The sequence below is a fragment of the Cervus canadensis genome, chromosome 6 (assembly GCF_019320065.1).
Source record: "Cervus canadensis isolate Bull #8, Minnesota chromosome 6, ASM1932006v1, whole genome shotgun sequence".
Classification (NCBI taxonomy): domain Eukaryota; kingdom Metazoa; phylum Chordata; class Mammalia; order Artiodactyla; family Cervidae; genus Cervus; species Cervus canadensis.
This window is the reverse complement of record NC_057391.1, coordinates 62160842-62291050: the sequence shown is the minus strand read 5'-3', so window position 1 is coordinate 62291050 and position 130209 is coordinate 62160842. Positions and strand designations below refer to the sequence as shown.

Genomic DNA, 130209 nt, shown 5'->3' with positions numbered 1-130209 from the left:
CGAGAACGGAATTTTGTTTGTTTTCTTAATTTTTTTAAGCTTATTTTTTTAAGGGCATGGTGGGGAGCATTGACCTGAGACATCTTGTGAAAACACACCACATCCTATAGACTTTATAATTATGGTATGTCTTGTCCTACAAATACTGTGGAAATTGCCCAAACCCAGAATATAAACATACTTTGTATGTTTGATATTTTATGTTCCTTAGCATTCCAGGATATAGACAGATTAAGATGTACATCAACCTTCCTCTTCATGAAATATGAATGAAATAGCATGTTACGAAGGGGAGATTAAAAGTCTCCAGATGGTTTAAGTGTCAATTTTTCTAAATAATTGGCTCTAATCTTTAAAAATCGTGTTCGATTATTCTCTCTCCCATTCTCCAGTCCCCATTTAATTGGCTGTGGGGAAGAAGGTCACCTGGAGCAAGTATTACTGGCAGATCTGACAAAAATATGCAGAACTTTCAGCGGCCTGACTCATGTTATGGAAACCAGTGGGAAGAGAGCTATTGAGAAGAATTCTTTAGTAAAGAAAGTAGCACAGTTTGACTTAGAGACTGTATTAGGGTTCTCCGGGGAGGGGGGCGGGGATAGGATATGTACATAAAAAGATTTATATTAAGAAATTGGCTCTCACAACTGCGGAGGTTTGGCAAGTCAAAAGCTGATGGGAGATGCTAGTGGGGATGGAGACTCAGGAAAACGTTGTGGTTGTAGTCCAGGGACAGTCTGCTGTAGAACCAGGACTAGCTGATGCTGCAGATGAGGCCAAAGCCCATTTGCTGTAATATGCTTACTTGCCTTCTTGTTCAGACTTTCAGTTGATTGGATGAGGACCATCCACATTATAGAGCAGAATCTGCTTTCCTCAAAGGCCACCAATTTAAATGTTAACCTCATCCAAAAACACCCTCACAGAAACATCTTGAATACATTTTGAGCAGCTATTTAGGCACGATAGCCTATCCAAGTTGACACATAAAATTAGCCATCACAGATAGGTTTTATTGGGCACCCGGGTCCTAGTCAAGGTACAAAGAATACTTGAGTGAACTAAACAAAGTCCCTGATGTTATGGGGGCTCACATGCTATTGGGGGAGACTGTCAGGTTGTGATATGTAATGTGAAGAAAAATTAAAACAAGGGGAGTCTGATGAGGTTGCTAGATAGAAAAGTCAGGGAAGGCATTTTTGAGTTGTTACTTGAGAAACCCAAATGAAGAGAGAGAGTGAGCCATTTGAATATTTAGAGGGAGAGTTTTCATTCTGTCTGAAGAGTGAGGAGGTGCAAAGGCCCTGGGGTGGGAATGTGCTGCTGCTGCTGCTGCTATGTCGCTTCAGTCGTGCCTGACTCTGTGCGACCCCATAGATGGCAGCCCACCAGGCTTCCCCGTCCCTGGGATTCTCCAGGCAAGAACATTGGAGTGGGTTGCCATTCCCTTCTCCAATGCATGGAAGTGGAAAGTGAAAGTGAAGTCGCTCAGTTGTGTCTGACTCTTAGCGACCCCGTGGACTGCAGCCCACCAGGCCCCTCCATGGCAAGAGCCCTCATGCCACTTCCAGGCAAGAGTACTGGAGTGGGTTGCCATTGCCTTCTCTGGGGAATGTGCTAGGTGTGCTCAAAGAATAGCAAGGAGATGGGTACAGGAGAAGTTGATTGAGTGAGGCAGGCAATTAAGCAGGGCCTTGTGGGAGGCTTAAGAACCTCTTTTCTGAAGCATTCTGAGAGGGTTCAAGGAAAGATTGGGACCTGGGTTCCAGGTACTTTCGGGGTGGGCTTCAGGATATTTGATACTCCTTCATTCCCTAATGCTCACCTTCTTTCCACTTCTCCCAGTGTTGTCTCCATAGATCTCCTTAATCTTCAACATCAGACACTTCTCAGAACTTATCCACCCTCAGCCCACCCTTGGAATTAGTGAAACCCCAGTCCTTTTGATCGTGAAGGGGCAAATTATGCCACGTCTGGCCTCAGCTGGATATGAACATAGCCTCAATCTGTTCTAGCTCTTGCCGATTCTGCAAGAGGAGAGGATGAACTCCAGTCCCATGGTAGGAAGAGGGTGGGATGTGGAGAGCTGAAGTAAACTGGGAGTGTTTCAATTTCTGTTTGTTCTTTTCACCAGCAGGGTCAGTCTAGGGTTTCTCTTTACCCAAACACATCTCACCTCTGTGATGTAGGGTTTTCTTTTCTTTTTTTTCCTTTTTTCTAGTCCAGGGTTTGTAGACTATAGCCCCTGAACCAAATCTCACAGGTCATGTCCCACTGTTCACGACCCCATGGATTGCAGCACACCAGGCTTCCCTGTCCCTCACCATCTCGTGGAGTTTACTCAAGTTCATGTCCGTTGCATCGGTGATGCCATCCAACCATCTCATCCTCTGTTGCCCTCTTCTCCTTCTGTCCTCAATCTTTCCCAACGTCAGGGTTTTTCCAGTGAGTCAGCTCTTTGCATCAGGTGGCCAAAGTATTGGAGCTTCAGCTTCAGCATCTGTCCATCCAGTGAGTATTCAGCGTTGCTTTCCTTAAGATTGACTGGTTGGATCTCCTTGCATTCCGAGAGACTCTCAAGAGTCTTTCCAACATCACAGTTCAAAAGCATCAATTCTTTAGTGTTCTGCCTTCTTTACGGTCCAGCTCTCACAACCATACATGACCACTGGAAAGACCATAGCATTGACTATACAGACTTTTGTTGGCAAAGTGATGTCTTTGTTTTTTAACACACTGTCTAGGTTTGTCATAGTTTTCCTGCCAAGAAACATTTGTCTTCTAATTTCTTGGCTGCAGTCACCATCGGCAGTGATTTTGGAGTCCAAGAAGAGGAAATCTGTCACTGCTTCCACCTTTTCTCCTTCTTCTATTTGCCTTGAAGTGATGGGACCAGATGTCATGATCAACTCCCTCTGTTTCATTACTATGCTAAAGCCTTTGACTGTGTGGATCATAACAAACTGTAGAAAACTTTTAAGAGACAGGAATACCAGACCATCTTACCTGTCTCCTGAGAAATCTGTATGCCAGTCAATAAGCAACAGTTAGAACCCTGTATGGAGCAACTGACTGGCTCAGGATTGAGAAAGGAGTTCAACAAGGCTGTTTGTTGCCACCATATTTATTTAACTTATACATAGAGCACATCATGAGAAATGCCGGGCTGGATGAGTTACAAGGTGGAATCAAGATTTCTGGGAGAGGTATCATCAACCTCAGATATGTGGATGATACCACTCTAAAGGCAGAAAGTGAAGAGGAACTAAAGAACCTCTTGATGAGGGTGAAGGAGGACATTGGAAAAGCCAGCTTAAAACTAAATATTAAAAAAAGAACTAAGATAGTTATGAGAGGAATGTAGATTCCTGTAACATGATTTTAACTCTGCTTCTTGCAAAGAAAGAGTCCTGGTCTCATGCTAAACCATTCTCCTCTGCTCAGCTAGGTTCCTTCGTTATGGAGGGTCCTACATAAACTGACGAGGTCTCTGGTTGAACTATCTGGTTAAATGGCATTGTAGTAAACCTAGTTTCTCTCTAATCCCCAAGATTCTCCCTGAAGAGGATAAGTGTGAGCTGAAGTTCAACCTGACACACCTGTAGTCATCAGTTAATTTTTTGTGTGTGATTCATGACTGTTAACAGAAATGTATGTGGTCAAAACAATGTGGAAGATTTATCCAAACTACCAGAGAGAAAAGTGTTAACATATGTTCATAGACAGATGAGTATTTTTAGAAAAGCTCAAAGAGAAATGAAACATGATTACTGTCAGAGATTACACTTGGGTGTGTTAATATGTTTTATACATAAACCCATATTTTAAAAGTATTTTGTTATTAACAATAGTGGATTTGACACACATTTGACATGTGTGTTAGGGAGAGATCTTAGAGTTGACTGCAATTTGGAGAGAACGTACTTCCCCATTCTTGACATGTCATGTTTAAAAATTTCCCTTATGATGACCATTGGGTACTGTTTATGACATCTATATTAGGCATATTTTGTTTTCCCATTGCTTCTCCCTTTGGTAAGTTGCTCCTATCTCATTTCATGTGGTTTTACTGGGCATGTGACTGGGATTGATCCATAAACATACCCAATTCCCTGCTTTTGAAATGTGCTGGAGAAGACTCTTGAGAGTCCCTTGGACTGCAAGGAAATCAAATCAGTCAATCCTAAAGGAAATCAACCCTGAACATTCATTGGAAGGACTGATGCTGAAGCTAAAACTCCTGATGCTAAAACTGATGCGAAGAGCTGCCTCAATGGAAAAGACCCTGATGCTGGGAAAGATTGAGGGCAGGAGAAGGAGGCAACAGAGAATGAGATGGTTGGATGGCATCACAGACTCAATGGACATGAGTTTGAATAAACTGCAGGAGATAGTGAAGGACAGGGAAGCCTGGTGTGCTGCAGTCCATGGGGTTGCAAAAAGTCAGACACAACTTAGTGACTGAAAAACCTCCGATTACAGTTACTGGTTCAAGGAAGGCTTATAACCCAAACTGGAGGATCCTTCCTTGTCTTGCGCACTTTGGTTCCTGGTATTCTTATTTTCTTCTTTACCTTCCTAAGTTCTCTGTTTTACCCCAGAATGATACTGTGTTCTAATTTACACTGGATAACTGGAGTAGGTTGTAAAGCATATTTAAAATATTATTTAACTTTCAAAATGCTGTTGCATTTTATAATGGGAATGGATACAACAATTTCACTCATTCCACCGACTCTTCTGCACTGACTTTGCCATTCTCCATCACCAAGTGGAGTATAATACTCTTCCTTTTATTTTACATATGGGCTGGCCTTGGGGACCAGTTTGACTAGTAGAATGTACCAAAGTGATAAATGATAAGCTTGATAAAATTGCAACTTTGTGTATCTAGCACCCAAATCAGCAAACAGAATATTACCAGGCCCCAGAAGTCTCCTTTGTGTCCCTGTCCACTAACCACTTCAAAGGTCACCTCTGGTTTGACTTCTTAGACTATTCCTTAATTTTTCTTCATTGCAAATTGTATACAAATGGCATCTTTTGTGTCTGGCTTCTTTGCTTAACTTTGTGAGATTTACTCATGTTGTGGTATGGGATTGTAGTTGTTCATTTTCATTAAAAGATGCTTGCTCCTTGGAAGAAAAGCTATGGCAACCCTAGACAGCGTACTAAAAAGCAGAGACATCACTTTGCCAACAAAGGTCCATATAGTCAAAGCTATGGTTTTTCCAGTAGTCATGTACAGATGTGAGAGTCGGACCATAAAGAAGGCTGAGCGCCAAAGACATGATGCTTTTGAATTGTGGTGTTGGAGAAGACTCTTGAGAGTCCTTTGGACTGCAAGGAGATCAAATCAGTCAATCCTAAAAGAAATCAACCCTGAATATTTAATGGAAGGACTGATGCTGAAGCTGAAGCTCCAATACTTTGGCCACTTGATGTGAAGAGCTGACTCATTGGAAAAGCCCCTGATGCTGGAAAGATTGAGGGCAGGAGGAGAAGGGGATGACAGAGGACAGGATGGTTGGATGATATCATCCACTCAGTGGACATGAGTTTGAGCCAATTCTGGGATGTGGTGAAGGACAGGGAAGCCAGGCATACTGCAGTCCATGGGTCGCAGGGAGTCGAACTGAGCAACTGAACAACAACTGTTGACAGACACTGGGCAGTTTCCAGGGCTGGAGTATTATAAATAGTGCTGCTATAAACAGCCTTGTCCACGTCTTTTGGTAAACATATGTACGTATTGCTGTTGGGTGTGTAATAGGAGTGGAAGCACATATGTTCATCCTTATTCAGTATGGCTAAATAGTTTTGCAGAGAAGTTGTATCACTTCACACTCCCTTAAGTTGTGTTAGAATTTTAGGTCAACATTTTGGCCGACATTTAGTATTGCCTCTCTTTTTCATTTTAGCTGTTCAGTGGGTACTAATTTCAAATTTTCAAAAGATCAACACTAATTGGTTAGATATCAGAGAGTATCAGTAGATGCCATTCTTTAAGAGGTAGAAAAATTTCCATAAATTTCAGAAAATGTTGGAAAATGTTTCTGTATTATGTGTTCGTTACCATGTGTAAATATTTTGTGCATTGTTTTATAAATATCCACATCATTTCAATATATATATTTTGGGGGTACATGGCTACTTTATACCATAAAACTATGATGTGAACTGAGTGGCCCCAAATTAGGGAGGTTCCCAACTTCAGGCACCATCGGTGAGCACCTCATCCACCAGCTTGGGGCTAATATTAAAATTACAGGAACCACCCTTTCTGGAATAATATTTCTCTGATTCCTAGTCTATCTACTCTATGAAACTGCAGCCCCTCTCTGTTCCCCATACTAGTTCAGTGTGTGCTGGCGGATGAGGTCCCATATGCTTGGAGAGGCAAGAGCAAGGCACCCATTGTCTTTGGCTCCTCTGTTCACCCTTGTCTGTCACTTTGGGTCATGGCTCAAACCTGGAGCAGCTGCTATGCTGACACCCAACAAAGGTGCCGGGGCTACTGCTGACACTGATGTCCCACCCATCTGCGGTGCCATCCGCTAGAGCCACCCATCTCTTGCTGAAATTGCTGGCGCAGGACTTAGCTAACACGTCATCTTCAACTTCCCGTGGAGATTTTAATGAAACAGCTCCTTTGAGTTTCACTGGCTATATAGGACGTTGAGGGTGGCCAGCACTGGGCAGTCCTGAGAATTGTCCCTCCCCTCTGGCTCTGTCTTGATGTCATTGCCCAAGTTGTGTACTTTGACTTTCTCTTCCATTAGTCCTCTGGAACCCTCTGGCCTCTCTGGGAAACAGTCCTGGCAAGATTATCTCACCCTCCACCAACTGTGCCTGGGCCTGAGTCCCGATGCTTTGTCTCAAGCTGGGGTGACTACATGACCGAGTGGCCTGGCTTTGTCCTGGTTTATGACTGTGGGTTGCCCTGGAGTAATTATTAATAGCTCTCTCTTTGACTTTCAAAAGTGTCCAGGGATCTCCAGCCCATCTTTAGGAAAGTTTTTCAGAGGCAAAACTGCATCAAGATCACATTTCAGAACAGTCAAGAAATAGAATATGTAGAAAAGGGTTTTGAATCTGAAGGCTGGTGTGGCCTTGTAGCACCAGCCTAGCTCACTGCCCCTGCTTTTCCTCTCAGCCCCAAGGCTGGCAGCCACTTGGCTCCACCTACAGGCCGGTTTCTGCTCTGGTCTTAGATGGTTTCTTCTTTTCACAAGAAGCAGGAATAAAGGCCCTGAAACTCAGTTGGAAGTTAATACTTGTGGTTGAGGGTCCACCCAGCATGGCTTGGGCCCAGTTTTCCTAATCTGGCTTTTGCTGTGTTCCTGAGACAGTTTCTATTTCGATCATATCTTAGTTTTGAATGGAGCCCTAATTATCTCTTGCGTTTTCCCCTGTTCCTGGCCTGCCCTGGACCTGGACTCTGGCTCCTGACCCTCAGTCACTTGGATTCTGCTGTCCATGGCCAGCTTTCTCAACACAGTCTGTCCTCCCCTGTTGCCTGCCTGCACCCCATTAGTGTACCTGCTCGTTGGAAGCCATTTTGTAACCTCTGGTTGTCCTTGCATGCTGGGTTCCCACCAGGAAGGTGGGGTGCTCTAGTAGGAAGGGCGAGGGCCTTGAAGTCAAAAGACCTGGATTCAAGTCCTAGTTCTGCAATGAGCTGAATGAACTTGGACGAATCACCTCATCACCTGACTCATCTGCAGCATGTGGAATGAAATCGCTACTTGAAAATGACTGAATTGACTTCTGAGCTCAGAGAGTTTCCTAGTGAGTTTATTTGGTTATGAATCAGTTATCTGAAGCTGGAATAATCTTTGGGAAATCAGATTTCTGAACTTGAAAAATTAAGGATCAACATAAAAGAAGCTGGGAAGAGAGCCTAGAACAGTTGGCCAGATCTTCCATCGTCATGTTAGGAGAAAGTCTGGCCAACTCCTGTCCCAATTGCTTTTAGCCCATAGAGGCCTTGGATCAGACAGCTTCTCACAGGGAAGTGTAACTAGCACCTTTCTCCCTTCTCATCTCTTTGGTTTTGGGGAAATCAGTTTGATAAGTTTGCCAGGAATGGAGAGAAGTCTGATATTCTTAAATTTCTGCTTTTCAGTAACACTTAGCTCATTTTCAGTAGAATCTAAAATAAGGAGAAAGAACATTATTTTCATCAGATCAAAGTGAATTCAAAATGGGTTGGAAACATGTATGTTATAAGCACCCATATAAATGACCTAAAATATGAAACAGAAATTGGCAGGGACAACCCTGTAACAGTTCTGTTCTTCCTGGAATGGGAGATGGCAGCTGAGAAAGGAAGGATTTCAGTACACATCTCCCTCCCATGCAGAAATCCCCAGTGTGGGCCTCAGACCTGATTGAATGAGTCAGGCTTACGTTCATTACGGTATATTACAAACACTTTTCAGCATTCAGAAGTGACTGGTGTCTCTGTGGATTTGGCCGGTTCCTGGCAGTTATGCACTTGGCTGCTGGTATCAACCAGTGTGCCAAGCGCCTGGAATGATGATCCAGATCTGAGCGGCTTTCAGTCTGGGAATGATGTTGTTCAAATACCATGCTCCTTCCCAAGGTGGCTAAATCCTGGTTGCAGTTCTATCCTTTGAATTTATTTATCCTGAAACCTGACCAGAAAGGATATGGCCACATCCCTCACCCCTTTCAGCTTCTGCAGCAAACACCTGGGGGACCTTGCATGGGTTTTACAGCGTCTGTCTGCCGATTTGTCCTGAAGTAGTTTCCTGCCTAGTGCCTTAATCAGAAAATCACATTCCGAACATAATGTGTCAGATGGATTATTAGAAAACACTAATTCATTCAGAGACTGTTAAATCTGGAGGCCTGACCAAATCCTGAACTGAATCGTGGCATTCTTTCTCTGAGATGTCCTTCCACTTTTGTTTGAATGAATATTAACCAACCTGTCCTCCATCATAGCTGATTCACATTTGCTTTTGTGCTCCTGCCCTTTATTAGGAAGAGAGGCTGTCACATGGCACGTTCTGTAAAGGAATGGAAGCTCGTGAAAGAAACTAACGCTTTTTAGGAACTTGAGCAAGGACTACGTTGGCATATATGGAGAGGACAAGAATATGTGTTCTCTGAGGCAGGGATTTTTGTCTCTCCAAGGACTGTTAACAGTATCTAGACCAATATCTGGCTCAAGATAGCCACTCAGTAATTATTTGTTGAATGAATAAATAAGTGCATAAATAATTATAAGCCCCCCACTTCTTAATTGCACAGCACATATCATCTTGTCTATTCCTTACTCTCTTTTGTTTTCTCACTTTGTTTCTATTCAGTTTAGATAGAAGGCATTTATAAGCATTTCTCTACCGAATGGGGCATATTGAAAGTAAATATGGCTGCCTTGCAGGGACCCTGTGACCACTTGTCAGCCTTTTCTCTTATCCCCCCTGCCGCTCTTCCTCCCACCTCCTGCACCACTTGCCTTGAGAAGCAGCCTGTGGCCTAGCCTTCCTTTGCACCTGTGACTTTATGTGACCATGACAGTGCTTACCTCCTTTCCTCTAGTTTGAATGAGGCATCCCTTATATATAAGACAGACCCCTTCCCTTCTGTGGAATCTTGTAGCATCAGTTATTTCCTCTCTCCTGCCTTCTCCTTGAGATCGAATTCTTCAGAGCTCAAAGAAAAGCTCATCTTTACAGTGTTAACACACACACATCCCAAAACAAATACTCCTCTCAGTCCCTCCATATCACTTTTATCCTTACAGCCTGGTTTTTCAGTAGAAAGATCCATATTCAAAGATTCTAGTTTCTCACTTCTTTTTAATTGATTATTCTTTGCATAATTAAATAAGAAAAAAAAGTTCTTTCAGAAGGAAAATGCAAAATCAGAAAGTATGTCTCTCTTTTAAGAAGAGAAACAGATTTTTTTCCTCTCTTGCTATCTAGAGTTCTCAGGATAAGAGCCTAAGTCCCAGACCACCTTGCATTTTGTCATCACAGATCTTTTTGTTGGCAAAAATCTCTTGGCAACAAAAGAAAAAAAATACAAAAACAATCTTTTATTGTAAAATTTGTTTATAATCCAAGAGAAAATATATGTTTGAACCCCTTGTACTGAAGTTTGTTTTCAGGTTGATGGACTGACCAGGTGAAAAGAAATAATGGTTCTTCAATTGAAACATTTGATATAGAATAGAATGAACCAACAGGATGTTTGCTAATCTTTTTTTCTTAAGGTGCATTATTGAAAAAGGTATAAAAAGGCCATGTAAACTCTTTCTGGTTAAAGGTAGCAATTCTAAATGTTCTCTTCCTCCCATGGTAGAGATAAAGTAATTTCTGACTTTTCCCCCTGGATCCTAAACACAACACAGTGCCTTGTTTGAAAATTACCTTCCATGTCAGCCATGCTCAGAATTCCAGCTTATACATCTGGAGTTCTTCTGATGTGCTCTGTGCAGGTCCCCTCCTGATGACATCCTCCTGTCACAGGCAACGGACATCGCAGATGACTTCTCTGTGGTCTTTGATTTTGATGACCCATCCCCTTGTGAAAGCCCCTCTTCCCTCGGTTCTGTAGGAGTGGGCTGTCCTGGCTTTTCCAATTCCTCCTCTGTTCTGGGTCCTTTCCCCAGGGTCCTTTCCTTGGCTCTCTTCTAATTCCCCATAATCACCCTTGATTGTCTTAGTCCTGTGGCTTCCCCTGCCAATAATCCTGTGAATTCCTAATCTACAGCCTGGCCCTTATCTCTCTTCTAAACTCCAAACCCATGTGCACAATTGTCTTCTACCTTGATGGCCCCCAGGCAGTAAAGCTGAATAGGTTGGAACTGTGATCTCTTCCTCAAATTTGTTTTTCCTCCCATACAGTGTAGCCCCACACCTGAGGGTCACTCTAGCTCTCCGACATATTTAATTGGTGGCCCAGTGTTGCCTTTTCAACTCCTTACTACCTTTCATCTTGGCCCCCTTCTTTCTGTCCCCACTGCCACTGCCCCAGATCCGATCTTATCAGTCCTCACCTGCAGCGTGGACAGAGTTTCCCACCTGCTTACCTCCTCCTGCTCATACACCTCACCAGTGCATTCTCCACCTGGATCTTTTTTTTTTTTTAATTTGGCTGCGCCGGGTCTTAATTGCAGCACATGACATCCTCAGTCTTTGTTATAACATGAAGGATCTTTAGTTGCAGTTTGTGGGATGGGATCTGGTTTCCTGACCAGGGATCAAACCCAGACCCCCTGCCCTGGGAGCATAGCTTCTTAGCCACTGGACCACAAGGGAAGTCCCTCCACTTGGATCTTTTAATGATACCAGGGAGATCATTTTAAGATGCATATCTGATCATGCCACTTCTTTATTGAAGAAGAGAAGTTGCTCAGTCGTGTCCTACTCTTTGCGACCCCACGGACTGTAGCCTACCAGGCTTCTATGTCCATGGGATTTTCCAGGCAAGAGTACTGGAGTGGGTTGCCATTTCCCTGCTAATCCCCACTCTTGAGAGTGTCAACTAAAAAATGTTACTTGATGTCCAGCTCTACAAGAATCAGGTCATTAGCCACTATAGCTGCTGACTTCCAACATACCCTGAATGGAATTCAGGGTGGAGATTAGGAAAGAAGCACTCTGTGCTCTGGGAAAAACTGGCAGAACAGGCCTTCAGATAGATATTTTCAGGAGAAAATTTTATGAATCAATTTCTTGCCTCTTCTCATATCTAGAAAAGCACTAAAATCATTAACAGAGACATCTGCTCCCTCATGACTAGCAATAGCCCTCTGCCAAAATGTGTTTGATTGCATGTACCCCCAGCTTACCAGAATCGTATCTAAACTGACCTTCCCCCAACTTGTTCAGAGCAGTTCCTCAGACCTGTCTGAGAGGCAGTCTCCCAGGCTATAGTCCTCAGTAAGCCCCAGATAAAACTGGGCTCATAGCTGTCACATTTTGTGTTTTAACACCCTTGAGCACAGCATGAAAGATTGTTAATTGGCCCACTTGCCTAAGTTATGCATTAACTTTCTTGGAGGAGTTTCAGACTCAGAGGCCTACAGTGGAAGGAACAGTTGGGATCAGGTTGGAGTGTTGTAAACTGGAGAGTTCACAACCCCATTTTGAGGAGATATTTTTTGGCCCCAGCCAGTTGTTGCCAGGTGGAAATTTGGGCCCACCACAGCCAAATCAATCTTTTTTTTTTTTTTTTAATGTTAAGCTTTCTGTTTATTAAATTTTGTTGTCATTGTTTAGTTGCTAAGTCATGTTTGACTCTTTGTGACCCCGTGAACTACAGCCTGGCAGGCTCCTCAGTCTATGGAATTGTCTAGGCAAGAGTACTGGAGTGAGTTGCTATTTCTTTCTCTAGGGGATCTTCCTGACCCAGGGTTCAAACCTGCATCTCCTGCATTGGCAGGCAGATTCTTTATCACTGAGCCAGCAGGGAAGCCCTTATTAAATACTAGAAGATAATTTAAAAAATTAAAAAACATCATGAGGTAGTTCATTATGAGAGTGAAAAAGAGAAACACATGATCTGTGGAGCATGGTAAACACACCTGTACAAGATGGTGCGGGATTGATGTCTGTGTCTGTAAGTATCCCCTGTATTCTGTATCTTAGATGCATACAACTTCTTCCAGTGCCCTAAATGTGTCTTATGCCTCCTCACCTTTGTTTCTGCTGGCTTGTTCTGTTTGAAATGCCCTCTTTTCTCCCCACACTCCTACTCACCCCCATCTTTTTCTAAAGCAATACTAAGGAATTGGGGATTTTTCCTTGTCAAGACTCCCCTCATAGGTCCTTTCTCTCTGAAGCATTTCTTGACATTCCGTCACCCTGTTTTAGGGAGAACCAACTCTCTTTCCTTTGCACTCCAATAGGTCTTATGAAATTTTGTTTTTGTTTTTACGATACAATCTCAAGGCTGTAAGCTCCAAAAAGGACAGATTCCATGTCTAATTTTTTTCCCCCCTATGAGCCGAAGGTGCAAAAAACTGAGGGCTAGAAAGATGGGATAGTTAGGGGCAGAAGTGAGAGGATCAGGACCTGCCTGCTGGTTCAGTGGTTAAGACTCCCGACTGCCACTGCAGGAGGCACAGTTTCGATCCCTAGTCAGAGGACTAAGATCCTGCATGCCACATGGTTAGCCAAAAAAAAAAAAAAAAGTGAGAGGATCAGACACTGCTGTGTTCCCAGAGAAAGGAACAGCTGCTGCCTTCCACCCCCTTTTTGGAAAGCATGTGCTGGGGGCAGGGCGGCAGTACCGGGACATTCGGTTGTGTAAAGGGCTATGAGGAGGGAGGTAACTTGTGACTAGGTCCAGGGTGGGGTCTGAGAAAGCACAGCAGACTCTGGAGCTCCCTTCTGCACTGGTGAGATGTCCCAGAGGATATGTAGATAAGGCAACAGAATGCGTCAACACGTAGAGGGCCTCCACAGCCTGCCTGCCTGGCTTCCTGGCCGAGCCTGCCTTAGGAGAGCAGACACGGTTTCACATCATTTGAGAAGGGTTTGGAAGTTCGCCAGGAGGCAGAGAGAAAGCAGGTGGGCCGGAAGGGGTCTCTTGGTCAGAAGACCAGCCGTGGTGAGAGTCTGTGCCATGTGCCTGGGGACCAGATGGGATTTCAGCCCCCTCAGCAAATGCTGGCCTGGAGGGTCATCCATCAGAGTTGAGGACCAGACGGGGCTGAATATCTCAGCTGAAGCCAGTGTAGGGCGGACGATGGTGCCAAGGGACGGATGCTTTCTCCAGGTGTCATGATGCTGCCTGAGCCCCATGAGCTTGGAAACCACTCAGGGAAAAGGAGGGGGAGGATAAAGTCCAGACTGAATTTAAACTTGAAATAACTAAATGTCTTCGGGAGCCAGGAGTATGATTTCTGCCAGCAGGTGGAATTGAAGCTTGAGATAGAGAATACGCGGAGAAGACTTACTAGTCTCTCTGGACCTCAGTCTTTTCATCTGGCAAAGAGAAGGGCCATTCAGAGTCCCTCCTTCAGAGGGTTATTGTGAGGGTTAAATCATTGATAGGTGCACAGCACTTAGAATGGTGCCTGCCACACAGCCAACCACAAATGTTAGCTCTCATTATCTGCAGAATGCACATGTATGCACATCCATACCTCAAGCAAACAAGCTGAAAATCAGAAAGTGATGGGAACATAAAGACAATGCTTGCCACCTTTTTCTATTGCAGGGCTGTGCTTCTCTGCCGGTGAACCAGGAAATTGGAGTTCCTGCCCTTTGGAGCTTTCAGTTTCAGAAGCAATCAAACTTCTGACAATTCCTACTACTGTTGCTCAAGCTGAATAATCAGTAAATATTGACTGCATGCTAAATGAATTCAGACAGTGGCACTGACAAGGCTGCTGGCATTTCAGGCATAGTTTTTAGGGTCTTTGCATGTGGAGGTTTCTGGGATCTCCCCCTCAACTTTGTGCCTTTATGGGCTTAACTTTATCAATATACCCACATTGGGTAGTCTTCTTGTGACCCCCTCTCTTACTTTTTCTCCATTTTTCTCTATTATATATTACACATAAAAATATTTCCTGTTCAGTCAACATTTTTAGTAGTTTAAAAGATTTATTGGTCAATTTCATAATACTGTGTCATTGTAAGTGTTATTGCTAGGAATCAGTAGCCAAAATATGTGATCAAGTTTTCCTTGTGGCTTCCTGGATCATTCCTGCTTTGCCCATCCTAACAGTTTTAGGATTTATAACCTTATTATTTTTTTCACCTTTCACAATTCTGTAGTCACAGTTAGTGTTTATCAGTGTCTATTATAATCCTGTACTATTGGCTTTCAGCCAGCTAATTACTGTTGGAGTGATGTGCAGAAAACTGGCCGCTTTCCTGAGTACTAGCTGCAGCCTTTGCAATCATCCTGCTTCCCTGTTCTTCACGATTTTCAGGCAGTCATGGTTTTCTTATTTTGTACTCATTATGCAGAAGTTTAAAACTTAGCCCTGTGAAAGGAGCTGAGTGCCTGGTCTGTTTTCTGCCACCCAAACCAAATAAACCTATAAACATATACAGTCTTTAAAAAAAAAGTCCACATTACATTGGGAAAAAACTTTCCCCCCCGATACTGCATCTTCTCTAGGAAATCACCAGACTGGAGGCCTTTGCAGAGCTTGAGTTAGGCCCTTATTCATTAGGATGGTGTTGTACTGATTTGGATAGTGCATTACAGAGTCCAGATGCTGCTTCTTTCTGTCTTAATTGGGTGTGTGTGCAGGGGGTGGGCGGTGAGGGGAAGATCACCCTTTCTTCCAAAATACTCATGTTTTTCTCCCATGTTGAAATTCATTCATGACTAAATCATTATAGAGAAGCCTTTGGAAACCTTTTTATTCTGGAGAGTTCTGGGTACAAACACATCCTCTAATGGCCATGAATACCAGGCTCCTGCGTCCTTCAAGGGAGAAGGATGCACTGGGTAATGAACCGAAAGGCGGGACTCTGGCAGTCTCTTTTAGCTCAGACAGAAGCAAACACAAGGATAGGAAGAAGCGTGCTCCAAAGGCCGTGGCAGGTTGCTCTCAGGAAAAGAGAATCAGTCATTTATTTTTAAGCCTTCTATCAACGAGCCTCTATATTATGGTCACTCCCCACCCCCCTGCTTTATTGAGACATAGCTGTATATATATATTTTAATTGCTTCTGACTCTCAGCACTGGGTAATGGAAATGAAGCTACAATTAAGTCCAGCTTCATAAGACAATGCGAGACTCAATAAGGAGAAATTGTTGTCCTTATTTTTTCCCTCTTACCGCTTTCCTCACTCTGCTTCGCAAATTGCTTTCACTTGGGCAGGAGAGCCCACGGGAGCAAGGTCCCTCCTGCGGCTTGCTGGCTGTGGAGCTAAGCGCCACTGGAATGCAGGGCTGTGAAAACCCTGGGCTGGGCCGCCGGCCTGATGGGAAGCCCGGAGCTGCTTGCTGAATTATTACTCCATTCTCGGCCAAAGCAGCGGGAGGCGAGATGATGAGTGAGGGAAAGAGCCCGTGGACTCCAATGTGGGCTGAGGGAACCAAAACAAACACAGAGAAGACAGGCCAATATTTAAATCTGTTTAAAGGATGGAGCATGCAGGAATGTTTGACTCTATTTTGTCTAGCGAACAGATTTCATTTCTTAATAGCCATGCTAGTTGGCGGAAACCAGCATTGGGAAGGGAACTGTTTTCCTGCCCCTTTGCCCACACCTCTTGCGGCTCTCAGGGACAACTCCCCCTCTCTTTTTTGGTACTTAGGATGGCCTGCAAGTTGTAGACTGAGTCAGGTTCTGAGTGTCTATGCCTGGTACATCCCCCTGTTGTTTCTCCTTCTGGAATAAACTTTGCCTAAGAAAACTGGGGGCGAGGAGAAGACCACGGAGGCTGCAATCAAAGCATTTTACAAATTCTGATTTCCCAGTTTCCAGGCTGCTCAGCCCCAGTTGAACAGCATTAATTTGGACACAGAGTCTTTCCTCACTCCCTCTCCAGCTGTTGCATGTACTCTTCTCTGGGTGGTGGTGTTTGTTTTTTTTAATCCTTCCCTTGGATATTTTTTAAATGACTGTGCAGCATATGGGATCTTAGTTCCCTGACCAGGAATTGAACCTGGTTCTGTGGTGAAAGTGCTGCGTCCTAACCACTGGATTGCCAGGGAATTCCCTGATTTTATTCCTTTTTTTTTTTTTTTACCACCTCTAACAGATCTCCATTCTTCCTGTATCTCCCCACTTTCCCACTCCAAACCACCCTCCCAGACTCCTACTGCATTTTCAAACAAGTCCCGACATGTTCAACTGTGGTTGCCAGCTTTCCCCCAGCCTCTTGGCCACTGTCATTGGCCAGGGGAAGCCAGTTGTCACTTTCTTGATCTGTTGTTTTATGACAAGTATTAATACTTTTCAGTGATTGGATACCAAGTAATTTGATGAACACTAGATGATCATTCAAACACATATTCTGTCCTTGCAATAACATAGTAAGATGGAATATTGGTTAACAATGAGAGTATGTGTGTATGATACACCCTCATTTTGGTCTATGGGGAGAACTTATTACCCAAAAAGGGCACAGAGACAAATCTCTGTTTACTATGATTGTCCCAGAAAATTACCACGTTCACTTTCTTTTTATATCTTTCACTTTAAGGAGAGTGTTGGAGGACCTAGTTTATCATGGGTGGCATGGGCTTCTAGGATGGTAATTTTTCAGTCACACTATTAATGGAAGTAGACACGGTTCAGGCTTAGTTCCTTCAACAGAAGAAAGCAATCTGGGCTCATAACTGTAGAGGGCGCTCATGTCTTAATAATAGCGCTGCCATTGCCACTAGACGCAGCAACCGGGTGGCGGGAAGAGAATCTCTTTTTATTACTAGATTATTTTATGGGAAAGGATATAAGGCACGCTTGATTTTCATATTACCCTTCTAATTTGTTTTTCTTATGAATAAATCCATCTTCTAATTTGCATCCTTTGGTTACTGTTTTGTTAAAAGTGCATGAGCCCTGCCCAATGAGAATTCACCTCTTCAATATTTCATCCCTTGTGTTGCTTCTGCCCCTTGGTAACCGGTACCGTGTGTGCAGGGAGCTATAGGTGATCTTCCCCAAATGGCAACTGGAGCAGGACAGCCTCTGCAATAAAGGCCTTCTGTGGTTTTTGATCTCATTTGGAGTGAACCCCTTTCTTCTCACTGTGCTGACCAAGGCCTTGTAGGATATAGCAGCCTCTTTTGACTTGTCATCCTTGCCCCTGCCCCCCACTCCTCGCTGCTATCAAGGCCGACTCTGGGGCAGTTTATACACCATGCCGAGCGGTCCATGCTCAGTGTCCATCTGCTCAGCGAGCCCATCCACCCACCATCTCATGGCTGCTGCTACTTCTTAGTCCCTTGCTTTATATAAATTCCTCAGAGAGACCTGCCTCTTTGTCTACCCTACCACAAATAGGCCCTTCCACACTCAACTGTATTTTTTTATTAGGATACTTTGAATTGCATTATGATTCACCTAACAGTTGTCACTCATCTAGAGCCAGACATCCTGGAATGTGAAGTCAAGTAGGCCTTAGGAAGCATCACTACAAACAAAGCTAGTGGAGGTGATGGAATTCCAGTCGAGCTATTTCAAATCCTGAAAGATGACGCTGTGAAAGTGCTGCACTCAATATGCCAGCAAATATGGAAAACTCAGCAGTGGCCACTGGACTGGAAAAGGTCAGTTTTCATTCCAATCCCAAAGAAAGGCAATGCCAAAGAATGCACAAACTACCACACACATGCACTGATCTCACACGCTAGTGAAGTAATGCTTAAAATTCTCCAAGCAAGGCTTCAGCAATACATGAACCGTGAACTTCCAGATATTCAAACTGGTTTTAGAAAAGGCAGAGGAACCAGAGATCAAATTGCCAACATCCGCTGGATCATTGAAAAAGCAAGAGAGTTCCAGAAAAACATCTATTTCTGCTTTATTGATTATGCCAAAGCCTTTGACTGTGTGGATCACAATAAACTGTGGAAAATTCTGAAAGAGATGGGAATACCAGACCACCTGACCTGCCTCTTGAGAAACCTGTATGCAGGTCAGGATGCAACAGTTAGAACTGGACATGGAAAAACAGACTGGTTCCAAATAGGAAAAGGAGTACATCAAGGCTGTATATTGTCACCCTGCTTATTTAACTTATATGCAGAGTACATCATGAGAAATGCTGGGCTGCAGGAAGCACAAGCTGGAATCAAGATTGCCAGGAGAAATATCAATAACCTCAGATATGCAGATGACACCAAACTTATGGCAGAAAGTGAAGAAGAACTAAAGAGCCTCTTGATGAAAGTGAAAGAGGAGAGTGAAAAAGTTGGCTTAAACCTCAACATTCAGAAAACTAAGATCATGGCATCCTGTCCCATCACTTCATGGCAAATAGATGGGGAAACAGTGGAAACAGTGGCTGACTTTATTTTTCTGGGCTCCAAAATCACTGCAGATGGTGATTGCAGCCATGAAATTAAAAGACGCTTGCTCCTTGGAAGCAAAATTATGACCAACCTACACAGCATATTAAAAAGCAGAGACATTACTTTGGCAACAAAGGTCCGTCTAGTCAGGCTATGGTTTTTCCAGTGGTTGTGTATGGATGTGAGAGTTGGACTGTGAAGAAAGCTGAGCACCAAAGAGTTGATGCTTTTGAACTGCGGTGTTGGAGAAGACTCTTGAGAGTCCCTTGGACTGCAAAGAGATCCAACCAGTCCATCCTAAAGGAGATCAGTCCTGGGTATTCATCGGAAGGACTGATGCTGAAGCTGAAAATCCAATACTTTGGCTACCTGATGCGAAAAGCTGACTCATTGGAAAAGACCCTGATGCTGGAAAAGATTGAGGGCAGGAGGAGAAGGGGACGACAGAGGATGAGATGGTTGGATGACATGACTGACTCAATGGACATGGGTTTGGCTGGACTCCGGGAGTTGGTGATGGCCAGGGAGGCCTTGCGTGCTGTGGTTCATGGGGTTGCAAAGAGTCGGACACGACTGAGAGACTGAACAGTTGACATTGCAGTGAATTCTAGTGTGGAATTTGCCATTGAAAATGTACAATCCAGTAGGTTTTAGTATATTCACGAGATTGCACTATTATTACAACTACCTGACTTCAGAACATTTCCACCAACCTAAAAAGCAACTGCATACTATTAGGAAGTCACTCCTCACCCCCCATTCCTCTCAGCCCTTCCATCCACAAATGTCCTTATGGATCTGCCCCCTTCTGGACATTTGATACTCACCTCTTTTGAACCATTAAAAAACACTGTTTTGTTTCTGGCACACATGCATTTGTTTGTTTACCTGTTTATCATTTATTTATTATTTGTGCTCCATGGATATGAGTAGTTTTTTTCCAACCCAGTCAGCTTAGCAATGCAGCAAGTCAGCCTCTTGCTGTGGGAGTGAATCAGCGTGGTGGTGCGATCTTCCTGACTCAGGGATTGAACCTGAGTCTCCTGCATTGCAGGTGGATTCTTTACTGTCTGAGCCACCAGGGAAGCCTATATATATATATATGAGAAGGAGGTGGCAGCCCACTCCAGTAATCTTGCCTGGAAAATTCCTTGGACAGAGGAGCCTGGTGGACTATAGACCATGGAGTTGCAAAGAATTGAACACGACTGAGAAGCTAACACACACACACATATATGGAGAGAGATTGAGAGGGAGAGAGAGGGTTGTTTTGGTTTTTAATCTGCAGAGTGGACTGGTTAGCTGGAGACCCAGGCATGAGCTGATTAGCACTGTAGTTCAAGTCTGAAGGCCACCTGTGCAAAATTCCCTCTTGCACAGTGTAGGTCAGTTTTTTGTTCTAGTCAGGCCTTCATCTAATTGGATGAGGCCCACCCATATAATCAGAGAGTAACCTGCTTTACTCAAAGTCCACCAGCTTAAATGTTAATCACATCCAAAGCAACCTCACAGAAACATCTAGAATAATGCATGGCCACATGTCTGAGCCTTGTGGCCCAGGCAAGTTGTCACATACATTTAACCACTAAAGCCCATACTTGATGCTTGGGTTCAACCTGGGCTGGGCTGGAATGCAAGGAGGACAGTATTGCTGGAGAACTTTCTGTTTCCCACTTGGTGAGGTGAGTCCAGGTCCCACCTGTTGAAGGTAAAACTGGTCAGTTTTCCAAGGGTGGTGCTTGTGGGTAAGGATGTGTGGTTTGCCCAGAAAATAAGCATGTCCCTGAGACCCACCTTTTGCCCGGGGAGGGGGTTTGTGAGCAGATAGTTTCTGCACTTTTTAGTTGGATGGGCCTCAGGAACCTAGTAATCATTCCCCCAAAGACAGCCCACTTGGTGCTGGTTGGTGCCATCTCTTGATTTCATTCATTCATTTATTCATTCAACAAACATTTGTTGAATATCTATTATATACCAGGACCTTTCTAGTTCTGAGGAGACAGCAGTGTACCAAGCCAGACAAAAATTGCTATTCTCAAGAAATTTACATTCTGGGAAGTGAAGAGAGACAGATATTTAAAGAAAACAAACAAAAAATAGGTCCTAGACCAACTGATGATAAGTGCAGAGGAGGAACATCAAGGTGAGACAGGAAATAGGGAATGCCATTGTTGCAGGGTGGGTGGGGGGCTGGTGCTTTGCATTATGGAGTGGGGTGGTCAGGGACGAACTCACTGGAAGAAAAGTTACCTTTTGAGTAAAGAGCAAGTCATGTGGATAACAGGTAGAAGAGAACTCTGGGCACAGGGAATAGCCAATGCAAAGGCCCTGAGAAAGGAGTGTGTCTGGAATAGAATGAAAGGCAGAGAGTAGTGAGTGGTACAGTTAGAGAAGTAAGAGTAGGCCAGAGCAGGTGGGGCCTTGAAGGTCACAGCAAGGGCTCCCGCTTCTGCTCCGAGAGAGGCGGAAGCCAAAGAAGGGCTTTGTGTTCAGGAGTGACGTGACCTTGCTGCTCTTCTGACGTGTGTATGGGGGAAGGAGGGAGTGTCTTAGTTCATCTGGGCTCACACAACAAAGTACCGCAGACTGGGTGGCCAATGAACAATGGAAATTTACTTCTCACAGTTCTGGAGGTTGGGAAGTTTGAGAGCAAGGCACAGGCAAATTTGGTGCCTGGTGAGACCTGCCTTCCAGTTCATAGATGGCTGACTTCTCACTGTGTCCTCCCATGGTGGAAGGGGCGAGGGAGCTCCCTGGGCCCTCTTTTATAAAGGCTCTCATCCCATTCCTGAGGACCTTACCCGCATGACCTAGTCACCTCCTAAAGGGCCCACCACCAAATACCATCACCTGAGGGGTCAGTATTTCAACATATGGATTTTGTGGGGACACAAACATTCAGAAGCTCACAGAAGCAGGGAGATTCTGCTGGGATTCAGGGGAAAGACGGTGGCGCCATGGACCAGGTGGTGGTGAGAGTAACCGGGTTCTAGGTCTGTTTTGAAGTATTTGCTGGACAGAGTGGAGCCCTTGTGGAGTGTGTACGGGTGGTGGGGGGAGGGTTACCATATACATTCCCATCCAGTCCTTTTGCATCTTTACAGTCAAGGTGGGAAGAAGATGGCCTCAGATTGTTAGGATTCTTGTCCTCAACGAGGATGTCCGAGGGCTGCCTTTGGGGCTGTCATAGGATATGTGATCAGTTTTGTCTCCAAGGGAGAGAAACCCATCCTGGGGCCAGTGGCTGTGGTCAAGAGTGGATTGACCCAACCACCCATCCTCCAAGCCTTGTGCGCGGAGGGCTCACTGGGCCCCGTGGCCATTCAAAGGAAGTGACCTCATCAGTGTGCCTTTCAAGCCACACAGGATGGGTCCTTGTGCGACATTCAGCCGTCGCTTTGGTTTACACCAAATTCAACAACTTGTGGCCTGCAGATCCTCAGTATAAATAGCTGGAAAAGCCTGACCTTGACAACCTCATTTCTCATTCCTTTCTTGTTACAGGTAATAGAGCTGAAAATGTGGTTTTAATTATAGCACTAATGAAAACTGAAAATCCAGACAGACACTTGACGAACTCTGCTGTGCTTTATATTACATTTGTGCTAACTACAAAGTGCCCAGCTGGGTGTAACATTATCCCCCTTTCCTCGAGCATCCGCCTGACTGAAGCTGTATAATTGATGTGTACTTTGGCAGGAGGTCAGCTTAAAGGGTTTTTTTTTTTTTTTTAAAGATTTTTTTTAAAGCATCTTTAATGGTATTTGGGGGAAAGGAATACGTTTATTACCTGGGCTGGGAGAACATTTCTATAGGTTGCCTGACACTCCCCACCCCCATTCCAAACTTCTAGAGCATTCCACACATTACCTTCAGGAACCTCCAGGGCCAGAAGCGAGCAGAGAGACTTTAACTTGGAGTCACATACCTTTATCCTTGGCCAGTGACGCTTCCTGGGTGAAGCAGTGTCTTACCACGCAACTCTGTTCAGCTCCATGTGCCTTCCTTCCTATCAGAAGTGTGTGTGCTGTGTCTTCGAAAGGAGGGTGGCAGCTGCCGGGAGAGGGGGCTGCACCCACGTGTGCCCGTCTGTCCTCACCTCCTGGCCTGTGGCTCCCACGTGGCCGCTAGGGAAGTTCAGAGGTAGGCTTGTCAAATAAAATGCAGGATGCTCAGTTCCATTTGAATTTCAGAGAAATAGCAAATGGTTAAAAATTAAAAAGCATTTCCCCCATTAAAATTTTTTAATTTTTAACCGTTGTTTATCTGAAACTCAAATTTACACTTGGTATCCTGTAGTTTTACTTGTTGAATCTGGCAACCCTACTCAACAGGGTTTCTGAGACTGCATACGTTTTCTGCAAGGACTTTTGAAAGAATTCTCGCCCATGGCTTAAAGCAAATATAGATCCTCATTTGGAAACAAGGTAAGGTTACTTCTGTTCTAGCCCACCGCAGGCTCCAGTCACACCCCACCTGACTGTGAAATCCCCTTTGCTTCCTGCTCCTTAGGTCACAGAGAGTGCCACGAATCCACCCCCATGGTTCTAGAATGACTGGAATTTATGGCATTGCCTACCTCAAAAATAACACTAGGTTCTTCAGAGACCCACTGATGATAATGGCATCTTTACTGACTTGGTTGGTGACCTGGTCAGGCTGCATAATCTTTTTCTTGTTTAATTTATGTTCTTTCTGTTTTTATTTGAATATTTGAATAGGTAATATATATTCATATTACATGTATGGATATCAACAAAACACAAAAAGTAAGAAGTCTCCTGTTCTCTTCTAATGTCCAGCCATCCAATTCCCTTCCCCGTTGGAAACAAATACTGTTAGTTTATTACTTACTATTCCAGACATATTTATGCATATATATGTAAATAAGTAAAAGTCTTCCTTCTTCCCCATTTCTATATAATTGTTAGCATACTGTACCCACTATACTTGGTATACTGAAAGCATCCTCCTTTTTTATTTACTGTATCTTACAGATCTTATAATATCATGACACAAAGACCTTTCTTATTCATTTAAAAAATTTATTTCTGTGCTTATTTGGCTGTATTGGGTCTTAGTGGTGGCGCATGGGACCTTTTAGTTTCAGTATGTAAGGTCAAATTCCTTGACCAGGGATTAAACCCAGGCACCCTGCATTGGGAGTATGGAGTCTTAGCCACTGGACCAGCAGGGAAGTCCCTTATTCATTTTTCATGGCTACATAATATTACATTGTGTGGCTTTATCAAATTATTTAATCGGTCTCCTTTTGTTGGACATTTACATGAATTCCAGTTGTTTGTTGTTACAAACAACAATATGGAACATGCATCATTTTTCATGTATGTAAATATGCATGCATGAATAGCTCAGTCGCTTCAGTCATGTCTGACTTTTTGTGACCCTATGGACTATAGCCCCCCAGGCTCCTTTGTCCATGGGATTCTCCAGGCAAGAATACTGGAGTGGGTTGCCATTCCCTTCTCCAGGGGATCTTCCCTGACCCAGGGATCAAACCCAGGTCTCTTATGCCTCCTGCATTGGCAGGTGGGTTCTTTATCATTAGTGCCACCTGAGAAGCCCATACGTGTTCTTCAGTTAAATTCCTAAACGTGGCTTGTTGAGCCAAAGACTGTATGCATTTATAGCTTGCCATATTTCTCTATTAGTTTCCTATTGCTGCTGTAAGAAATGACCACTAATGTGGTGGCATAAAACAACACAAAAGTGTTATCTTACAGTTCTGGAGGTCAGAAGTCTGAAAATCAAGGAGTCAGCAGGGCTGGGTTCCTTCTGGAGGCTCTACAGAAGAATTCATTTCCTGCCTCTTTCAGTTCTAGAGTCTGCCTTCATTCCTTGGCTTGTGACCCCTTCCTCCATCTTCAAGGCAGATGTATAGCATCTTCAAATCTCTCTTTCTCTGACCTCTGCTTCCATCATCACATCTGCTCCAACTCCGACTCTCCCACTTCCCTTTTATACAGACTCTCGTGATTATATTGAGCACACCTGGATAACACGGGGGACTCTCCCACTTCAAGATCCATAACTTTAAGCACATCTGCAAAGTCCCTTATTTGCCATGTAAGGTAATATAGTCACAGGTTGTATGCTGCCATGTTGGCCATCTTTGTGGGTCATTACTCAGACTATGACACATAGAGAATTTGTACCAAATTTCACTCCCATCACAGCATGTGCATTTGAATTATTTGCAACTTTATCAATCCGGTAGATTAAGTAAATGATAACTCAATTTTAAATTTTAAGTTGCATTTATCTTATTGGTGAGTAGATGGATGAGGACATCTATGCAAGAACCTTTCCTTTCTTCTTGAATTGTTCAAATCATTACTTATTTTTCTATTAGGTTTTCAGTTGGGAAATGACTATATATGGGAGTAGGTGATATTTCTGAGAAACAAATGGCACATATTTTTTCTAGTTTGTCATTTCTATTTCAACTTTCTTTATAAAAGCTTTTTTTTTTTTTGCTGTGCAAAAGGTCTTATATTTATGTAGTGAAATTGATCAAATTTACTTATGGCTTCTGATTTAAGTCATGTTTACAAAGATCTCCACTTCAAGGTAATAAAGGAGACACTTTCTTTTTAAATTTAAATAAGTAAAAAACAACACAGGAAACAACACATGTTCTTTGTTGAAAAGGTAGACTATAAAGATCAATAGCAAGAAAGAAAAGTCACTTAAAACATACATTCTGTTGTTTACTCTGTATAAGAGAGGCTTATAGACTACAGTATGTTTGCAAGTGGGGCCTGGGCAGTGCGTTGCTGAAAATGGCCATGTGGCTTTGCCAGAGCAGTTGTGCCTATTGTGAGTATCTCTTCCCAACACCATACTCAGTAAAATCAAGTTGGTGGTTTAACAGTGATCACAATGAGAGTATTTGCACTATAGAAATTGGTAAATGCCACAAATCAGGCCTTTCCTCCTGGGGTACCAGTGGTTAAACATTTACGAGCATACAACTAGAGGACTGTGTAAAAGTCTTTTAGAAAAATCCAAGAACTGATTTTACTTAGATTTTTTTGTCTATTTGGGAGAAGAGGGGAAGGAGAGGAGGGCTCATGGGTATTATCTGTATGTGGGAGGCAATTTTATATTTGTGGTGCCTCCATATACATACATACATACACATTTACTAAAACAGCATATTGTATATTAAATCTGGTAAGCTGCTTCGTTGTCTCCTTAATGGTCTGTTGTTGCCATCTTTCTATATCAATAAACATTTCATTATTTTAATATTAATAAGTACATATTGTTATTTGGTTGCAAAGTTGTGACCAACTCTTTTGTGATCCCATGGACTAGCCTGCCAGGTTTCTCTGTCCATGGGATTTCCCAGACAAGAATACTGAAGTGGGTTGCCACTTCTTTTTCCAGGGGATCTTCTCGACCCAGGGATCGAACCTGTGACTGCTGCTTGGCAGGCGGATTCTTTACTGTTGAACCACTTGGGAAGCCCCAGTAATCACACAGTATGCCACAAAATGACATTACGTTTGACCAATCCCTTATTATGAGACATTTATGAAACTTCTGTCTGTGTCAGTTGCGTCCTATGGTTGATATGATATTAGGTTTCTAAACTCTCTCTAAAGGATGTAGAGTTTATTAGTGAAAAACCTTTCAAGTGCTTTGATGCCTTCAGATATATGATGCCTTTAGCAATGTTGGCATCACTATTCTAATTACCCGTAATGCATGCATGCTAAGTCGCTTCAGTCGTGTCCGACTCTGTGCGACCCCATGGACAGCAGCCCACCGGGCTCCTCTGTCCACAGGATTCTCTAGGCAAGAATACTGGAGTGGGTTGCCATTTCCTTCTCCAAATTACCCTTAATAGGGCAGGTCTTTTGGAAGATACCTTGGTTTCTCTTGGTATAACCTGCTCAGACCCCTTGAAACATAAATTCTGGAGCTATTCATGTGGCAATAACCACTCAGGAGGAAAGAATGGTAGCATTGGAGATGTGAATTCCAAGAGACAGAAGCCCTGCCATGAGACAGATAGGGAAGGTGATAATTAAGCCATAGATAAAAATAATGAGGATAAATCCCATCAACTCACTGAGAGGTTTCAGATAGGCCAGAAGGTATGGAGGATTCAGAGTAGAGAATAACTAGACAAGATAAATTTGGACTAGGAAACTAGGTATGACATGCTGCTGCTGCTAAGTCACTTCAGTTGTGTCCGACTCTGTGCGACCCCATAGACGGCAGCCCACCAGGCTCCCCGTCCCTGAGATTCTCCAGGCAAGAACACTGGAGTGGGTTGCCATTTCCTTCTCTAGCATAGACATGAAATAAATGCATTACAATCATTATTTCTCAAATATCCAAAATATCCTTAAACCTGCATTAGGTGTTTTGGGGAATTAAAGAGAAGTATAAGGAATGGGTGGGCTGGTTTCAATCAAGGAAAATTTGGAATTTTCATAAATTCATGAGTACCTTTGAACAACCATGTTGCAAAGCATCACTTTGATTTTGCTGTGTCTGGATCCACTGGCTACCGAGTATGCTTTCAGGGATGGCATACAAGATGACCACACTAAAGTCAGTTCAGAGTTATTAAGCCTATGGCTTTATTTGAAATGTGTAATTGTTCTGAATTTGATTCCCATCTACAAAAGGGAGATAAGTTCTCTAAATTTTTTCAACTAGTACTAAGAAAGGATTACTAATAGTGGAATTTAATTAGTGTCTACACTAAAGCTTTGAAAATAATCTTTTGGTGTTTCTTTGGGTCTAAGGGTAAACGGACACTACCTTGTTGAAATTCTACATACTCTCTGTGGTTTCTGATTCTTAAAACATATTGTTGCCACTGGAAGGCAGTGTTGTCTAGTCACTGTTCAGTCAAGACCTTGGGCGGATTTGAAGATTTGGCCTGAACTTGCCAGGAATTCAGATGAGTCCAGAGACATGCTTTTATCTCTGCCTCTTCTCTAAATCTGTTGGAAGTGCCATCCTTGTTGGATGTTTCCTTGTGTGCTGGCATACATCATGTGTGCTGGCATTAATTACGTGAAATCAGCCTGGCTTGTGTGTATTAAACTTGTGCTACTTGAGAGGGTCTCCACTTTTCTTACATGTAAAGTGGGATCATTAGCTCTTGCAATCTTAAAACTTCATTGAAAAAAAAAAAAAAACAGATGGTGGGATTTCCAAATAATCAGAGAGAAACAACTTAATCAATGAATTATACAGGTCTCCTTTTAGAAATCTCACTTAACTATTAAGTTTCATCAGTTGTTGCATGATTATCCCAGATGTTTTTCTTCCTTATCACCTATTGCACCTGGTAGAATTCTGGGTCAATCATGAGTTATCAAGAAAATTGGTTCAGCAGTTAAGTAGCCTTTCTGCATTTTTCTTCCTATCAACAAATATTCAGGTGATGTTTTGATATAGAAGCATACTTTAGAATTTAAGTTAGGGAGTGTTCTGTATTGATTTTTTTAATAGTGGACGTCTCCTCTTTAGACTATTAATAATAATCCCTTATCTTTGTACAGTGCTGTAACAATGTAAGCCTTTGTATACATTTTCTCATTGGAGTCTCATAACAGTCTGGTGAATTTGGTGAAGGAGGAATCATGATTTTCATTTGGATGCATAGGAAACAAGTTCAGGTGGAGTCATGCACCCAAAGACACTTAATCATCTTGCAGTTCTAAACTGTGCTTTTCCCTTCCTCAGGCACACCGTGTATAAACAAAGGCCCCTTCACCTTGCAGGCCCTGGTAGTAAGGCTGGAATTGTAGCCTTTTATTCATGGCATTTTTTTGGTCCCATCTTTCCTCTCTTGGTTTATAGACGAACATACCTATTTTTGGTTGTGTCAGTAAGTGATCATCACAGTACGATTTTTCATGGACTTAGAGTGAATAAGAGCCTCTATACATTAAAGCCTTTCCGTTTCTTAGGGAGCTTTATTCTAGAGTGTTCCTGTAGAAAATGTTTTTTACTTGAAAGACTGTGGATCACTTTTCAAACGCGGAATTGTCTTATCTGAAATACATTCCTACCTGTGCTGAAAGACACAGGTATAATCAATGCCTTGATCATAAGGACAATCTTTATCAAAAGTGCCTTAGATCCCCAGGAGCCTGAGGGGATGAGAGAGAAGGCCTCTACTAGTGTCAGTGTGATCAGGAGCTCAGCCCCCTTGTGGACCAGGCAGGAAGGAAGGTTTCAGCAAACTGCCTCGGAATCCCTCTAATCCCCTCTGTGTTTTCAGCATCAGATAATTAACATATTTCTAGATGCAAGTCACTTTAGTTCAGTTGATGCCTTTAGGTTCTGCAGCCTCTTAGGTTTAGTGTCACTGTGAAGATGGAAAGCTAGGACATACCAGGTGGTAAATTAGTTAATGAGGATTCCTTTATCTAGTATATTGGCTATCAAAATTGATTGGAAATTGAATTCACCTTCCTCACTGCCCTGCAGCAAGGTTTGTCAATGACGAAAAGTCTCTCAGAAGCTGCTTAGGAAAATCAAAGTCAGATTTACTGGTGGTATTCAGATGCAGTCTGTAAATACCATGAGGCAGGGTCCTTGTATCCTTGAGTAATCCAGCTCCCTGCAGGTGTGCTTTTAAGGAGACTAGCGAGATCAGAGATGGTGCTCTTCTTTTTATGTTAACATGTGTGTTATAGAGAAGTGTCTCATGTTGTTGCCCCCATCATTTAATACATGACAAACATATAACTTTTACTTTAATATTTTTCAAAAATGTAAAAGTTTTTGCTGAGATCATTGGAGATGCACATGCAGCTGTAAGAAATAGCACAGAGAGATGGAGTGTGTACTTTTACCAGTTTCCCCCAGTGGTAACACTTTGAAAAATCCTAGTATTATTCAATATCACAACCGGGATATTGACGTTGATACAACCCACTGCTCTTGTTAAGATTTCCTCTGTTTTTACTTATACTCTTGTGCATAGGTGTCTATGCAGGCATGTGTGTACGCATGTATTAATATTTAGTTGATGCAGCTTTATCTACTTGTGTAGGTTCATGTAGCCACCCTCATAATCAGTGACATTGAACAGTTCCATCAACACTAGTATCTTCTGTGTTGCTCTTTCAGAGCCATGGGCTTCCCTGGTGGTTCAGACGGTAAAGAATCCACCTGCAAAGAAGGAGACTGGGGTTCAACCCCCGGGTTGGGAAGATCCCCTGGAGAAGGGAATGGCAACCCACTCCAGTGTTCTTGCCTGGAGAATCCCATGAATAAGAGGAGCCTGGAAGCCTCTGGTTCATAGGGTCGCACAGGGTTGGACACAACTGAAGTGACTTAGCACTTTGAAGGACACCTGACTGGTTTCCAGTTTTTGGCTATCATGAATAAAGCATCTATGAACATTTGTGTGCAAGTTCTGTGTGAATGTCAGATTTCATATCTCTGAAATAAATGTCCAACTCATAAAACTTTTTAGGAGTAACTGAAGTAGTAATATCATGCTATCTTACATGAAGAAAAGTGAAAGTGAAAATCGCTCAGTCGTGTCCAACTCTTTGCAGCCCCATAGACTATACAGTCCATGGAATTCTCTAGGCCAGAGTACTGGAGTGGGTAGCCTTTTCCTTCTCCATGGGATCTTCCCAACCCAGGGATCGAACCCAGGTCTCCCACATTGCAGGTGGATTCTTTACCAGCTGAACCACCAGGGAAGCCCAAGAATACTGGAGTGGGTAGCCTGTCCCTTCTCTAGCAGATCAGACTGGGGTCTCCTGCATTGCAGGCAGATTCGTCACCACCTGAGCTACCAGGATTCTCCAAGCAAGAATACTGGAGTGGGTTGCCATTTCCTTCTCCAGGGGATCGCTACAACCCAGGGATTGAACCTGGATTTCCTGAATTGCAGGCAGATTCTTTACCATCTGAGCCACAAGGGAAGCCTGCCTTACAGAAGATACTTTCTTCTAAAAGATGAGCCACTTCAGCTTGTGTAGAGATGCAGACTTGTAGATATGTATATTATTTCCATCTTGTCATAGGTGAACAGAGAATGTTTTTCCATGAGAATAATTTGAATTTCAGTTCATGATATGGATGTTTCATGGGGAGATGAGGTAAAAGTACTTAAAAAAGAACAAAAAGGATGTACACACAGAGTATTACTAATTGGTTTGCCTTTTCACCTGTAAATGCTCCAGTTATTTGAAGTATCTCCATTGTTGCCATTTTGCATTATAATCATCTATTTACAAGCCAGATGATCCCCACTCCAGTGAACTCTCAATTTCTTGAGAGGTGGGTTCCTGTCTTAATGATCTCAGTAATGCAGGGCAGGTATTTAACACACACTTCTTAAAGAATCTATCTCTTTTTTGCACAGGACAATTTATAAGTCACCTAATATGTTTAATTTCATCTTCAACTACGCTATTACCATCTTATATATAGAAAAACTTCTGACTAAGACTATGCTTCAGAGAAAATTGGCCAGTGGTTTAATGTGTGTTAGGATGAAGGGAATTTATCAAGGACAAAAGTGATACAATCTACTGCTTCACATGAGAAAATAGATTAGGAATTCACCTTTTCCATGAGTAATATCAAAGAATGATACAACCCAACATTTAGCTCAAACCTACATTTTGTAGTGGGATTAGAGCATATGTGACATTTTAAAATATTTTACATTTTGACAGTTGAAAGATACTTAATATTACTAAAATTCAGGTTTATTTAGGGTATGACTTCAGCAATTTTCTTTGGAAGCTGTAAGAGGCAGGAAGAGATTCAGAAATCTAGGATAAATTTATTTTACCATCAGTGGTTTGAGTTTGTTATTTTATTTTAAACTTCATGATGCATTTCTGGTATTAATATCATAGCCTTTGTATATTACACTGCTTTGGTCCTCACTTAAGATGGTAAGGCCTAATGGTCCTGGAGCCTAGAGTTCCCTTTATTTATAAGAGTAAATTTAACTTTATTGTTATTATTTTCCAGTCATGCCGGAGGGCTTGCAGGATCTTAGTTCCCTAATCAGGGATTGAATCTAGGCCACTGCAGTGAAAGAACAATGAAATAATTATGCAACTATTTAAAACTATAAATGTGAACTTCTTCCATAACTCTTTTATTTGTAAAAGTAACAATATTTAATAATTCTCTTATGATCTCTCCTATTACTACTCTACTAGGCATACATATTGATACATAAAACTGCCAAATGACAGGAAGGTTAGAAAACTTAGGTTTTGAATAATATAAAAAATTAATTATCTAAAGTAGTCAATACATTCTGATGTTCTCTGATGTGGAAAATTGTCCTTTTCTTTAAAATTTGACAAATGTTACACCAAGGAGATTATAGGTATCCCCCTTATGTGTAGATGAGAGAGAAATTGTAAACTCTTCCGTTCTTGACATCTTTTCTATTATATTTTGGAGAGTTTAAATTGGTATGCTAATACGTGACATTGTTTTAGAAGCAGCAGCAATTTATAGTTAGGTTGAAGCAAGTTCTTGTAATAATGACAGGCGAGGTTCAGCACTAATCCATGGGGATCTATGCAACATGGCAAACAATACACTTTCCAAGACGTGTTTGAATTATGAATCGAATGGTGGGCGGTCTCTCAGTTCTGTGCAGAATAGCTTTGGTGTGAGTTGATGGAGCATTTTGTACCTGGGATTCAGAACTTTTATGAAGGCCAATACCCTGAAACTCATTCAAGCAATAAATTCACTTGTCTTTGAGTTTACAAGGCAATAAACAGTGAAGGCCTTTGACCTTAACATTTACTGAATACATTTGCAGCAGTTGTGTTTATTGACAACTATTTATAGGGAAGCATTGGGCACTGAATTTCTTAAGGGAAGGGAAAGATCTTGTGGGTCTTTTTTAAAAAATAAAAGCTCCTGAATTTAATTTTTGGCTATTAGATTTTGAGTTTTGGAGTTGGGATTTGATTCTAACTACATGCAAATCATGCTTTGGGGATTTCTTTTTTTATGATAAAACTATGTGGGAATTTATTCATCTTGGGGCACATTATGCATTTTGAGTTTCATGAATTAAAGACATGAAAGTAAAAGAGGAATCCTTATTATTGAAATAATTTCTATGCCATGAAAAAGGCAGTCTGTAGCTCTTCTTTCTTCCTGAAACCTGGGAGGGATTACTATCGCTCCACATTGCAGATGGGAAATTGGGTGCAAAGCAATCAATCAAGAGTTTTGTTTCTTAGGAGAGTCATAATGATGGGTGAGTTAGAAAAGATGCTGCAGGCACCTTGGGATACAGGGCAACATGCATCCATCATGGAAAAAGGTCATTTTTACTCAAAGAGAGTCCTCTGAGCCAACTTTTCACCATTGACTCAACCACAGTTACATCCCACCAGAAGGAAGCATGTACCTATAATGGCCAAGGAAAGCAGGTAACCTCTTCTCATCATGCTATTTGCACATATTTGAAATAGGGAGAAATCCCTTGTTGATTCTGGTGGGACTCATGCCTTGGAGAACACGATGTGCTGATCATTATCTCAACATCTGGTGATAGTGGGAGTACTTGAGGGGGCAGTTAACAGAATCCATTCCTCCTAGATTCCACAGTAACACTGACACCACACTCTTAGTAGATGAATTCTGCAATAACAGTGCTTGGCAGCCTTGCAGTCAGCTTAAAAAACTTCAGCTCACAAAATTCTTTGCAAGCTTTCTTCTCACAGAAGGAGCGAACTGCGAGAAAAACAAATGAAGTATGTGTTTTTTGGGTCATGTTGTCACTTTGTATTATACAATGCGTCTGTGGACCCCCTGCACTGAGGCTCTGACTGCATTTATGCCCATTGCCTTGGATCTGGGCTTATGTATCTGTCTTAACAGGCTGTGAAAGAAAAGTTACATTTCATCTGTTTGTTGAGGGAAGTGGGATAAGATTGGGTTGGTTTAGCTAGTTAAATCTGGTGTTATGATGTTGATGGTTAATGGTTCTAGTTAGCTCTGCTGAGAGAAAAATATGTGTTTCAATGACACAGGCCACTCTCTTATAAATGTGGTTATTGTTTGGGGAGTAGAGGAATGGTGTGAGTGACTCAGGACAGTTCCTTTATTGAGACTGGACAATAATGGAGTATAATCTGCAGAAATACTGAATCATGATGCTGTACATCAGAAACTAATATCAAGTTTTGAATCAAACATACTTCAATTAAAAAAAAAGACTACTAAGGAAAGAAAAAAATTATGCATTCAACTTAAAAAAAAAGACTGAAAAGGTGATTGTCAGAGCAGGTGCTGCTGTTAGAAATCAATTAGTGAGGTTAAAGACCCATAACTGGAGTCACTTACTTCATAGAACACAGAATTTTGCACTATCCTTTTCCTAATTATCCTATACTCTGTGTTTGATAATTATACCAACTTTATGGTCATACTCAATATAACATTTCAATAGTTATGTCCCATTGAAATAAATTTCATCTCAACTTTGTCACTTTGGGCTCTGGCCCATAATTGAAGACAATGCTCCACATGGAGCCATGGTGTTGTGCAATGATATTAGTTGGGCAAAGCAAGTAACTGCTTTCTAAGGTTATCATGTGTAATTCCTTTTTCCAGTTAAAGAACATATCTTGTTTTAAACAATTTTTGAAAGGCAGCCAAAGAAAAGGTTGGCTCAGATATGCCCTTACCAGCCTTGTTTACGGGATATAGTGTTCCATGATTGGAGGAAGATGATAAAGAAAAGCTGGCTTTGGGTGATGTGTAGAAATATGTGTTCATGTATTTAAATTCCATGGACGAGTAAAGCCCAAAGAGAAAGACTGAATAGAAAAACATTACAATAGGATTATTGATTACTATCTTATATTCAATTACAGGTAAGAGTGAAGTTCTAATAGCCAGCTGTTAGTGAGAAGAGTACGTTAGTAAGAGCTAACTAACAGAGGACTAAATGGCATCACTTAAAACAAAACAAAAAAACCCTTTTTCTTTTATATTGGAGTTTAGCCAATTAACAATATGGGGATAGTTTCAGGTGGCCAATAAAGGGACTCAACCATACATATACATGTATCCATTCTCCCCCAAACTCCCCTCCCATCCAGCCTAAGTGGCATCACTTTTGATGAATTGAAGTTGAGGCAAGAATATGAAAAATGACATGAAGATTTACAGGACTTCTATTTTCTTTCCTGACCACTCTTATCAAATATGCAGGCAAACAAAGTTTTCTTTGAAAGCCAGTTTCTCAAGGGAGGCAAAATTGTTTTTGTGATCCAACTGATTTTCTATTAACTCTGGGGACACTCACTCCAGAAATGGAAAGTTTAACTGAACAAACCAGGAACTCCCTGAAACAACTTGAAACTTCCCAGAAAGTGGTGCACGCAGCCTTGTGTCAGAAACAAACAGAAAACAAACCAACAGGCTGCGGAAACCTGTTTGTTGAGCAGCGAGAGGGAAATGCCCTCAGCCAGACAGTCTAAACACAGGAATGTTGGGCAAGAGATCAGACCCACAATCGGAAGGGGAGAAGAGGCCGATAAGGCTGCAAAGAAAGCAGTGTCAGTCACCAAAACTGGTTTCAGAAGTAAAGCGAGGAGGGCCAGGATGTTTATGATACGATCACACTGTGCCGCTAAATCCTGGCACACACCACATCACAGGGGCTGTGACTCGGAGGCACCGGCTAAATAACCCCGCATGCGCATGCGCCGATGTGGAACCTGCCACGTTGTGCTTTGGGGCGAAATGAAACACGTTCTCCTCATTGAATGTAAAGCAGTCGTCCTCCTCCTCAACAGGACGTCTCCCCTTTGTAGTCAGTGCCAACAGGTTGGTTGTATAACTAGGGTTATGGATGATCCACATTTAGAATTCAAGACACGAGGCTCATTTCCAGATGCTAGTAGGGAGATGGATTTTTTGTGAAACAGGTATTTTTTTTATGGCCTTACTTACCCTTTCATCGAAGGTAGGAGTACTTCAGTAAGCTTCTAGACAAGATCCTTTCATGCTTCTCTTTCTCGTCTTAGTTTCTTGGAAGTGTAACTGTTACTTCTGGGGGAAGATGGCAGCTTTGTACGCTTCGGGTGCCTTATGAGTTTCTAGGATGTTAGTTCCTGGCCCAGCTCCTACTGTGCCCATAAAGATAAGAGGTGAGTACCGGGGAGTTTCCAGGTGCGCCTTGCTTCTCTCAGAATCTCCCTTCGTCACTCTGATTCTGCCCACCCGGCACAAATATGAAACACCACATGCCGATTTACTATTTTCCTACTATAAAATGCATTTCAGAGTGTTCTGAGGCTTGTTTTTGGCCAACCTCAGTGTAGTGTTGCTGACGGGGAGGTGTTCAGGTGTCCGCATGTGGAAGCCGAACATGGCTGCTGAGTGGGAATTGTCAGTAAGTGGAAATCAGTGGCGGATACCTTAGCCTTTTTTCTTGTTCCACATTAATCTCAGGACTACGTTTATAGGCTGATTCCAGATGTGCTTGACTCCAAGGCTGAGTTTTTTGAGGTGACAGGTGGTGTGTTTACCTCAGCAGAAAGAAGGTCAAATTGTATTATAGATCTCAGGGCAAATGTCTGACTATCCCAGGGGAATGCCTGACGGCTCATTTGGCTGCAATCTGGCCCAGAAGTTTTGGAGAGCGCTCACCCCTGGGAGTGGGGAAGAGGTGTCATTCTCAACGGCTGCGATAGAGGTCGCAGCTTGAAAGGAAAGTGCTCCATTGGGGAAGTGAAATTTGAGCTTTTAACGTGGTGTCCCCCAGGGTCATTCCTCTCTGAGCACCACTCTAAACTGCTGGCTGGCTCTTGGTGTTGTTATTCTGCAGCCATGGTATTTGGTGAGCTGTGTTTTTAGGAACACTTAATTGGTTTGACCTGCCCTATTACTTCTTACATGAAGGGGAGCATTCCAGGAATAGAGCTCTAGACTCTTGCCCGGCAAACCTGAAAAATGTACAGACCTCTTTTAAAGGGACAACATTGTCTTTGTGCATCTCTTGTGTTGACTTCCATCCTTTTTCTTATTATACTCTATATACACATAAAGTTGGACATACATTCCTAATGTTTAAAAAACCTATACTATTCAAAATAACAGTATTAATCAAATAGCATGGATGATGTCATTTTACATAAGCCCTGATTCATAGTAGAAACACAAACCTGAGTTTCAGTCTCATATTTAATTTGCTGTTTTAACTTCAGTGATGCTAGTTCAGAGAATTTCTGTGCGTGCAAGTGAGTTTTAGGAAAAAGATTGGTAACTTCAAGACAGAGAGAGTTTAGAATTCAGACTTTATGTTAAACCTAAAATTTTACTAAAAATAACTATTCAAATGCCACTTTTAATGAGGCACCAGTTAATTGTGAGGTGTTTTCTGCATTAGAAAGTCAGACTAGCATCACAGTGGGTTGACCTTTGCATCAAATGGGTGTCTGGTTCAAAGACTGTTGAAGTTGGGACTAGAAATATTCTTTATGGGTTTTTGCTATTATGGTAACAAAGTGGTATAGTTATGGACAAAGGCAGGGACCACCCACCACTTTAGCTTGCTTTGCAAATGGAATACAGGCTGTTATGGCAAAGGTTCTTTTGAGCACTGTATGCCTGTATTGCTATGTGTCTTGGGATGACTTCGTTCCTCCACTAGTGTTTTTAAATGTGAAGTACCAGTGCTTCCCTGGTGGTCTAGTGATTAAGAATCTGGCTTGCAGTGCAGGGGACATTGGTTCAATCCCTGGTTTGGGAAGATCCCACATCCCACAAGGCAACTAAGTAAGCCCTTGCACCACAACTAGTGAGTCCATGTTCTAGAGCCCGTGAACTGCAACTACTGAAGCCTGTGTGCCCTGGAGCATGTGCTCCATAACAAGAGAACCCACCACAATGAGAGAAGTCCACGTACCGCAACTGGAGGGTAACCCCTGCTTGCTACAACTAGGGAAAACCAGGATGCAGCATCAAAAACTCAGCATAGCCAAAAATAAAAATAAATAAACACACACACATTAAATGTGAAGTACCAGGCATGGGCGCAGGTGGATCACATACTGTGGAAAGGTAGAAGCAGGCTTGGTCACCCCAGAGTAGGATTCAGTTGTAAAGCACCAGAAAATGACTCAGAATTTGCTTATGTTACATATTTGGGATTTTTGTCATGCAAAAAAAAAAAAGAAAAAAAAGAAGTAAAAAGTCCAGTAAAGCACAATAACCAAAAAGTGGAAACAGCCCACATGTCCATTAAAGGATGAATGGATAAATAAAACATAGTATTAATATATCCATACAATGGAATATTATTCAGCATGAAAAACGAAGGAAATTCTGACACATGGATCAACATGGATGATCCTTGAAGATATGCTGAGTGAAAGGAGCCAGTCACAAAAGGACAAATATTGTATGATTCTACTTAAGTGAGGTAGCTAGAGTAGTCAATTTCTGAGACAGGAAGTAGAGTAATGGTTGCTGGGAGCTGGGAGGAGAGGGTAACGAGGAGTTAGTGCTTAGTGGGTATAGAGTTTCCATTTGGGAAGATGGAAAAGTTCTGGAGCTGGATGGTGGTGGGGGTTGCACAACAAAGTGAATGGACTTAATGTCACTGAGCTGTACACTTAAAAATGGTTAAAATGGTAAATTTTATGTTATGTCTTTTTCACCAGAATAGTAAGATGCTGACAGAGCAATTTCAGACACCCAGGAGTGCCATAGTCTGAGAAACACTGTTCTGGACTGTGGTCACCCAATCTAAGTCTGGGCACTGGGACCAATCAGCTGTCCTTGGGGAAAGAGGAAAAGATAGGCTGTGGTACTAGGGTTTCAGAAAGCTAAGTTTACCAATTTAAAAAGTTTTCATTTATTCTAGGCTTATGCTTATGCCACTTCTTTGGGGGGAGTGTTTAAAATCTTCCTTTTGTGAAATGAGGAGAGTAGCAGTTGTTGATGATGACTGTTTTTCTCTACGGCACTGACTTAGCAAAGTACAAGTAGTTGGGAATACCACGTTGCTTCCCCCAATTAAGAGGTTATTTAAAACACCGATTAGTGAAATCCCAAAATCTTGGAACTGCTGCTTTAAAAAACTGGTATGTGGTCCTTTTATTCCTCCCCATTTTGATGGCTATACTTACTTAAGGTGCAATGAATAGGAGAAAAATTATAGCTTAGCATTCTAGAGCCAGATTCTACCATCTCCCTCAGCGACCTTTGCAAAACATAAGGATCTGTGCAGATGTAAGTTGTTGTTAACTCTCTTTCAATATTTATTGAACACCTATGGTAGGCTTGGGGAAACAAAGATGAATAAGGTTTGGTCCCTGCCCTGGAGGAGCCCATGGCCCAGCGGGGGGCAGGGGCCAGTCACATAACCAACTATAACACAACGTGATAAATTCTGTCACAAGGAGATGGACAAAGTGCTACAGGAGAACAAAGGAGTGGGTAGTAAAGCTGTAACATTATCCCAATGTTTTACAACTTTTATAGTAAAGAAATATATTGTCTAAGACTTGAAGTCAAACCTTTTGGCTGAGAGGTGGGCCCATTTCCCCCCATCTTGACCCCAGATTAGAAAACAAATCATCCCCACAGGACCTGGGCAGATGCAGATGAATTCAGGGTGAGGATCTGTGACGGAAGGCAAGTTTGCAGGGATAGCATATATCAAGGCTCAAGCATATCAGAGGGGAGGGTGAAGGGCTCATGAGATGGGTGGACCAGACAAGAATCAGGGTGGCCCAGACTCCAGAGAACAGAGAAAGGCAGGAGGGCTACATGCCAAGCCCATAAAAGGACCCCAAGTGGCAAAAGAGCAGGAGGACAGCTGGGGTACATTATTAAGAACTGAGTTGATTACTGGAAAAAAATAAAAAGAGGGAAAATAATAAAGACAGTGTTTCTGCAGGGAAAAAAACAAAAGACTGTGTTCATCGAAGGCTTTCTGTGTTCTAGGCCCTATACTAACATCTATTTTATTTAATCTTTGCAGGAATGCTGGGGATATTAATACGGCTATCGTCCTCATTTTCAGTAGGTTCCTTCGATCAGTTGTGTCTGACTCTTTGCAACCCCATGGACTGTGCACGCCAGGCATCCCTGTCCGTCACCAACTCCCGGAATTTACTCAAACTCATGTCCATTGAGTCGGTGATGCCATCCAACCATCTCATCCTTTGTCATCCCCTTCTCCTCCTGCTTTCAATCTTTCCCAGCATCAGGGTCTTTTCCAATGAGTCAGTTCTTTGCATCAGGTGGCCAAAGTATTGGAGTTTCAGCTTCAGCATCAGTCCCTCCAATGAATATTTAGGACTGATTTCCTTTAGGATTGACTGGTTGGATCTCCTTGCAGTCCAAGGGACTCTCAAGAGTCTTCTCCAACACCACAGTTCAAAAGCATCAATTCTTTGGCACTCAGCTTTCTTTATAGTCCAACTCTCACATCCATACGTGACTACTGGAAAAATCATAGCTTTGACTAGACAGACCTTTGTTGGCAAAGTAATGTCTCTGCTTTTTAATATGTTGTCTATGTTGGTCATAGCTTTTCTTCCAAGGAGCGAGCGTCTTTTACTTTCATGCCTGTAGTCACCATCTGCAGTGATTTTGGAGCCCCCAAAATAAAGTCTCTCACTGTTTCCGTTGTTTCCCCATCTATTTGCCGTGAAGTGATGGGACTGGGTGCCATGATCTTAGTTTTCTGAATGTTGAGTTTTAAGCCAACTTTTTCACTTTCCACTTTCACTTTCATCAAGAGGCTCTTTAGTTCTTCTTCACTTTCTGCCATAAGGGTGGTGTCATCTGCATACCTGAAGTTATTGATATTTCTCTTGGCAATCTTTATTCCAGCTTGTGCTTCCTCCATCCCAGCGTTTCTCATGATGTACTCTGCATATAAGTTAAATAAGCATTTTACAGATGGAATAACTGAGACTTAGGCTTCTAACTTGCCCCAGATCGCAATAGTTGGACACTCTAGAGGTAGAGCTAGGGTTTGACCCCAGACCTGCAGGACAGCAAAACTCATCCTCTCCAGTCTTCCCTCTGACACCAGAGTCAGCACCTTCCAGCTGAGTGTCTCCAGCTGGATATGCCACAAGCTCCTCACAGTTAACATGTGAAAGCAAAAGTCACCCCTCCACTGTTCAGTTTCTCTTCTCTCAGGCTTAAAGCCCCAGCTTGTTCTTCCTTTGTACTATTTCCTTGCCACATCCAGAGACTGCCTGGGTTTCTTGGCATCGACCCATACTTTCCATTCGTATTGCCACGGCTGCAGGCCAGCCCCTGCACTGCCTCTCACCTGCTAATTTGTCCTGGGCTACTAGTCTCCACCATCACCAATTAACGAGAACTCTGCTGCCAGATAAAGCTGATTTTAATGCTCAGCTCTGATTACATCACTCTCTGCTCAAAATTTAATATATGAATAATAACAATGGATTTCTTCCTATGGACTTACAAGAACGTTCAGCCTCCTTAGCTAGGCATTCAAAACTTTAAATAACCTTCCTCAGTCCAACTTTCCAGAGTTAAATTGCATTGTTACTTTCACATCCCCTCTTGCCCTTTAGATACTTTTATTCCAAGCAGACTCTTCCTAATACTTTACCCTTTACCTGTATGCCTTTATTCATGCGCTACTGTTTGCCTGAAATGTGCTCTCCATCACCTCTCCCTGCTGACATTCTAGCTGTTGTTCTGGGTTTGTTTCAGATGCCAATTCTTCCCTGAGGATACCCCTCTTATCCCTCTTGGGACTGACCTCTCTTGAAATGCTGGTGTAAGCATACTGTGTCAGCCAATAGTTCCATGTTGACTTTTACCTCGTATATATGTGCCTTGACCCTTTTCATTAGATTTTGACTTCCTGAAGATAGAGCTCTTGTCTTATTCATAATTTGGTTCTCCTTAGGGCCTGTGCATTGAAGGAATAAATGGGGTTGGAAGAGGTTGGCAGATGGAAAAATGGGGAGCTGAGAGAAAACTGGCTTCTAGCCACATCATCCATGGTTTAGATGCCCTGAGAATTTTTCCTGAAGAAATAACTCCAACTTCATCCATGTAATTTTTAGGTTTTGCTTTGCTGCTATCAAATCACATTCTCTTCTATTTCTTCTGCATCCCATAATTCTCTCTTCACTCTCTTTTACTCTCTCAGAAACTGTTGCACCTTTTAGGATTAAATCAACTCTTTCCAATCATTCCAGAAACTCATTTATACTTATTTTAAGGGTTTATGTTTTACATATTCTAAAAATACTCTTACCATCTTGTCTCATTTACATTTGGGGCAATTTTGATTTGTGGTTATGTGTCATTGTCCTATATCCTCTAGTTGTCTCTTTACCAAGTGCAGGGCTGTTGTGTGGAGCAACATCAGGTCACAACATCACTAGCCTCTATGGATAGTGTTCTCTGGAGTTGAGCAGTGTTCAGCCTGCTCAACAGTACGTGGCAGCCCTGATTGCAGACCCATGAAAGGCAGGTACATGTTTGGTTGCTTTCTGGTCACTTCATAAGGTCATCATGGGTTCACTTGTACCCTGGGTGCCTCCAGAGGGGTTGAATGGGAAGCCAACTGCATGCTGGTTTCTCCAACTACTCTTGAGTTTTCAGGAAATCAGACTCCTGTTTGGACATCTGGCCCTTGTCTGGTCTGTTACTGGGCATGCAGAGATTCCATGGACTATCGAAGTAAGCGCCAGGAGCCTGAGAAACCACTTGCAGGTGCTAAATTTCCCATTTGGGTCTTCCGATTGGCATGAAGAGGAGAAAATACTTGGAATCCAACAGCATTGCCAATTATGAGAAGTTGGTTGTGGCCTTTGTGTCAAAATTCGGTGCTTGTTTAAGCCCTGGGTACTATGGTGATTGGTCCTGTGTAAACACAAAGACAAATGATGCTTTGTATTAGTCTGCCACCTGTGCCTGTCAAGTTACCTAATCGCCCCTTCGCAAGCCTGCTTCTCATGGAATAAATGTACCAGGCAGTGTAATGAGATGTTTCCCCTTTGAGCTTTGGGACTGCTTACTCCCATATGGGATGCCTAGCTCTCTGAATTCCAGGACAACTAGGGGCTTTCCTGCAGAGGAGGCATGATGTGCAATATTCTTGGAACTCAATGTGAGTCTGAAAGGAAAAATGACCCAGAGGAGGACAAGCAAGAATAGACAGCCCATTAGCAGCCGAACCATATGACAAAGTAAAAAGCAACTTCAGAGCTGTCAGCGCAGCAGCTGGGGGATCATGCCAAGAAGCCAGATGCTGCTGCTAAAAGATTATTTTCCACAAAGTTTGGGCCTGTGATGTTCATCTCAGCCCCATGTGTGGCCTTGGGCAGGGGGCTTTATTGCTGGATGAAATAAAGAAGGTGAGGAGAAGCAGTGGCGGAGGGGGCATTGCGTGTCCTCCTGGGAGCTCCTCATAAACTTGAAGCAGACAGTAAGAAGTGGAAATCCTGTTCATTATAACCTACCAACATTATTAGGAATTTGAACTCCATACATACCCCCTGTACAAGGTGTTTATTTGGAAAACTACCTAACAAGTGGCCTATTTTAATTTGGAACTGGATAAGTTGGTGAGATCTCACTGCTGGCTCATCCTATTTGAATTTCTAGCTTTTTTTCTTGTGGTCCCAGGAGTATCCATATGGGTGGAGTCTTCTGGTATTGATCTTTGTCCCCAGTAAGTGAAATTTGTTTTCATTTTACAGGTGAGTGAACTGAAAAGAATCATACCAACTTGAAGGAATTCAAAATGGCTTGCTTAAAGTTATTCCATTTGACATCTTGAGGCATAGAACTTCCTGAGTGCTGAAACCTTTTTCTCAGCGCTTACCACTAGACTGCATTTTCCCTCTGTTCCCTCTGCTTGTTTTACTCCCCCAGATTCACCTGTTTCCTTCATGTGGTCTCTCCTTTTCCCCCACACCATGGACTAATGATATATGCAACCGGTGTATTTTCTTTCATACCCAGAAGACTACTGGAGAGGTCATTTCTTGACTTTTTGGAAGAGAGAAGCAATTTTTTTAAAAAAAGATTATTTGTACTGGAGAGAATTTGTGGAAACCGGCTGAATACTTTAAAAAATCTCAAGGTCTGAGGGGATGATTCTTTTTGCATCAGGCAAATAGAGCAGTCTGAAGATAAACTGTAGAAATTAAGTTTGATGCATTTCCTTAATATCTTGGGGGATGAGAGTACTTTGCCTCCAGGTAGGGGAGCTGGGTTGAAGGATATCCTCTCTTGGTTTATTCCCCTCACTGAAGGAGAGCAAATAATGGACTAAGGTTATTGTGTTACCTAAAAGGCAGATTCCCTGTGGCTGGTAAGGAGTGTGGTTCTACCTTAAAACATTTTTATATGGTTGGGATAGTTTGACAATCCTGGGGTTTGCTGGTCAGGCCATTAAGCATCTGGGGGTGCATTTCAAACAGGCACTAGGAGGCATTTTCCTCATTCTTTGTCTCCTATTTCCTACCTTTTCTTCTGTTATGGAGCAGCAAGGAGATCCCCCTGCCTCTCTTCGGCTGGGTTTTCTTAGAAGGCAGAGTCAATGAGAAGAGCTTATGTGTAGGTAGTTCATTTTGTGAGGTATTGTAAGGGATGAAGGTGTTCAAATTGTGAAATAGGGAGAGGGGAAAGCCAGGACAAAAGTATATATTAAAATGGTCACCAATGCAACTGGGGCCCAATCCCACTGGGAGTCCTCTGAGTAGCCATGTGAAGTGCACCTCAGAGTTATTCACTCAAGGGATAGAAGACAGGAACATTTAACTGCTGCCTCTCCCGCTCCATAGGCCAAGAGCTGTCCCAGGAGATGAACTTCCTCACTCTTTCACATTTGTGCACACGTGAGTGTCTTGCACCCCTGCTGTGTCAGAGATGCCCCAAGGAAGAACAGAAGTGATCCTGGGTGTAGCTGAGGTAAGTAAAGTTGCTGCTGGAACACCTGGGTGCAGCTGGTTGCCAAAGCAACAGCTGAAGTCAAAGGTGGGCTGAGAGGATGTGAGGTGGAACACAAAGGTATCTGACAGTCTATGCCTCAAGGGAGGTGTGGCCCCAGGCATCTCAGGGTGGCCTTGAGATTCTAGAGAAAGCATAGTTTTTGGGCAGGTGGCAGGCAGTCTACAAGACTATGTTGACTTCTATCTGTTTTGGGGGCTTCCCTAGTGGTTCAGAGTGTAAAGAATCTGCCTGCAAGGCAGGAGACCCAGGTTTGATCTCTGGGTTGGGAAGATCCTCTGGAGAAGGAAATGGTTACTCACTCCAGTATTCTTGCCTGGAGAATTCCACGGTCAGAGGAGCCTGGTGGGCTACAGTCCATGGGGTTGCAGAGTCGGACACGGCTGAGTGACTGATTCTTACTACCACTTCCCATCTGTTTCACTGATTATTTTCTAAAGTTCTCCTGCTGTGGGACTATAGGATGCTGTGTTCCCCCCATCCTCATTGGTTTTAGACACAGGGGTTCAGCTGGTCACTTCCTGCATTGTCCAGTGTTTGAGTCAGGATCCCAACAGCACACTCAAGAGGGTGAGCCAAGAAAAGAGTGTAATCACAGAGTTTAGGTCCAGTTCAGGGGAACCAGTACTAGGGGGAAGTCCTACCAGCTTTAGGCTGCAGGTGCAAGGGGAGGGAGCATTGCAGAGCCCTGGGAGCTGTAGTTGTGGCTGAGTAGAGGCTGTAGGAAGGAAGCTGTGACCTTCGGGAGAAGGACCTGGAGACCAGCTGGGGAGCTGGGTAAAGAAATACCTTGATTTTACTCTCCTCTTGGCCTCTGCTCTCCTGCTGGTGCCCCCTGTTGGCTGACCCCAGAGGACAAGGGAGCCCGAGATAAACGTCCACGAGGTTCAGCCTTTCTGGGCACAGAGCAGAGTGGAGAAGGGTGGAGAGTGAATTTGGAGGGATAAGTGGAAGAGACCCAGTGAGGCTGGCACACACTGTTGGCAGTTTATGGTTCAGTTCTATATTATTGGGTTTTTGGGTGCTATTCATACCTACTTAAAGGCAGCTTGCTTTAGCACAGATAAGGAATCTTTAGCCCTGAGAAATGACTGGCTTAGTGTTGATCTAGCTTGGGGGGATGTAGCCCAGAGTGTGGCTAGATGGATCACTGTGGGGTTTTAGTACATTCAAAGTTTTTCAGAAAATATTTTTTTAACAATGAGATTAGAGAGACATTTTATTTACTGTGTAAAAATCGTGCTGGCCCATAAACAAGGAATTGAAGGGGAAAGATGAGATTAAGAAGCAAGTTCATGGTTTGCAATGGTGGCAAGGAAACTGTTCTCTCTCCTAATTTCCTTTGTTGCTATTTTAATGCAGTTTTTGCAATAAATTAAAAATAAAGAGAAGCCACTAGTTACTTGATGAGTTTGTTTGGACTTCTGGACAACCATGCTGGCTTTACCAAATATCTTGGATAAGAGAAGCTTTCAACATGAATATTTCTTGCCCGAGTCTTGGAAACTTAAACTAGAATCCATGTGAGGTTCATTTAATAGAGCCCTCTAGGTTTTTAAGCATTTTTTCCCATAATTACTTCTGTTTTCTTTATAAGCAGTTTTATGGGGAGTGGAGGGGAGGTATTTTCCTTTACCCCTTCAAGTGGCTTTGTGCCCAGTTCCCAGGTCACTGGATGCACAGAGTAAGATGTAGGCTCTTAAACAGCTTCAGTTCAGGGGCACGTCTAATGTGCTGAGGCCTGTCCTTACTTTGGGGAGGCATAGGGACAAAAGTTGCATGTTGTGGGGAGCCAGGGCTTCATCAGATCACTGCAAACAGCAGGCGCTTTCCCAACTCACCTCGTCCCTGGTGGGGAGGCTGCTGCACTCAGCAGTCAAAGCTGGCTGTCGCTAATATTTATCAGCACACACAGATCAAATGCCAGACTGTGTTTCTAGGACATGACCCTGAGAAGTGGGGATGGGTGGCTTTAATGCATCTCCTTCTAACCACAACTGCAAACCTGACTCCAACATCTTTGGACTGTCATGAGAATTTGCCCTGAGAAAAATGCTTTAGTTGAAAGGCATTGTTTCTGCTCTCATAGACTATGACCAGTTGACAAGTTATCTGAGCTGAACTGGCTCAGCGGCCTGGCTTCCAGATGTGAACTGGTAGTTTAGTTTTCCAGTCTCCTCTCACCTCCATGTGCCCAATAAGGACACTTAAGGACACTTTTTTTTTTAAGGGGAAATAAATAGCTTGCTAGTTCCTGGCATATATCGATGTCATCAGGTCGGGGACTGCATCTGAAGAGAATTTTGTTTGTATGAAATAGAGATGCCTACTGTCTGTCTAAACGGTGGAAAGACAGTTTTCTGTCTTAGCTGAGTGACAGGAACCAGTAGAAGCTTAAGGCAGAATTTACCAACATTTGATTATGGCCTCTGGATTTATAGCAACATTAAAAGACTATGTGGTAAAGTTTGTTTTTTTTTTGCCTAAGCATGGTTACCTGATATCCTTATCCTTGGTAAAACAATTAATTTTGAATTGTTTGAAATGTCTTGAAGTTCAGCTGTGCATTTGAGATGGAGTCCAATTAGACAAGGCATGGGCCCCGTCCTGTAGGGGCAGAGTGATGGGGATCAGAATTGAAGGCCTGGGTCCTGTAGACATGCTCACAGACAGTTTGGCTTCAGTGCCAACTTTCTTGCCCTTTTGAAAACTGGAATTGTGGTTTGCATGCTTTGTCTTCCGGCATCAGGTCATGTATTATAGTGGCGATCTTGCTAGTTTCAGAGATGGATGAAACTAGCTTTCATCTTTACCTATTCAAAGCTTTACCTGTAACTATTGCTGTGAACTAGCAGGAAATGGCAACCCACTACAGCATTCTTGCCTGGGAAATCCCATGGACAGGGGAACCTGGTGAGCTATAGTTCACGGGGTTGCAATAGTCAGATACGACTTAGCAACTAAACCACCATTACAACAACAGCAAGATAATGGCTTTTTATGTGTCACCTTTTGCTAATTTCCAAAAGAGATCACTAACTGCTTACCTTGTGGGATTCTTGTGTGCTTGAATGAAATAGCACATCTAATTATTTTACAGTAAGATTGCTTTTATTTAAACTATCTATTGCAAACTAGATCTTTTCCTGCTTCCCTCTGATCTTACTTCCTGAACCCTCAAGAACAAAAAATGGGAAACATGGGAGAGAATGTGCTAAAATCCCAAAGACAGCATGTGTGTGAGGCTGGTGATCAGGAAAGGAACATAGCTCAGCCTCCCGATTGAGAGAGGATGCACAGTATCAGCCATGTCTGCAAAGTATCCTTTAACTAGCACAGGCAGAGCTCCAGGCTGTTTAAAGGTGCTCCTGAAGCCCACACATCAGAGGTGGGAGTCCAGTTTCCCCAGGGTTGCCATCCACCTCCAGGGCAAAGTCACCGGACAAGAGATTCGCAGACCCAGCCTTTTCTCAGGCCCCGAGTCTCTGACCGAGAACTCCCTCGGGCTCCGCTCGGTAACTGTAGCCGAGCCCCACGCAAGACCAAGTGCAAGTGCAAGGACAAGAGGAAAACATTGAGTTGTTTCAAAATCGGAGACAAATGTAAACTAATATAAAAATAATAGCACTCCCGACCCTGTATCTTTGAGGCTTCCAGGGCCTCAGAGCTCTCTAATGGATTGTTTCATGGTTTAATCTGCCTTGTGTTTCTCTGAATTTAGTGATGCTGGGAGAGCTGGGCACAGGACTCTAGGAACTGAAACAAAGAACAGAAAAACAAGGAATGCTTGGCCACTGTGAATTTTTCAAATATTTTTTGTTCTCTTCTCAGAATATATCACATCAAGATACTCTAGAAAAACAATTCATACAGGAAGGTTTTTCAAAGAAATCAGTATGTGTGTACGTGCAAAATGTGCATCTCTAAATATATTATTTATATTTGCCAATGATACACTTTGCTTATCTCATTGGAATAATAAGAAAAAATACTAGTAAAAACAATAGTAGATTTACGTGCATTCCTCCTCCCTCTTGCCCACTCTCTCTTTCTTTGGAGATTTCTAAAATTCATCTGCAAGATGAATTTCAGAGATGGTAAAAAAAAAGAGTCAAACTTTAATTGTTCATACTTAACAATTTAGAAATGAGATATTTATTTGTTGTAACTTTAAAATTCAATTCATTGTGTTGATCACGCATCTACTAAGTGCCTAGAAAAAAATCAATACACAACTCAGTTCTTACTCCTAAGAAGTATAGGGTTGTGTCAGAGGTGGTTGGAGGAACTGTGTGTGTATGCTCTGTCATGTCCGACTCTCTGTGACCTCATGGACCGTAGCCCTCCAGGCATCCCTGTCTGTGGGCATTCTCCAGACAAGAATACTGGAGTGGGTTGCCATTTCCTCCTCCAGGGGATCTTCCTGACCTAGGGATCGAACCTTCATTCTCCTGCATTGGCAGGCAAGTTCTTTACCACTGAGCCACCTGGGAAGTCAGAGGTGGTTGGAGGAACTAGATCCACAGTAAATAGAAACAGCAGGAGAAGGCAGGGTAGAGAAGCGTTATGGTAGCACGAATGTGTATGTGCAAACGCTAAAGAAACTTTGAGTGGTCAGAAGAAAATGAACCAGGGATGCCTGGAAGACCAGAAATGTCAGAGGTACAGTTGGAGATGGAACATGTGGGGCTCTTGAGAGGTTTTCTTCTCCTCACAAATAGGACTCAGTGAAGCAATTGCTTGTGTCCAATGCTAAGCTTGGCACGCAGGGAGGCCAAAGATTGCAGCGAATGATATGTGCGGAGGATGGAAGCAACTGGGAAGCCCTTCTCACCTGGCTCCAGGAGACAACAGACTGAACTGATTTTCAATGAACACATTGTCCAGCTGCCGGAAACAATGGCCGGATCTCAGCCTCGGCGGTCGTCAGAGATGCGGCTCTGGGAGTGCAGTGGCTCCAGGCGTTGCTTATTCTCTCTGGATGCCCACCTGGAGTGGGGCTTTTGCAAGTTGTAGTCTGTGCAGGTTGTGTAGTATTAGTTCTGATGCTCCGTGTTTAGTGTGAGGCCCCCAGGATCCTTCCTGTCTTCCCATTTAAGCGTCACCACTCAGGGAGTTCTGTCTGGATGGCCCTACCTAAAGGGGTCACAGCCTGTATTATTCTTTGGCACAGCATCCTGTTTATTTCGTCTGTGGCACTTTTCACAATCTCATTATTTTGCTCGTTAGTTTTGATGAGGATAGCATTCCCTGAAAAATAAGACAGCATTATGCGCCAGTAATTTTAGAGAAAGAAAGGTTAAAACCTCAGTGTGTTTTCAGATCTCATTTTGAATGGCCTTCTGAATGTTTACTTATGACTATAGGTCTGCCTCTCCTCCTCTTGCTGTGCATCACTGGGTTTCCGCTTTTCCCCCTGAGTGTCACAACTCCATGGCCTTCCTCTGAAAGGTTCTCAGGCCCCCCACCCATCTCTCAGAGTAGTCACAAGGCAGCCAGACACTGGGAATGGTGGGTCTAGTCTCTGGGTGGTGGACGTACTTATACCGTCTGTACAATGTACTTCTTTTTTATTTTAATTTGTTCTTTTTATTTTTTGACCATGCCATGTGGCATGCGGCATCTTTATTCCCCGAGCAGGGTTCGAACCCATGGCCCCTGCATTGGATGTGTGGAGTCTGAACCACTGGACCACCAGGGCAGTACCTGTACAATGTACTTCTTATCAATAACAAAAATGTGCTTCAAGTTCTGAGTCTGTGGTCTCTTTACCGCCTGATATAGCTGGCCTTTCACGTCTGTCTGCCCTACTGGATTATTCACACCAAGAGAAGAGGGCCTGTGTCTATCTTGTTGTTTGTTATATTCCAAGGCTGTTGCATAGTATGGGTCTGATCCATGCATCCTGGATTCTCAGTCAAGTGAGATCTTTGCTTCTTCCTATTTCTCGAGTTACATTTTTACCCCTGCAGTGCCACCATCTCCCAACCTGTGTAGCCCATCTGAACCATGAGCCAACCACATTTGCAGGGTGAAGAGGAAGCAGAGGTAGATAGACCACTTCTGGTTCTACTAGTTGGTTTTAAGCTCTATTCTAGGGAGTTTGGGGAAGGAATCAGAACTCTGAAAAGTCCCAAGATGTCCCTTGTGGCCTCCCAACCCCTGACTCCAACTTTCCAGTGCAGCCTGGTGGCAGTCATTTCTCCATGGCCCCTCCGGTCCTCTCACCCTCTCTCAGGCCGGCTCCCTATGTGGGCTGTTCTTCTTGTTCTTGAATGCCTGGATTGCTCTTTATCTACTCACCATCTGTGTAAGGGGATCCTGCCAAGATGATCAGATGTGAACTCAGCGCCAGAAACATTTTAATTAATTTATGGTGATAAAATGCGAAAAGAAAACCATTGAGGAAAGCCTGGGCCAAAGAAAATTAAACATAAGAGGAAACAAAGAAACGAGAGCCATGCGGCCTTGGAAGGAAGGGCCCGGTTGGCAAAGGAGCCAGCGAACACTTTCTTTCTTGCCCTCTTCACATTTTTAATAACACCCAGGTGGAAAAGCCACAGAGGGCCTGGGGACCGGAGTGCGTGGGGGAGAAAACTGAGTAGCCTGCTATTGGCTTAGGCTTCTTGACCAGGGCAATTGACCACAGGTGTGTAGAAAACGTAACGCAAGGCTGCAGGATTGCAGGCCTTCTGGTAGCAGGGGTGGCCAATATTTTCCAAGAGGTAAGCAGAAAAGGGAAGTTTCTTAAGCTGCAGCTCTGAAAAACACTTTGGTGGATGTAAACAGTGTTATCAGGCGGTGAGGGTGGAGTGATAAAACACATGTTTAAGGTACAAACTTGCAACAAGTAGTAAACAAGCCATAGACATCTAATGCACAGTAGAATGAGTATAGACAATATTGTGCTGTAAGGATGTAATATAATAAATATTGCTAAAATGGCAGTCATACTACAATATGTAAATGTATCTAAGTAAAAACAGAAAACCTTCAGTAGATATTTAAAAGAAGTCTGTAAGACGAATTTCTGAGTTATTCCTTCTAACTGAACTTTAGGTGAAGATAAGAGAAAAAGAGAAACACTTGTGAACCAGCATGTAGGAATTCTATCCAAATAAGAAATTATTTTTTCTTATTTATTCAGATATTATATCTTTATGGGCCTCCCTGGTGGGTCAGCTGGTAAAGAATCCCCCTGCAATGAAGGAGACCTGAGTTCAATCCCTGGGTTGGGAAGAGCCCCTGGAGAAGGAAATGGCTACCCACTCCCGTATTCTGGCCTAGAGAATTCTATGAACTATACAGTCCATGGGTCGCAAAGAGTTGGACCCAACTGAGCGACTTTCACTTTCACGTTATATTTTTATATTAATAGATTTGATGTTCTCAATCCAACTGGGGTAATTCTAGGAAAAAACAGACTTCAAAACAATTGGGAGAAGAATATAGCAGTGAAAGGGAAAGATTGGGGTTCATTGATTTCAGATGGAAAAAGTTGGACAAACTTCTCAGAGATCTGAAGAAATCTAGAGAGTGCACTACCTATTTGTCCTAATTAAGAGGGAACTATATAAAATTAAATAAATTCATGCTGAACTTAGTAAAGGATTATTTATACAGCTGAGTTAATAGAATAATAGAACCTTATAGTTGTAAGTAATTTCATACTATGAGTCTGAATCAGAACTACCTAGAGAGGTTTTTTTTTTCCCCTTTAAAAAAAAAAGGATTGGGCCCCTCCTACCAGCATTTATGGAGTGGGGCCTTGGCATGTGCATTTTGAAAAAGCTTGTAAGAGAGCCTGACATGGATTCCCATGAATTTATTCATCCATTTACTTCATATGTATTGCATGCCTACTATGGGCCAGACACCATGGTAGGGGCTGGTGACACTGTGGTCAGGAGAAAAATGACATAATCCCTGCTCTCATGGAGGTGTGGTCTGTGGATAACGCATGCCCCTTTCATTTTCAGTTAAAGACACTGTTATTCTGAAAACTGAAGTGACCTTCCCTGGATCACCCCCCTGCACCCCCCCCCTCCCCCCCAGTTTACAACCACTTAGAATGGAATTATAAACTGGAAATTGGAACAGAACTATACTCTGATCTCCTAATTCTTATTTCCATGTTCCTTCCACTAACTACCTTTGTTGATTTTTTGATTATCCTTTATTTAAGACTACTAGTAAAATATTTGAGGTTCCAGTTGTACTCGAAAAACCGCTAGGTTTGGATCCTATTTGAAAAACTTGCCCTACCGTGTGTTAGCTTTATGACAGTGTAACCTGTAGCAACCTCTAATAGAACAGAATCTAAAATAGAACCTGCAGCAATGCCTGCTGCACTGAGGTGGAGGGGCATGATGGGATTACTGATGAGACAACATAAGTGGAAATACCTGTCCAGAAGCTGGGGCTTTTGGAGAACTCAGTTATTGGTAATTCTGGCCAGTTCTATGCAGGAAATCTCAAATCTTACTGGCTGTTTCTGGGGGTGTGGTGCATGGGGAGCTCGATTGAGTACTGGCAGAGGGACCAAGTCTATCTCACTCTTTGGAATATGCCAAGTTAGTGTTGGGCACATGGGCATCAGGTGAATCCTGCCATCCTAGCCGTAGTGGTGCACTTAGGAGGCCAGTGGTTGGTCTCTGGGGCTCATGACAAGGCACTGGCAGCCTTTCTAGAGCAAGCCAGAAATTCACAGGCACAAAAAGAGTCTGAACTGAGAAGGAGCAGGAAGATCTGGAAACAGGGCCTGGAGGGCAGTGGTGGTGATTTCAGAAGCTCTCAGTGAGTAGGTTTCCTGTGCAGATCTGCCCCAGGGCATGTTGTAGTTACTTTCCAGGTGGCTTTTTGCTGACCAACTCAACAACCTTGATCTGAATCTTGAATGACTTTCTCTGTCAGGATAGAAGTCATCACCCAAACTTGCTCTAGGTGTCAGAATCATATCTTGGTACCAACTTAGAAAGGAAGAGTTGAGAAGAAACTGGTTTGATCATGGAGGAGCCGTCTGTACTACCAGCAGCAAGAATCTAACCTAAAATATAGCTCTCAAATCTATTTCAGATCTTTATTATTTAAGAGAACATAGCACCACCCCTAGGAATATAGCCAAGAGAAATAATATACATGTTGACCAGAAGACACATAAAAGAATGTCTATAGCAACATTATATGTAATGCTGGACACAACTCTAATGCTCATCAACAGTAAGCTGGATAAATTCATGGTGGTATAATCACATAATGCATTGTATAGTGATGAGGATGAGCAAACCATAAATACATGAAACAACAAGATTGACTGTCACAAACAAAATATTAGCACAGGAAGCCAGACGCAAAAATGTACCTTCACTGCTTCTACTTACGTGATGTTTAAAACAGGCAAAACTTATTTATGATATGGGAGGAGGAAATGGCAACCCACTCCAGTAATCTTGCCTGGAAAATTCCATGGGCAGAGGAGTCTGGTGGGCTAAAGTCCATGGTGTCACAAAGAGTTGGACATGACTGAGTGACTCAACAACAACAGCTAGGAGTCAGGATAGTGGATACTTTTCATGGGGGGCAGTGACTGGACGGACATGCAAAGTCAGTTTCTGGGCTGCTGGTGATGTGCTGTTTCTTGATCTGGGTGTTGGTCACATCAGAGTATTGAGTTGATAAAAATTCATTGAGTTATGTACTTAGGATTTGTGCCCTTCATGTGTAGACACTGAGCTTCAGTGAAAAATTCGCAAGGAAGAGGAGCATGTTAATATTTCTGCACCTATATGGTCCTAGATTGCTGCCTAGACTGGAAGTCTTCATTGTGATTTTTCCACCAGTAAAGTAATAAAATAATACCCGGCATGTTCTTCTGTCTGGGAGAGGAGAGTAGACATTCAATACAGTTTTTAAATAAGTGAAGAATGGGTCATAGCTTTCCTGTGGGACAGGTAAGCTATTAAGTAAGAGAGTCAGGGAATGAAAAAACCCCTCTAGGGAAATTTCTAATATCACAGATTTTTTATTATCTAAACCATGGTGTCCGACCTTTAGGAGGGGAGCCTCACACCTGTGCGCACCATCTGGCTTAAATGTGCCTGTGCAACCTCGGAGTTCTCCTTGTTTGTGTGGAGAGCAGCCCAGACTCTGGGTGGTGTGGAACCTCCCTGTGAGGAGCGTTTCCTCTGTTCCACACCCCTAGAGCCCTCCCTGAGGCCCAGTTCAGTTGGATCTTTGAGGTCCTCTCTGTGTAAATGCTGCCTGGTCTTCTCTTGGTCTTTGATGAGAAAAATGTAAGTGGGAGATGTCTGACCTAGGGGCATGTCTTCTAGCAGAAGAGTAAATACCTCGTCTTGCTGGGGGGCAAAAAAGGGAAATGAACAGGTACCATTAACAGGCTGACTGAGTCTGCCTGCATGCACACTGAGACCTATCCATAAAACTTGGATTTTGCTTCCTTTTCAAAGGCTCAAAAAAAACATTATGCAACTCAAGTCCAAGAAACAGCACAGTATCGAGAAGCATGTGCCTTGTGAAACCAAGTGACTCCTTTGTCTTTAAAGGTAGCTGCACTTCCCTTGGCCCTGGTGAGACAGACCAAGAAGTCTGAATTTTCAGAGCACAACCCCAGAACGGGGTTCTCTGATGCTGTGTTGAATGTGGCGGTCCACATTCCAGCAGGCTGTGAGCCTTCTGCCGGGGTCTCTTGAAGATTTGCTTTCTTTCTGATGAAGTTGCTTAATCGGCTTGTGTAACAGGAATATCTGTGTTTTGCCCAAGTGTTAGATAATGATGACATTTGCAAAGAGATGAAGTCAAAGAGGGAATCCTGACTTCGAAAGACAGTCTGGTTCACAGGGTCTTGTGAAGCCTGTCTGAAGGCCCAGACACCCTAGCTCTGGCACTCAGATCTCACTCTCGTCCCTGGATGTTATCCTCGGAGGACAGCCATCTTTGGGGTAGATGTCAGTGGTGGTCTCTTCTTTTGCTTTGTTGGGGACTGAGGAGAGAGGGGTGGATGCAGTGGTGGGTGGAGGAGGAGAATTGAGAAGAATTGGGTGGCATAGTCTTTGGAACTACCAAAATATGCCAAGAGGTGTTGAAAGGCATATAATTAGCATTAAGCCTTAGGTCTGTTACTGATGGCTTTTCCCCGACTCTGCTTCTAACACTGCAACCCAGAGATCCAATTTTGGAGTGTCAAAGAGCTTTCCCTTTTATTCATTTGAGAGAATGAGGAAAATTGACTGTAAAGGTCTCTGCAAATCTGCCTATGTGAACTTGGGAAGGTCTGTGGTCATGTCCCCCCTGGGCCTCAGTTTTCTTCTCTGCTATAAAGCAAGCAAATTAGAATCTGATCTCTCAGGTCCCTTTCAGCATTCCAGAGTTTCTTCCAAACAGCTTCCCTGGGACGTGCTATCACCAGAGACTTCAGTTAACATCCAAAAGTGTCTCCTATGAAGGATAACGTTGTAAGCCTCATTTACACAAATACCTCAGCTCAAATGTGTTTGCCAAATATACTCGATACTTTGAGGATCTGGGACACAGGCTTGGTTCATTTATGTTGGAGGAGAAGCGAGGAACATTCTGCAGAAAGGGGAGCTGACCAACGAGCTCAGGATTGGGTGATGTTCTGTGGCGGGCACTCTGCCCGCTGTCTTACATGAAAGGTTATTTGAGGCAAATGGCAAGATTTCTTTATAACCCTTATAACTGGCATCAGGAATCTGAAATCCTTTGTGATTCCCAGCTGGAAAGAGAAGGCACCCAGTCTTTGAGATGGACCCTAATAATGCCCCTCCTTTTATTCACAGCCATATGTTGTCTCTTCTCCTTGGGTATGGGCTGTATCTGGAATCTTACACCCAACTGATTGCAATTACAATCAGTTATTACAATCAATTACAAATCTTACACCTAATTGATAGGGGGAGGATCTATTCATATTTGTCATCAATATACACAAATAATACTTCAAATGTCACCAGTGAGAATCAATCAATTAATAGTCAATTTCTAATAGTCATTATCCTTGTAAACAAGCTGCTACATTCACTTAAAAAAGCAACAAGGGCCTGCTTTTGTCATTGAGCACATTAATTTGCAAGACTTGAGTTTGATTGAGATGTGGATTTGAAGCGTTTTTTAGTAGCAGCCTCTGGATTATGGGTTTCTTGAAGAGAACTCCAGCTGGCAACTGCAGGTCTGTGCATTCTTGAGTCAAATGTTTTCTGAGCTTGGGCAACTCAATCCCAGACGTACAGCTGAAACCAAGGTACACACTCAATGTCCCTTTGCATGAAATAAATTATCTTAAAGGGAGTTACAGACAAGTGGTAAATAAGGGTACATTTGCAGAAGAGTTTTAATTTCTTGTTCATATCCAAGATGGCCAAACTCTTAGTTGCCTGTTTTTCTTTCCATTTATTTGTTGCTTTCTTATTCTTCATTTGGTACTCTAGGGTCTTTCTGACGCCTGATGGGAATAAAAGAAATGTTCTTTAGCCAAAGGTTACAGCTTCCCACCACTCTAAGCAGGGTTCAGAAGAAGAGGTGTGGGGTAGAGAGGGGGTTTGAGTGGTGGAATTGCTCCAGCTGTCTTTGGATTGCCAAGGAATATGAGTCCCTGGCTGTTAGAGGTTGCGCAGGTATAATGGTCATGGCTCAGACTGAGTGGGTGTCCCAAGGTTCTATCTGTGCTGGACATCTGGTCATTAGGCCCCTGCTTCTGTGAAGATACATTTAGACTGGGCTGCATGTAACATCAAGAATGGCCAGATACCCTGGGCTGGGCTGCCCAGGTTCAGTAGCCCACCAGTATTTTCAAGATGTATAGCTCAGAATTAAGCATTGAGGACCCACATTCTAAACACTATTCTTTTAGGTGTTCTGCCCAACACCTTTGTTGACGCACCAGTCCATTTTACATCGAAGATCTATAGGCTTCAGGGTCCCTGAGGGGCAGCTGTGTGACTTAAGACAGAAAGCCTCATTACTGGCTGTGATTTGGAGAGTCCAGGTCAAAGGGAATGTAGGGCTTGAAATCCCCTTATCAAAATACTCCTAAACTGGTAAACAGAAATCAAACAGATTAGATAAAGATTTGCAAAATAAAAATTAAATTGACCATGGAGCTACTTCCTGTTCTCAGAAAGGTTTCTCTTTCCTGTTTCGAAGGCAGCAACTGGTGATAGGTATCCATCCACCCTAGAGAGTCTCGGGGGACCTAGCCGTCCAGGAGCATTCTACCTTTGCTTGTAGTGACTGATTCCCTTTCCTCCTCCAGACCAGAGTTTTCAAAGTAAACCCTGAAGTGACTGAGGAATTGACTTTCAGCCCATGTACACATCGGTTTGGTGGACGTGGGTGGCGTAAGTGCCGTGTGGTGGTTCTCGTGCTTCCTGAGAGCAGCCAACACTCATTAAACATGATTTGTGCGATGAGCAGAAATGGCATTGCCCTCCGGGAGCTCCCAGGCTCCGGGTCCCTCAGCTGGTCAGGACTGCTTGGCCTGGGTCCGTGGAAAGACTGCCCCTTCCTGGCTCTTCTCCTCTGGGCAGAGTTTGCGCTGACCAAGCTCCAGTGTGCTTTGCTTTCTAGTCCGCCTGGGTGGGTGAGAAAGGAGCAGGTTTCTTTTGGGTGGGGAGGAACATTCCTTTCTTCCTGTGGGGAAGGTGGTATTTATGTTTCTCAGAAAAGAGGTTCCTGGAGAATAACATATTGCTATATGCTTTGGATGTTTGGGATAAAAAGAGAACAATTTAAGCAATCTATTTCTCTTCTGAAGTGCTGTCAGAAGGGTCAAGAGGGAGTACATACAGCCTAGGAGAGCCCTTCTTCAGATTTAGTGTGTGAGGAAAGCAGTGGTGCTGAACTCTGCTTAAAATCACCTTGGAGCTTTAAAAACACATGCACACACACACACACACACCAATGCTGAATTCCACCCCAAACCGATTAAGTCTGACTCTCTGGGCGGTGAGGCCGAGTCTTGGTATTTTTTTTTTTAAAAGCTCCCCAGGTGATTTTTATGTGTGGCCAAGGCTGAGAGCCACAGCAGTGGGGTATTGTGTAGCTTATATTAGAGGGTGAGGGAGACAGCATCTTGATTACCTGAGATTAAAGGAAAAAAAGAGAAAATGCCTTCTTTGAGTCAGCCATTGTACTGAGCACTTGTTTTAAATTATCCCATAATCTCCACGACACTGCGAGGCATACGTGATGCATCACTCTCTCTGTCTTGCAGGAAAGGAACTGAAGCTTAGAAGGATTAGCTGACTTGTACAAGGTCCCCCAGCTAGGAAGTGGTGGAGCTAGAGTCTGAGGGAAGATCTCTCTGATTCCAGAGCCACTAAACCATGTACTCTGACCTACTTAGGGGCTGATGGAGCAAAAGGACCCCAGGCTTTGGGAGGATGTGTTTATGGCTATGGTAATGCTCTTCAGAGTCCCTTGGACTTCAAGGAGATCCAACCAGCCAATCCTAAAGGAAATGAATCATGAATATTCATTGGAAGGACAGATGCTGAAGCTCCAATAGTTTGGCCACCTGACGCGAAGAGCCAACTCATTGGAAAAGACCTTGATGCTACGAAAGATTGAGGGCAGGAGAAGAAGAGGGCGACAGAGGATAAGATGGCTGGATGGCATCACTAACCTAATGGACAGAAGTTTGAGCAAACTTCAGGAGATAGTGAAGGACAGGGAAGCCTGCCATGCTGCAGTCCATGGGGTCACAGAGTCGGACACAACTTAGTGACTGAACAACAATGGGGCGGTCCATAAAGACAAGTAATTTTAAGAGGGTTTTAAGGTTCCTTGCTGTGCAGCTTTCATTTGCCCTTCCCATGTTTCCTGCTGCTTTTGCTTGCCCTTTCATTTAGTTCTGCTTCTTCTGGCTTTCCAGAAGATGAGCTGGGCCAGAACACAGTACCTATCAAGACCGGAATTCATTGTCTTTCTGTCCAAACCTGTTTCTTTTCCTGTAAGCTTGTCCCCCAGAGGTTAACCTCCATCCTACTGGGCACTCCAGTCTGAAAACTGAGACTTGTCCTCAAATCTTTACACATTTTTATATCCACCCCCCGCCCCCAAATGTTGATGGTGGAGCTTGGTCCGGAGATAACTCCTAATCGTAGGAAATCCTCCTCATTTCTGTTCCTCATTGCTGTAAGGCTGTTGCATTAGTCCTTTTTACCTTCTTCCCTCCATTTGATGATTTCTTTACAGAAAAAGAATGACATTCATTTAAAAACAGGAGTGAAACACATTGTAAACTTTTCTGAGTGTGCCTTTTCATACTATTTTGAATTTTGAAAGCACGTTAGTGTTCTACTTATTCAAAGAACAAAATAAATCAGCAATGATGCAAAGTGAAAAAGCATCCTGAAACGATGAAAACTGAAGCAAATGAACCCAGGTGTATTTCAAATGAATGATATGACCACAATAAATGGGGGGGGGGATAACTGATTGAAGTTATTTATGAACACAGGGTATTGGACTAAATACACACAGTCTTGGAGGGCTGGGGAGATGGAGAGAACAGCAAACATGTCCTGAACTCTTTCTAGTAGGTTTGTTTTTTGGGAGAAGCCCTTCTGAAACCCTTTTAGATTTAGTATAGAATTGAGTAATAAGTGCATTAATGTATATTGGTGGGAACAAGTATTGTCACTGTGTAATAGGAGAGCTACAAATGTGGAATAAGGAAGTCAGGAAAGGAACCTGTGGGGATGGATTTGGATTTGACACATGGTATGGATTCACAATTGTGTGTGTGTTCTCTAGGGATACATACATGTGTATTTCCTTTTTCCACTGAAAAGACCAACAAGTAAGGACACTCTAGTATTAATAGCAGTGAGCACACCTGGTACCCAAATTTGGTCTCTAATGCCATTCTCCAAAAAAAGGAACCAGGGATCCTTGGGGAAATGGCTGATGCCAAGGCTGGAGCAGGGTAAGCTATGGGTTAACTTGATATATCTTGTCACATCAGAAAGTATGAAAATGCTAAAAAAAAACAAACCCTGAAACCCAATGGGGTAGATCACTGGGACACAGAAGTCACTTTGAAGGGATTTCCAATGGTCAAATCAGAGGTAATCTGAGCATTAAAGTTAAAGGGCTTCCCAGGTGGCACAGTGGTAAAGAATCTGCTTGCCAAGCAGGAGACGTGGGTTTGATCCCTGGGTCAGGAAGATCCCCTGGAGAAGGAAATGGTAACCCACCCCAGTATTCTTGCCTGGAAAACCCATGGACAGAGGAGCTTGGTGGGCTACAGTCCATGGGGTTGACTTAGCAACTGAACACCAGAGCACAAAGTTAAAGGCAGTAGATTAATTATAAAGCAGTGAAGAAAAAGCAATCCATGATTCCATACTGATAATAAAGAGATAAATACTAAAGAAAACTATGGAGGAGAAGAGAGGGCTTTTGCCTATAATGGAATGTCAAGTACTTATTGGTGACAATGGAAGGAGTCCTAAAGCTGAAAACTCATCATCTTTGCTTAACCTAAAAATGTCTTCCCTGAGATTGCTTATTAATAGCAATGTAAAAAACAACAACTGTACATAGACTGGAGAAATTGAAAACACTTTGGAGATCAAAATTCATATCACAAATGAGGGATGGGAAGACATCACATGTGGTCCTAGACTGGATCCTATATTGCAGAGGGTAGAATGCTATAAATGACAGTTTGGGGATAACTAACAAAACTGGAATTAGGGCAGAAGCGTAAGTATTACAAGATGTTAAATTTACTGAACTTGATAACTATACTGTAATTATAGCAGTGAATGCATACTTTTATTCTTAGGAGATATATCCTGAGGTGTTCAGGGGTAAATAGCCATGATGCGTGTAACATATTCTCAAATGTTTCAGAAAAATAAGTATACTCAGATGCTTACACATATACATAAGTACATACTTTTTAAAAGAGCAAGAGTGAGAACACAAATGATAAAGCAGACAGGGCAAAATATCAACAATAGGCAAATCTGTGTAAAGTATCCATGGATGTACTTTATACTATACTTGCAAATTTTATTTGAAGTTATTTCAGGAAACAATTATTTAAGAATCAAAGTAATATGAACTCTCTCAAATATGCTATAGTGTATACCAAACCCTGGTGGTTCAGAGGGTAAAGTGTCTGCCTGCAATGTGGGAGAACTTGGTTCAGTCCCTGGGTCGGAAAGATGCCCTGGAGAAGGAAATGGCAACCCACTCTGGTACTCTTGCCTGGAAAATCCCATGGACAGAGAAGCCTGGTAGGCTACAGTCTATGGGGTCGCAAAGAGGCGGATACGACTGAGTGACTTCACTTTCTTTCACTTTCTTTCTATACCAAATTTTAACCCTCAGAGCACCACCAGTTCACAAACTCATATTCTCAGCAAAAGTAACATAGATGTGTTTATTTATAAATGATATATTTGTTCTTATCAGACTTGGCCTTTCAGAAATTCTCTCCTTTCTCTGTTTTCTTTCCCCCTGCCCCTGCGTTTTATACACTTCTACAGCTTCTTATAGATCAGCTTGCTTCCAGTGCTGTTTGAAAGTGATTCAGATATACTTTTTTTTTTTCTTTTCTTTTGGCCCTGCCACCCAGCATGTGGGATCTTAGTTCCCCAGACCAGGGATCAAACCTGTGCCTCCTGCAGTAGAAGTGCAGAGTCCTAACCACTGGAGCATTAGGAAATTTCCAAGTTATTTTATTTTTATTACAATGAGTATGCACTAAGAACATAAGATATTAATTTTTTTAAGTTGAGATCACACCTAACATTTAATAATGAAAGGGTTTCCCCTACTTAGAAATAGGTTGAAGACCACTGATAGGCTAAAAACCCAGAATCCTTAAAAGGCATCCAAAGTCTTCATGAAATCGTCTCTGGTTTACTCCCCACGCCCTCTAGCCTCACCTTTGTTTCTCAGCTTGTTGTACTTCTCTTCCAATTGCCCCCACACTTCCTTCACCCCTTCTATTGCATTCCTGTGGGTCTTTGTGCACTCCTGTGCATGCCCTCCCTCTCCCTCCACACATATAAATGGTAGAAAAGGCAGAGGAACCAGAGATCAAATTGCCAACATCTGTTGGATCATAGAGAAAGCAAGATAATTCCATAAAAACATCTACTTCTGCTTCATTGACTATGCTAAAGTCTTTGACTGTGTGGATCACAACAAACTGTGGAAGATTCTTAAAGAGATGGGAAAACCAGGGGCTTCTCTGGTGGGGCAGATGGTAAAGCGTCTGCCTGCAATGTGGGAGCCCTGAGTTTGATCCCTGGGTTGGGAAGATCCCTTGGAGAAGGAAATGGCAACCCACTCCAGTAAAAAGAAAAAAAGAAAAAAGAGATGGGAATACCAGACCACCTTACTTGCCTCCTGAGAAATCTGTGCAGGTCAAGAAGCAACAGTTAGAACCAGACATGGAAAAACAAACTGGTTCAAAATTGGGAAAGGAGTACATCAAGGTTGTGTATTGTCACCCTGCTTATTTAACTTATATGCAGAATACACTCAGAGAAGGCAATGGTACCCCACTCCAGTACTCTTGCCTGGAAAATCCCATGGACGGAGGAGCCTGGTAGGCTGCAGTCCATGGGGTTGCTAAGAGTCGGACACGACTGAGTGACTTCACTTTCACTTTTCGCTTTCATGCATTGGAGAAGGAAATGGCAACCCACTCCAGTGTTCTTGCCTGGAGAATCCGAGGGACAGGGGAGCCTGGTGGGCTGCCTTCTATGGAGTCGCACAGAGTCGGACACGACTGAAGTGACTTAGCAGCACAGCAGCAGAGTACACTATGTGAAGGGCTGGGTTGGATGAAGCACAAGCTGGAATCAAGATTGCAGGGAGAGATGTCCATAACCTCAGATATGCAGATGACACCACCCTTATGGTAGAAAGTGAAGAGGAACTAAAGAGTCTCTTGATGAAGGTAAAAGAGGAGAGTGAAAAAGTTGGCTTGAAGCTCAATATTAAAAAAGCTAAGATCATGGTATCAGATCTTATCACTTCATGACAAATAGATGGGAAAACAATGGAAACAGTAAGAGACTTAATTTTCTTGGACTCCAAAATCACTGAAGATTTTGACTGCAGCCATGAAATTAAAAGATGCTTGTTCCTTGGAAGTAAAGCTATGACCAACCTAGACAGCACATTAAAAAGCACATTACTTTGCCAACAAAGGTCCATCTAGTCAAAGCTATGGTTTTTCCAGTAGTTATGTATGGATGTGAGTTGGATCATAAAGAAAGCTGAGTGTTGAAGAATTGATGCTTTTGAACTGTGATGTTGGAGAAGACTCTTGAGAGTCCCTTGAATGGCAAGGAGATCCAGTCCATCCTGAAGGAAATCAGTCCTGAATATTCATTGGAAGGGCTGATGCTGAAGTTGAAGCTCCAATACTTTGGCCACCTGATGCAAACTGACTAATTGGGAAAGACCCTGATAGTGGGAAAGATTGAAGGCAGGAGAAGGGAGCAACAGAGGATGAGATGGTTGGATGGCATCACCAACTCCATGGACATGAGTTTGAGCCAGCTCTGGGAGTTGGTGATGGACAGGGAAGCCTAGTGTGCTGCAGTCCATGGGGTTGCAAAGAGTCAGACTTGACTGAGCAACTGAACTGAACTGAGGTGGTAAACTCTCAGTCATAAAGGCATCTCTTCTTGGAAGCTTCCTCTGAGGGTCCCACTCTAGCCCAGGCAGAGGGCTCACCCTTGCTTGGGGCCATCGCTGTATCTTGTATGTGCCTGTATTACAGCAATTACCATACTGTTCTGTAATTATTTCCTTCCTTTTCTGTCTTCTCTGAAATATCCCTTGAGAGCAGGGACCAGATCTAGCTGGGTTTCTATAGACGCATACAGAGAGGGGTGTGCAGTGTGGTTGAGTTGGTGGTGGCTGGAGGGGGCTCCCACCTGCTCAGCCAGGCTCCGGAGAGCACCTTTTCCCTGCACTCCATCGATGACCTCAGGGTGTTGACTTGAAGCTGGGTAGGGTGGTAGCATTTACACCATGGAAACACGCACCACTTCCTACCGCCGGCGGGGAAGTGTCCTTTTTTTTTCTGGTGCCGAAGTGGGAAGTGATCAAGATGTGAATCTGGAGGTTGTCAGAGTCGCGTTTCCTGGAAAACCCAGACTGAAGGGATGATGCTGACGCATGGAGAGAAGCCCAGGAGCAAGACATGAAAACCAAGCGCTTGAGCATTTCAGCCCCATGTTCCTCAGGCTAGGGCCACGCTGGCTCCATAACTGAGTCAGATGAGCCAAGAAATTCCCACTGTCCTCCACTTTTTCTGTGTTTTACTTAACATTAGATCAAGTTGCATTTCCATCATTTGTACCCTCAATTGTTTTGAGGAGTTTGAGGACAGAAATAGTTACATGCATTTTTATTTCACATGGTACCTGACACTGTCAAAGGCACTTAGAAGATGCTCAGTAAATCCATCATATCCACTTTATGCAATATCCATGGTGGCCTGAGCAGGTGGTCTGGCTGAGTCTGCTTTTATTTTTTTATCCCATGGAACTCATTGCTTGGTGTGTTGCAATATTTAAATTACATTTTTACAACACTGCAACAACCAGTCCTTTTTATCTTACCTATGTTGGTGAACATAGTTTTTGAATCTCAATTCAGGCTGCATGAATAGGCAGGAAGCAGTTATAATTTAGGAGCTGAAATTGTGACATTCGTGGGATATTTTGTTTGTTTACAGGTACAGTTAACTCAGGGATAGCCACATGTATGGGCTTCCCTGGTAGCTCAGCTGGTAAAGAACCCACCTACAGTGCAGGAGACCTGGGTTTGATTCCTGTGTTGGAAGATCCCCTGGAGAAGGGAACAGCTACCCACTCCAGTATTCTTGGGCTTCCCTGGTGGATCAGACAGTAAAGAATCTGCCTGCAATGTGGGAGACCTGGGTTCGATTCCTGGGTTGGGAAGACCCCTGGAGGAGGACATGGAAACCCACTTCAGTATTCTCGCCTGGAGAATCCCCATGGACAGAGAAGCCTGGCGGGCTACAGTCCATGGGATCGCAAAGAGTCAGACATGACTGAGCGACTAAGCATAGCCTGCCACATGTATTGTTATTTAAAAGCTTGTTCTAAGAATATTTTTAAAAGGCTTTCACAGCATCATTGGGTTAGATGCTCCCAAGCAGGAGTAGAAACCAGAGGCCCCCAAAACATCGGTGATGCCTCCGAGTCAGACACCCAACAAACTATAATCTCTCAACACCAATGCATAGTTTGGTTCAAAGGTTCTATTTTAGATTTGGTTTCTCAATGACTTTAAACCTTAAAATAGAAGTGTACCAAGCAGACACCTCATTTTTCAATATAGAATTAAGTTCTGCCTGATAACGGATGGATACTTTCCACATTAATGCAGAATGTGAGCATGCATTGCGAGATAGTGTAATGCACTCCAGGAACCGACGGTGATATATTTAGATACTGATTAGAAGTAAAACTGATACATCATTCCTTATAATGTACATGAATAGTACCAGTGCATAACAGTGCCTCTTGGGACTGAGGTCATTTATTTTTCCTCCTGGATATATTGTTTATATCATGTTCTCTCCCTCATGTTATATATTAAATTGTTTAATGTAAGCCATAAGAGAGCAAATGGCACTAAAGTTTCCTCCACCCCCCATAAAATCTGAAGAATCAAGTCTTCTAAAGCAGGTGATCTGTCAGTTTTCATTCCTGAATGTCATTGGTACGAACAGCTTTTCTTATCAGTTCATTTCACATTCCCAAATCGAATGACTATTAATCTACAACATCTAAGCAGAAAGACTGGGCGCTTCCTGACTTTTATGGAGGTTAGTTTCTGGGTCCCAAATGTGTATCTCTGTGAAGGAAAGCCTCTCTGTAGTTACTCGGAAAATTAGTTCATTATTAGAGAGTTTCCTCAGAGGTGAAGATGATTTAAAGTCAAGTTGGTAATAACTACTATGATTATTTTTAGAAAATATCTTTGTATGCATGTTTGTGTGAATAGTGGTGTACCAGTAAAGCACCCATATACCTTGGAAAGTAGGATGGTCCAAAATTAAGCTGCTCTGTTCTGTTATCATAAGTACCTCTTCAATCTATAAATACGACAATAATAATCACCATCATGGAGGTTTACAATGCATCTGGCACTGTGCAAGAATTTCACATAAATCATCTCATTTAATCTGCACCAAAAGAAATCCACGGTGAGGTGGTTATGATTACTCCACATCCAATCCATCAGCAGATTTTGTTGTCTCTGCTTTCAAAATGTCTTCTGCATCTATTTCCTAACACCTCTCTTGCTGCTGCCTGTTATAAGCTGTTCTCTCTGGCCTGGATTACTGTGAAAGCCTCCTGATCAGTCTTTCTGCTTCCCTCTGGTCTCGTATTCATTAATGCTGTTCATCCAAGTTGCCAGCTTGTGGACACATGGTAGGATTGTACTTTTCCACTGCCTTTGAAGTTAGATATGTTCAAATGATTTGCTTTAGCCAATGAGATGTGAGTGGAAGTGATGTGTGTCACTCCCAGACTGACGTGGCAGAGCCTGGGTGTGAGTCACCGTGCTCCCTTTTCCCTGTGACGTGTTTACCTGCAGTGATCCAGATGGAGAGTGCTCCATCCTTGGGTCCCAGAAGGAGGAAAGGTGGAGCAGAACGCTGGCTAACTTACAATGGATGTGAAGTTTGAGTGAGAAGTAGTCTTTGCTCCTGTAAGACACAACATTTTTGTGGTTGTCTGTTACCTTCTTGTTTTACAGGTTTAGGGAAACTGAGGAAGGGACTTGATATTGTGCCAAAAATCATGTCAGATTGCAGTGACAGAAGATGACCTCGCCTGTCTTGTTGGATGCACTTACCTTATATTCCTGTCTGCAAACAGCAGCTGGAACCATCCTTTCAAACATCCATCAGTTAATGCTACTCAGAACTTCTAGACTCATCAAAATAGAAGGAGACCCAAAGAGCTCACTTTCAGGCCCTTTATAATCTGACTCTGAAAGTGAAAGTCACTCACCTGTGTCTGACTCTGCATCCCCATGGACTATACAGTTCATGGAATTCTCCAGGCCAGAATACTGGAGTGGGTAGCTTTTCCCTTCTCCAGGGGATCTTCCCAACCCAGGGATCAAACCCAGGTCTCTCGCAGCTGAGCCACAAAGGAAGCCCAGTAATCTGGCTGTTTCTTTTCTACTACCCTCCCCCTCACTCATTTTCCTTAAGCCACTCTTGTCTCTTTGCTGTCACTTGACCTTTCCTCAAGTGTTCCTGCCTCAGGGCCTTTGCACCTGTACTTTGCTCCTGCCTGGGTGGCTTTTACCCAGGTATTATGAGGCTCCTTCCTCACTTTATTATGGCTTGTGTTCAAATAGTCCCTCCTAGAGAGGCTTTCATTGGCCATCTTATCTGAAATAGTGAGCCAATACACTCTAACTCCTTACCCTGTTTTAGTTTTCACTGTATCACTGTCTGACATTGTAGTTTCTATTCCTTTGTCTCTTGTCTGTGTCCCTCCTGAAGGTAGGAATTTCTGCCTGTTTTGTCCACTGCTTGAGATTACTGTGCCATTACTGGCCTGCCCCAGACACTCAGTAAATATTTAGTGAGTAACTGTGAGCCCCATTCACTTCTCACTCATTCTGAGAAGTGAAGTAACTTGGCCAAGGCCATACAAGTAGTTAGTAAGGGAGTTGTGGTCATCCTTGCTCTCTGACTTCCATGTGCTCACAAATGGGACTCTTGTCCCCACAGCATCCTGTAAATTCTGTCAGCACACATGAGTGCTGGCCTTTGGGTCATACTAGCCATGTGCTCTCTGGTTTTCATTTATGAGCCCTGAGGTTAGGATGAATGATTTTGAAAAGTTGCACGCTTCATTGTGGTTCATTTGTCACGTGGGTTGTAATTTGTTTTCTAATTTTGTCTGTACCACATTTTCTCATGCTAATGGAGAAGATTTGTCTGATAATAAGTAACAAATCATGGGTGATCCTGAAGTCACTGCTTGCAAAATAAAAGGTTTCTGCACTTTTCCTTGAAAATGCAAGTATTTGCTGTTTTGGAAACTCACCTTGATCACAAAAATGATGCAGCACTTTGAAGGGCCCATGTCTCTGAGTCTGGGCCTGTTGCCTGGGCCAGGTGGGGGTGATATGCCTGGTTTCTGGGGCAAAGGGCTTCCACCTGCATCTGGCTCAGCTTCCAAGGCCCCCTGGAATCAGGCTTGTCCTGCTCACAAAGTGGACCCATGGAGTGGAGATATTGGAGAAGCCAGTACCTAACAGAGATAGATTTGTCAATAAATGTAAGATATGCTCAGCTGATCAGCTAATAGCTCATTGAGGTTTTTATGGAGTCACAGATATTTGGAAAAGGAAGCACCTTGATTGCGTTAGATTTACTGCTGGAGGGTTGAAAATGGAATATTCCTGGGTGCCACTTCAACACTACTGAATCAGGGTGAAGCTCAGATCTGCTTACGGAACCAGCTCCTCCGGTGCTCTGCATGAACACTCAACTCTGGGTCTAGCGCAACCTTCTTATTTTATAGATTTAGAAAAACTGAGGCCTAGGGATTGGATCCTTGTGTAAATGCTAATGGTAAATTGCAACACAGAAAGGTGAAAGTAAGTTTCAGGGCAAAAGAAAAATTATCGTCATTCATCTCTTGTTTTTTTTTTTTTGGGTGAGAATCTCCTTAATAAAAGATAAAAACACATGTCCTTATAGGAAGCATGTGGCAAATTGAGGTTTCCTCTAATAATCCTTGAAGCTGGTTTTCTGATTCTCTGCACACCCCATACTAGAGCTAGTGACTCTTGTCTGAAATGACTGTCTCCTGTGAATCTGGCTCTTGTGTTTACCAGCAGAACTGAGACTTCTAGGAGTTAGTCAGCAGCTGGAGAAAGTGAGAGGAAGAGTGAGAGGTGGGAGAAGGAAAAGAAAAATGAGTCAAACCCCAGCAGATTATTCATCAAAATAAATACCATGAAGAGCTTTTTCAGAGGCCCTGATGCCATTAGACAAGTGAATAAACATAGAGCGCATTAGAGAACCCAATGTATCTATGTGGACGACCTAATTATTTTTTTTCCTCTGGTGTGAAATAAGGCTTAGGCCCTATCAATCAGCCCAGGAATGACTAATGATTACAGAACAGAAGATTCTCTGTAGTTTATCCTTTGTATCAATACATGGAAAAAAAATCCCTAGAATTTTGTGATCAAATGTGGCTTTAAGTGAACAGATAAGAGCAGAAGTAAATGGAAGGACTCCTCTATTCCTAAGAGAAGTTGGTGAACTGCTCACATAAGTTGCTGATAAAGGCCCATCTGTTAAAACAAAAGTGTGTTGCATTGGCAATACATTTCAGCCGGAGACCGTAAGTGGTTATTTTTTCTTGATGGTCTTGTTGGCTGTTTTTTTTTTTTTTAAGCCCCAGAAAACTATTTGAGAATGAAATATAGATGATGATATTGGCCTTAAGTTACGGTTACACTTTCTACTGGGAGAGAAAAACCCGTCAGCCAAAATCCTCTGGTAAACACTGTTGCGTGATAAATTGTTATGAGAATAAAGTCATAAGGAAAACTCAGCTTCGCAAATGACACAGTAGAAAAACAGCAGATGTCTGATGAAGTAAAGAACCGACTTATTGCCAAGACCTTGAAAAACAAAATTAATTTCCTTTCGTCTTTGATAATGGTGATGTAATGTAGTTAATAGGAAGAGCCTGCCACGCTCAAGTAGTTATAAAAGGAGAAACGTTCGCCAGGCACCGGGTCGGAATCATGGGTTTTAGTTGTTGTTACTCTTACCAAGTTGGTTGCTAGATGAGGTGGGTGAAAGACCAGGGAAATTGTTTCGTGTTGCTTGTAATGTAAATAGGCTTGGGCTCTATTAGTATTTAAAGGAGATATTTCCCAAAGAGGGGGAAAAAGCAGTGAAATCAGTTTTGCTTTTCACAGTGATTTCAGATATATGAAGCTTTTGAAAAGCGTGGGCAAAAAAGATACTTCATACGAATAAGGCTTTATTTTACAGCATAATTAAATTTCTGTATGGAGGAGAATGCTTGATTTTTAGGTCAATGAGGCACATGGTTGGTGTCTTTTTCCACCCGGGCGAAATCTTGAAGCACACACTAAGGAAAATAATTTATCAACTACTTAAGCTGTGGACACTTTCTGAAAGAAAGAAAGGGTTAGTTTCTCAGTCGTGTCCAACTCTTGAATGACTTTCTTTCGGAAATGGTGCAACTGTCTCCTTTCAGCACCATCTAAAAATAATCAACACAAAAGCTTATTTTAAGGAACATGCCACTCTTGCTGGGATCTTGAGTTTCAGAATGTGGATGCTGCTTAGTTTTCTGGCCCCAATAAAGTAGATTTAAAGTAAACAACGTGGCAGGCAGCCTACCTCTGGTCTCTCCGTCAGAACTGGCCCCATTTCCCTGCACACCTGAGTTTGTTTTGTCTGCTCTGAACTGCATACCTTTTGAACAACCTCTTGGTAAGGTTACTCTGAGTCTCAGAAAAGGCGACATCCCTCTTATGACAGCTGGTGGCCAGAGGGTCAGGAGATCAGTCTCTAGAAGTACTAGTTTGATGGGGTTGATGAAGGGTCCCCCTCTCTCCTGTGCATTCCCCGGAATGTGTGAGCATGAGGGATTGACAGCACCCATGTGTGTACCTCTGGGTCCCTTTTTCAGTAGCTTCACCAGAAGAAACTGTAGACAGGTCAACACGCCTGACCTGGAGACTATTCCCTCAGTGTGAAGGCTAGAGTTCTGAAGTTTCTCTTGATATTTTGAGGCCAGTCCCTCTTCTCTGGGGGACATTCTTCTCCCTTGAGAAAAGAACTTTGAAGATGGGTCGTTTCCAAAGCTATGAAAGTATATGTTGAAATCTGGGAGAGATGCTAGCTTTATCTGTTTTGTCTGTCCTTTTCCTTTTATTTTCTCTTTTCTGCTTCTAGGCCATTTATATTGGAAACACATTTGAAAGGTCCTTTGTTTGTTATTTTTCCTTTTTTCCACTTAATTCATCTGGTATAGATTTGGGTTATCTGGGAGGGAAACCTGACATTATACCTGTTGGCCTAAACTCCTTTGCTCTCATGAGAAGATGCCTGGTTCGTGACGTAATAGGAAATAAAAACTATGATTGCAATAGGAACCACTTATAGGGCATGGTATCATAAAAGTGTTAAGTGCTTTTTTTTTTTTTTAACAGTCTTGTTAAACTATCTTGTCACAGCAAAAACGCAAATTAAGTACTGAGAATAGCCCCATTTTACAGAGGAGGTAACTGAGGTTTGGAGAAGTTAATTTGCCCAAGATCACAAAAACTGTTCCTGCTGTTCAAAACTGGGATCCCAAAGCCTTTACTCTTCACTGCTTCAGGCTATACTGTTTCCCAATGCTCTCCAATACTGTACTTTCTTGGCTTTTTTTTTTTTTTAAACCCATTATCCCCTGTTACCCAGGAGTGGAGAGATGTCTGGTGATCTGGACACTTGTTTTGGTAAACTGGCTTGAGAGAGAAGGCCCACAAGCACATAGCCTCTCCCTATTGTGAAAAGCTTCCTATTAAATTCAGTCACTGGGTTAGTACACCATGATGGCTGATGAAATTTCCCTCTTAGAAAACTGGGTCAGGCTGTGGAAAGTCCTTCCCCACCATAATATAACAAGTTTGAAAGCTGTTGCTTTTTTGGTTGAACTGGGAGATTTGGATATGTCTTCAAAACCTTCTGTCTGTTGCTATTTCAGCTGGGGCATTTTTAGCTCAGTAGTCAAGCTCAAGAAGAGATGGAAAGAGAGCCTGCTAAGCAGAGTTGTAAATCTTAAACACTTGCATTTTCATACAGATTCAAGCAGAAAGGAATAAGAACTTGGAAGCTCATCTTACAGAAGAAAATATTAAGGGAGAAGCTGGTAAACTTCATGTAGAAATTGGAGTGGCAGGGGTTAAAAGGCAGGTGGAAGGGGCAAGAGTTTGATAGATATTCTTGTGATGTTTTCCAGAAAAGAAGAAAGGAAAAAGAGAGAGAGACACAGAACTATCTACATAATGGACAGATTAAAACAAAAGTCAGCTATCCAGATAAAAGAATCATAATGGTCTCAGGGTTGGAAAAGAGTAAGTTATTTCCTTCTCTATTTTTCTCTGAAATATTATCCCAGTGTTTTTATAGCTTTGTTTTAATGGTGTTGATGCTGAGATAGTTATTATTATAGAAAAATTAGGACTTGTAAACTTCTGTATAGTTTTACTCTTAGGAATACTAATATTTTTAGCTCTGCGCATTCCTTTTGGTAGAAATTTGCCACAAAGAAGACAGAACTCATCTTATATCTTCCATAACCATGAGCTGTTTGTCACTTGGAACAGAGAGCAGCAGTTTCTACAAGTGTTACATTTCAAATAATTCTGCTTTCTTTCCTTGGAGTTGATGGGAGTAATATCTGAAAACCCAGAAATGCTCATGAACAGCCTGAAGTAGTTGAACTGTTACATGCAAATAAGCACTGGTCTAGAATGGGTATGAAGGGGTTGGAAACTGTGACTACATATCACATGACACAAATGCTTGCACACTTTTCAAGGGTATCACATGCTTGTGTACCACGAGCTGATTCTCTTTACCATACTGGTGTTTTGGCTTTTCAAAACAAAGACACAGTTAAAAGCATGGGCCTTCAAGACAGATGAGATACACAAGCTTCAGATACCAAATCTGATACTTACATGTTCCATGTGTTTTTGCCAATCGCTTGAGACAACTTCCTTATCTGTGAAGTATGGATAATACTACCTCATGAGTTGGCCAAGTGGGCTGATGTGAGAATGTGTTATGAACATTCCTGGCAGGGAAGGTACTAACTAAATGGTAACTATTATTATTATTACCAGAGGCTGAATATCTCTAAGCATTTTAATATAGAGGCAGTTTTGTGTTTGGAAACTAGAGAAGTCCTACTGAAGTCAGGCAGTTCCCACAACACTGGGAGGGTAAGTATAGTGTTAGGGTGTTTGAAGTGGTTGTGAAAGTGAAAGTTGCTCAGTTGTGTCCGATTCTTTGTGACCCCATGGCGTATACAGTCCATGGAATTCTCCAGGCCAGAATACTGGAGTAGATAGCCTTTCCCTTCTCCAGGGGATGTTCCCAGCCCAGGGATCAAACCCAGGTCTCCGGCATTGCAGGCGAATTCTTTACCAGCTGAGCCACCAGGGAAGCCCTAGAATACTGGAGTGGGTAGCCTATCCCTTCTCCAGGGGATCTTCCCGACCCAGGAATCCAACTGGGTTTTCCTGCATTGCAGGCAGATTCTTTACCAACTGAGCTATCGAAGTGGTTAATGCTCTTCAAACTCCCTAAATCAGGGGTCCCCAACTACCAGGCCCTGATACTGGTCCATGGCCTGTTAGGAACTGGTCTGTGCAGCAAGAAATGAGCGGCAAGCGAGCAAAGCTTTATTTGTATTTATAACTGCTCTCTATTGCTTGCATTACTGCCTGAGCTCTGCGTCCTGTCAGATCAGCAGTGCCTCTATATTCTTATAGGAGTGCGAACCCTACTGTGAACTGCATATGTGAGGGAATCAGGTTGTTAGCTCCTTATGAGACTCAAATGCCTCATGATCTGATTTTGCCTTATGGTGAGTTGTATAATTATCTCATTGTATATCACAATGTAATAGTAGAAATAAAGTGTATGATAAATGTAATGTGCTTGATTCATCCCCAAACCATCCCCTGTCTACCCTGTGGTCCATGGAAAAATTGTCTTCTATGAAACTGGTCCCTGGGGCCAAAAAGGTTGGGGAACAGTGTCCTAAATAATAAGTCAGATGTTTCATAGTCCCTCTGGAGAAGCTGTGCCCTTCCTCTGAGGAACACTGGACAATTCATTTATTCATTCATTCATCTATTGTTTATTTAGCTCCCACTGTGTGCCGGCCATTGCTAGCATGCTCAGTTCAGTTCAGTTCGGTCGCTCAGTCGTGTCTGACTCTTCGCTACCCTATAAACCACAGCACGCCAGGCTTCCCTGTCCATCACCAACTGCTGGAGTCTACCCAAACCCATGTCCATTGAGTCAGTGATGCCATACAACCATCTCATCCTCTGTCTTCCCTTTCTCCTCCTGCCCTCAATCTTTCCCAGCATCAGGATCTTTTCCAATGAGTCAGCTCTTCGCATGAGGTGGCCAAAGTATTGGAGTTTCAGCTTCAATATCAGTCCTTCCAATGAACACCCAGGACTGATCTCCTTTAGGATGGACCGGTTGGATCTCCTTGCAGCCCAAGGGTCTCTCAAGAGTCTTCTCTAACACCACAGTTCAAAAGTATCAATTCTTCGGCACTCAGCTTTCTTTATAGTCCAACTCTCACATCCATACATGACTACTGAAAAAACCATAGCCTTGACTAGACGGACCTTTGTTGGCAAAGTAATGTCTCTGCTTTTTAATATGCCATCTAGGTTGGTCATAACTTTTCTTCCAAGGAGTAAGCATCTTTTAATGTCATGGCTGCAATCAACATCTGCAGTGATTTTGGAGCCCCCCAAAATAAAGTCAGCCACAGTTTCCATTGTTTCCCCATCTATTTGCCATGAAGTGATGGGACTGGATGCCATGATATTAGTTTTCTGAATGTTGAGCTTTAAGTCAACTTTTTCACTCTCCTCTTTCACTTTCATCAAGAGGCTCTTTAGTTTTTCTTCACTTTCTGCCATAAGGGTGGTGTCATCTGCATATCTGAGGTTATTGATATTTCTCCCGGCAATCTTGATTCCAGCTTGTGCTTCATGCAGCCCAGCGTTTCTCATGATGTACTCTGCATATAAGTTAAACAAGCAGGGTGACAATATACAGCCTTGACGCTCTCCTTTTCCTATTTGGAACCAGTCTGTTGTTCCATGTCCAGTTCTAACTGTTGCTTCCTGACCTGCATACAGGTTTCTCAAGAGGCAGGTCAGTGTGCTAGCCACTGGATATTTGAGACTGTAAAAAGTAGGTGAAGTTTCCCCTTCATGGAACTTACATTCTTGAAGGAGGAGAGGGCTAAAAGTGAATAAATATACCCGGAATATTGCTTGATGATTGTAAGTATTTTCAAGAAAAAGCTCAGGGTGATGTAGTGGAGAGTAACTTGGTGGAGGTAGAGCATAGACTCCAGTGGGGAGGTCTGGGAAGTGTTTCTGGGCAAATGATTATGGAAGTAAGAAATGAAAGATGAGAAGAAGACAGAGATGGGTCTTCCAGGTAGAGTGAACAGCAAATGCAAGACCTATTGTCAGGCAGGAGCTTGGTGTGCTCAAGGGAGAAGGCCATCATGCCAGGAATGTGATGTGGGGAAAGGAGAGTGGTGTAGGGTGAGGTCTTGGCGAGAAGATAGAGACAAGGAGCAAAGGTTTAGGGAGGGGAAGAGGGGGCATTGCAGGAAATAGTTCCATGATCAGATTCTACTGAAGTCTCCCAGAAAGGAGGCTTCAGATTAGTGTAGGTTGATGCCTTGCCCTCAGGCACCTGAGAGAAAATTCAGGAGACTAATAAAGGGAACTTGCCAGGAAAAGGAAAACTAGAATTTTGGTGGTAATTTTGCTTTGGCAAACACACACAAAAAATCCTCATTTTATTCATCTTCCTGGTGGACAAAGGTAAAATGGAGCCACTGGAAAGCTTTTGAAACATCTATTTAAATTTCTCCTCCAGAAGTTTCTAAAATTATATATATATATATATATACAAAAATTTTATATAGTATGTATATAATATATATACATTTAAATAATGTATGTGTGATTCAATATATAAATATCTGTAATGTGTTACATATATATATATTTACATACTTGTTATATACACAGTCTTATGTTTCTGTTAAAGGCTTAAAATCAACCACTTTCAATCTGTAGCAATTTTGATATTTTTGAAAATAGGAGCATGCTATATGAAGTACATTGTTTCCTAGAACTAGACACATTGGCTGTATTTCAGCCTTAATTTTCTGACTTTCCGGCCCACATAGGACTCATACCCTTGGTAGTTTCCTGCCAGGTGATGTGACTGCAGCAATACAGCTCTTTACCTCTATTGGGGAAGGCATGGTGCTAAAGAGGCCAAGGTCATGGGGTCAAACACCAGTGATTGGTTATCCTTGTTTGGTTACAAGGCCAAGAATTCATTTAGCCTGTTTAGGCACATGTGCCTTTGGCTGTGAGGAACCCAGGGGACATGTGTCAGTGGACAGGACAGATATGTTATGATCACAGGCATGTGGGACAGCAGAGGGTTGCCTTAACAGCAGTTCCCACAGAGATGCTTTGAGGCTCCTGTTTGGTCAGCAAAATCCTGTGATATTTGAGAAATTCAATGGAAAGGTATATTCTGAAAAAATGTTACTCTTCATGGAGGCTCACTCATTGGGCAAGTCCGTTTTCCCTGTGTTTGCTAGGATGATCTTGTCTATCTACTGTATTCAACATGCGTGCATACTCAGTCACTTCAGTTGTGTCCGACTCTTTGTGACCCTATATGGAGTGTAGGCCACAAGGCTCCTCTGTCCATGGGATTTTTCAGGCAAGAATACTGGAGTGGGTTGCCATGTCCTCCTCCAGGGATCTTCTCGACTGAGGGATCAAACCGGTGTCTCCTGCATCTCCTGCATCGCAGGTGGATTCTTTACCCATTGAGCCACTTGGGAAGCCTTATGCCTCAGAAGAGTACATAAACATTTTATGGAGCTGCACAGTTTAGATTAAGTAAGTACATAATTTGTCAAAGTGTTAAAAAAGATGATAGGAAAAAATACAATGTAGAATTAAATATTCAAATATGGTGTGAATGTTTAAGGCAGTGAAGGCCAAAAGGAGTGAGTCCAAGGAGGTGGTTTGGGTTTGGAGGTACTTTTGCATCTAGAGGAATTCTTTCCATGATCTCAATGCCTGAGCACTGGAGAGGGAGTCTTCTCCTCCAAGACCAAAGATGGTTGAGATGCCAGGTGCTTTTATTTTTCAACTCTGGTCCAAAGAGAGGCTTGACTTGGGCTAGAATTGCAGTCAGTCAAAAGAGATAGGAGCAAACTGAATTAGTCACCAACATGGTGATGATCACTCTTTGGGGATGAACCAGGGCACTAAGAAGCTACAAACCCTAGATATATTCATCAAGGTGAGGGCCCCCATGAGGCCATTATCTGCCAGAGGCGCCACCCGAGCTTCCAGCCCCTGCCCCATTGTCCCACTTTAGCCTCACCTGGCTGATTTCCTCGGTGGAGGAAAATGTTTCTCTTTTGGCTGGTTTGGTCTTCCCCCCAAGCCTCACCACTGTGGTTTTGTATGGTTTTGCTCAGAGACTTTTTTCCCACAAGGTAGACCAGTTGTGTTGATCACTTTGAGGCCAAGGATGCCAAGTTCTGTCTTTAGGCAGGCAGGCCATTCTGGGTGAGTTTGCTGAGAGGTATGGTATATGTGTGAGATTCCCTGGTGGGTCAGTGGTAAAGAATCTGCCTGCCAAGCAGGAGACTCGGGTTTGATCCCTGGGTCAGGGAGATCCCCTGGAGAAAGGAAATGGCAACCCACCCCAGTATTCTTGTCTGGGAAATCCCTGGATAGAGGAGCCTGGTGGACTACAATCCATGGGGTTGCAAAAGAGCCGGACATGACTTTAGCGACTAAACAGCAATGGCATGGTATACATGCATCCAAAGACTGTTTGACTCTGAACTTTCATGGTGAACTACTTGAAAGTGCTGGCAAAGTGGTCATTGAACACTGGGTCTAAAGACAGCTGCATATTACCTTAATAGAACAAAAGACTTCCCCACTGCTCCTCAAAAGGATTAGTGCAAATTGTTGTGCTAAGAGGAGGAAAAGAAAAATATTCCTGCTGGGAGACAGACATCAATAAATCATGCCAGGCTTCTTTAAAATGGTGCACTTGAAAACTAAGGAAATTAATGTAAAAGATGTGTTTCCTGAAGGTCACAAACCTAAAGGTACATGGTATTGCTAGACCTGTGTCTAGGTCCCCACCAATGTACTTAATCATCCATGCTCTCCTCCATGAAATGTTGATTTTCTCCTAGCTTAATTGACAGAAATACAAGGATGAGGGAAAAGTGTTTGAAAAATAATGACTTGGAGATAGTCAATGTAAACATATCCATTGCTTAGGTCATATAAAAGTCTGGATGGAGAAGACTGGGGAAGATGTTATGGAAGAGAAAGGCTACCGCCTCTTGGTGAAAGTTAAAAGTGCTGGGCTGGGAGGGAACTTGCAGACTCTTTTGTCTCAGGCTGGCAGTTTACATGCCAGCTCTGAAGTCAGATGCCTCCATTCAAATCCCAGCATTTCCAGTCACTTCCATGTAAGCTTGGCGAAGACAGGTGACCTCTTTAGGACCACATACCTCATCAGTTAAGTGTTACCTATTTCATCGGACTCATGTGAGGACTAAAGGAAATAATGTAAAGCTTGTCAAGTGCTTCACTCTTTGCCGGGTAAATGTGAGCTCTCAATAAATGGTAATTGTCAATCTGAAGTCATGCTGTAGAAGAAAATCTACAGACAGCTTGGCAAGGAGTCTCCATTCTTCCCGCAGGCTATAAATGTAAAGTTGACACAAACTGTTGTCTGTATTCTAGGCTTAAGCTGTAACTGTCATTATGTCACAAGACACAGTTTTCCCCCTTGTTTTTCTCATCTTCTGGCCTATGCTGCTGATCTACTTTGCTTTCTCTTATCTGGAGTCTAAATTGGGATGGATTAACATTAAATTAATATTAATAATAATAGTATTAATACTAAAGCCCCTCTGGGGCTTCCCAGGTAACTCAGTGGTAAAAAATCTGCCAACAATACAGGAGACAGGGGTCGGATCCCTGGATCAAGAAGATACCCTGGAGAAGGAAGTGGCAACCCGCTCCAGTATCATTGCCTGGGCAATCCCATGGACAGAGGAGCCTGGTGGGCTGCAGTCCATGGGAGTGCAAAGAGTCACACATGATTTAGCAACTAAACAACAGCAGCAACATGCCTCAGTAATCTTTGTGGAACATTTTCCAAACTAATGACAAGCTCAAATTGATCTAGATATACGTTTATGTATCTTATGAAGGAGGAAGATACAAGACTTTATTTCTAAAATTGTAATATATATGTGATACACATGAAGGCATGTGTGAGTAAATGTAACATCATAATTAATGGGTCAACCTAGATGCTAGATTCTAAATGAGTTCCATGGACTATTTCGGCAACTCAGCTCTACGTATTCTCTCTTCTCCAATTTCATGGATTAAGGATTTCAGTATCAAAGAAACAGTCATAGGAGAGTGATAGAGGAGTCAATGGAATTGATTTCTAAAGTGAATATCCTTAAGGGTTTAAAAACAATTCGTGTATCCCAAATGCACAACATCCTTGCATTTAACTTTTTTTGAATCGTTGTACTTTTTAATCCATAGTTTCAGATCATTGTCTGTGGAGTACTTTAGAATTCTTCAGGATGAACAATGGGAGAAGCATATTAATTTTTATTATAGTTCCTAAATTGCCAAGTTAATTATTAAAATGAGGCTGCCTTGCTTAGGTAGCTCTCCAGTAACTCTAGCACACTTGAGTCAGCGTGGAAGGCAAGTTGCTTTCGGAAGATCTAAAAAGTCCAACTGTAGCACTAGGCTTCCCCTTACAGTTTGTGTGTTTAAGGCCAACAAAGACTAGAAAAGTGTTTGGGGGGCTATCGGGGGTTTTGATTTTTAATTCAGAGAGCAAACTATTTTCAGCTCTACACCAAATCTCCATTGGTCTCAAAAGGAAAGGCATAGCAAACCACGGCTATTCCAGGGACCAAATAAATCCTGAAGGAAAATATTGTATCGTTCTGTTTATTCCCGTGTCAGGAGTTTATTGATCGAGTGGGCTCTCCTGTAGCTCGGGCAGCCTTTGATCTACCAGGGAGAAATTGGGTTTGGGATTTTGGCGGAAGGGAGGGGAGGAGGTTGGGGAAGGATTTGGAATGTAATGGCCCTTGTTATCTGTAGTGGCCAGAGACGCCCTGACACGGGCCAGCTCAGAGCTGCTGCTGGGGAGGATCGGAGGCCAGGGCATGGCCGGCAGAGCTGAAGGCTACGGCTCTGGCATTTTCAACGGGGGAAGCACTTAGTTAAAGCCGCTGGAGTGATTTCTTGCTGCTAATAGATTTGTTTCTTTAGAGGCAGATAAGTGAAGGAAACGATGACTTTTAAGTGAATAGTTCCCCTGCACAGGGCTGGTTAGTGTCAGCTCGTCTGGTGGCAGGAAATACCAATGGTTTTTTTTTTTTTGTAGCCCAGTGACAAAAGGCTTTGCTGTCTCCCCTCCCCCGTCCCCACCTTCCCACCCTCTCTCCTTCTCGCCTACAAAACGCAGACGCTGGCCCCTCTGCCTGCTGGTGGAGGGCCAAGGCTTGTCTGAAAGCCGTTTAAGTAATTGCTCATAATTGCACATGTTTCCCCGACTGGGCTTTTACCTCTCCACCCCTGAAATTAAAAGGGGCCAAAGATGTGTGACCTTTTTCTAATGGGATGGGTTCTGGAACAAAGGAATTCAAGGAGGAGGCCCAGGGCCTTTATCAGGGCTCATCTCTGACAGCTGGCCCAGGCCTGGGGGAGCAGCAAGCTTGTCCTTTTTCACGTTGGAGGGGAGCAGGGGTGGGAGGGAAGTCCTCCTCCCCAGGCCTCACAGCTTTGTGTGGTGTGTCTTGAAGTTCTCACTTCTTTTTCTTCCAACACTCAGCCTGGACATAAAATCATTGCCTGATGCCAAACACCCTTTAATTCTGAAAAGGATTGACTGACAATGCCCCGCGGCAGCTGGGGAGGGCGGCCTCTCCTGGATGACTCCTTATCTCTTGGATAATTCACTTTGTTTCTCATCTGCAGGTTCCTCATCTGCAAAACAGGGATGATGGGATAATGCCACCTGTCAGAGGGATGGGAGGTAATATATGTAATGCACAGCATGGCACTGAGGAGGAGTTCAATAAATGGTTATTGTTTCCTAAATATAATTTCTCCATGTCATTTCACTCTTGTTCCTTTTATCTCTCTGAACTGTGTGCATATGTGCTCAGTTGCTCAGTCATGTCTAACTCTTTGCGATCCTATGGACTGTAGGCTGCCAGGTTCCTCTGTCCATGGGATTTCCCAGGCAAGAATATTGGAGTGGGTTGCCATTTCCTTCTCCAGGAGATCTTCCCAACCCAGGGATCCAACTGGCATCTCTTGCATTGGCAGATGGATTCTAAATACCTGGGAAGCCCTCTCTGAACTGAGGAGAGGCAAATTCTAGGCCTTGAATTTCATGACCTGGATTAAACTCCATAGAATTAGAAACACAGAAAGGAATTTTAGAACTGTCTAGTCTACATTAGAACCACCTGGGGAGTTTTTCAAACTATTGCTGCTCAAGCCAAATGCCTAGAGATTCTGATTGATTTGGTCGGGGGAAGGGTCCAGGTGTTAGCCTGTTTGTAATGTGATTCAGCATCATTTGAGTGTGCAAGCAGAGTTGAGGACCACTGATGGTATTGAACCTCCTCATTTCACAGATGAGAAACCTGAATGAAGCCAAAAGAGATCAGTTTTCTTGAGAGTCCATTGGACAGCAAAGAGATCCAACTAGTCAATCCTAAAGGAAATCAATCTTGACTATTCACTGGAAGGACTGATGCTGAAGCTCCAATACTTTGGCTCCGTGATGCAAAGAGCCACCTTATTGAAAAAGACCCTGATGCTGGGAAAGATTGAAGGCAGGAAGAGAAGGGGGAGACAGAGGATGAGGTGGTTGGATGGCATCACTGACTCAATAGACATGAGTTTGAGCAAACTCTGGGAGATAGTGAAGAATAGGAACCCTGGTGTGCTGCAGTCCTTGGGGTCGCAAAAATTGGACATTTTTGCGACTGAACAACAATTCCTTCATTAGCTCATAGATCTGTCCAGCTCTGCGTGCAGCACCAAATACATATTGAATGTTTACTATGTGTCAGACAATGTTCTAAACACTGGTGATCAGTTGATGGATGCCTCTCCTCCTCGGAGAGCCTAAGATCCAGAATGAAGACCTGGGGATAGTTTCCATGTATCAGATAACTCACCAGTTGCTCTAATTTGCTTCTGTATATCAGTAAACTGGAGGAGGAAATGGCAACCCACTCCAGTATTCTTGCCTGGAGAATCCCCGTGGACAGAGGAGCCTGGCAGGCTACAGTCCATGGGGTTGCAAAGAGTTGGAGATGACTGAGCGACTAAGCACACACCAGTAAAAGTCATGCTCAGGGCAAGGAGCAGCAGGTCATTGGAGATGAGTGGCTGATAGAGATTAGGCTTCCAGCCTAGGTGGTGCTTTCTCCATGCTGAGATTCCCGTGATCATTTCTGAATCCAGACATCACAGAATATTCTATACCTGAGCTATATTCTCCAGGCTGTCCTCTTGCCCTCAAATTTGCCTCACACATTTGGGCACAGCTCGTAAGCTCCCACCAGATTCTGGGCTGGGAAATCCTGCTGATACAAACAAAATGGAGACAATGTGAAAATTCTGTGCCTCGGTTTATGCTATTATAGTTAATGATCTGTCAGTGTTTCCATTATAAACCCCCATTTTCAGGGATGTATAAGCCAGTCATAAACCTTCTCTCCAGGCTGAGCTTTGGCACTTGTGATTTCAGCCTGGGAGCACATGTGTGTGTTGGTGTGTGCATGTGTTTTTACAAGGATATGAGGGAAAAAAATAAGTTAGCCATTTTTAAGCAATGGATGGTGAGAAATGGGGTGGGGGGAAGGTGGTAATTGATTACAGATGCTCTTTTGATGCTGCCAGGACTTGAAAACTGCTGAGTTGCTTTGCCCCCCAATTGGGGATACAAAGGATTGAGATGCTATTCTGTGCCTTAATTCTGTGCAAGAAATGTTAATCAACAAAGTAAAAATCCACATATGAAAGGGGAAAATATGAACCTGGGTAGCTTCCACAAGAATAGGAATCGACTCAAGTCCAAAGGCTGTAGGGGCCAGAAACCAACGAATCAGAACAATATGCTTCAAAAACAAGCTCCTTTCACCTGGGGCTGGCTGTTTCTATCATCCCGTTTTGCTCCATCCCTACGTGGTGGGGGTTGGAGAAGGTATAGCAGGGGCTTCCAAGTACCTGTTTCACCTAGTTATTGATGGTAGCCATAGCTCTCATGGTGTGTGGTTGATGGATGGAATTGTCCATTTTCCCTATGCATACATGAGTGTGTCTCTTCAGTTGTGTACAGCTCTTTGCGACTCCATGGACTGTAGCTCTCCACTCTTCTATCCACGGGATTTTCCAGGCAAGAATACTGTAGTGGTTGCCATTCCTTTCTCCAGGGGATCCTCCTGACACAGGGAGCAAATCTGCCTCTCCTGTGTCTCTTGCACTGCTGGTGGATTCTTTACCAATAAGCCACCAGGGAAGCTCCCCCTTTGCATACACAATTCCAGAAGACTTTTGATAATTTGTATTTAATGAGACTATGTTCAAACACTCCCATGAAATGCACCAGGCTTATCAATGTTGGTTAGAATCCAGGAATGAAGCCATAACACTCAAAAAGTTGTAAACCCTGAACAAAACAAACAAGCACAACCTCATTTTGTGAACTGCTTTGCCCACAAATTTTCCAGAAAGACGCTGTTGCTTAAAAATCTAATGGCAATCTTGAACAATGAGGAAATCTGCAGAAGAGAAATAAGGGTGAGTAAAGTCAAAATCTGTTTCGTTCAGAGACCTGCTGGTTCATCAAAGTGTGGAGCTGCATGCACACCTGGCTGATGAGCACAGTCACCAGGATTGCCTTCAACCTCATGGCTCCAAACCATGGTCAGATAGGGGACACAGATGTTTCTAGAGCTGCTTTCCCTCACCACTCTTCGACACCTGTCTGTAGTGGATAGTACTGTGGATGTGTTTTTATATGTGTGTGTGTATATACACACACACACACATATATATGCACACACTTTTGCACCCTGCCTTCTTGTGCCTGGAATGTTTTTCCCTCCACTTTGCATGTCTAGTTCTTTCTCCTCATGCTAATCTAGGCTTAAATGTCACCTTCCTGGAAGAGCCCCCTTGACCCCTTGCCCTGTCATGCTGTTTCAGGGGTGTACAAACTACAGCCTAGGGGCCATATCTGGCCATCAACCTATTTTTCTGTGGCCTGAGAGTCAAGAATGGTTTTTACATTTTAAACGGTTAAAAAAAAAAGAATATTTTGCAACATAAAATTTATGTGAAATTAAAATTTCAGTGTCCGTAAATGAAGATTTATTTGAATACAAGCCATGTTAATCATTTACATATTGTCTAAGGTGCCTCCAGGCTACAATGGCAGAGTTGAGTCATTGCAATAGAGATTATTTGCCCCACAAAACCCAAAGTATTTTCTCTCTGACCCTTAGCAGAAAACGTTTGCTGACCTCTGCTCTAGTCTAACAATACATTTTAGTTTCTTTATAGCACTCGCTGTTGCTTATAAATTATCTTATTATCTATTTGCTTGTGTATTTATTTGTCTGTCTCCCCACTAGAAATTTGGAGGGCAGATCTTTTCTGTCTTGAGCTGCTGCATAGTTCAAGACATAAAGTAGATATTGTAAAGCAATTATTCTTCAATTTAAAAAAAAGATACAAAGTGGACTCTCAAAATATATGTGCTGCATGAAGTAATGAATGAATTGACATAGTTCTTGGACCAAATGGTTGGCTCCGAAGCTTGAACTGACTCGTCCACCTACTCATTCATTCAGTAACTATTAACTTCGTGCCTACCATGTCGGGGCTCCCCTGGAGGCTCAGATGCCAACGAATCTGTCTGCAATGCAGGAGACCAGGGTTCAATCCCTTGGTCGGGAAGATGCCCAGGAGGAGGGCATGGCAACCCACTCCAGTATTCTTGCCTGGAGAATCCCCATGGACAGAGAGAGCCTGGCAAGCTACAGTCTAGAGGGTAACAGAGTTGGACACAACTGAAGCGACTTAGCATGCAGGCATGCAGGCACTGTTCGTGTGTGCCACATGCACTACACACACACACAGGCATTTGCACCCTTGATTTATCCATTCATTTGCTGTCATGGGGCTTAACCTGTTAAGACTACTGTGTTGCCTGAGCTGCTAGGGAGGTGGTGCCCATGGGCTTGGCCAACTTTGCAAGCCTTCAGACAATTCTAACTCTTTTTGTCTGCTGCAGAGGTCGCTGACTTTGTTGCATCCTTCCCTGACAGCAGCTCAGAGCTCTCAGTTGCCTCTTGGGATGACCCATCTACCCTCCCTCAGGAAGAGGCGTCTGTCCTTTTTTTTTGCTCATTCAAGCACAACCTTTGCTTCTGCTTCTGTCCCAGAAACCCTCCTCTCTCCACATTCTCATTCATCCGGGTTTGCCCCGGCAGCCTCCCACTCACACCTGCAAATCTCATTCAATTGGCGTCGGGTTCATCATTACTGGCCAGAAAGCATTCTCCTAAATGGAGCAGAAGACGCCAAGACAGAGGAGGGCATGGGTTTGGTGGTGCACAAGCTCCCCCTCCCTCCTCCTCCTTCCTGCCTGCTCTGCAGAGGGGTTGCCGTGAAGGAACCTCTGTCTGTGTTCCTGGAGTGAATGCTTAGTTTACTAACAGTGCTTTCAGAGTAGGAGGATGTCACAGTCCACTTTTATATGTTATATATCTCAGTTCCTGGTGATGATAGGAAGATAATTACCCACCCTGAGTTTACATAGCATTTGTTATGCTGAACAATATGTTATATTGAAAGATTGCAGGTTTGGACACAAAAGAAAGGATGCAGTTCATCTTCGAAGAGGCAGATCTTTTCCCCACGTGTGTTAGGATAAAATACCCATTTCTATATTGACCTGTTTGGCAGTTGTAGTGACCATATCATTTGGATTTTCAGGCTGGGTCTGGTTTAAAATGCACGTTCTGTTAAGTCAGGAAGCCCAGTACATGGTGAACCTGGTCATGTCATCTGTGAGATAGTCATAGGAAAAGCTGGTCTATTTTGATACCCTTTTCAACATTTGTGGGGTTGTCTAATTTTCCTCCAGATAGCAGGGAGCAGGCAGGGCTCAGGCAGGGTGGGGGACGGCCAGAGAAGTTGAGGACAGCTCTTGGACAGCGCTGATAAGGTGAAACTGACCAGGCACGGCCCACTGGTTTACCTGATTAAGAATCAGGAACTACTTCTCATGTGTCGTGTCTATCCCTGTTCTTGGTTCTCACTTTAAATTTGAGTCTGCTTGTGTTCCTGCAGAGCCTGCAAGAACACCGGAGTAGAAAGTTCAAATAAAGGGTAATGCCATTATGTTGGCCACCTGGCAACCTTAAGCACTGAGAAAAGCTCCAGGCCCATGTGGGTGCTTCATAAACATCATTTAACATTTAATGGAGGGAAGAGACTAGTAAATGTGCTCTCGGTTGGCAAGAGGACAGGGAATCTGATCCCTTCCTTCTGACATTTAAGCTTTGCTTTCTCCACACACAAAAACACACATACTCAGGGAGAATAGATGAAACACATATAGGAGATTCAGGAAAGCAATTTGTAAGGAAAAAAATAATTCCTGTTTTTCTTGTTAAATGGGCATTCAGAATACCAACCCCACAGTGCAGAGGTGGCTACATCCTGACATAATTAAATAAAAGGGCTGAAAAATACACTGGCCAGTCTTGTTTGGACTAGGGTTAAAAAAAAGAAGACCTGGCCCCACTTCTCTTCCCTACCCCTGTCCCTTACACCAAAGACTCCCTGTCTCCTTAGAGCAGAGCATCTTGGAATTGTAAGCACCTATGCATCACCAGTGGACCTTGTAAAATACACATGTGGGTTTGCTGTATTCCAGGTGGGGCTGCAGCCTTGCACCTCAAGTAAGTGTCAGCTGATGCCTGTGCTGCTGGGCCACAGTCTGCACTTTGCACTGGGAGGCCACAGAGAACAAGTTCTTGAGTCTAAATCGCTGCTTCCTCTTGGCCCAAGGTCTCATTCAATCCTTGGGTCACAACTCTGAAGTGGGAGACATTCTTCTTGGGCTGGAGGTTGGAAACATGTGTGTGGGTGTGTAGCTTGGGCTCCTTATCAGCTGGGTATCCTCCTCAGCTTCCAGTGGGACTGAGGGGCTCTTCTGCCTGCCCTGCCGCTTCCCCATGCTCTGTCCCCTCCAGGGTCCCTGATCCTAAGCTGAAAGAGAGTGGGAGCAGCTCACCCCTGGAGAAGGCTTTGCCATCTTGGCTGTGAAAGCTGATCAGCTGACCTTAGCTCCAGGCCTGCTTCTTCATCTGTAAAATGGAAAAGAAAATACTGCCTACATCACAGTGTTTTTAGGATTTAACGACTTAACCCATGTGAAGGACTTCATATGGTGCCAGACTCAGAACCAGCCCTCAGAGAACCCTGTTTTTTTCTGTCACATGCGCTAGTCTCTGCCCTTCTCACGGAGCTGACAGTGTTCAGGAGGGTGAAGTTGCTGCTCCATTTGTGACCAAGTATTCATGATACACTTTATCCTTCAGGGACACAAACAGGTGCACTGTGGTTAGAGGGCTGTGAGGCGACTGAGCTCTGGGCTGATCACCTCAGGTAATCTTGGGTGGCAGGTTCTGTGTGGATGCTCGGGGAAATAAAAAAGACTGGCCGTCATCTCAGCAGTCTCAGCAAAAACAGAGGACTGTTGGAGATCCCCTGGGAATATATCCCCATGGGCACCTTACCCTCTCCTGGACATGATGGCCAGCACTGCCTCATCTGATGACAGAATCCTACAGATGACTCTGTTGACCTCTGCACTGCTTCTGTCATCCCTCTGACCACTGTTTCGTTGTGACAAGACTTTCTTCTACTCTCCTTCCCTCATCCCTTCTGCTTGAGTCCTCGGTATCTGTCTCCTGATTCTGCAGCCATGCTTCTTCTACTTACTGTCTCTCTCCCACTGCCTTGAGCTCAGACTCTCCCAGAAACTATGTGATTGGTTCTGCCAGAACTAGAGGGGAACACTTCAGTGAGCCCCTCGTGGACCGTTGGCCAGCCTGTGGTCCAATCAGCTGTAGTCAGGACCCCCTTGTTGTGGGGTAAAAGCCATGACCCAGTCCCCTCTCATGAGTAAAAGTGCTACAGGCAGCCACACGGGGTCATTTAGGGTGCTTTCAGCAGACAATCTGATTTAAGTGGCTTTCAAGGTGAGGAATTAATTATCCAATATAAGAAGTCCAGGGTTAGGGTGGTTGCTGGGTGGGTCTCTATTGGGCACTGGCCTAAACCTATATTTTTCTTCTTTCCAGCTGGAAGAGCCTGGATTTTGTTTCCATAGGAAGCTGTATGATCAGGGGAGATTGTCCTTCCTCTGTAGCTATGAGGGGCTTCCCTGGTGGCTCAGTGGTAAAGAATCTGCCTGCAATGCAGGAGCTGCAGGAGATGCAGGTTTGGTCCCTGGATTGGGACGATCCTCTGAAAGAGGAAATGGCAACCTACTCCAGTATTTCTACCTGGAGAATCTGGATTATGGACAGAGGAGCCTGGTGGGCTGTAGTCCATGGGGTCACAAAGAGTCAGACATGACTGAATGGCTAAGTACAACCACAAGCTGTAGCCGTGAAAATGGATTTTGATTAATTTCTGTCTACTCCTTCTGCCCAAGGTTGGTTTAGGCAGGGACATGGGACCCAATTATCACCATAAACACAGAGGAACTTCTGTGAAAAGTCTCCTTGCTCTTAAAAAGCAATGTGTGTTAACTTTCCAACTTAGCAATCCCACTCCTAAGAAGGTACTCAAGGAAAATGAAAACATACATGCACACAAAGACCTGTCTGTGAATGTTTATAGCAGCTTTATTCATTGTAGATAAAACTAGTAACTGCTCAAATGTCCATTAACTGCTGAATGCATAAACAAATTATGGTATATCTACACAATGGAGCAGCACTCAGCAATAAAACACAACAAACTACTGAGATATGCAACAAGACAGAAATGCACTGCGTTTAGTGAAAGAAGCTGAGTACAAATGGCTACCTTAATGTTTGTTTCCATTGATCTGACATCCTTGCAGAAACAAATTATAGGGACTATATTCAGATTAGTGGTTGCCAGGTGCTGAGGTGGAAGGAGGCTACTGACTACAGTCAGACAGGAGGGAACTTTTTGGCATGACAAAAATGTTCTACACCTTGATTGCTACTTGACTCTATACATTTGTCACACTCATCACTTAAGGATGATGAATTTTACTGTATGTAACTCACAGATTCAGAAACCTGACTTTTAAAAAAGCCACATGTGTGAAGAGGAAGCAGGCAGGCCCTGTCTGCCTGCCAGACAAGGCCTTTGACATGTTATTACCTGAAACTGCAGTGCATCTTGGCACCATGAGGGGGAGCTGAGCTGGAAGGTCACATCGCACACGGAGGATGGTAGAGTGGAAAAAAATTACTGAGCTGCTGAATTAACCAGTTCTAGAGTCACCCCATCTTTGATTTCTTGTTTTGTGAAATAATTAGTTCCTTATAGTTTAAACTACTCAAATCGGGCTTTCTGCCCAAAGTATCCCTCCCCTAGATGACGCTGATCTAATGTAAAGCACTGTGTGCAGTAGTGCTGTCCATCAGCTTGAGACGTGGTAGAAACTTCATGAAGCATCATGATCCATCTAGGACAATAATCTACAGATACTGTGATGTTGGGACATGGCAGAGACTTCATGAAGCATTGGGATCCATCTAGGACAATAATCTACAGATACTGTGATAACTTTATGCTTTTTATGTCTTGAGTCTCCTAGACTCTACTTCGCACTTATTACTATGAAAACTTCTAAATTATCTGTTTACCTTAGACCTCTGAAGCGTATACATCATAACTACATGAGTAATATTTTCCCATGGTAAGTAGGGGCACTGTCAGCCAGTGATGCCCTGGAAACTCAAGGTACTCAGAGCACAGAAGGACTAAATTTTCCAGAGTAGCCTAGAAACTTGGTATTGCCAGTTGGTGCCCCCAGTTTATTTTCTGGTGGAGAGAGCTCCCAGCTGGGGCTGAGCTGAAGACCACATGTTCCTGTGTCCTGAATAGGAAGATAGGTGCCTTCAGGGCAGGCAGAGGTGGGTCCTTGTCAGTAATACTGTAGACACACTTTCAGAGACTCACTCGTGAAAGTAAGCTGTGGCATTCAGACAACACTACTCTGGAATTGAGGCCAGAGACTTTTTTCTGGTTTCAGAGCCAAGCAAGTAAGACCCCAAAGACTTATATAAAAGTGAAAGTCACTCAGTCATGTCTGACTCTTTGCGACCCCATGGACTACACAGTCCATGAAATTCTCTAGGCTAGAATACTGGAGTGGGTAGCTTTTCCCTTCTCCAGGGGTTTCTTCCCAACCCAGGGATCGAACCCAGATCTCTCGCATTGTGGGCAGATTCTTTACCAGCTGAGCCACAAGGGAAGCCCAAAGACTTGCATAAATAAGTCAAAGCTACAGATTCAAATGATGACCAAGGTAAGTTCTGACAGTCTGGAGTATTATTCTGTATACATGTGGCCCTAACTACTGGGCATAATTTTGTGTCATGAATCTGTCTTAGGACCAAAGAGAACCCTACATACCTACACAGTGTCATAGAGCTACATAGTGTCACCTAGTTTAGCAAAAGCATACAATTCTCCCAGGTGACAAAGCCATTCTTTTCCTGTCTGTCTGCATTCAGGCTCCCTTCCTTCCTTTCACTTAGGTCCACATTGCCCCTGGCTTTCTAGCACTCCCAGGGTAAGCCTGGCATACCTGGCTAGGGATTCATTCTGTGGGCCTTTTTATATCTCCTCCTCAACCAAAACATTGGCATCCCCAACCAAAGGACTAAGTTTTACACATCTGATGAATGGACAAGCCAGGCTAATTTATGGTCCTTCCACATCAAACCTGTTTCTCCTGTGACCCACATACTTGGATATGGGGTTCAGAAGGACACATCAGATGGTGATATGACCTTTGCCTACACTGTTGTCCTGATGCAGGGCAAATCAGCTCAGTGGGTGGAAGGGCATTCCTCAGATTAGGTCCTATATAGGGATGGTTAATAGTGACTTAACTATGCATGGTGAATGACTACGATCCACTTACATACATCCTGCTAAACACAAATGTACCCTGAAATTAACTTCTTAGCCAGAACCCCAAAATACCTGTAGCCAATCCAAAGCCACCCAACTCGATGGGAACTGTGGCTGAAGGAAAACCAAAATGGAAATATATAATGGGGCTTAAGCCAATGGCAGTTAAAATATCACACATTTGCACGTTTCATAAAACACACAACTATGTAAACTCTTTGCTAAGTTCCCTCCCAGGGTCTTGGAAAGTATCTATTCAAGGGAAGGGCCTAGAAGCTTAAGCTTTATTAATTTAGGGGGGGGGTGGAAACCCTGCCTCTGATTTAATTAACTTAAACCATGTCATATAAACATTCCCTGGCCTGATGGTGAATCCCTGTATGAAATACATGTGCTGCTTACACATTAAGGGCTCTCAGAAATTTTGCTGAGTGAATGAACGCGAGGAAAAAGGAGCAGCCCATTGTACTTTAAGCTGGCTTGAAGAACTAGGAAGCACACAGCTTATAATTCACAGATATTTATTTTCCTTCTTTTCTACAACTTTCCCTCTGCTTCCAGTTATAGGTCGGGAATTAGGAGTTAGACTAGTTCCTTATGAATCTATCGGTGGATATTTAAAGAAATTGGAGTATGTTTACCCTTTTATCACAAATATAAATACAACCTCATCAGCTCTGGTTGAAAAGGGGCCAAGAAAGGGGGCTCATTTATTCATAATGAGTGGAGCAAAGGGGCCCCTTTGTGAAGTCAAAACTGAACTCTGAGTCTGCCCCCTGTTCCCCAAGAAACCAAACAGGAATCGTAATGTGGGATGACATAGTGTTGAACGCTGTCCACCGCTGGGTGAGATCACCCGTCAGCTGCTGGAAGGCAAAGAGGTGAAACCTGCTTCATTTACTTTGAGACAGTTCTAACAAAGCCCACAGGGCTTGGTCGTGGCGGAGAGGTGGAGGTGAAGTGGGCCTCCACTGAGCAGGGCCCCTCCACCTCCCTGAACGTCACCGACCTCCTACTCACCTGACCTGTGAGGTGTTAGATTTTTCACTACCCACCCCACCTGAGCTGTGATGCCTGGAGCCTCCTCCACGCACCCCAGGCCGGGTTCCCCTCGTCTGGACGCTGCCTACCCCCTCTGTGAGGCCAGCCCGCTCCACCTTGATGAAGAGCAAACACCTCCTGGCCTGCCCATCTCTCCAGCCCCGTCTTTCATGTATTAGTTCTGTGCTTAGCATGTGATGCTCTCGTTTTCTGCCGGCAGCTGGAGGGGTCACTCTTCAGTGATTTTGCTCAGTCATTTTTCTGACTGGAAGGCCCAAACCCTCTGCTTCCCCACTTACTTCACACAGCAACCCCTACAGGCTGCCTTTGTGCCTTTGCAGCCCACATCCCCACGAGCTCACTCTTTGCCTTTACTTTCTGCTTAGTGCATCTTCTTCCTGCCACCAGACCTTGGGATGCAGTAGCTGCTCCTAATGTACATTTTTCTATGTTGTTTGAGAATGTTCAGTTTTTCTGTAGAAGAAAACAAATGAAATGAATGAAACTTATTAATATGTGTTAGGCATGGAGTTCTGCTCACGCTTAACCTGTTTGACAAATAAAGTTAATCAGAGCATATGTGTGAAACATAGAAAAGGGTGGAAGGACCCAGTAGCTACTAGATATTCATATACACTAAATACACATAAAGTACTGAATATTTATGAAGTCTTAATTTAGATAACCACAGACACACACCCTTTGACCCACATGTCCTCTATCAAGAGTATAATATAATCTGGTGGCTCAACAGGCTAATTGCCAAACTACAGCCATAGCCAGACAGAACAGCTGTGATAGAGCCAGTATGTACCCTTAATCCCAGGCACCTGCATCTGTTGTGTCCTCTTGCCCATCCCTAGCTCTGGTCCTAGCATTTCTGGGGAAAGTTAAACCCAGAATTCCAGTTGCATGGTTTCTCCCACCTGCTTGTACTCTAGCCTAAGTGTGATAATTTACACCATATCTTTTCACCCTTGCTTCTCACTATGTGCTTTAAATTCATTTAATGAACCCTGTGATTCAAACCTAGTTTGAGAGCGTTTCTGTTCCATGACCCCTGGGAGAGCTTACGTGTTCATATACTTGGAGGCTACCAGTGTGTCGAGGTAATTTCTCACCAAGCATGGCTCAGTAAATATTTACCTAATGAGTGATTCTGTGAATGAACACACTGCAGAATTAAGAATTATCTTTCAGGGCCCCACAGGCTCTTTTATAGACCTATCTGCTATAGCAAAAAAGCCATGAAAACCTGACTGTTGCTGCCTTGTATGCATTCGAGATGATCCCTTCCCTTCTCGCGTAGGTCGGGGAAGCTCTTGCAAGCCTAGAAGCAGGGTAAGCACATTAGAGGCAGGTGGATACACTGTGAAGAGTAAGAACAGAAGTGCTAGGTGGTGATGCAAGGTAGGTGGGGATGTTGTTTCCCAGAAAATGGTGGTGATGAGAAGAGGCTAAGAATAGTGGTGCAAACATCCAATCATGAAGCAGGACAATTCAGGGAGAATACAGAGAGATGTGGGATTTAGAAATATGAATGGGAGTGTGGTGTGTAGAAGAGGCAGTTAAAGAACTGGAATCTTGGTTGCATCAGCAACATTCTGGGTCAGCATGTAAATGAATTCTGGGTAGTACAAATTCAGTAGGGGCCTTGGGGGTTCAAAATACTTTGCTTCATGAATGTACAAGAGCAGACAGTTGCCACTCCACTGGTGCTTTGCTTCTGTCTGTAATAGGTGAATTCTCCATGTTTGCAATAGGTTAATTCTCCATGTACATGTCACTTTTAAAAAACTATAGGTTCCTTTTATCCTGTTTGATATGTATTTTAATAATACAGATCACTCTGTCTTCTTTCTTAAATTGATTTCTTGAAATATAAATAAGCAAATAAATACTCAAACAATTAACTAAGATTTCCTTCTATTGATGGTCTGTGACCATTCTGAAAAATAACATCTGCCCTCTACTTGGCTCCGGGGAATTTTATGAGTGTTAATGACATGTCTGAAAAGCGTTTCATTTCCTTGGAAACAAGCTTAACAAAGTGTTTTTCTCTCCACAATGATATAACAAGCCACTCATGCTGTGCTACTGATTTATAATAATTGAAACTTTGGTTACTAAAAAATTTAAGTGGTTTGATGGCAGATCAAAATAAAAATTTCAATATTTTTTTTATCTTCTACATGTTTTTAGGTGATAGATAGGTAAATGGTCTTTTCATGACTTAAAAAAACAAATTCCATGATATTTATTCTCCCATCATATTTTAACCAGTCCTTCCATCAGTTCACGAGGTCATGGACTTGGCCTGTTTTTCATTTTGTAAACATCTGGATTTATAGTAAATGATTCATGCAGCCCAATACCTGACTGCCCTCATTTTGCTCTGTCTTATTATCACTTGTGGAATCTGATTTACTTCCTACCCCACATACTATTCTTTCATTTGGAACAATTTCCTCAGTTATACAAGTCTCCAGTTTATGGAATAATCATGATTAATTTGTCCACTGTAACGGAAAGTGCTATCTGGAAAAGGTTTTCTCATTTATAGCTGGGAAAATTCATGTCCTCCTTTGCAAAGAACACAGTGAAGGGCTGATGTGATAACATCAACAAAGTCCCAGAGCAGAAGGTTGCAAACAGGATTGGAGGGGACAAAGTCAGAATTTTTAGACACACTGTTGTTTTTCTTCTTCTTGTCACTGTCTGACAGGTTATATGATTATTTATAGATTTGTTGTCCTCCCTCCTGGTCCCTTAACACGTAATCTCCATGAGAGCAGGGGCTGTATCGCCAGCATATATCACTGTGCCTGGCACATAGTAGACATTCAATACCATTTGCTGAGCTGTTGAATATGTGGTCCATCCATCCATCCATCAGTCAGTAAAATGATAAAATAGTAGATACTGATAGTTACTATTTGTTGAATGTCCCTTTGGGTTGAATAGTGTCTCCTAACATTCATGTCCACCAGAACCTCAGAATATGAACGTATTTGGGAATAGGGTCTTTTCAGATGTGATTTGTGTAAGATGAGGGTTAGGGTGGACACAGAAACATGCAGGGAAAAAGGCTGTGCGGATGGCCTGACAATGTGGACAGAGACTGGGTTTAACTAGCTGCAAGCTGTGCAATGCCAAGAGTTGCCAGCAGCCAGGAGAGAGGCATGGGACAGTTTCTCCTTCAGAGATCCCAAAAGGAACCAGTTCTTCCCAACACCTTGATTTCTGACTTCTGGTCTTCAGAACTGTGAGAGAATAAATTTTGATTGTTTTAAACCATCCAGTTTGTGGTACTTGTTATAAACTAGGTAACTAATATAAATCTTCTTAGTGACAAGTCTTGGACACATGCCTTTATATGCTGCTGCTGCTGCTGCAGCTAAGTCACTTCAGTTGTGTCCTACTCTGTGTGACCCCATAGACGGCAGCCCACCAGGCTCCCTCGTCCCTGGGATTCTCTAGGCAAGAACACCGGAGTGGGTTGCCATTTCCTTCTCCAATGCATGAAAGTGAAAAGTGAAAGTGAAGTAGCTCAGTCATGTCCGACTCTTAGCGAGCCCATGGACTGCAGCCTACCAGGCTTCTCCATCCATGGGATTTTCCAGGCAAGAGTACTGGAGTGGGGTGCCTTTGCCTTCTCCGGCCTTTGTATGACAATTGCCAATTTCAGATAAGGAAACTAGTTCATAGAAGCTAAATGTCTTGCTAGTAGGTGATCCATAGCCCAACTCAGGTTTTTGCCTTTGGGAAGCATGTTCCAAACTGCTGCCATTCTTGGCCAACTTGGAGCCAGGAAATTTAGGGAGATTTAAGTTGAAAGTCAGAGTCCCTACCCCATGGTCATTCCATGCCTGCTTTCAGCAATTTAGGTTAGTGAAGGGGGTACAGAAAAAGGGGATGTGCCTTCTTTATTAAGAGCTTTGTACCCATTGGAGTCAATGGGAGTACAAGTTAGCTAGAAACCAGGGAATGTGCACACTGGATTTTAGAATTTCTTCTGAATCTGCACTTCCATTATCAATTGTTCTCTCTTTGGAAATGGCTAAGGTTTGAAGACCAATTGGCAGTATCTACTGAAACTGAACATTTGCAAGCCTATCGCGTGACCCTGTGATTTTATCCCTAAGTGTATATCACCAATGAAATGCATGCGTATTTTCACCAAAATAATTGTATAAGAAAGTTCATAGAGGCACCTGAAGGCAGAAATTACCCAAATGATCATTAACATTAGAATGGAAAATGAGTTGTAGTATATTCATTCAAAGATAGGTTTCACAGCAATGAGAAAGAACAGACCAATGTTCCATGCAGTGGCATTTCACAAAGATAGCATTTTAAGGGAAAGAAGCCAGTTAGAAAAGAATACATAGCAAATGATTTCATTTATATGCATTTCAAAAACAGGCAGTTGTAGAAGTCAAGATAATGGTTTATCTCTGGAGAGGTAGTGAAGGATTGGTATTATGTTTCTTGATCTAGGTGCTAGTTATACAAGTGTTCAGTTTTTTTAAAAAAATATGAACTGTGTGTTTGTGATTTGTGGACTTCTCTACATGTCGATGGGCTTCCCAGGTGGCGCTAGTGGTAAAGAACCTGCCTGCCAATGCAGGAGATATGAGATACAGGTTTGATCCCTGGGTTGGGAAGATCTCCTGGAGGAGGAGGGCATGGCAACCCACTCTAGTATTCTTGCTTGGAGGAATCCAATGGACAGAGGAGCCCGGCGGGCTACAGTCCATGGGGTTGTAAGAGTCGGACGTGACTTAGTGACTAAACCACCACATGGTGGATGAATCCCTCTTTGGTTGAGTTTGCCCATCACTATCTGCCTGTAATTGTCTCAGTAACTGAAAGTCCTTGAAATATTTTAGATTTGGTTTACTTGAGTCAGTATCCTCATGTTGCATTTGGCTGAGGTCTTTTATGCCTCCTTCAGTCTATAACAGTTCCATTCCCTTTGTTTTCCTTCTTGCCATCTAGAATAGTTGTTGAAGAACCAGGTCATTTGTCCTGTGGAATTTCCCACATTCAGGATTTGGCTGATGGTATCCTTGTGGTTTTACTGTGTTTTAAATAACAATTATTTTACTTCCACGACTACAAGTTACTCTCAGTTATTTTTCAGATTTGTCCAAGTCATTTTATTTTATTTTTTGGTTTGTTTTAGTCTCTTCCTCCTTATTCTTAGCTCCATTTGTTTAAAAATATTAAGCATACTTTACCTTTCATTTAGAGTCTGATATTGCCGTTTTCTGAATCTCTTATAGGTCTGGTTCTATTGTTTATTATTTTTGTTCATGGGTGCTTGTCTCCTGGTGGATTTTGTAATTTTTGATTGTGAGTTTGTGTGAATTCATAGTTGTTGGCATTATCTCTGAAAGGATGCTGCAGGATCTGGGATGAAGGTTTGTTTCTCTGGATAGATTTCCAGTTGTCTTTGCCAAGTACCTGGGGGCATCGCAGACCTGGATCCACTTTAAGTGACATTCTCTTCTAAGTGCTCTAGTGTGATTTCTCACTCTGAACCTGGTGTGTGGCCTATTTGGGTGTTTTGAAATCTCAGAGGACAATTTTTTTTTTTTAACCTCAATCCAGAGCCAAGTTTTCTTTTGTGCTTGCTATTGCTGGAAAGGCTCTCTTTGCTTCACCATTTTCCTGAAGGAATACCCCCTATGAATCCTAGCACTGTGCAAATAGGTCTGCAACCTGGTTTCCTATCATTCACAATGGCTGTGTTTGAACTCACTCAACTCTCTCATCTCAGTCTTAGCTTCTTAGCAGGTCTGCCATTATTTAAATTTTATTTTTTAAAATGGGAGCTTCCCTGATAGCTCAGTTGGTAAAGAATCCTCCTGCAATGAAGGAGACCCCAGTTTGATTCCTGGGTCAGGAAGATCCGCTGGAGAAGGGATAGGCTACCTACTCCAGTATTCTTGGGCTTCCCTGTGGCTCAGCTGGTAAAGAATCTGCCTGCAATGCGGGAGACCTGGGTTTGATCTCTGGGCTGGGAAGATCCTCTGGAGAAGGGAAAGGCTACCCATTCCAGTATTCTGGCCTGGAGAATTCCATGGACTGTATGGTCCATGGGGTCGCAAAGAGTCGGACAGGACTGAAAGACTCCCACTTTCAATGTATGTCTACATGATTATATAACCTCTATATATTATAATTAGCATGATACATGATTATTATCTATATGTGTAGTGTAATGGATAATGTACCTTATAATATTATATATAAGTGTATGTGTTTGGTATGTGTGTATCTGTAAAATTTTTTTATAGCTGGTGGATTTCAGAATCTTTAGCCTAGCATGTTTTCAAAATAGAAGTCCTTGATTCCCTGCAGTATGCCTGCCTAAATCCAAAGAACCTTTTAGGACTCTTTCGAGCTCCTGAATCATGGAAGAAATGGCACCCTCATATGCCTACCTAAAACTGTGGCTGTGCTTCTCAGTCTTGATTAGAACTCATTATCTCACTTAACTCCCCGTGGCTTCCTCTCACAACTAGTGAACTCTGACTGTGATGGCCCGGGGGGCTGCTATGTGGAAGCAGACTGTCAGCACCTTCTCCTAGCCCTTTCCTGGACTCTCACAACACGGAAATAAAGCCAGTTGTTCCCTCAGCCTCTGATGGATGCTCCTCTCCTCCTCACCATTCAGGTGGCCTGGCTGCCCTCAGGAGATGCCTGTGTCATATTTGTGTACAATTTCACTATCCGCTGCACTTGCTTAAATGTCTGCCTTTACCACTCAATCATGGGTGCCAAAACCTTTTTCAATCCCATCGTTATAAGCATCTCTCTCCAGACTTGTTCTGCCTCCTGTATCTTTTTGTTCAGTTGGTTAGCCTTTCACCCACCTGGTCTCCCAAGGTAGAAAGTCTGTCTTCCTCCTCACGCTGAGCTTCTGCGGGGTGCTGATTGACCCCTTGACCCTTGCTCTCCAATGGGTCCAGGCCCTTTCTGTTACCTCCTCTGGATTGTTGCAACAGTCTTCTGAGCAGGTTTCTTATTTCTTCTCAGGCACTGCAAACCCACCCTCCACACAGTCATCATGATTTAAAGTGCAAGTCTAACCAAGGCCCTGCGTAAAATCCTTGCGTAGATGGAGCCTGGCCTCCTCTTCACTCCCGGTTTTACAGACTTGCTCCCAGCCCCATCTTCTCCACACATTGGACATCGGAGACGGGGTTCAGCAACACTGACTGTTTAGTGCCCCCATTTTGAATCAGGCTGTCTTTCTCTTTGGTGCCTTACCTTTGGGGTCTCTTTTGCCTGAATTATGCCTGCTGACCCTCTTTGTGGGACAAAGTCCCACCCACCTGTGAGATTCAGCACCTGTCTTCGTCCCTTCAGCAACTCTTCTCCAACGTCCCTCCCACCCCTCTGCCAGCCTCCCTGCTCTGGGTCTCAAAACAGCCTGTGGATTGTCCTGCTTGCCCATCCGTCCTTGTCCTGCCCATTTCAAGGTCCTCTTCTCTGATCTCTCTCCCACCTGCACAGCAAACTCGATGCTTGTCTGTCTCCATAAGCCCCTTAGGGGATCTAGGACTGGATCACACTTTTCTTTGTATTTCCTGTCCTTAACATTTCTCTCACCGTTTAGCAGGTGCTCATTAAATTTCTTTGTTCAAAGTAGAAATCATTCCTATCTTTTACTAACAGCATTATAATTTGGATAATTTTCTTAATTTAATTGAGCCTTAAATGTTTCAGATGTGAACTTGGATAATAAGATACAACTAACTTATAGGGTTGTTGTGAGGATGGTGCACAGAATACATGATTCTAAGTGTTAGTTCCTTTTTCCCTTGTTTTCTGTTAAAACATCTCTTGAGGGCACAGTGCTGACATATTAATAATAGTAATAATAATGATTCTTAAGCTGGGAGAAATATCAATAACCTCAGATATGCAGATGACACCACGCTTATGGCAGAAAGTGAAGAACTAAAGAGCCTCTTGATGAAAATGAAAGAGGAAAGTGAAAAAGTTGGCTTAAAACTCAACATTCAGAAAACTAAGATCATGGCATCTGGTCCCATCACTTCATGGCAAATAGATGAGGAAACAATAGAAATAGTGAGAGATTTATTTTTGGGAGCTCCAATATCACTGCAGATGGTGACTGCAGCCATGAAATTAAAAGACGCTTGCTCCTTAGAAGAAAACTTATGACCAACCTAGACAGCATGTTAAGAGCAGAGACATTACTTTGTCAACAAAGGTTCATGTAGTCAAACTATGGTTTTTCCCGTAGTCATGTATGGATGTGAGAGTTGGACTATAAAGAAAGCTGAGCACCAAAGAATTGATGCTTTTGAATTGTGGTGTTGGAAAAGACTCTTGAGAGTCCCTTGGACTGCAAGGAGATCCAACCAGTCCACCCCAGAGGAAATCAATCTTGAATATTCATTGGAAGGACTGATGCTGAAGCTGAAACTCCAATACTTTGGCCACCTCATGCGAAGAACTGACTCATTGGAAAAGACTCTGATGCTGGGAAAGATTGAAAGCGGGAGGAGAAGGGGATGACAGAGGATAAGATGGTTGGATGGCATCACTGAATCAATGGACATGAATTTGAGTAGGCTCCAGGAGTTGGTGATGGATAGGGAAGCCTGGCGTGCTGCAGTCCATGCGGTTGCAAAGAGTCAGACACGACTGGGCGACTGAACTGAACTGAACTGAACTGAGCTGAATACTATTAATATATAATAGTAACAATGATAGCTATAGCTTATTTGGCTTACCATCTGCCAGACAGTTTTCTAAGTGCTTTACATAGATGAACTCACGTGTCATCACTACAAGCCTGTGAGGAAGGAGATATGACTACCTTACCTTATGGCTGGGAAACTGGGGCAGAGAGGCTGTATAACTTCCCCCAAACCCTCAGGCATTAGTGGTAGAACTAGGGTTTGGACCTGGGCTGTCTGACTCTGGTGTGTGCTTAACCAGCTCCTCACCCTGGCTTACTTTCCCATGAAAATAGTCAAAAGTTTTCTTTCAAAGAGGGAGAAATTGAAGTTCAAAGAGAGTGGGAGACTTAGCTAAAGTCACACAGCTGAGATGTGGTGGAGTGAGGTGTTCTCCACTGCAGCAAAACCTTCACGTTTTTTTTGTTTGTTTGGCTGTGCCACATATGATGTGGGATCTTAATTCCCTGACCAGGGATAGAACCCTTGCCCCCTGGAAGCACTTAACAACTGGACAGCCAAGGAAGTCCCCAAATCTTCACTTTTGGATGAGACTTTGCTTGACACTTTGCCAGTATTAAAACAGACCCCTGTTAGGAGTTAGGCTATTGACAATACTTTTGATGATAATGTATCATAGTAATGGAATGGTTTTCTTTTTTGGTTGAATTAGGAAATGAGACCCATCCTTTTGGGTGACTAAAAATGTCTGAAGTGGAGTATCGTGAAAGTAGTTATTTAAATTTTACATAGCATTTCTAGCCCACAACTGGTTTGAAATCATAGGCCTGGTAGCCTTCCCCATTTTCCTCTAGGACATTCCTGCTTCCTGAAGAGAGGGGACCAGCAAGGGCCCCCCAGAGCTGCTGCAGACGTGTTTTCCAGCCCACTGTCTGTATGCATTTTGGGGATGAGTTCCTGATATTTATGTGAAAAGGAGGATGACTGGGTTGCTCTGTCTTCTTATTGAGTTTTGCCAGAGGTCACCGTCACAATAAGTTGGAAGAAATGGGGTGTGTAGGAATTTGGGGCTGGTAAGTTATTTATTTACTTAGCCATATTTTAAAGGCTGAAAAGCCATCATGAAGTCTGTGGAATGCATTGTTGTGAGAGGTCAGCAAGTCAAGTTCTGCGGCTGTATTTTCAAAAGAGCCAGATTATTTCATGACCAATGATGATATTTGTGTTTATGATTAAACTCAGTCTTGGGCAGGACTTGGATGGGGGAGATGTGGTGTGGAAGGCACCCTTCTCTGCTCAATCCCAATCTCTGAATCCCAAACTACAGCCCCATGCCCATGTACACTTTGGAGCAGTGACATTGCTTGGAGAGAAAACCATCGCAGAAAAGTTGTGAAGAGAAAAATCAGAGGACATTTAAAAATGTCCTCTAACATTTTTGGCACCAAGGACCAGTTTTGTGGAAGACAATTTTTTCCTATGGACCAGGGTGGGAGGGATGGCTTCTGGGTGATTCAAGTACATTACATTTATTGTGTACTTTATTTCTGTTATGATCACGTAAGCTCCACCTCAGATCATCAGGCATTAGATCCTGGAGGTTGGGTACTCCTGATTTAGGGGATGATTCCACTAGTCTCCGAAGTAGAATCCAACGTTGTCCTCAACAAGGAACCTAGAACATGCCAGTCATACAGAAAGAAGAGCTATAATTGTAAAGATGGGATCCTTGTAGTGACAGGGGCTAGGATGGTAGAGACGATGTGGAACAATGCCCTCATCAAAAACAACCATGAGTAACTTGACATATTTTCTTTCTTTTTGTAGACATAATGTATTCTTGGGGTATCTGCTCTATAATATGCACCCACTCTGGATGTTCATTCTATTTAATCCTTTCAGCCAGTCAATGAAGAAGAGACTGGCATTACCTATGTTTTACAACATGGAAACCAAGGTTCCGAGAGTTTAAATAAATTGCTCATGATCAGATAGCTGGTTTGCCTCCACACCTGTGGTCTGAATTATTAAACTATCTAACTCCCAAGAAAAATGCACAAAGAGACAGTAGTACAATAAGGCAGTATACAATCCTACCACCTAGGAGTAACTCCTGTTAGCATTGAACAGATATGGAAAAGGACGGCCTGTTTGCTTGTGACTTGCTTTGCACTCTGGTTTTGTTGGTGTTCCACAAAGCACTTTTCATAGTTAGGTGTGTAACAATATGTATCTCCTCCAATGGGAAATAAATGCAAGGAGTGAAGGGATAGTTTCTATTTGTTCATCTCTGCATCCTCAGGGCCTAGCTCATAGTAGACTTATGGTTTCAAGTGAATAAATAAGTGATCAGAGCTAGGTTGGGGCAAGTCCAGCATTTTCGCTGCCTTCTTCTAAGTTTTGTGACAGGAATCAGTTCTCCTTTGATCACTGAGAGTAGAGAAGTGTCATAATCTCGTCCCCCCAGGGAGCTTGACCTCTTGATGACATTTTCAAGGCTGCAGTGAAATGTCGCTGGAACATCAAGTGTGTCATGCCCTCTTCCCTCCCTTTTTATCTCCTCCCATCCTCATCACAGTGCAAAAAAAAAAAAAAGAAAACTTCTCTAGGTGGATGCCCCAGAAGGAAGAATCAGGAAGCTCTCTTGGAGCCCCAGGAGTAAGTTAGGGATGTAGCAGCCATGGGCCAGCTGTGGAGGGCCTCCTGGCTGCAGGAGTGGACAGTGAATGTGGACCTGTGATGGAGTCAGTCATGTGCAGGACTCCTCCTGTTGAAAGGCTCCCATGGTGTGATATTTCTTACTGCAATGTGCCTGGGGTCACATATTGGAATTTTCAAGAGAATCCAAGAAAAACAGAAGGGGAAATAAAGTGTTCCTAGTGGGGATTCTCTCATGAAGAGAATAGATGTGATTCTCTGGTTTCTAGGCAAAATTATTTGGTATGAGGGTATTTTATGGAAGAGCATCTGTCTCCCAGAGCAAAAAGAATGGAAAAGTGTCCTCTAATAAATCTACTGAGCCTCAGTTAACTTGCAGCCAGACTTCATGGGAACCCTGCGCTGAGGATTTCAGTGCACTTAATTACATAAATACCAAGACATGTAGTCTCCCCCCAGACTGAAAGGTCTCTGGAACAATTAGGAGATTGTGGCCCCCTTGCCCCCTTGTCATGCACATTCATGTCACAGACCTCAGAGGAGGACTTGGGGTGCTTTGATGCCCAATGTGCTCAATTTGGTTTCAGAGATTTCCAATTCCTTGCACCTAAGCACATGTCCTCAACAAACAAATAGCACTGGGGCAGAATTCTCTAGCATCGGAGACTTAATTACCTCCACTCAGTGGTCTTCCCGCTGTTGAGAGCATCCCGGCTACTTGGCAGCATTAACATTCCTGGAATTGTATTTGGCCAGCCTTTGTGAAGGAGTTGAATACTGCCTCATTAGCTCAGGCTCGTGGGGCCTTTGTGTCTCTGACAACAGTTTAATTATGGACATTGTTTACTGGTCAGTATTACATTGACAGACTAGAGGGCTAATCTGAAGATTAACACAATAGCTTGTTTTCATTTTATTCCTTCAGTCAGTGAATGTAAGAGTTACACAAATCTGTTTTTGTAGTGCTTGTTTTCTATAATAAGATTGGGGGACATGTTCTGAAGCATTTAAGGGTTTTGACATCTTTCTTCTTTAGTTCAATTTAGCCTGGAAGGATCCAAAGAAAGAAATGATAGCTTTTGAAAATACTAAGGTTAGACAACTAAAACATCTGAGGGACAGGCGAGTTAAGACAACTGAATTTGGGAAACTTTGTCTTGAGACTTTTTTGGATTCTGTAGAAACCTCTTCTCAGTGGTCAATAGTTATTTGAGATTCTTAGGGGTAAATGTGACAGCAATTTGAAGAAACAGAATTAAAAATTCCCCTGAATGCAGGTCTGCATGCATTACATTTGTAATAGAAGGTTTGGCATGCTTCTGCTTAGCACTTTGAGAACTGTGAGCACAAGCATTGTAAAAATATTCTTCGTTGAGGAGGAAAAATAATGGGTCATTCTCAGACTCTGGAACTTGAGGATTGATTCTGAGATATGTGTATGAAAGTGTTTCTGTGATTAGGAGTTCTGACAAATTAAGGAAATAACCTTGAACATTGAAAGACTTAACTCTCCTTAATCTTTCAAATAATGAAGCAGAGTAGCAGTTGGAAAATTCAACTTTGCTAAATCAAATTTGTCCTCAGAACAGAAGGTGAGATTGGAGTGTGGAAGATGGCGGTGAGTGTAGCCAGATCTTGGAGCCAGATCTGGGATTGCCCTATCACATTAGCTGGATGGTAGGCTTCTGGAGGTGGAGGAAAAAGCCAAGAAGAAGCAGATGGATTTCACCTCATAGGTGTAGGAAGAACCTGGGCCCCAAGTCCCCCAGGAATAGGCTTGGGTTTCAAAAAAGCCTTGGAGACAGGGATTCCCAACTCCACTTACTGAAACAGAAAGAGGTGTGAGAATCCCTCTGTTCCTCACTACCATTAGCGACCAGGAGGGTTCCGCCTTGTGCTGGAGACCCCGAATATTTACTTGACTGGGCACCCTGGGAATCATACCAGCTGGTTGATGAGGGTTGTTTGCTGTGGTATGCTTTGTTTTCGTGTTTTTCAACAGACTTAGTAACCACCAAATCTGCTGGTGCCTTGAGCTTGAACTTTCTAACCTCAAGAACTGTGAAAATGAATATATGTTTATAAGTCCCCCAGTTTATGGTATTTGGTTACAGCAGCCCAAACAGACTAAGTTAAGGCTAATAGAGGTATTAGAACTGTTCTACTTTCTCAGATTTCTGGAGTATTTTGAGAGGAGGAAAAGAATATTAGGGTGACTCCTTGGTGTCTCAGACAGTAAAGAATCTGCCTGCAATGTGAAAGACCTGGGTTTGATCTCTGGGTCAGGAAGATCCCCTGGAGAAGGGAATGGCTACCCATTCCAGTATTCTCGCCTGGGAAATCCCATGGACAGAGGAGCCTGGTGGGCTACAGTCTATAGGGTTGCAAACAGTCAGACACGACTGAGTGACTACCGCTTCATTTCACTATAAAGGAAACAACTGTGCAGACATTTTGAGCAATGTTATTATGTGTCACCACTATTCAGCCACTTAAAAGACCAAAGATGATAATTTTAGTTTCATCTCCTTTTAACTCTCCATCCAGAGTTGATAGGTCGTAGGCAGGGACCTAGAGTAAGGAGGAGAAAAGAAAAGAAAAGGGTGTGAGTGGTCCCCACCTTTGAATCCATGAGCATTGGCCCCGAAGAGCAGCCAGCCAGGCCTTGGCCCACCATCTCCTGCAGCAGTGTTTGTCCCACTTAGAATAATGAGTCTCAGAATCCCTTATTTGATTCAGCCAATCCACATGGTGTGATTCAGCTTCTAAGAAGAATAAATCAACATTTTCAAGCCTGCTTGGATTTACTGTAAGCAGCCTTTCTCCACTAAACATGGCCTGCAATGTGATCTGGCCCAGGGCTGGGATGGTGGCTCTGTTTTGGAGACCCATTTGCCTTTAAAATAACATGGCTGGGAGGAAATGCACCTCGTGGTTGGCTGTGGGCATGTTTTCTTAGGAACTTGAAGGAACTTCTCTCTGAGTCACCTTAGCTGCTCCTCTGAGTCACTTCTGAGACTCAGCATGAGAAGGAGCAGGGCAGAGAAGTGGGTGGTGGAAGGGCCAGGCAGACTGCAGCTGCCACGACCTGCCTCATGCTGCTCTGTCTGCCTCGATCTGGTGATGTGGGTTTATGTCTTCTCCTCTGGCCTCCAGGAAACCCCAGAAGGCACTTACCTTTTACCAGGAAACAGTAGACAGACTTCCCACCAGTGCAATCTTGTTAGGTGTGTGAAGTGCATGTGGCCCTGTAGCTTTTCCAAGGCCACCAGGCCTGAGCCTTGGTCTTTGAGGCTGGTCTCAGGTGGAAGGGCCTTTACCTGAGCACCTGGGTCCTCTGTCATCAGCACACGGGGGCTGCCTGCATCCTCTGCTTGTCCGTGAGGTATACATGGATTTGGGACTCCTGGAATGCAAGTGGAACCAGTGCCCCATCCCTCTTCACTCTTGGTTGGTGAACTGCAAGCCCCCACAGGCCTTAACCTCTACTTGACAACTGCTCAGGCAAGTTTCAAAGGTATCACCTAGCTGGTGAGATTTCTTAATAGAAATGTGTGTCTGTAGCTTTGTGGTCCCCTGGGATAAGAATGTGTGCATTCTAAGTTTTGTTTCACTATTGATTAGTTTGGTGAACTTGGGCAAATTAACTGATCTTTTCTAAAGTTCAGTTTCCCCAATTGTATAATGGAGATCATAATTGTGGTAACTATGACTTGCTTCAGTTGTTGACAGTACCACCCTCATTTCATAGGGCTATTGTGAGGATTAAATGAAACAAATTTCTGTAAAGTATTAAAACTTGTCGTGGTACCTAAAGCCCATTGAGTGTTCAGTAAATACTACTATTGTTATGTCTTCTATGGGAATGGGAGCTAAGAATATGTACTTTTAAGCAGCCTGGGGTGTGAGTTATTGAAAATCCTCATAGCTGCTATGGGTGTCTGAGCCTTTAAAACAGGACCTGGCTTCAAGTCCTCCTGGTAGGTCTCTTACACTGACCGCATGCTGGTCTGAGCGGGAAGTTAGTTGCTGGCAAAGGGAAGAGCTTGTCTCCTAGAGGCACATGGGTATCCCTGAAGGGAGATTCCAAATTCACCAGCCAGCATTCAGCCAGCTTGCTAGACCCAGGCTGCAGCAGTATTTTGACTTCTTAAACTATTTGGATCACTGCTACCTTCTGAATCCTTGGGCGAATTAAAAGCAGTGTATACAAGGAACTCGTTGGCCTATGTTCCCAAGCTGAGCCAAATTCAGAGTTGAAGGTTAGACACGAAATAGCAAACAGAAGGAAGGCAGACAGGCACTCACACCTGGCTGCTAGGAATGAACAAAACAGATGCCCGGAAAGTCAGGAAGAATTTGTACGTGAATGTAGAATCGTATGGATTTACCATTTTGACTCCAGCAGCTCCTAGAAGACTTTCAAAGTGAGGGAGTGCCCCCTTAGGAGTGCTGGAGCAGCCGGGCACCTGCGTGGGAAGCCATGCCTGGCCATTCCCGGGAGGACTCTGATTTATGGAGAGAAGAGTTCTGAGTTCAGCAGCATTTTTGTGGCTGGGATCAAAAGGGCTTTCTTACTGACCACAGATCACATCCTGGGAATCCTCCCTAGACAGAACATTCCTAAGAATGAATGTGGCCTTGGCCACAGCCCATGGTGTGAAGTGAGTCTTGGAGGGTATATTTCTGGGAAGATGGCATTTTCAATACCCTAAAACAAAAGTTTTGTGTACCCTCAAACAAGAGCCCTGAATATTTGGGAAAAATTATAATCTTCATTTCTGACCTAAGGGCAACCTCTTTGGTGGAAAGTGAGCTAAACTGAATTTTTATCCTGACAAATTACTTCACTTTTTGGGGATGAGTGTATTCATCTGTGAAATGGGAATGTTGTATTAGAATCAGAGGAACTGTTCTTAGACAGTTTGCTCCGGTCCTCACCACTCCCTATTGCCTCATATGTGACTTGCTGTTCTCATTTATAGTACCTCCCCGACCCCATTAGGAATTTGAATTTACAATCTTGGGACTAGAAAGTCTCTAAGCCCCACCTCAGCTCCCTAGCTATAAAATTCTTGAAAATCAAAGTTGTGCGTAGATTTTAGAATATTGGATTCTATAGGCAGGATGCTCATGTGTCTTCTGGATCAAGGTGTTTGGAGCAGTAGGAGTAGGAGAAGACAATGGACACAGAGCTGGACATGGGGTGCCTGTTGATGGATGGAATTGCCTGTCTGGCAATTTCAAAGCAGAGAGGAACATTGGTGCGAAGTGGGAAAACGTGTGTGCAGGGTTGACACACCCAGGATATTTCACTGTTTGCTTTTACAGGATATTTTCAAGAGTTGGCTTGCTCACTTGTTCCAGGGTGACTTGTCCCTGAAATGGTCAGCAAAGTTGTGCTTTCTCCTCTGACAGGGTGTATAAACCTGGCAGAGAGAAGAAAGGGGTGAGGAATGCTCCTCTTCTTTCTGCCAGCCAACACCATTTATGTAATTCTCAGTGGCCTATGTCTGTAATGAGAAATACGAAACAGTGCTCCATATAATTGGAGCTGCAAATTCCCCTTTGGAAGTTGGAAGATTGTAACCAAAATGAGCTAGCATATGGCAGAGAGGCTGCACGGCTTTCCCTTTGTTTTTATTCCATTCTAGACGAAGCCATAGCCAAGAATTTTGTTTGATGAAGAAATAATTGTATCATATTTATAAGTATATAGAGATAGCACCAGTCATATTGAAAGAACTGCCAACACAGAGGCTAATATTTATGTCCATTTTGTGGGTTCTGTATCTGGCACAATAGCTTGAAATTGTATTTAGATTAAGGATCCTGTACAGAAGAGCAAAGCTGATGCTTTGCTTAATTGGAGACTTCTTTCCTGTCCTTCCTACTACACTGAGCATTTGATAATTATGTGGTGCTGATAACTTGGTTTTCTCTCCAAGGATGGGGCCAAGCGGAGAGGTCTAGGGGCAAGGACTGGGTGGGTGGGGAAGAGTATTGTAGAGTAATGAGAATATAATATGATATATGGCTCCTACCTTACAATATTGCATCCAAAACCCAAGAAAAATAATACTCAAAATACCAGCCCACCAACTGAGGGATAGGAATTCTGTCATAGTCTAGGAACATTGGAAAAAAGAATAAGTATGTCTCTACACTTAACCTTTAATTATTTGTATTTGTACATTTGTCTTACAGCCTTCTTTCTGCGAAGATAACTCATTGAATCAAGGAAGGTGGGCTCTCTGTTTGGAAAGTGGGCTCCGATAAATACCAAAACAAAGCTACAAGGTCCTTTAGAGACTCTAGCAAGCCAGTGTATTAGAAAAGACTGTTTCACAGTAGGCAGCCCACAATACAGCTAAGTGTCTATACTATTCCTGGTGCTTAGAGAGACTACATAAGGAGGGATTTTTTCCTTTTCTAATGAAAATTTCAAAAAAATTAAATGATTATATGAACTTACAAGGATTTAGATAAATTAGTCACTTGTCTACTTCTGTGTATAGCTTATTAATGTAGTTTCACACATATATTCAAAATCACATATCATATAAAATGTTTTAAATTAGAAATATTGCATTTTTCACTCTCTCTCAGTTTATGAAATGAATTTATTAAAGGTTTTCACTTGGATATGTGACATCCAGGCCTTTTTTCTACATCCTCGAATACCATTTGACATAGCACCTCGAAAGAGGTAATCCTCACCTCTTTCAGACACAGTTGTGTTTGAATCTGTAACCCAAGCCACAGTTAGCCATTTACATAATATTAGGGAGTTATTTTGTTTTTCATTTGTTTTTACTGGTATAGCTGTGATCACCACAAGGTAACCTTTACTCTGTGACTTTTAAAAGTGTGTTTTTTTCAAAGTTATTTTTAAATGACATATATTTGCAATTAATCTGGGATGAATTTCTTTGTCTTTTTAATTTTTATTTATATTTATTAAAAAAATTTTTTCCCAGGCCTTGTGGCATGTGGGATCTTAGTTCACTGACCAGGGATTGAACCCATGTCCCTTGCACGGGAAGTGCCAGAGTCTTAACTGCTGGCCCACCAGGCAAGTCCCTCTCTGTCTTCTTTTAAAAAAAACAGCTTTATCAGTTGACCTCCATAAATATCCCATATTAGTTCTGATTATATTCTATTAATCTGTTTAGTTTTTTGATTAAATACAGTGATTTAGAGCATGCTCTGTAATGTAAATATCCCCTCCTCCTACAGATGCATGGCCTCCCCCATTAGCAACATCCCTACCAGTGTGGTGCATTTGTTACAATTGATGAGTCTCTATTGGCATGTCATAATCACCCAAACTCTGTAGTTTTATGATACCGCTCATTCTTGGCATTGCACATTCTATGAGTTTGACAAATGTACTACAACATCTATCATTATGGTACCATAAAATATTTTTTCACTGCTCTAAAAATCCTCTATGCTCTACCAGTTCATTTCTCCCTATCAATTCCTGGCAACCACTGATTGTTTTATTGTCTCCTTAATTTTGCCTTTTTCTAGAATGTCACATAGATGGAATCATATAGTACATAGACTTTTCAGATTTGTACGCTCCTCTAGGGCTTTAGAGATGCCAGGGGTAATATGTCCATGAGGTCTATGGAGCCACCCAAGAGAGACCTGGACTCCATCCTGACGAGGCCCCATTACTCATGAGAAGGCAGGGGCAAAGGTGATAAGTGAGGGAGAGCTCCTGGTGTTCTGTGGGGTGATGTTGCTCAAATTATCTATTACTTCTTCAACCACTCCCCACTCCCCACTCCTAGTCTCAAGAAAATTGGTACCAAATTCCTGGAGAAAGGGAATTTTGGAAATGTTATCGAAGTGCATAGCAGCACTTCTTTTGTGTGTGACTTGATGAAAAATTTTAAAACTTGTGGGAGGTGAGCCCTTTCCCTAGCATGGCACAGCCACCAGCCATGGCAGAAGAATGACTTGTGTTACACCACCCTGGGATGACTTCATCAGGCAGGGAGTAGTAGGCGCACACCTTTAGCCTGGAAGGATTAACAGCCCCAGTCAGCCCTGTGGAGAGCACAGGATGACAAAAAGGAGAATGGATTCCAGGAGACAGCCAAGTCTAAAATAGTAGACAAGGAGTCCCAGTGAGACATCAAGAAGATCCTTATACCAGTGCTTTATATGTTTCTTCAGGTAACCCTGAAACGGGCATATCTATGGTAGAAGTCTCCAAATCTATGGCCAAGAAACCTTGGTAAGCTTTGAAAGAAGGGCCAGTTACTGAACAGCACCCTGTGGAGAGTCAGAATCAGTAGAGATGTCCTGAATTGGTTTTTAACAAGCTCCCCAAGTGATCTTAATAGGCATCTGGACTGAGGGACCACTAATGTGGGGAAGCACAGGTTTTATTTTGAAAGTATTTCTTTTTAGAAAAAGAATTTATTTTTGGCTGTGCTGGGTCTTCGCTGTTGTGTTTGGCCTTTTTCTAGTTGTGGGGAGCAGGGGCTCTTCATTGTTGCGGTGCATGGGCTTCTCATTTTCTTGTTGTGGTGGCTTCTCTTGTTGCAGAGCACGGGTTCTAGGGGGCATGGGCTTCAGTAGTTGCAGCACCTGGGCTCTAGAGATTGGGCTCAGTAGTTGTGGTACATGAGCATAGTTGCTCCTTGGCATGTGGAATCTTCCTGGACTAGGTATCAAACCAACGTGCCCTGCCTTGGCAAGTAGATTCTTAACCACTGAACCACCAGGGAAGCCCCTGAAAATATTTCATGAATTTAATACTCTGTTGTGAAACAAATTTCGAGAAATGAGAATACACTCTCCTAAACTCATAACGCTGCTTATTGAATGCAGAAGTCATCTTAAAAACAATTAAACAATTGCACTGGCTAGTGTGTGGTTTGGGCTTCCCAGGTAGCACTAGTGGTAAAGAACCTGTCTGCCAATGTAGGAGACACAGGAGACAGAGGTTCGATCCCTGGGTTGGGAAGATCCCCTGGAGGAGGGCACAGCAACCCACTCCAGTATTCTTGCTGGAGAATCCCAGGACAGAGGAGCCTGGCGGGCTACAGTCCATAGCGTGGCAAAGAGTCGGACATGACTGGGGCGACTTCACATGCATGCACTTCAACGCAGTGGTTGAGAGTCTCTTCTTTTTTTATTCAATTGTCTGCAGACCTGATCTCCCCTGTTTTCCTCCACTCCCATCCCTTCCCTCATTCGTCCTTGTTTGAGTACTTTTTCCCATGTGAGACCACCCAAGCCGGGATCCTGCACTGATATGTGCAGAATCTCTGCATGTTTGAATCCTTTCTGCCATATCCTCAGAAATAAAACAATTTCCAATTTGTGATTTTTATTTTCTACTCATGCTTGGATTATCTACCCTTTGATACTTAACATATAATCTTACTCCTCACTTCTGAGTCATTGAGCTAGAAATTCGCCAGGGGGCATTTTTCTATTTTGAATGATAACATTCATGACACCAGAGAGCTGAACTCTATCCTCAGAGGTCAATTTCATGCCCATCTTTACCAGGCAAATCCATCTCAAAGTAGATTCTCGCTAAGCAGGAACACACCTAGTTCCTTTTGAGATGTTGTCACTTGCTATGGACAGGTTGTATTTGTTCTGTGTCATTTTGCAGAAGTTTGGGGTAAGATGCTTGTGCCTCAGTATCTCTATCTGTAAAACAGAGGCAATAGTGTACACAATGTAAACTTTTTGCGAAGATTTTTGCTAATGCAAGTGTGGCCGGTTCAAGTGTAACTAACCTCAAATATGTTCATCATTTTAAAATGAAAATCTGCAAAGAACAATTTGATAGGAACTGCATTTTCAATGAGCGGCTTGAGGTCACAGTTCATAAAATAGTCCTGCACCACTTGGGTCGTTTTCTGCAGACTTTGTAAACTGAAGGGATGGAATGCTCTCTGCTGTGTAAATTCTGCATCTGCTATTTCTTACAACTGTTTTCCCTAGGGCATAAGTGACCGAAGCAACAGAGTTAGTAGAGAAAACAGGTGTGCCTGTTCAAAGGAGGAAAGTAAGTGTATTTATGAAAATGATCTCCCCAGCACCCCAGCCCCCCTCCAGGAGAGATTCACAATCCAGGTGTCCCCGTGGGCAGAGCTTGCTCCTTGCGTGGATTTTCCAACTTGTAGCTTGGCAAGTTCAGGATGGAAGATTGACCCCTGCCTGCTTGTTCTCTGTGGTCCTGCAGACTTCCTTTAGTTTTAGCTCATTGAGATTTTTCCAGAGTAAGATAATTGCTTGCCTGGGTACATGCTTTCAAAACTTGAATCCTAGAACTTCTCTTTGGTAAGTAAGGCAGATTGGGAAAATTGTGTTTTCATTTCATTTAGAAGCTATTTCAGATACTAGGGCTATAGAGGATGGGGTGTGTGTGTGTGTGCACGTGTGTGTGTGTGCACGCGTGTGTGTGCTCAGTCATGTCCGACTCTTTGTGACCCCATGGATGGTAGCCTGCCAGGTTCCTTTGTCCATGGGATTTCCCAGGCAAGAATACTGGAGTGTGTTGCCATTTCCTTCTCCAGGGGATCTTCCCCACCCAGGGATCAAAATTGTATCTCTTGGCTTTCCTGCATTGGCAGGCAAATCTTTACCACTGAGCCACCTGGGAAGCCCATAGAGGATGGCAAATCAGAGCAAAAGGATAAAAGGTCTAAATGTTTAATAATCAAGGAGCATAACACACCCTCACAGGGATGCCCAGGAGATGGCGGAAGGTCACATGACCTTGGTAAGTACAATAGGGCCTGGGCTCTGTCTGGTTTTAACATTTGCAGGATGGAAACTGAATTTTGTCAGTATCTAGGAACTCTTAGAGACTATCTCATTCTCACAAAACTTGGAAGAGATTGCACAAACCAAAGTAATGATGGTTTGACTTACACTGAGAAACTGTCTGTCAAATTGACTGGATACTCTTATTGGCTGGAATATTTATATTAATCTACAACAAGAAATATAGCTAACAATTGCACCAGGCATTTACACCAACTTGTCAAGCACTTTTCTCTGTAGGATGGCTACATAGGAAATTAAAATATAATCAGAAGATTGTATGTTGAACATGGAGAGTGACCTTGTTAATATTCATACTGAGTGCATCAAGCCATATAACCTGATGTGTACCACCTATAGGTATCAGATATGCCAGGCAAATTGGATGTGTGAGCCAGAGGATCAGAACCTCTTCTTCCCGGGGTGGTGCTAGAAGTTTCCTGTCACATTTGAATTAACTCATTTTTTTTCTGTATTCTTTTTTTTTTTTTCTGTATTCTGATGACAAAAACCTTTCCTTACCCAGTGTTTCTCAAATGTGTCTGTGATTCACTGGTCCTACCAGATTCTTTGAGGAAAAAAAGGACTCTGACACATTCAACACTGCCTATCATATCCTCATTTGTGGGTTTGTTACGCTCATTAAAAGTTCTGAGCAAACCTGTTTAAGTTTGTTTACCCCCACGTTTTCCAAACTTACTTGACCCAGAACTCATTCTTTATAAAATATCTACTAGCATCCTAAGGAACTAGGTGTTCCGGGGAGCGCATGCGCTCAGTTGTTCTCTCATGTTCAACTCTATGTGACCTTATGGACTTGTACCCCGCCAGGCTTCTTTGTTCGTGGGATTCTCCAGGCAAGAATACCAGAGTGGGTTGCCATTTCCTCCTCCAGGGGATCTTCCCAAGCCAGACATCAAACCCCCGTCTCCTGCATCTCTTGCATCAGCAGGCGGATTCTTTGCCACTGAACTATTTGGGAAGCCCGTTCCAGGGCACACTCTTAGGGAAATGCACATATAGCCATGAGTGTCACCAGTTGGTCAATAGTCAAGCTCTTTTTCTCTTGCATTTCGCCTGGATAACACTTAAGAGTTTTGTGACCGTCTTACTGTTGTCTCTAGATTCTGCCTGTAATGATAGAAGACAAAAGAGACAAAAGGAAGCAGGGTAAACCTAAAGAAAGGTAAAATGGTCCTAGGGTGACGTTAAGTTCAGGAGGCTAGAATGGCTAGCTTCTAAATTTCCTTCTAGTCCTAAATATTTAGGGGCTGTAAAGATTCTGGGGAGAGAAGATTCCCTTTATTGGACTTCTATACTTTTTTTTCTCTATCAAATGGAGAGAAAAAAAAAAAACAACTTTGCTTTGTAGGACAGAGAAGATTTTCTGAGAACCTACATGAGTCATTCTTATTTGTAATGGCTTTTAAGCCTTAGCAGGTGGAGTAGTGTTAAAAGGCCAGGCTCAACATGAGAAAACCTGGGTGCAAATCCCAATGCTACTCAGGTGTTACTTGGAAAGTGACTTTAGATTCATGTTTGTCAGTTTAAATGGAGATAACAAGGTTGGTTCATAACGTCACTGTAAGGATTAAATAATGGTTGGATAATACCCAACAGTGCTAAGCACTGTGCTGTCTTGTACATGCTTGTTTCTTTTCAATCATCCTAAACAGTTCTATGTGGTAAGTACAGCAGCAGCAGAAACTAAGATGTAAGGCAGTAAAAACCCTGCTCAAGGACACACAGCTGGTAATGGTTGAGTGGCATTTTAATCCACAAGTCCATTTTCTTTGCTATAGTGCTACATGGAGAAGCCTAGAGTCTAACACACAAGCATTTAATCCATGTTTTAAAATATAATTGGCTTTCTTTTTATTTAACATAATTAGTCCACAGCCAAATGGCTGGACTGATTCATGTTAAGTATGAGATTATAGAAAAAGGCAGAGAAAATGATCCTCTAGGGAAGAAAAACCTTGTCAGATAAACCTGATATATTGGTAATGTAAAATTTTTATTAGATTATATTTAGGAAAGTCTGCTTGGTACTTGGAAGTCTCTGCATACAGAGATCTTTGTTTTTGTCTGTGTATTATTATACTGGACTGAATGCTCCATGGCAGACTGTCATATTTTATAGTGAACTTTGTGGTCACCTCATCTTTTGGTGATTTCCCACAACAGGACACCTAACTTTCCAAGACACAAGCTAGAAAACAGATCTCTCAGATTCCTTTGTGACCAGGGGGCAGACCTGTGATCTGGCTTTGTGATGTGGTCCACACAAGGTGGATTTGGAAGTGAGTCACAGAAGGAGACAGCTGCATGGAAGGGAACCAGTCTTCTGCTAAGGCTGATGATGGAGATCTTGGGGAGGTGATAGTGGTAGAGTTCTGGTCTTCAGTCCTAAGGATGGCAGTTTCTGACAGGGGCAGAGATGTTTTTCTTACTGAAGTCCCTATTCTGTGCATTGTTGTTGGCTGTGTAGCTTCAGGATTTAGATCTCTGACCTTTCTGAGCTGCTGCTGGTGCTGGTGCTGCTGCTAAGTCGCTTCAGTCATGTCCGACTCTGTGTGACCCCATAGACGGCAGCCCACCAGGCTCCTCTGTCCCTGGGATTCTCCAGGCAAGAACACTGGAGTGGGTTGCCAGTGCCTTCTCCATTTCTGAGCTACCCAAAACCTAATCCATTTCTTTTTCCATTTAGACTTTCCAGAGTGGATTCTGCTGTTTGATACCACAAATCATCACTGATACCCTGTTTAACTGTAATACCTGACACTCTACCAGGCATACAGTAGACACTCAATGAATGTTTGATGAATGCATAAACGGGGGGTAATTATGATACTGGTGATGTATGTATAAATCTTGCTCTAGGATATGTATTACATTTTTACCTTTCAACTTGATCCCTTGGAAACTTTGCCAGGGATTTGGTATGGGACAGTTTTGTTTCTGGCATTGTAGAATTTGGTATGGGACAGTTTTGTTTCTGGCATTGTAGAATTTGTTTCAATGCCTTGTAGAAGCATTATAAATATTAAGTGGCTACTTTACTTGATTCTGAGGGGTTGTTACTGAAGGTTTGTAGATACATTTATACCAGGTTTCCCTCTGTTATAATTATGTGAACAAGTTTTCCTCATTTCTACTTTTAAGAAGGAAACTTGGAATGTATGAGGTATGGAGTTAACTTGAGTTAAAGCTGGCATTTTTCTAGTGAATGCTCTGCCTGCAAATTGCTTCATCCTTTGAGAGATGTTTAACTTGAACCTCCAAGAGTTCCAGAATAGTTTTTTAATAGTTGTTATTTTTGTTATTTTAGTTTGTTCTTATATAACAAACTATATAATAGTTTATTTTGTTATTTAATAGTTGTTATTTTTGTTTCATATTTTCAAATATATTTTACTATTTATAAGGGCTTATAGAAATTGGTCCAATTTAGTATTATTTTGTGGTAGTTCAGGGATAGCAGATCCTTGCTTGCCACCTATAATTTAGACCCTTAGGAACCCCCAAGTAACAAAGTTTTGCAGCAGCAGCATGCCCAAATAACATATAAGATTTATCCTAGAAGCTACATAATGTGGGACATTTATATGTTGGAACAAGTTTTCCTTTAGTTTCCTTAACACTTTTATACTTCTTTCTGAGCATCCATTGGTTTCTTGGGGACATCTGTGAAGAAGAGAACCTGACTAGAAAATACCTGATACCTGATAATACCTGCTGACGCTCTACTAGACATACAGTCGATGCTCAATGAATGCTTGATGAATTCATAAATGGAGGGTAATTATGAAAGTGGTGATGTATGTATGAATCTTATATGTTATTTGGGCATAAAACTTTGTTATTTGAGGCTACTAAAATTTAGATTTGGAATTCAACTTGGCAAGAGGCAGAAGGAGGCCCCTGAGTAACTGGGAAGGAGACTGGAGGATCACATCCCTACCTCCCCTCTCTCTCATGCCCAAAGAAAGCCAGACTTCCCTGGAGGAACTCACCCACTCCCATTCTGGTTTCTTTACTAAGCATGACACCTATGACCTTCTGCAAGATAAATATCTATTTCCTGGGATTTTAAGATTTATATCTTCTTTTATATATATATATATATATATATTTGGTTCAAATAGATGTTAACTATGGAAAATTTCACAAAAAAGAAGTTGTTTTGTGAAGGTTATATTTTGCCTAAAATAAAAGAATGAATGGGCTCATACTTACACATTAAGATACTCTTAAGGGTCTGGCTTATCTGCAGAGAGGACATTTACAAGATAAAGTTGACACTCCATTTTAATCCCACCCCCAGCAGAGTCACGTTTTTGTGGCGCTTCTCTTTATCAAGAATCAGGGTAGAATATGCAAGAAAAAGGTTTTTTGTTTTTGAAACAACAACTGCTCAGTTCAGTTCAGTTCAGTCGCTCAGTCGTGTCTGACTCTTTGCGACCCCATGAATTGCAGCACGCCAGGCCTCCCTGTCCATCACCAACTCCCGGAGTTGACTCAAACTCATGCCCATCGAGTCGGTGATGCCATCCAGCCATCTCATCCTCTGTCGTCCCCTCCTCCTCCTGCCCCCAATCCCTCCCAGCATCAGGGTCTTTTCCAATGAGTCAACTCTTCGCATGAGGTGGCCAAAGTATTGGAGTTTCAGCTTCAGCATCAGTCCTTCCAATGCACATCCAGGACTGATCTCCTTCAGGATGGACTGGTTGGATCTCCTTGCAGTCCAAGGGACTCTCAAGAGTCTTCTCCAACACCACAGTTCAAAAGCATCAATTTTTCGGCGCTCAGCTTTCTTCACAGTCCAACTCTCACATCCATACATGACCACTGGAAAAACCATAGCCTTGACCAGACAGACCTTTGTTGGCAAAGTAATGTCTCTGCTTTTTAATATGCTGTCTAGGTTGGTCATAACTTTCCTTCTAAGGAGTGTCTTTTAATTTCTTGGCTGCAGTCACCATCTGCAGTGATTTTGGAGCCAAGAAAAATAAAGTCAGCCACTGTTTCCACTGTCTCCCCATCTATTTCCCATGAAGTGATGGGACTAGATGCCATGATCTTAGTTTTTGATTGTTGAGCTTTATGCCAACTTTTTCCCTCTCCTCTTTCACTTTCATCAAGAGGTTTTTTAGTTCCTCTTCACTTTCTGCCATAAGGGTGGTGTCATCTGCATATCTGAGGTTATTGATATTTTTCCTGGCAATCTTGATTCCAGCTTGTGCTTCTTCCAGCCCAGCATTTCTTATGATGTACTCTGCATATAAGTTAAATAAGCAGGGTGACAATATACAGCCTCGGCATACTCCTTTTCCTATTTGGAACCCGTCTGTTGTTCCATGTCCAGTTCTAACTGTTGCTTCCTGACCTGCATACAGGTTTCTCAAGAGGCAGGTCAGGTGGTCTGGTATTCCCATATCTTTCAGAATTTTCCACAGTTTATTGTGATCCACACAGTCGAAGGCTTTGGCGTAGTCAATAAAGCAGAAATAGATGTTTTTCTGGAACTCTCTTGCTTTTTCAATGATCCAGTGGATATTGGCAATTTGATCTCTGTTTCCTCTGCCTTTTCTAAAATCAGCTTGAACATCTGGAAGTTCTCGGTTCACGTATTGCCAAAGCCTGGCTTGGAGAATTTTGAGCATTACTTTACTAGTGTGTGAGATGAGTGCAATTGTGCGGTAGTTTGAGCATTCTTTGGGATTGCCTTTCTTAGGGACTGGGATGAAAACTGACCTTTTCCAGTCATGTGGCCACTGCTAAGTTTTCCAAATTTGCTGGCATATTGAGTGTAGCACTTTCACAGCATCATCTTTCAGGATTTGAAATAGCTCAACTGAAATTCTATCACATCCACTAGCTTTGTTCATAGTGATGCTTTCTAAGGCCCACTTGACTTCACATTCCAGGATGTCTGGCTCTAGGTGAGTGATCACCCCATTGTGATTATCTGGCTCATGAAGATATTTTTTGTACAGTTCTTCTGTGTTTTCTTGCCACCTCTTCTTAATATCTTCTGCTTCTCTTAGGTCCATACCATTTCTGTCCTTTATTGAGCCCATTTTTGCATGAAATGTTCCCTTGGTATCTCTAATTTCCTTGAAGAGGTCTCTGGTCTTTCCCATTCTGCTGTTTTCCTCTGTTTCTTTGCATTGACTGCTAAGCAACCACTATCAACCACCTTCTGTTACCAAGTTTTGGGCAGATAATGGCTGAGTGGGTACTTCCAGAAGCTCTCCCAGGATTTTGGTGCTTTGATCACACAATAACCTTTGAACATCTGTTTATATACGGACTGTGCTGTTTTTCCTCTCATGTTTAAATTTGGCAGTATAACCACAATTCTGTAATTCTGCAAGGGAAGTGTCATGGGAAATAGTGTATCACTGTGCTTATAAAGTGCAATGGAAATAAATACTAATGCATAATATTTCTTTCTTGGCATATCTGAATTAGACTCTTGCTAATTAGTCACTTCTTTGGATTTCACCTCGGGAAGATGCCTCTACTGGCCAGAGGATGCCATGGAAATCATACTGAGGTTAAAGTTAGGCAGCTGATGTGTAGAACTGGCATGAACAAAAGGTGTTAACTTCATCCATCAGGACTGTAGAAGCATAAAGACAATTGCCTCACACCCACACAGTATTAATCTTTGTTTCACATAAGTGTGTTCTTTTAGTAAGGATGAGTATTTGCCCTGTGGGAAAGAAAAAAGTAGAAATATCTTTTTAAATGTTGAGACATTACACATTGACACTTATACTGTTTATTGTAGGACAAACTTGATTTAAGGAATCAAAGCATTTATACCCCATGGTGTTTAATATGACGTATATAAGTATTTAAATATTCAACCTTGCTGTTTTCCATCAGGATTCTGCTTTGGGCTTTCTCTTAAAACCAGAGGTCAGATTTTTAAATATGTGTATATATTATTGTCACAGGTGATATGATATGCATTATTTCATATGATACACAATATAATACTAATATTTTAGTGTATATGTTCAATCTATTTTTTGCTTAGGTATATTTACATGAGTATACTTGTGTTTATTGAAAAATCATAATATACTAGCTGTTTTCTAATTTTTGTTTTTCCATCACGTATCAAACATTTTCTGCTTTGTTAAATATCTTCTTAAAAATATAATACTTGTACCACACTTTATTTGTTGTTTAGTTGCTAAATTATGCCCGACTCTTGGTGACCCTATGGATTATATAGCCCACCAGTCTCCTCTGTCCATGGGATTTTTCAGGATTTTTCAGGAATTCTGGAGTAGGTTGCCATTTCCTTCTTCAGGAGATCTTCCTGACCCAGGGATCAGACCCACAGCTCCTGCACTGCAGGCAGATTCTTTATTGCTGAGCCACCGGGGAAGCCAGTCCCTAAGTGTTGGACATTTAGTTTTTTTTAGGTATGTTAAAAGTGCACACTCCTTGTGTGTAAATCCCTGGATTCATCTCTGGTTAGGTTATTGAGATAAATACTTGGAAATGTAATTATAAGTCAAATGGTATATACCTTTTGATATATATTGCTTAATTGCCTCTAAAAGGTTGAGCCAAATTGTATTCTTCCTCATATTTATATATATGTTGATTTCTTCCTGCATGCATATGCTGGTTTTTATTATTTTTAAATCCTTATCCATTTAATAGGCAAAAAAGAAAGAATCTCGTTTTTAGACTTGTATTTTGAGGTATGATAGTCTTATCTCATATGTTATGATTCTAGAAACTCTTATCTTCTTCTACTTAATTTGTTTTAAATGAGACAGATGCTGTAGTGTTTGAAGTGCAGTAAAAGTTGTGTATAGAACTTTGAATCTATGACTGGGTAGAGAATTTACAGTTCTGTGAGTATCCAACTGTTGTAGTAAATACAGGTTGCTTCTTTGGTAATATAGAATAGGTCACTTTATCTAATACTGTTTCTTAACACAGATCTTAGAAATGTGCTGTATAATCAGATAAGCTCCATGGGAAATTATGCCAAGATTTACTGGGTTACCACTTGAGGAGATTATCTGTGAATTCAAGGACATTTTAAACTTGGCTAAATCCAGGTACCAGTGTTCAAAAGGAACATAACACCCATCAGGAACACATTTCTGGGTTCCTTCTTTCATCTGAAGCCTTTGGAACTTTACGTATGTGCACAGGCTTTGTTGAAGTGAAACTGTGGTGTTTCTGGACAATATGTAAGCAGAGGAAGCTGGGGGTCAGCTCTTCATTTCCCACTGTTTCCACTAGGGCCTGAAGGGCAGGGAGATAAATTATTATCCAGTTTTGTCAAATAAAGAAATCATGGAAAGGTACATTGAGAATGCAAACAGACTCTCTGAAACCCAGGGTACATACGCCCTTGTTTGAGTTCCAAGAGATCAACCTGCCCACCTCTGCTAGAAATCAAACAGATGGCTAACGGATAAGCAATCACCGCATTTGGATAACAGGGGAGCAGTTCTTGCCCTTATCATAACATACCACCTCTGACTACTTTCCTTGACCAGCCCCTACTTCTCAGTCAAAAGCAGAGTTAGTCTCTTCTCTGTGCTCTCTTGCGCACCGCTTTACTTTGGCATTGTCTACAAGGTACACTGTGGAATTCTATTTCCATCAGTCTGCCCCCAAACCACATATACATCTTACCCAGTTTTCTACCTCAAGCCCCTAGCACAGTAATTGGTGCATATAGGCACCAGTGTTTGCATGATCTTTCATTGATAAGGTTATCAGTCTTGAGCTCCTCTGCACATGGACCAGAAGGGCGGTGTAGAGCACCAAGGAGATGCGGGCTCTTCAAGGCCTGAGTAGCTCTGGGAATCTGCTGTATTTCACCTTAGACTCTGGCCCGGCATCATCCTCTGAGACTCTGATTTTTTTTGCAGCCAATTTTCTCTGCTACTATTGAAATCATAGAGGCTGTTGTCTTAAAACAAGCCTTACTGATACCTGTTTGATATTAACCATAGGAAAGGAGCAGATATTTGAGGATTTCTTTAAATCTAGCATGACATGATGATTTTTAGGTTATCTGTAACTTCAAAGGATGGGGAAGGGACTATTGCAAGGAATTGTGAGCCTTTCTGTGATTCTTTAAAGGAGTCTGCTGTGTTCTAAATCAACTGTGGAAGCTGGGTGATCTAATCAGTGTGGTGTTCTCAGTTCCTGTAAGGAGTGCAAGATGCCTTTTATGTAAAGCTTAAATTTTTGACTTTAGCTTACCTGGGACATACCATTAAGAGCTCACATAAGCAGCAAAGGGATTTAAAAAAGCATGGATTTGTTATTTCAAAACAGACATTCAGTTTTAGTTTAAAATAGTTTGTTTCAACAATACTTTGTTACAGTCTATGAAGGCTTTTAGATGCTGATTATTCTCTGCTGAAAATTATTTTCTCTTGAAAATAAACAAAGATGACTATTCTTAATACATGCACACATAGAAGAGATTCAGTAGAGACATATATTGATTTCAAAATCTCAAACCTACAGGTAAAGAAACATTAAAGTTTAATTTTGATTAGAAAGACAGATAAAACAATAGGCTATTATTAGGCTTTGGTTTATTTCTGAGTATTGTATATGTACCAGATAAATATGATCCTCTTGAAAATTATATGCAAACATTTTCCTACTTTTGTAGAAAAATTTACTGTAGCCCAGTAGAAAAAATTGAAAGTTTAGGGATTTTTAAATAATTTGATTGGAAGGAAAAAACCATGAGAAGTAGGTAAATTTTATCTCAGTGTCTATTTTTTATTTGAGCAGAATTCTTGCCTCACCTCAGCTTTCATAGGTAAGAGTTCTATTCCTCTGAGAACAGCAATTGTTATTCTCCATGTGTGTTTCTTATTTTGGATGAGAGACTATTAAAAAAAAAGTCCTAGTTCCTTTCCACTTTTGCATGTGCTTTGATTTTTGGCTCAAGTGTACGCTATAGTTACTAAATTGTAACTGTGACTTGGCCTCTTATTAGAAGTCTGTCAACTTTATCCATATGAACAGCATCACTTTGGAGGAAGAAGTTTTGAACTTTTAGGATTTCTGTCCCATTTTCACAGTTGCAAACCCCTGTGATGGGAACTTTATATGCTCCTAGAGATTTTTTTGAACCAGGGATATAAAACAAAAGGAAAAGGAGAATGAGAACAGAGACAGCAGCTGAAAGAGACCAAAGAAGACTTAATTAATCAACAGATCTTTGTAACTTTTAAGCCAGAGACACTTTTTTTTTTAAAGAAGAGAAGAATTCTGATTTAACTAAATAGCACATAGAATCCATCCCAATGAGCTTCTGCTTGAGTTTTCTTTATCTTTTAGAACATCCCCGTTCTCTCTCCATCCCCCGATCTCTGGTCTCTCAGTTACAATATCATTTTTCAAAGGGAAAAATATTGAACAATCCTTTGTGTTTTATAAAGCATTATCTGTTACAGATTCAGGCTTTTTACAAAAGCCTTTTGTTTTTTTTTGTGAAGTTTTATAAGGCATTATCAGTTATGGATTCAGGATCTTTACAAACTCTAGGAAAAAATGAAAACAAAAAGGGGGAGTTCAATTCTGACTATGGGATATAGTTCTACTCTACACCATGAAACTCAAACATTCAAAGTGTTATATAAATGGGGAAATGGCTAAAGAAATTATGGTACATCTGTCTTATGGAATATAATGCAGACTTTTATTTTTTTGATATTTAAAAAATGGAAGTATAGTTTTTGCACAATATTACATAAGTTACAGGTGTATGACACAGTGATTCAAAGTTTTTAAAGGTAATATTCCATTTATGGTAATATTCCAGTTACTATAAAATACTGGATATATTCCCTGTATTGTACAATACATCCTTGTATGTAATTCAGCCTTTTGAAAGAATAGTATAGATATATCTAAGCAGGGGTAGCAAACTTGGAGATTTAAAGGGCCAGGCTGGACATGGAGTTGGGGGTGGCAGGAAGGAGTTAGGGGTGTACTGACAGTGTGGATCCCATCAGAGGGACTCCTGCTTCTGATCAGTTCCTGGTGAAAAATGGGCACAATGTTGCTGGATATTTTCATTAAAAAAAAAAAGAAAATACTGACTTTTTTGATGAAACAAATCAATTAAAAAAAAAAAAGATTTGTGAACTGTGGGCTCTAGTTTGCAACTTCTAGACTCTACATAATGACCTGGAATGATGTCTGAGACAAACTGTTACAGGAAGAAAAATCAGCTACGGAATAATACATATAGTATAATCTTATTTAAAAAACACTCTCCTCCTTACAGTTGTGTATGTGTACGTATGTTTGTAGATGCATAGATAAAAGTCTGTAAAATACTCTCCACATTTGCTAATTGCTGTTATCAGCGAGGAGGGAGGCATGGTGTATATATTTGGGGAAGGGATTGGACTAGTTGAGGGAAGCTTTTGTTGTCATACTGTACACATGTTGTATTTGTTGGCATTTAAAAAATAAAATGTTTTTATGTATTGCTTTTGTAATTAAAAACTCATTAAAACTAGATCTTAATGTTCAATTACCAAAGGTTTCTACTTTTCCTGCAATGTCCTTTTTTTAGAATGGAGATGAAAAAATAGAAAGGATAAGAAGGGGCTCCAAAATCACTGCAGATGGTGACTGCAGCCATGAAATTAAAAGACACTTACTCCTTGGAAGGAAAGTTATGACCAACCTAGACAGCATATTAAAAAGCAGAGACATTACTTTGCCAACAAAGGTCTATCTAGTCAAGGCTATGGTTTTTCCAGTGGTCATGTATGGATGTGAGAGTTGGACTGTGAAGAAGGCTGAGCACCAAAGAATTGATGCTTTTGAACTGTGGTGTTGGAGAAGACTCTTGAGAGTCCCTTGGACTGCAAGGAGATCCAACCAGTCCATCCTAAAGGAGATCAGTCCTGGATGTGCATTGGAAGGACTGATGCTGAAGCTGAAACTCCAGTACTTTGGCCACCTCATGCAAAGAGTTGACTCATTGGAAAAGACCCTGGGACCCTCATTGGAAAGACCCTCATTGGAAAAGATGCTGGGAGGGATTGGGGGCAGGAGGAGGAGGGGACGACAGAGGATGAGATGGCTGGATGGCATCACCGACTCGATGGGCATGAGTTTGAGTCAACTCCGGGAGTTGGTGATGGACAGGGAGGCCTGGCATGCTGCGATTCATGGGGTTGCAAAGAGTCGGACACGACTGAGCGACTGAACTGAACTGAACTGACTGAAGAATATTTTGGAAGGTATTTATCTCATATAGACAGAGCATAGTCTCATTCATGCTAACAGCACAACACTGACAGGCTGTTGAAAGTTGTTACGGAAATGAAAGTATTTTCATGTCTGCTGTAGCAGATTCAATTTTATGACTCTGTTATTGTTCAGTTGCTAAGTTGTGTCTGACTCTGCGGCCGCATGGACTGCAGCACGCCAGGCTCCTCTCTCCTCCACTATCTCCTGGAGTTTTCTCAAATTCATGTCCATTGAGTCAGTGATGCTGTCTGACCATTTCATGCTCTGCCACCCCCTTCTCCTCTTGTCCTCAATCTTTCCCAGCATCAGGGTCTTTTCCAATGAGTTGACTCTTTGCATCAGGTGGCCAAAGTAGTGGAGCTTCAGCTTCAGCACCAGTCCTTCCAATGAATATTCACGATTGATTTCCTTTAGGATGGACTGGTTGGATCTCCTTGCAGTCCAAGGGACTCTTAAGAGTCTTCTCCGGCACCACAATTTAAAAGTCTCAATTCTTTGGCACCCGAGTCATCTCTATAGTCCAACTCTCACATCCATAAATGACTACTGGAAAAACAATAGATTGGACTCTATGGACCTTTGTTTACAAAGTGATGGCTCTGCTTTTTAATATGCTCTCCAGATTTGTCACAGCTTTCCTTCCAAAGAGCAAGCATCTTTTAATTTTGTGGCTGCAGTCACTGTCTTTCTGCAGTGATTTTGGAGTCTAAGGAGATAAAATCTGTCACTGTTTCCACTTTCCCCTCTTCTATTTGTCATGAAGTGATGGGACTGGATGTCATTATCTTAGTTTTCTGAATGTTGAGTTTCAAGTTAGCTTTTTCACTTCCTCTTTCTCCCTCATTAAGAGGCTCTTTAGTTCCTCTTCACTTTCTGCCATTAAACTGGTATTATTTGCATAGCTGAGTTGGTTGATATTTCTCCCAACATGGAAGACTCAAAAAAAGCCATTTTTTGTTGTAAATGTATATTGGTTTTATCTTTTCATTAAGAAATTGACAACTCCTGGGTCACTGAGTGTGTGCAAGGTTGGCTACCTTGATTGGTGATAAAGTGCCACAATCTTTATTTTTGCAATTTTGTCGATGGTTAGACACTTTCCTAAACTGCAACTCTCTTGGGAATGTGTTTTATTGATCAAGTATTATCTGGATGAACTATTGTCAATTCATCACTTTTACTGGAATGATGACACAAAGTCAATGACCTGCTAGTTGTTGATCACTCCATATGTGTACAAATAATACAAAGTTCTTCCGTACATTGAAAAATTATTTAGCTGAACAAGTTAATAACTACTTACTTGAAATTGCCAAAAAAAGAAAAGGAGAAAAAGAAAATGAAAGAGCCCTTATCATTCAGACGAAAAACAGTTGGGAGAACAAAGCCATTTATTTCCAGTATGAGGTGTATAAAATGGAAATACCAAATGTGTTTTCTTACCTCTGCATCTTGCAATTGTCCATATGCTGCAGAGCTTAAAATTGAATGATTCATAGACAACATGGTGAAATGCTATGTAAGTTCATGCTGTACGTGAACTCTTGTAAATTGCTGTGCTGACATGAACTCAAAACTTTCACCATTCCAATTCGTTGTTTGAAAACACATGTTTCAGAACCGGAGTGGCATAAGCTCCCTAGACAAGAGTTGCTGCTCTGTGTCCTCACTACTACTGGTGATTTTAAAAAATCTGCCAATAATTAAATACTTAATGTTACGATCACTCCTCCTGTTTCTTATATCAGACTGTACCATGGAATTCCATTTAGCTCTTTCCTCATTGAGAAGGAAAGAAAAGCAAACGAAAGTGTACCATTCAACATATTAAAAATGATCTGAGAGAGAGATGGAAGGTTGTTTCATTACTGAGGTTTACTGAATAAGGGGGAATAAAAGAATGTTGGTGCAGTATTTTATTTTCCACTCCCCAGCCTAAAGTAGTTGTGGGACTCTGGTAAAACTGCCGTTTTATCTTAAATGAACTGCAGTATGTTGCAGGACTGAAGTGTTTCGGAGGAACAGTCACTCCATTCTTTTTGCAGAGATTACCTGCTTCAAGTGAAACCTATATGGAATCCTTTCTGACCTGTTTGGTATTGTGATATTGATAACCAGCCACACTTTCCAGCCCCTTATCTTGCCTTCTATGGGATAATCTTTTCTTCTGGATCTTAATTCTGCTAATAGCACCCTTGACTGGCTGCCAGACAACAAACACAGGCAGGTGAAAAATGAATGGCTCCAGCCTGACCGCTGATAACTTCCAAAGGCTTTTTATTTTCAGAATTCCCTCCAAAAAATACAAGATGACAGGATGCCTGTCAATCGCATTCCTCTTCCTCTGTTCTGCAGGCACCCACCCTCCCCCACCAGCCACCTCCCTTCTGATTTATTCTGGTAAGGAAATGGCTAATTGATCTCTGTTTTATTTGCATTTTTACTTTTTGTTTTTAAATTTAGAAAGTGACATATGTATGTTCAGAAAAGCTAGAAAACCCTCAGTAGTTTATAGAAGTGTTCTCTTTCTTTCTTATT

At 42.6% G+C, this 130209-nt stretch overlaps 1 long non-coding RNA gene across 1 annotated transcript; it reads left to right on the top strand.

The window, feature by feature from the left end:
* The first annotated feature begins 40825 nt into the window (after positions 1-40825).
* LOC122443661 lies at positions 40826-82037 on the top strand. Its single transcript, XR_006270082.1, has 3 exons — positions 40826-44923; positions 73042-73156; positions 81947-82037. It is a non-coding gene; the product is annotated as an uncharacterized LOC122443661 (long non-coding RNA).
* Positions 82038-130209: the final 48172 nt, after the last annotated feature.